Consider the following 140,424-nt stretch of genomic DNA (forward strand, 5'->3'; position numbering starts at 1 on the left):
CATACGTAACATGGCCACAAGGTGGCGCTGCTCTCTGGCTTGTTAGACTTCTTCTTGCGATTGATGTGCTAGCTCAGTTCAGGTTGGCAGGCAGGCTGCATTGAATAACTGGGATTTCCTAGCTGTAAATGTGGAAATAATTAGTTTGTTTTGGCAACATTTGAAACAAACGGACCATTGAGTCTCCATTAGCTACTGAACCTCCCATGTGAAAGAATAAGAACGTAAGAACGGCCTTACTGGGTCAGACCGATGGTCCACCAGGCCCAGTGTCCTGTCTTCCGACAGTGGCCAATGCCAAGTGCCCCAGAGGGGATGAACAGAACAGGGCAACTGATCGAATGATCCATCCCCTGTCGTCCAGTTCCAGCTTCTGGCAGTCAGAAGTTAAGGGACACCCAGAGCACAGGACTGCCTCCTTGCCAAGTAGCTGACTGTTGTGCAGTGCTTAGTGCAATCAGGCACCGATCTTGGTTGGCCTCTTTGCACTCCTATGATATGAATACTGAATAATAAGAGACGAGATAGGTTAGTTCCAATGGCCATGTTTTTCAGGATGTGCTTTTTTCCAGTGACTTTCCACATCTCCTAGCTTGACTCATTGTCACATGCTGGGACATAATCCATAGGGACCTGCACTACGATTCTCAAAGCTGGGGGCCCAAACTGAGACTCTGAAATCTGGATTTAGGCACCTCGGAGAAGTGACCTGATTCTTTTTTTCCAGAGGTGCTCAGCACGCCTCGATCGCATTGCAGCCAAACAGGAGCTGGGGGTGCTCAGCGGCGCTTCTACAACCCAGTCACGTCCGTTGTGTTGCCTAAATACGGGCTCCAGGAGCCACCTCCTAAGCACCCAGTTTTAAAAGCTTTTGCCCTGGTTTCCAAAAGTGCTGAGTATGTCTAGCTTGAATTGATTTCTAGGGGGAGTGGTGGTTGCTAGTCCCCCTGAAAATCAGCCCAGGTAGTTATACACCACATACTGGCTTAGGAGGACTGGTAGATGGCTTCCAGGAGTAGGCTAGGCTGGGAGCAGACCGAACCCACCCCTGGCCAATGATGCAGTGCCATGGAAGCTCTGCACTGATCAGCTGGTGCCGCGGAGGATGGCATGCGATCCCCATCTCTTAGCAGGTCTAACAGCACTGCGCTGCCATCGCTCCTGCCCGTCGCAGTGTGGGTCGCTTGGCACAACTGGATTTTTTCACCATTCTGAGCTAGATCAATGTTTATTTTAAACATTTTTTAATCTGTATCCATTTTAAGTTTTCACAATGGAGCAATGGGTTTTAAGCATTATTTTGATCAATTTAAATGTTCACAGTTGCAGGAATCATGCAAGGGTAAGACAATGGGAGGGGTCAGACCATAATTATTTAATGACAGGAGATGTTGGGAGTCAAAAAGTTAGTTTTATAACTCTTAAAACACAAACTGTCAGCATCACGTGTCAAAATATACAAAGGAAATAGCCTTAAATCAAACTCTAAGAAGTTGTGAAGCAGTATTTTTCTTACTTTGCCTCTACATACATTTCAGTTATTAGGGATTTTTGTTGGATTGTGTGTGGGTATGGTGAAATTGATGTTGTAACACCCTGGCACCCCCATATTCACCACTGTCATACTATTGTGATATGTTTTGTACAAAGTATGCCTTGAGAGGTATCATTCCAAAAGTCTTGATCTGTTGAACATTAATATCCTGTTGGATTGTCTGTGCTATCGTTGTTGGGGAAGTTATGAAGTTTTGCTCTGTGTGTTACTGAAATATGTTGTAAGATTGGAAACACCCACAACCAGCCTTTCAGGTACAACAATGGAGAAACCAGACTGTCCTTGGTAGTGTGGATTCCCCTTAATGGGCCATCAACACTATCACTATTCATTGTATACAATGAAGACTTCTCAGAAGGAGCATGTAGACAATGGACACTGATTGACTCAGGTCATAGCAAAAGATCTTTCCAGCAAGCTGGAAGAACCTATAAAGGAGGGGAAGCGACATCATCCCTGGTCCTCATTCCCCTCGCAACTCAATACCTGGAAGCAGTGGCTGGAGGACAAACATTGGCAACAGGGGAGGTGGTCCCAGGCTGGAAAGAAGAACCCCAGCCTGTATATGAAGGAACAGTACCACCAGGGGGGAGATACTGCTTGATTCAAATCCTGTCTAGTGTATAGAACTCAGATTGTGAGACTACTTTTATTTCTTAGGTGACCAACTTTGATTAATGGGGAGGGATAGCTCAGTGGTTTGAGCATTAGCTTGCTAAATCCAGGGTTATGAGTTCAATCCATGAAGGGGCAATTTGGGGATTTAGTTGGGGATTGTTCCTGCTTTGAGCAGGGGGTTGGACTAGATACCTCCTGAGGTCCCTTCCAACTCTGATATTCTATGATTCTATCATCTGTATGCTTACTACTTAAAATCTATCTTTCTCTAGTTAATAAACCTGGTTTATATTTTACCTAAACCAGTGGGTTTTGCTTGACGTGCTTGGGAAATCTGCTCAGAAACAAGAGCTGTTGTGTGTCCTCTCTACATTGAGGGAGGGGCGGACTGGGTAATAATAAACGTACACTGGTCAGGCTTCTAACCAGGACAAGACAGTACAGCCCCGGGTTCCTAGCCTGGGAGCTGAGGAGAATTGGCTGAAGCCTCTCTCTTGTTGGTTCCTGGGTGGCTGGTGAAAGCATTCATGTAACTCACCTGGATGTGTCCCTGCCTGTGGATGTCTGTGTAAGTGCAGTTCCTGGAGAGGTTTGCAGCTTGCCCCAGCATCCCAGGGTGAGAGGGAGCCCAGGTCAGTAAGACAGAGGGCTCAGCAGTATCCCAGTTCCAGGTTGCATCCTGGGGAACCCCTCACAGACCTTTACTGGCAAAACTCGAATCCTTCCAAGCCTACACGTAAGTAACCGGACAAGCGCATCGTACAAGCCTGAATGAAACTGGGCCCATCCACAGTGAGACACACGATACATGCAATGAGAGGTCCAGGCTGAGCAGCCGTTTTCTGTGATCAGTAAAGCTACAGCAGGCTGGAGTATACATTTATTCTTGTGAAAATATCTGCATGGGAAGCAGCATGGCCTGGTGGACAGAGCACTGGGCTGGGAGATCTGGGTTCCCAAACCAGTGCTATTGTCTATTTGACCCTAGCCCAATGCCTCCCTCTGTGCCTCAGTTTCCCTTTCTCTCCCTTTCCCCTTTTTGTCTATTTAGCCTGTGAGCTCTGTAGGGCAGGGTGTTTGCTCAGTGCCTAGCACAATGGGGCTCTGCTCTTGGTTGAAACTCTACGGGTGCCTGGTTTTGAAAAGGAGCTGGCTGTTTTCAACCACAGTTGTGTTCACACCACTTTTCCCGGGCCAAGTGCTTTACCGATCTCTGGCCTAGATTCTTCCTTGATGCTTCAGTAGAATTACTCCACCAGTGATGAAATAGACATTACGGATCAAGCCGCCCTCCCCTTGCTTCTGCGACGGAGATAAATACCGTCATCCCTGTGTACAGAGGGGCCAGCAGAGCAGGAGAGGCCATGAGCCGGCCAGAGGGAGGCAGCATCAAAGCCAGGAAGTCAGCTGACCTGTGTCTCACCCTCTGGAGGACGGGGATGCTGATGAAACTGACCTCCCAGTCCTGTGTGGCCCTTGGCTGCAGAACATCAAAGGCTGATTAGCCAGCCATCTCCAGGGGCTTTGCAGGTGCTAATTAGTCCAGAACCAGCCCCAAGAACAAGTGCAGGGCTGAAGCAATAACCAGGGCCGGCTCTAGGATTTTTGCTGCCCAAAGCAAAAACAATTTTGGCCATCCCCCCGTTTTTTAATTACCCCACCCCCGGCCCCGCCTCAACTCCGCCCCTTCCCCAAATCCCCAGCCCTGCCTCCTCCCCCCAGGCTCTCAAGCCTGGGAGGGAGGGGGAGAAGTGGTGCCCGCGCCGCAGCCACTCGGAGTCTCCCCCTCCCTCCCAGGTTTGAGAGCCTGGAGGGAGGGTGAGTACCAGCGCGCGAGCGGCAGCAGCAGCGGAGGTGAGCTAGGGCGGCCGGGGGACATTTTTAGGGGCGGCATTCTGGCGCCGGCCATGCCGCCCCTAAAAATGTGCTGCCCCAAGCACCAGCTTGTTTTGGTGGTGCCTAGAGCCGGCCCTGGCAATAACGGCCAAAAATCATGGAAATCTCTGATTGGCCTATTCAGTCACATGAGACCTGGCAACCATCTCCATCCTAGGCTGCAATTCCCACTGTCTCTCGCAGGCTAAAGGATACCAACAAAATGAAAGAGAAGACTGGGGGGGACCTGGAAGCAGAACAAATACCCACGTGCTTGGAGGGGGAGGGGCTGCTCTGCTCCCGGCTCACCTCTGTGGTCAGACCGCAGCAGGGCGGGACCAGCCCGCCTCCAAGGTGCAGGCACCGTGATCTCGGTCTACTGGGCCCAGCTCACTGGTATCGGAGTCGTGCTGCCTGACAAGGGAAATAGAGACCCCCTAAAGAACAGACCGACCCCCTCCTGGTTTCTAGGCCAGTCCTGCAAGGAGAAGTTACCTTGTGAGACCTTGATGGAGGAGTAGGAAAAGCTCAGGAAGCCTATGGGCAAGTGGAGAATTAAGGCCAGGCCCTCCGAGGAGCTGGGCAAGGGAGGGTACGTGGTAGAAGGGGAGGAGTTAGCAGAACGGGGGAGTGAGACTAGGAGGGGAGGGAAGGGAAGGCTGGAGAGGAACATGGGGGTGAGAGGAAGGGGGGAGGGGAAAGAGGAGCCAGACTGAGAGGGAGTCTGGCTCCTCCACACCTCTGAAAATCAGGCCCCTTGTTTAGGTGTCTAAATGTGCAATGAGGAGCCTCAGCGTGAGCGCTGGCGTCTGAAAATCGTAGCCTAAGTGACTTGCCCAAGGTCCCGCAGTGAGTCGGTGGCAGAGCCGGGAGCAAAACCCAGCTCTTCTCAGTCCCCCGCTCTCATAATATAAATGTTAGCGGAGCCTTTTAGCACCTGCTGACTTCCAGCTATTGGGGGCAGGGACAGGTTAGCCAATCGCTGCCTCTACCTGGGGAATTGTCTGGCGCTGGCTGCTGGTGGCGACACCTTATCTGGACTAGATGAACCAGATCCCGCGTGGCCATTCCTCCGGGGCTGCAGAGAGCTCTCTGGCCCGGCTCAGGCAGGAGGCCAGATCCGGTGATCAGAATGGTGCCTTCTGGCCTTGCTATCTATGGAGCGGGCCAGAGCAGGCCCTGTCATGGTATCTGTGGTACTGTGCGCTTGTAGCAGCCTGGCTGGGAATGCTGAGGAGCACAGATTTTCTGACTCTAGTGGAACAGAGACCCATCCCAAACCTCGGCCAAGGGCCGGCGTGAGCTTTACGCGGTGCTGCCGGGCGCTGACTGCAGTGATCAAGCGGTGAGCAGGATTAGCTGGCCTCTCTGTGCATGATGATAAACCCAACAGCTTTTCCAACTCCCTTGCTTCAGTGCCCTCTAGATGCATTGCGCTTGTTCCCATCTGTTTTGTTCGGTTGACTCCCGGACGCACCACTTCAGGTGATGGCTCATTTTATCTGGACTGGGACCAGTTGCCGACCACCCACAGCTCCCATTTCATTCCAGTGCAGTGGTAGTTGCCTGTCACCTCTGCAAAAACAGGCCCACTGAGTCTGGAAAAACGGGCTAGTGAGGTGCTCCCAGCTCCTCTCATCAGCCGGCAGCCAGTACCGCTCACCCTGAGTGATCAATATGCCTGTTGATCCGGCTTGGAGCCCTGTGCTGTGGCATGCCTGACTCCCCCCTGGTAGGAGAGGGCAGCCCAGCTCCAGTGGGGGTTGATAGGCCTTCTGGGGGTGCAAGCAAGGCAGGACGGGGCCCTTAGGAATCTGCTGCCTTACAGCCAGTCTCCTTGCCTAGTCACCAGGTGCTGCTGGGGAACCAGCCTCGTGGCCTGCCTCCCTGCTGCAGGCTCCTTTACCTTCCAGCCGCACAGTCGCAGGTGCTGCAGCGCCGGCCAGAGAAAGGGATCTTGTATCTGGTGCCCCGTGGGAGCTCAACTCTCACACAGGCAGCGTTGAATTCCTCTCCGGGCAGGCTCAGAGCCAAGAGAGAGCCCGCGCCGCTGGAATGCAGGCGGAGCGCGTGCCTGTCTGCTCCATGCAGCGTCTCTCTTTCCTGATCTCTCTCTCTCTCTCACACAGCCAGACTCAGGGCCAGCCTGGCTGCCCAGTGGCCGTGACATTCACTTTCCCCTTATGAGCTGCTTTGTGAGAAGCTATTCTATGCAGGCTGTCTGATAAAGGCTGCTTGTCAGGGCGGGAGTGAGGGGCTAAGCCCCCCCCACCCCCAGAACGAATATACATCTCCTGCTCCAGCACACGGCGCTAGGTTAGAGCCCAGAGCTCTGGTATTCCTGGCTCTGCCACTGCTCTGCTGGGTGACCTTGGGCAAGTCACTTCACCTCTCCAATTGCCTCTGTTTCTTCCCCGGCCCTTTGGCTGTCTTGTCTATTTGGATTGTAAACTCTTTGGCGTGGGAACTGCCTCTTACTATGTGTGTGTACAGCACCCAGCACAGTGGGGCCCCGATCTCCCTTGGGCCCTTTTTCAGACAACGCACTGAAAACTGCCTGTTGCTCAGTGAGGACAAATGACGGGGCTGGCTGGACAGCAGGGCTTGGGCTTGATCCAGCAGGTCCCTTCCAATCTGGTGGGAAATGTCCCGCTCCATTGTCTACTATTAGGAGGTTCTTATGGAGCATTATTATGTATATTACGGTAACACCTGCAGGCCCTGATTAGTATCAAACCCAGGCAAGGGCACCAGTGCTTACTCTGTGACCCTAAAGCACCGGTGCATACTCCATACACAGGTCTGATTGCACAGCCTTGCGCTCCGCCTGGCCTTACAGCCACAGATTGCTGCCCAGGGTGATGCTGCACAGCCAGGCAGTGCGTTGGCACAGAGAGGAGACATTGGGACACAGAGTCCCAGGGAAGAACGCTTGTGATCCAAGGGCCTGAGGCTGAGTTGTAATAAAGTTGCACGTGCTGTACAGGGCATGAGTTCCTACATCAGACAGTCCACTACCAGCGCTGGGGATACGGCAGCCACACACAGTTGTGTCTAGCTGCTTTGATGAAGGGCAGCCCCTGGGCCAATAGTCTGAGCACAGGATTTAGGATTCCCCTGTAAGCTCTTTCTGCTTGAGTGGCCCCGCTGTAAGTTAGAGATGATAATTAACACTCATCTGTCTCTCAGTGGACGCCTGAGGCTATCTGGGCTTCATAAAGCCCTATGTCTCTGGAGCGTATTATGCAGCAGCCCAATTGAGGTAGTTATTTTACAGCTCTGTGTCCCACTCTTTGCCACTAAGGGTAAGTTTTGGCGTAGCCTGTGGCCATATCAGGCCAGCTCCCCAGCACGTCACAGATTGTCCCATCAGCCTCTGCAGATTCATTAGAACGTTCATTAGAAAGGGCTGGTGAGCATCTAGCCCTTCTGACTGTGAAGGAAACCTGAATGCAGGCCAAGGCCATGCTCTCTTGCTGAGTCTGCAAACAGCCTATGCAAACTGCCCCCATTCATCTCAAGGAGATGTTAACCCTGGATCCTACTGGTTGGTATTGAAATGCATCCTTAACTATTTCAGGGCTGATCCGTTTAGCAGACACGCACAGCTATTCTGGGGCTGAGGGGGCAGATTTGGGGATTGTGGGTGGAGCTTGAGTAAAGTATTGCCTGCCTCTTTCTTTTCTTTTCTCTTTCTGAACCCTGACACTGAAAACATTTGATTACTCTCTCATGTACCATGCAGGGCCGGCACTTCCACTAGGCGACCCGAGGCGGTTGCCTAGGGCGGCAGGATTTGGGGGGGCGGCATTTTGCCGCCCTTGGCAGAAATTCGGTGGCAGGGGGTCCTTCCGCTCCGGGTCTTCGGCGGAAATTCGGCGGCGGGGGGTCCTTCACTCGCTCCAGGACCCGCCCCCGAAGTGCCCTGAAGACACAGCGCGGAAGGACCCCCCCCACCGCCGAATGCTTAGAGGAGGAGCGCTGCTGTCTAGGGCGGCAAAAACCCTGGCGCCGTTCCTGGTACCATGTGCTGGGTAATAACAGAATCACAGAAGTAGAGGACTGGAAGGGACTTCTATAGATCATCTAGTCCAGTCCCCTCCACTCAAGACAGGACTAAGTAGTAACTAGTCCATTCCTGTTCTTAAAAACCTCCAATGACAGAGACTCCACAACGTGCGAGGAATCCATGTTTCTAACTGGCTCTTGACTAAGGCCTGGTCCACATTAGAGAGTTAGGTCGACATAAGGCAGCTTATGTCGCCCTATCTCTGTTAGTGTTTAAACTACAATGTTGCTCCCGCCAATGTAAGTCACCCACTACACTGACATAATAACTCCACCTCCGCGAGAGACATAGCGCTTAGGTCAATGTAACTAGGGTGACACAGCATCCACGTAGACATGGGGTTGACAGTTGGAGCCAGAGACAAAATGTGAAATAACAGCAGCTGTGAAACTGACAAGAATGTCAATTTCACTGCTCACATTCCAGCCATGTGCACACAGACTGACTTTCCGGTGCTGTGCTCCTCCCTCCAGGTTCCAGGTTGGTTGTTACAATTACTATGGTGGTGAGGATGCTGCGGAAAGCTAGCTAGAATAGACCCTGAGCTCAATAATGGTAAACGCTGGTGCTGGACTGTCTGGTGTAGTTATTGAAGGTCCTACTTATGCACTGGACAGGACTTGAGGCTCTCCGAAAATCTTTTCGGCTACAGCGCAGAACAATCCCACTGAGCCACTAGTCTACCAGCTCAGCAGCTGCTATGGTGCCAGCTGGTCAGTTCTTTCAAAGGCTACTCACGAAGCAGCTTTTGCAGTGCAGGCTTAGCCATCGGTGCATTCAAGGCTTCCAGAACAACCAACACCCTCTCCTGTGATTGCTGCCAGAAAAAAACCCAGGCGTGTTATTATGCTGGGACAGGGAGCGGAGGAGGGAAATCCATCTCTGCGCTGGTTAACCACAATGGCCATTCCTCAAATATTAACTCAGTTGATTTCACACTACCTGGGAGGTGGGCGGGTGACCCACAGTTCCACGGAAAATGCTCCTTTCTTTTCCTCTTCTGTGTCAGTCTAGCTGCCAGGGCTGAGTGCCAGAAAGATGTCGGACCTGAGAGCTAGGAAGGGCAGCTCTGGAACTGGAGGACCAGGGGTGGCCTATTGTGGCTTTGGAGGGGGCTGATGTTAGCGAGTGTCGGCAGACTGAGCACAGAGAGGAATTATTTAGAGTGGCCAGGGGTGGAGCTAGGAGGAATGGGATGAAGCTGAATGAAGAGACGGATTCTGTTCAGGTTCCTATACTGAGCCCATCCCCGGGGTATCTGAATGCCCGTCCCAGGCTGCAGAGCAGGGGAAGTGAAAAGTGAAAAGTGAAAAGACTGTGCGAGAGCCTCCCAAGGGCAAGGGCCGGGAGCTCCGTCAAACGAGTAATTAATGAGAGCGGGCAGAAGACTGGAGGACATAGGGAACAGACCGCCAGGGTCTTGGGGCATGGACTGACTGAGTGGCCTGATAGGGTGTTGCCCACCCCAGTGGATGGGTCCACCTAGAAGGGCCCCTGATTACTCTAGGGCAGAGAGACAGGGCAGAGGAAAACAGTGGGAGCACAGAAAGTTGCATCACCCCAGCTCTGTTCCCCTCCCTGCAATGTGCTCCCGGGGCTCCAGGATAGCATGAGGGGCTCCTGGAAATCTACCTGCCTGCTGCCTCCCACAGTTCCTAAGAAGGCCACCATAGAAGCAGCTGCAGGCTCGGGTGGAAGCCCCACAATCCCAAGCGTCTCTCTGCTCATACAGCACTGAACTAAATGCCATCAGCCTCATGGAGGCTCCCATAGACACTAACCCCCCCACAGCACACGGCTTTCTGCTGGTGGGGACCAGGGCCGGGGAGCCATGGAACAGCAAAGCAAAACAGACCCGAGAGCAGCAATGAGCAGAGACAGAGGATGAGATGCAGAGAAGCAGAAAAGGACGGACAGGAGAGAGAAAACAGAACAGAAAACCAAGCTTTTCCATAGCACTTTTCATCCCTAGATCTCAAAGCAAGTCAGTGTCATGATCCCCATTTTACAGATGGGGAAACCGAGGCACGGAGCGATGGCGTGACTTGCCCAAGGTCACCCTGCAGAGCCAGGAACAGAATGCAGCCCAACCCAGCGCTCTAGCCCCTCTGCTAATTCTGGGCCAGGGCCTGGTACCGGGAGCCCTTGTGGAGCCTGCACAGGAGACGGGTGGGAGCCGCTGGCCTAGCAGAGCTGTTCCATTGTGGAAGCCTATGATTCTCCAGCCCAAAGCTCACTAGCGACCCGTAATAGTGCATCTGAGTGGAGCAGACTGGGGCTGGGGAAAGGATGGCTGCACAGGACACTCCTTCAGCTAGTGGGTGGTCTGGGAGCCTGTGCATGGGGTGGGGAAGCAGGAACTCCTGAGTCCAAATCCCAGCATTGAGAGCGATTGGCTGGGTGGCCTTGGCTAAGTGATGTCACCTCTAGCTCTAGGCATCAGTGTGGCCAGCTATCCAAGGTTTCAGAGTAGCAGCCGTGTTAGTCTGTATCCGCAAAAAGAAGAACAGGAGGACTTGTGGCACCTTAGAGACTAACAAATTTATTAGAGCATAAGCTTTCGTGGACTACAACCAGACAGGTTAAATACTCAAAAACCAGTGGGAGAACACTTTAACCTGTCTGGTCATTCAGTGACAGACCTGCGGGTGGCTATATTACAACAGAAAAACTTCAAAAACAGACTCCAACGAGAAACTGCTGAGCTAGAATTGATATGCAAACTAGACACAATCAACTCCGGTTTGAATAAGGACTGGGAATGGCTGAGCCATTACAGACATTGAATCTGTCTCCCCTTGTAAGTATTCTCACACTTGTTATCTAACTGTCTGTCTGTACTGGGCTAGCTTGATTATCACTTCAAAAGTTTTTTTTCTCTTAATTAATTGGCCTCTCAGAGGTGGTAAGACAACTCCCACCTGTTTATGCTCTCTGTATATATATCTCCTCAATATTTATTCCACTCTGTATGCATCCTAAGAAGTGGGCTGTAGTCCACGAAAGCTTATGCTCTAATAAATTTGTTAGTCTCTAAGGTGCCACAAGTCCTCCTGTTCTTCTTTTTGCAGCTATCCAAGGGGGCTGTAATCCTTCTCTGTCTCAGAGGGCTGGGGTGAATTGACTATAGAGCATTACACAGTATACTACGCTGATTGGCTAGTCAGTGTGAGTCCGCTGCCCTCTGCTGGATGGAATGTGAACTGCTGTCCTATGTGTCATAGACCCCGCAATGCTAATGGCGATTCTCCTCTAGCTCAGCTCACTAGGGTCTGTGCTTTGGGAGCAGTAGGATGTGAGTTCTAACCCTGCTGCCGCTTCCATCTGGCTGGGGTATGCAGTATAGGAACCGGCTGTGGGGTTTATTATTGTTATACCCATGGCAGTATGTTTAAAGGAAGTCTCTCAGAATCTGTCCATACTGCAGCTGGGAGCTCTGCTAAGCTAGCACATTAAAAATAGCAGTGCGGATGGTGCTGCATGGGGTCCGCCTGGACTCAGGTGGGCTTGGATTTGGGTGGCTAGCCTGAGCCACCGCCTGGGACAAATGTCCCCACGGCTATTTTTCGCAAACTATATCAAGCAGAGCAAGCGTGTGCCTGTCTAACTGTGCTGGGAATCACACCTCCCAGCTGCAGCAGAGACATACCGGATAAAACCAGAAAAACTGGCTAAGAGAGAAAGACATTTATACAGAGCCTTTGAGTACTTGTCCTAGAGAGAGACAGCTAATTACTTCCAACTCCACACTGTTAGCTGGGTAGCTGCTCACTGCCACATATCACACCGCAGCTCTTTGCAGCACAGAATTTAACATGTACTGGGCACCAGCAGGGGGCAGAATTTCACCACCGAGCAAATAACTGCTCAACAGGCAAAAGCCAAAGGGAAAACAGGGGCTCGATATTACAGTCAGTGTCCCACTGGGCATCGGGTTTTAAAGGCTGCTGTGCCAGCTGCCTGTGAAGTTATAGGAGTGGAGACAGCGGATCCTACTCAAAGAAGAGAGGCGGGAATAAAAGGAGACTCATGCGAATGGAAAAGTCATTGGGTGCGTTTTTAAAAAACTATGTCCTAGCTCAACCATAAGATAAGGGCTGGATGCAGGAATTGCTGGGTAAGGTTTTTCTGGCCTGGGCTAGGCAGGAGGTCAGACTAGATGAGCACAATGGTGCTTTCAGGCCTTACAATCAGTGAAGCTATGTCTGACAAGTGAGGAAGAAACACAATTGTGAGGCAAAGGGATGCAATTGTGAAGCTTGTAAGAAAGCAACAGCATAATACAGGAAATAAATTAAAGCTGCACATATCACAAGGGTTTGACATCCCATTTCAAATGCCCCAGGACTTGATGTTTAGACTTTCTTGACTTTTTTACAAATGAAGGGCTGGAGACTTGGCGGGAGGCGGCTTGCAAAAATCGTTCTTTGCGAAAAATGGCCGCCGTGTTTTGGGTTTTGTTAAAATATTTGGGACTTTCGTCATCTTTTAAGTTTTACTGAAAAAAATCAAAATGTTTCACTTCTCAAAACCAGCAATTCTTAAATCAAAAACGTCAGTACTGTTTTCTTTGTAAGCTTTGATTACGAAATGTGTAATAAAAACAAACGACTAATGGATGCTTCGGAGGCTTCCAAACGCAAACAACACCGAGATGTCGAACTTCTGGAGAAAACTAGTTTCCTACAAGCTCTATCGCCGGGAACACTTCCCCTTTAAGGCAGGCGGCTTCCCTGGGACCTGCTGGTTCTGCTGGTGCACTGGAAGCTTTGAATGCTGGAATAGAGCCAACACAGGCGACATTAGCACCTTCCTCTCCTCCTGGGCTGTGCTTCTTGCCAGATTTACATTTCAGACCAATCATTGCAACAAGGGAATGGAGCACAGTCTTGGTTCAGGGAGCCAGCGCAAAGCAGGCTTACAGGCAGCTGTCTGGTTGCTATAAATTGAGGGGCTGCCAGCGGACACAGCAAATCAGCATCATTCAGCTCCCTGCCACAGCAGTGTTATTAGCAATGATTTGCTCTTCTATCCGTTTATACCTACTGCCGAACAGACAGCAGCCTCAGGTGGGCAATTCAGTAAGACACGGACATTCCTCCTTAGCTGGCTATGTTGTCAGAGGATCAGTCTCCTTTAGCGAGGCTGTCTAGGCCAGGGGTCGGCAACCTTTCAGAAGTGGTGTGCCGAATCTTCATTTATTCACTCTGATTTAAGGTTTCCCGTGCCAGTAATACATTTTAACGTTTTTAGAAGGTCTCTTTCTATAAGTCTATAATATATAACTAAAGTACATCTCTACCCCGAAATAACGCTGTCCTCGGGAGCCAAAACATCTTACCACGTTATACGTGAAACCGCGTTATATCGAACTTGCTTTGATCCGCCGGAGTGCGCAGCCCCCCCCCCCCGCGTTCTATCCGAATTCGTGTTATATTGGGTCGCGTTATATCGGGGTAGAGATGTATTGTTGTATTTAAAGTAAATAAGGTTTTTTAAATGTTTAAGAAGCTTCATTTAAAATTAAATTAAAATGCTGAGCCCCCCAGACCGGTGGCCAGGTCCCAGGCAGTGTGAGTGCCACTGAAAATCAGCTCGCGTGCCGCCTTTGGCACACGTGCCATAGGTTGCCTACCCCTGGTCTAGGCAGAGCTACAAACCGGTGCTGAGGCTGTTTAGTTTTTGTTTGGAAATTTTACACCCATGTATTACGGTAAAACCTAGAGGGGATGAAGCCCCCTTTGTATTAGGTGCTCTATATGCACATCTCCACCGTGCTGAGATGGCTTCAGCCGGAGTATCGTGCCCAGTTCTGGGTGCCACATTTGAGGGAAGATGTGGACAAAATGAAGAAAGTCCAGAGAATAGAAACAAAAACGATTAAAGGTCTAGAAAATAAGACACATGAGGGAAGATAGAAAAAATTGGATTTGTTTAGTCTGGAGAAGAGAAGATTGAGGGGGACATGATAACAGTTTTCAAGGACATAAAGATTGTTACAAGGAAGAGGGAGAAAATTGTTCTCCTTAACCTCTGAGGATAGGACAAGAAGCCATGGGCTTAAATTGCAGCAAGGGCGGTTTAGGATGGACATTAGAAAAAGCTTCCTGTCAGGGTGGTTAAGCACTGGAATAAATTGCTGAGGGAGGTTGTGGAATCTCAGCCATTGGAAGTTTTTAAGAACAGGTTAGAGAAACCCCTGCCAGGAATGGTCTAGTTATTATGTAGTCCGGCCTTGAGTGCAGGGGACTGGACTAGATGACCTATTGAGGTCCCTTCCAGTCCTACACAGCTATGACTCTATAGCAAGAGACACTCTGTGTGTTGAAGAGCTAAACCGTTGGTTCCCAAACGGTACGTGTGTCACTGATGGTACATGAGCTTGTTGGAAGTGATACACAGTAACAGAATGGTCTGTCCCCTTTACAGGGTGGGGATCCAGCCAACCCCTTACCCATCACATGGCTCCATAAGTTTTTCGCCTTCCTCTGCAGCATGGGGCACGGGTCACTTGCCGGTTTAAACTAGTGTAAATGGTGGAGTCTCAGTGTCTCTGCCAATGGACCTGGCCCTTCTGAAGCAAAGAACATTCTTGATTCAGTTGATGAAGGTGCCTTTCCATTAGAAATTGTAACGCTCCAGAGCTCAGCTGTCTTGAAGGCAAAATTCAGAAAAGTGGGACTGGGTGATTTCTGGACTCAATAGGCTGCCCAGTTTCAGCATAGCCAGAATCCAGCCATCTAGCTTTTAACGGTGTTCGGATCAATGTACCTCTGCGAAGCTGGGTTTTCTACCATGAACTTCATAAAAAACCAACCCCGCAATTGCCGGACAGATGAGCATCTTCACCAGTGCCTGCGCCTTGCCCTGACCTCCTACAAACCACTCCGCACAAAGCCTGCCAGAGTCAGCGATGCTCCTCTCCCGTTGGAGATTGCCACAGACACAGGGAATAATGTTGAGTTGTAGACTTGGTTAAAAGACAGAAACACGAATACTTGTGTTGCAGTCAAGGTCTTTATTTATTGGCAGCTGAAATGATTATTTGCTTTAAATGTCAGCCTTCTGCGCAAACGGCCCGGCTCGGGTCATAACATTCTCCAGTCAGCCCGCGGGTAGATCTAATCGAGAACCGCTGCCTTACCCTCACCCAATGCAACACTGATTCCTCCAGCATATTGTTCAGGTCAGAGTCACCCCCATTAGGGGATGGCCCCAGCTATTCAGTCTCCCTTTGCTTTATTTTCCCCTGATAGACCAAACTCTGCTCTGAAGGACACTGGTGCCAACCTAGTGTTGAAGTCAGTGAATAACTCCAGACTCAACACGGTCAGTGGAACTGAAATCAGACTTTGGCCCTCAGCCTAGTTCCTCCCCCTTGGCCATGGAAACTTCCTAGGAACGGCATCACGCCCTTTATGCTGTTCTTGTTCCCTAGCGCATCCAGCTGCCTCTTTCTCTCCTTACAATTCCCTGCTCCCCTCCCACAGTGACTTTTGTTCCATTCCCCCCTCCGGGCCCCTCCTAGAGTCTTAGACTCAATATGAAGCAGAGGAAGCCTTGCTGAGACGTGCCTTGGCAGCAGGCCATATTCCCTTGCAGCCAACCAGCTGGCTTTTTGGTGGTCCCTGCTTCCGGCTCTGATGGCGGTGGGTTTCCATCCCCCACCTCCTCCCACGCCTTTGGATCGGGTGGGGTGCTCAGGCTCTGCTCCGGCCCTTAGTCATCCGGGTCGGGGCCGCACCGCCTTCGGAACTCCTGCCCGTGTTCGTGGATCCATTTGTTTGCCACTGTAAGAGACGGGGGCAACACACACTAAGAGGGGGTGGCGCTGGGCATCCGAATGTGTTAAACAGGAGAGAGTCTCAGAGGGTGGAGGTGAAGGAGAAGCTAAGCCGTTCAGCCCACCTGCCTGCTGCTGGGGGATCACGCCCTGTGGCAGACAGGGAGCAGTTAGGATTAAGAGCCAGGGGTTCGTTCTAGTCCCGGCTCAGACACTGACTCAAGTCAAGCATCCCAAATTGCTCAAGGCCAGATATTCAAGAGCTCTGCCCCCTAGCGGGCTGAGCCGTTTTTGAAAATCTGGCCATTTATTTGGGTGACTCCATAAGGGCTGAAAATTCTGGCGTGAAGTGCTCCCTGCCTCAGTTTCCCCAGTTCTAAAATGGCGAGAGTAACAGAGATGCTAGGAAGGGATACGGCCCCTCCTGGGGCAGCCACCCACTGACTGAAGAGGCCAGAGGGAGAACTCCCCGATGAGCTGGTTATTCTGCCGTCACCCACCTCCTAGGCCTTTCTTACCTCTTCTCCTGAAGCAGCTGTCTCTGGCCACTGTCGGAGATGGGACGATTGAGTGCAAAGCCACTAATGCTTGGGAGCCCGTGGAGAGCCTCCAGCGGGAGGCGTTCTCGAAGGGCAAAGGGGGGGGGTGCGTTGCTGGATGAGCACACGTCTGCACTGTGAGCAGCAGCAAGTCCCAGAGTCTGGGGCTCACGGGCTCGGGCTACAAACGGCCACGTAGCCATTGTGGCTCGGGCTCCGAAGCCTGGGGAGGCGGGCGGCCTTTGGAGCCCGAGCTCCAGCCTGAGGGGCTATTCTTAGGGCGGTAGCCCAAGCTGTGCGAGCCCCAGTCTGCCGACCCGGGCCGCTCGTTGCGTAGAGACACCGAGACAGATCGGTCTGGGAGGGAGCTGGCAGCGCAGCGCTCGCTCCCCGGGCAGTGCCAAGCTGCTGCAGCGGCGGGTGCTGGGGAACCCGGCGGGCGACGCGCTCAGTGGCCGTACAAAGCGGAGCTGGAGCTCTGGCTCCCTCCCTGCGACAATGCAGGACGGCGCCCTAACCGGAAAGCAAGGCCCGTGGGATGGGAAGGAACCTGCTGGGTCACCGACGCCCATCCCCTGCTAGCGCAGGCAGCCCCGGCACATCCTCCCTGTCAGAAACTGCTCAAGACGGAGGGACGGTCCAGAGCAGGCCGAACTGAAGCCAGAGCAAGCTCCAGGCTGGGGCGCCGGGGGTGCTGGGAAGATGTGGGCCCCAACCTCTGGGCTGGCCCAGGCCGCCATCTTCACAGGGAGGGAGCTAGTTCGGCTTTTATTTACCCACCCAGACTAGCTTTATTTTAACGCCTCCCTCCCGCTTTGAAGGATACTCATTACGATGGCAACAGGAACTGTCCCAGGGCTGGGCGGAGCCACAGGCTAGCATGATGAGAAGCAGTAACCCCTGATGCTTTCCTAGCACGTGCCATTGGGCCATTGCCAAGCACTGAATGAATCAGGCATGAACCCTCAGCCAGCCCCTCTGTCCCAGGGCAGTATTAGCTCTGCAGCTGGGGAAACTGAGGTACAGTGGGGAGGTGAAGGGACTCGTCCAAGGTCACGGACACAGCGGGGACTAGACCCCCAGGAGTCCTGACTCCCCGGCCCCTCTGTTCTAACCACTAGACATTGCTGCCAACTGGCATATAGGTCATTTCTGGGATTGTTTGCAACTGAAACCATCCCACTTTTGCACGAGATATAAATTTGCATGTTAGACACCACCCATCGGCAGGGCCGATTCCCCACTGGCCTGAGCACCTGGTGATGCTCTGCTTCGGACGGCCTTGGTCCATTCAGAACGAGAGCAAATACTGCCCAGTGGGAGCATCCAATCACAGCTCAACACTGACCGTCAGCTGAGCGCTGGCCGTGACTGACGGACACGGTAAACTCAGCCAGGCAGCATTCTAGACGCACGCCTGCAGCATGGGCCAAAGGCCACACGTGGGAGTCAGAGGAACTGTGTGCTAGTCTTGGCGGTGCATTGATACTACGTGGGTCCCTGTACAATTCATGTCGCTGCTCCGTGCCTCAGTTTCCCCACCAGTAAAATGGGGATGAGGCCCTCCTTTGTAAAGGGCTTTAAAATCCATGAACATTACCTTTGCTGGGTTTATTTTAATGTGAGCTCCGTGTGTTGTGAGCCTCCCACCTCTCAAAAGCTAGGCAGGGTCATGTTGGCTAAATTATGTATGGGGGACCTCCCTAAAGAGCTAGGGCGGAGATGTGGCAATCCAGTAGGTGGTGCTCTGGTGCTAGAGGCACATTGTCTTCCTGGAGGTTTGGTTATTGGAGGAAATGTAAAACTAAGGTCCTGCCCACTTCTGGCTGTTAAAGGTCTGGAATCACTTTTCACAAGCGTCAGGGCGTGCTGGCCAAATTCTACTTCTGGACCTTACACCGTGGTTCCCTAAATTCTCCCCATAGTGTCCGTCAGATACAGTATACTCCGCTTCCTGTCCTAAACTGTCATGCAGCACTGCTGTGAACAGTTAAGCAGCTGCCAGGCTTCACCCCAGAGGTGGCCGCATTTCAGAAGGGGTGAAGTGATGTTTAAGTATCCCGCACCTGGACATCATTTTTTGCAAAGTGCCTGGAACTCCTGTTGCAGAGGATTATTTGTGATTTGAGGTGTCTCTCATCTGCTGCCTGGTCCCTCTGCCTTGTGGCTATTTTGCAATTGCAGCACCATCTCATCCCTACTTCCTGCCCGTACTAGCATGCGCACTCTGGGCAGACAGGGTGACCAGCCTGATGCCCTCTGCCAGGCCATCCTTTGCCAGTGTTTCATTGCACCAGGGTTTCAAATAACAGAACACCTGACCCGGGAGGCTAGCGGGCTGTGCATTGTGATGATCTCTGGCGTCTCTTACCCCACTTGTCTCCCGCAAGGACTGGGCAGCCGGCGTGGAGGGTGTCCCCGTTCCCGGCTCCGTTCCTGTGAAGGTTCCACCAAAACAGAGCTGCATTCTGGAAACGAGACAAGCCGTGCGATGGATGGAGGGGGCTCCCTCAGCAGCGCGCGGCGCCCACTGGGGAGCGCGTGACAGGTTCTGTCGCTGCACATCCACAGTGGATCAGAGTCTATTGCAGTCCCTTCTTGGGAGGTGTAGTGCGAGCTGTAGCAGGTAATGCTTTTAGCTCTGGCGTTCCCCAGTTCCGTCCCCCAGCATGGCAGCTGTCCCACACAACCCTGCACTGAAATGACCTGTTTGTGTCTGTGATGCCCAAGGTACATGCTAGTTTCATTGCTCAGGAAGAAAAGTTGATGGCGGAGCAGTTTATTGTATACACACCCTTGTTATTCAGCCTGCTCCCAGCCTGCCCATGAAACTGGAGGGGACCGAGACAATTGCTTTGCAAAGGCTGCAAACTGCCACGGCTGCTTAGTACTCCCTGGGAAAGGAGACTCCATAGCACAATGGGGCAACAGCTGTCTTGTGGCTAAAGCACGGGAGACCTGGCTTCTGTTCCTGGCTCGGCCACACCCAACAGTGTCAAGGAGCTTTCGGGGCCCATGTGTCAGTGAGCCGCTGGCCCATTGCGAATCTGGACTATATTGTTGGAGCTCATGCTGGAAAAAACTCCCACTCACCTTGACCACAGGCACGCTGAGGTTTGCATAGATAAAGGCAGTGGATCCTCCAGCATCTACCGAGCTCAGCTGGAAAACAAAGGCCGCGCTCACTGTCACACTGTGTGTTTACAAAGCCTCTTTCACAGGGGGCGCTTTACTGAGGAGGCTGCTTTTCACGTGGGGAAACTGAGGCACAGAGCCACACTTCGATTTGCTTGAGCTCACATGGCCTTCAAGGCCCTGCACAATTCTGCCCCTCCCCCTGCTTGTCTGTTCTTGTCTTTTATCACCTTGCTCCCTTGCGCTGCCAATGCTGCCTTTAAGCCAATTTGTTGGCTTCTCTCACAGACTTCTCTGTATTTTTTTAACACCGCCTGGAATGTCCTACCTGAGCTAACTCATACCCTGGTGCACATAATTAACACCCGCAAAGGCAGAGCTAGGCTGGTGTTAGCTACTGACTGGCTCATTGTATCAACCCTGTGCTGAGGTTCTGTAGAATCTGAGCTTTGAAACCATATGTCTATCCCTAGTGATAGGGAAGAAAACCTCCTGCCTGTGACTTGATGGGGGGTTGTAACCCAGAGCTCAGAGAGGTGTGAACTGCCTTAATCCATCTCAATTGGGTTTTAACCCTGAACCCTATTGACATCCTGAAACATTCTTAACTCTTTCACTGCTGATCCTTTTAATCAGAAACATCCAGCTGGTCTGGGATTGCGGACAGAGCTTGTATAGCGCTCGTTCACTCCTAGTCCAACCCCTGCAGCTGGGAATAGAAACCAGGAGGCTCCCTGCTCTAACCACTAGCCCACAACACATCTCATTGCCTGACAGGGTTGCAGCTTAGCGTGATCGAGGCTCCCTGCAAATGGTTTGCCTCGACATCTTTTAACCACCCTTCACACGCACTAAGAAACAAAAGCCTGTCCAGGCCCCCAGCTGGCAAGGAATACTCACATAGATCATGACTGTGGCCAGTCTGTTACCCGACTTCATTCTGTAAAGGGGGCTCTTTCTCGACTGCATCAAAAGAGAACAGTTGTTCATTCACGGGCCCAGCGCTGCTGCGCTATTCATAACAGAGCTAAATGTTACCAGTGCTATGGGACATGGCCTTGCGCTCAAAGGAAGCAGTTCAGGCCAAAAGCACGATCTACCTTAATAAGATCCACAGTGCCCAGTTGCCTGCAATCAGAAATTAGAAATTAACAACGGGAAAGACCAATGGACAAGGTCACCTATGCTGCACATTTGCATCTGCCACCTCAGGGCCGATAAGCAAATAATCTTGTAGCAGATTCCTAAACATGGCTGCTATTCGAAGCATATGCACTGGATTCTGCTATATTTACCATGCCTTACATCAAGGCCTGCAAGTCTTTATTACGATGGAAACAATGAACACAGGGCAGATTCTGATCTAAGTTACACTCATGTTAATCAGGAGTCACTCTACTGAAATCAGCGGTCACCCAGGTGTAAACAGGTGCAAGGGAGAGCAGAACCCAGCTTATTGTATAATACAGTAACTCCTCACTTAAGGTCATCCCGGTTAACGTTGTTTCGTTGCTGATCAATTAGGGAACATGCTCATTTAAAGTTGTGCAAAGCTCCCTCATAATGTTGTTTGGCAGCTACCTGCTTTGTCCACTGCTTGCAGGAAGAGCAGCCCATTGGAGCTAGCTGGTGGGGGCTTGGAACCAGGGTGGACCGGCAGCCCCCCCTATCAGCCCCCTGCTCCCCAAAGTTCGCTGTGCGGCAGCCGCCCAGCAGGCTAGCAATTGCAGGCAGTTCAGCTGCCCCTCCCCCCACTGCCATGTGCTGCTCCTGCCCTCTGCCTTGGAGCTGCTCCCGGGAGCGGCTTGCTGCGCGGGTGGGCGGGGGGGGGAGGGGGGAGAAAGGGGGCTAATGTCAGAGTGTCCCCCTCCCCCCTACTCCTGCCCCCCGCTTACCCCTTCTCCATATAGAGCAGGGTGGGACACGACAGGGCTCAGGACAGAGGGAGCCTGATGGCAGCAGCAGCTGCTGTCTCAACTGCTGGATCTACTTAAAAAGGCAGTGTACTTAGAGTGGGGTCAGCGTACTTAAAGGGACAATGCGCATCTCTCTCTCACACAGGGTGTGTGTGGCTGTCTCTGTCTGCCATGCTGTCTTCCCTCCCTTCATTCCTGCTGCCTTATAGAGTGTGAGGCTACATTAACAACGTGTTAACCCTTGAGGGCTCAGCCAATTGCTACTTCATCACTTAGCAGTAAGGCATTCCCTGGGAAATATCCCACCCTCGTCCACCCTCTGACTTCACCACCTCAACCAAGCTTCACAATCATCATTGCTGTGTACAATATTAAATTGTTTGTTTAAAACTTGTGTGTATATATATATATACATATACATACACACACACACACACACAAAATATAGTTTTTGTCTGGTGAAAAAAAAATTCCCTGGAACCTAACCCCCCCCCCCCTTTACATTAATTCGTATGAGGAAATTGGATTCACTTAACATCTTTTCGCTTAAAGTTGCATTTTTCAGGAACAGAACTACAACGTTAAACGAGGAGTTACTGTATGTGTAGAACTGGCTTTAAAATGCCAATTATTTTTCACTGGAAATGTGAATTTTTTTCATTATTTCACAATGTCCCATGGAAATGTTTTGTGTTTTCATTGAAATATCCCAAACCAAAACTGGGAGATTTTCCAGTAAAATGTTTCCATTTAAAAATGCAGATTTTTTTTTAACCCCAAACCAAAGAATTGTTTTATTGAAAAAAATTTCCATTTCCATTTTTTTCAACAAAAAGCCTGAAAACGTCAACCAAAATATTTGGCAGTGAATTTTTTCATTTTGGTTGAAAAGCCTTTTTTCATCAAACAAGGGTTTCAGTGAAAACATGTCACCCAGCTGTAATTATGTTACAAAATGCCCTTCTGTAGGGTTACCATACGTCCGGATTTTCCCGGACATGTCCGGCTTTTTGGGACTCAAATCCCCGTCCGGGGGGAAATCCCAAAAAGCCGAACATGTCCGGGAAAATCCGGCGCCACTGGGCTGGGGGCTGGCCCGGGGCCTGCGGTGCTGGGCGGCCGGGGGGTGCGCCGGGCCGCCGGGGGCCGGCAGTGCTGGGCGGCCGGGGGGTGCGCCGGGCCGCCGGGGGCCAGCGGTGCCGGGCGGCCGGGGGGTGCGCCGGGCCGGCGGTGCCGGGCGGCCGGGGGGTGCGCCGGGCCGGCGGTGCTGGGCGGCCGGGGGGTGGTCGGCCGGGGCCGGCGGTGCTGGGCGGCCGGGGGCGGTCGGCCGGGGGCCGGGGCCGGCACCCCAGGGCCCGAGCCGACCCAGGCTGGAGCCGCCGGGGGGGCCAGCCTGGGCCGCGCCTCCTCCCCCCACACCCCCCTTTCCTGCTTCAGGTTTCCCGCGAATCAAATGTTCGCGGGAAGCAGGGGAGGGGGCGGAGTTGGGGCGTGGGCGTGGGTGGGGCTGGGGGCGGGGCCGGGGCCCCGTGGAGTGTCCTCCATTTGGAGGCACAAAATATGGTAACCCTACCTTCTGGCCAGCAGTGCTGTGGCTGGCAGATTCATTCACAGGAGCAAGGGCAATTAGAATATGTTACAGGGCCCCATGGACAATTCCAGCCCCAAGGCACCACTGATTACAGATGAGTTGGGCGTTGGTGCCTCTTTGGCCATCTTCTCTGTCATAGAGAGACAACAGCCCTTGGAGTTCCAGAAGGGAAGTATTTTTTAAGTCAGGTGGAAAGGATCGTGCGAAAGAATCCTGTGATAAAAGAAAAGGGGGGGGAGGGGGGGAACTCCCTTTTATGGACCCAGACAGCCAGTTAGCTATAAAATCTCTCTTTGTAGCTGTTCTCTACTTGCTTTACCTGTAAAGGGTTAAAAAGTCCGACTGCAAAAGGAAGTGAGTGGGCACCTGGCCAAAAGAGCCAATGGGAAGGCTAGAACTTTTTAAAATTGAGGAAAAAACTTCCCCTTTGTCTGTCTGTGTTGTTTTCCAGAGAGAGGGAACAGAGCAGCGATGCTGTAAAAAGCTTTGGGCCAGGTATGAAAAATCATCAGATCATATCTAGAAACTACTCATTTAAAACCCCAGATATGTAAGTAGCTTAGAAAATGTGTAGGAAGACGCGATTAGGTTTAGCTCTGTTTATTTCTTTATGTCTTCTGGACTCCTATGTGCTAACCCCAAATGCTTTTGTTTTGCTTGCAACCTTTAAGATGGACCTCAAGAAGGTTATTCCTGATGCTTAATTTTTGTAAGTGGGTTTTTTAAATCTAGCAATAGCCTAAGTTTCCAGATGTATTTTCTTTCTTTTTTTTTGTTCTTAATAAAATTTACCTGTTTTAAGAACAAGATTGAATTTTTGTGTCCTAAGAAGTTTGTGCACATGTTGTTTAATTAGCTGGTGGCAACAACTGATTTCCGTTTTTTTTTTCCTTTCTCACCTTTTCCCCGGGTGTGTGTGTGTGTGAAAGGGCTTGAGGGTACCCCACAGGAAGAAATTCCCAAAGTGCGCCTTCCTGGGCTCTCAAAGGGGTTCTGCACTTGGGTGGTGGCAGCGTTTACCAAGCCAAGGTCAGAGAAAAGCTGTAAGCTTGGGAGTTTAATACAAGCCTGGAGTTCCCAGTATTAATTTTTAGAATCCTTGCGGGCCCCCACCTTCAAAGTGCCAGAGGGGGGAATCAGCCTTGACAAATCCCATGAAATAGACTGATCAGTGCGACAGCCCTGGAGCGGTATTGAAACACAAGAAGCTGCTGCGTGGCACGGTGAGCCCCATCCAGTGCCAACAGATGCCAATGGAAAGCCTCCCGTTGACTTCAATGATCATTGGCTCAGGCCCTATGTAAAAATTACCCCTTGTGAGCCAGTCTCACGGGCTTTGTTACTTACAGTGGCATGGTCAAAATGAGGCTCGTAGTGTCCACCTATCCCATAATTCACCACCTGTAGGTGCTCTGCATACGGTGGCCGAATGTTCAAGCCAGTCAGGGCTGCAATCCTCTGATCTAGCGACACGATCACGGGGTCGACGGTGTCCTTCAGCCAGGCGCTGGAATGCACAGCAGACAAGCTCAGAGGGGTCGCCAAGAACAGCTGGCAGCGGGATCCCCATAGATGGAATCTGTTCTAAATGCCCAACGAGCCAGAGTCAATCAAATTCCACCAGGGAAGAGATCCCCAGCGACGAATTTGGCCCCATGTTTGTAAGGTGCAGTACCGTCGGGGTTATTAGCCTTATTGGATGGAGAGGGAAACTGAGGCACAGAGAGGCAAAGAGCCAGAATTTTTAAAAGGGAAAATCCACTTGTGGCAAACCCCTAATTCGCATGTGCAATACGACCATGATCTACAGCCCAATGGGCGTCTTTTCATTGACTCAAATGGGTTTCAGATCAGGCTCTAAGGGCCAGATTTGGAAAGGTATTTGGGCACCTATCTACATCTTTGGGCACCTAAACCCCTTTAAAAAGCTAGTGAGAGGTGACTTGTCCAAGCTCACAGAGGGAGTCTGTGGCACAGCCAGGAAATCCCCCCCACCCATTCCCAGGTCTCCTGTTCCTGAAACAAAATCAGCTGTTCTCCTGCCTCTAACTTGCTGCCATGGCTGAATGCCTCACTCAGAGCAGAGGCCGCTCCAAACAGAGACGGGTGCATGGCAGGGGGGCAGCTGCTGGCTGAAGGTTAGCAGGTAAAATGTGTCCAGCGAAGGGATCTTTACTTTCCTGGCGCTGGTTTCACTGGGCGCAGCCCTGGAAGCTTCTTGCTGTGCCTGGAGTATTTATGTCGAAGGCCTTTGACTTTGTCATAGTCCTGGAGGCAGTGTGTTTTGGATCAATGCGTGGAAACCGTATTCTTCTACCGGATCTGTTTGCTGACATGGGCGCTGCTGTCGTCCAGCCTTTCAGAGCGTTCCAGCATCTAATCCCCTGCCAGATTCTGTTCTCCACTTTAGCTAGAAACAGACCGGAACCAGCACCCTGGATCCAAACACTAAGGGGTGGGGGTGGGGGGTACGAAATCTAAACCCAATGCTAAATTCCATGAATGGCACCTATTTTCTTATTATTATATGACATTTGTACCTAGAGGCCTCAAGCACAGTCAGTGCCTCATTGCGCTAGGTGCGGTACACGTGCACACAGTCAGTGCCTCATTGCGCTAGGTGCGGTACACGTGCACACAGTCAGTGCCTCATTGCGCTAGGTGCGGTACACGTGCACACAGTCAGTGCCTCATTGCGCTAGGTGCGGTACACGTGCACACAGTCAGTGCCTCATTGCGCTAGGTGCGGTACACGTGCACACAGTCAGACAGATCCAGAGCCTCAAAGCCACTTAGGCACCTAATTCCCTTTGATTTTAATGGGAGTTAGGTGCCCAAATACCTTAGAGGATCTGGGCCATATTCCCTGCCCCAAAGCACTTACAGAAGGTGGGAACAAGGAAGAGGTATTGTAGCCCCATTTTATGGAAGGACAACTGAGGCCCAGAGAGGTTAGGGTAGATCTATACTGTGATAAAGACCCAGGGCACGGCTGCAGCTGGCCCAGGTCAGCTGACTCAAGGGGGGAGAGGCTCAGACACCCGTGAGCTACAGCGACCCTGCCAGGCCAAAGAGGGAATATTGCAAAGGTGCAAAAGCCATCCTGCTCCCCACCCACCCGCCCTGCCGGTCCCAAGGGCTCGGTGCCAACGTGGTCAATGAGAACCCAGAATGGCACCGGCTGGCAGACGAGTGCCCACATTGGGGCTGGCACCCGTTTCGCTAATTCTGTGCGTGGCCCAACCTCGGGCTGAGCTACATAAACCCCGAGGATCCTGCCTTAAGTAGCTGCTGCAGCCACTTTGGGGTTTCAGGGAATGTGCAGAAAGGCAGGGGACTGGCCCAACAATCCTGAGAGGGCCAGAAAGAAAATCATCTTGTTCAACGGCTGCCTCTTGCCAACGGCCATGAACTGCTGTCTGCATGACACAGCGCGGGCGAGTCATCAGGGCAGAATGTAGCCCGCAGAGCCCCCATAAGGAATAAATCATCGGCTGGCTAACAAATAACTGAATCCCGCCCAGACGTACGTCTGAAGTGCCTCATTTGTTCCGTTGTTTTTCAGCCGGAGGGATATTCAGTGTCATTACGAGGTTTGTAGAGAAACCAGGTTCACATCCAAAACGTTAAACCTGGAGACAAATCCGGTCTTGCTTTTTATATTGTACCTCGATTGTGACTAGTGGGGTCTGCTGGTTTGAACAGGGGCTTAGGCATCAGTATGACTGGATTCAGTCTTCCCTCTGCCACTGACTTACTGCGTCGCCTTGTCCAAGTCTCTGTGCCTCAGTTTACCCCATCTGTACGACAGCAGTAATTATACTAACAGGTACCTCGTTGCAGAGGCGGTGGCTAGAATTAATGGCTGAAAACGAAGGGCTTTCAGATGCTTGGTGGGGAAGTGCAGTGTGTAATCTGGGTTTCTCTATCAGACGCTGTGTGCATTGGAGGCGAGTTCATCTGGTTACAAGTATCAGAGGGGTAGCCGTGTTAGTCTGAATCTGTAAAAAAGCAACAGAGGGTCCTGTGGCACCTTTAAGACTAACCGAAGTATTGGAGCATAAGCTTTCGTGGGTGAATGCCCACCTCATCAGACGCAACTGATGAAGTGGGCATTCACCCACGAAAGCTTATGCTCCAATATTTCTGTTAGTCTTAAAGGTGCCACAGGACCCTCTGTTGCTTTCATCTGGTTAGGGGATCTAGGTCATTGTCTTTTAAATTAATGTAGCTAGTTACCATTTCCTTCTCCCCATGGTTTAATCCCCCCTCCCTTTTCTGGGTCCTGTCATGACAAACACCTTCTCACTGGCAATGGGGTGACCTCTGCCAATGCCCCTTCTGCCTCCGTTAGCAGCCCCCTGGAGCTGCGGGGGTTAAACATTCACTCTCTCCTGCTGGCTCTGGGCCTGGGAATGGAATTCCATTAAACGGGGCGTCTGGGGATGACGCTGGGAGGCTGAGCCCGGAAATATTTACTGGGATCACTGCAAAGCCACACTACTCCGGGCCTGGATTCTGGATTTAACTCTTTCCTCCTCTGCAGGGAGTCAGGAGAACTGTCCTTTCTGTCTCAGCGAAGCTTCCCCAGCAAGGGATCGTCTGAGTTCCAGCCATACATTCTCTTCCCGCCTGTCACTGCAGGGGAGCTCAGAGACCAGGGATGGGATCTGAGGCCCCGCACTCCGAGGATACTAGTTTAAACCCAGCCTAAGGTGAGAATGGTCTAATGTCCCTCCCATCGGAAATTAGTCAATATCACTCCCATCTCACAGCTGTTTGATCACCTCGCGTTGTGTCGTCGCGGGACCGTCGACATTGGAACTGGAGGTGCAGTTTCCAGCCGGAGTGAATATACCTGCGCTAGCTCTGATTGAGCTGGTGTGCTAAAAATAGAAGCGGCGCTGCCGCAGTGGGGTGGCCTAGAGCCGCCCGGAATATGGACCCAGGGTCTCAGACAGGCTCCTACTCTATTTTTAGCGCGCTAGCTCGATCGGCACTAGCCAGGGCCGTCTCCTCCAGCTGGGAATTGCCCCTCCAGCTCCGGTGTGGACGCACCCTGGGACACAGAAGTTCCCAGCTCCTAGTGAGAGGTGACTGCAGAGGCCTCAGTCCCTTTCATTGTTACACAAGGAAGAAAGGAGAGCTGCAGAATACGGACCCTGGACTTCAGAAAAGCAGACTTTGACTCCCTCAGGGAACTGATGGGCAGGATCCCCTGGGAGAATAACATGAAGGGCAAAGGGGTCCAGGAGAGCTGGCTGTATTTTAAAGAATCCTTATTGCGGTTGCAGGAACAAACCATCCCAACGTGTAGAAAGAATAGTAAATATGGCAGGCAACCAGCTTGGCTTAACAGTGAAATCCTTGCTGATCTTAAACACAAAAAAGAAGCTTACAAGAAGTGGAAGATTGGACAAATGACCAGGGAGGAGTATAAAAATATCGCTCAGGCGTGCAGGAGTGAAATCAGGAAGGCCAAATCACACTTGGAGTTGCAGCTAGCAAGAGATGTTAAGAGTAACAAGAAGGGTTTCTTCAGGTATGTTAGCAACAAGAAAAAAGTCAAGGAAAGTGTGGGCCCCTTACTGAATGAGGGAGGCAACCTGGTGACAGAGGATGTGGAAAAAGCTAATGCACTCAATGCTTTTTTTGCCTCCGTCTTCACAAACAAGGTCAGCTCCCAGACTGCTGCACTGGGCAGCACAGTATGGGGAGAAGGTGACCAGCCCTCTGTGGAGAAAGAAGTGGTTCGGGACTATATAGAAAAACTGGATGAGCACAAATCCATGGGGCCGGATGCGCTGCATCCGAGGGTGCTAAAGGAGTTGGCGGATGTGATTGCGGAGCCATTGGCCATCATCATTGAAAACTCATGGCGATCGGGGGAGGTCCCAGATGACTGGAAAAAGGCTAATGTAGTGCCCATCTTTAAAAAAAGGGAAGGAGGAGGATCTGGGGAACTACAGGCCAGTCAGCCTCACGTCAGTCCCTGGAAAAATCATGGAGCAGGTCCTCAAGGAATCAATTATGAAACACTTAGAGGAGAGGAAAGTGATCAGGAACAGTCAGCATGGATTCACCAAGGGGAAGTTGTGCCTGACTAACCTAATTGCCTTCTATGAGGAGATAACTGGCTCTGTGAATGAGGGGAAAGCAGTGGATGTGTTATTCCTTGGCTTTAGCAAAGCTTTTGATACGGTCTCCCACAGTATTCTTGCCGCCAAGTTAAAGAAGTATGGGCTGGATGAATGGACTGTAAAGTGGATAGAAAGCTGGCTAGATTGTCGGGCTCAATGGGTAGTGATCAATGGCTCCATGTCTAGTTGGCAGCCGGTTTCAAGCGGAGTGCCCCAAGGGTTGGTCCTGGGGCCGGTTTTGTTTAATATCTTTATTAATGATCTGGAGGATGGTGTGGACTGCACTCTTAGCAAGTTTGCAGATGACACTAAACTGGGAGGCGTGGTAGATACGCTGGAGGGTAGGGATCAGATACAGAGGGACCTAGACAAATTAGAGGATTGGGCCAAAAGAAACCCGATGAGGTTCAACAAGGACAAGTGCAGAGTCCTGCACTTAGGACGGAAGAATCCTATGCACTGCTACAGACTAGGGACCGAATAGCTAGGTAGCAGTTCTGCAGAAAAGGACCTAGGGGTCACAGTGGACGAGAAGCTGGATATGAGTCAACAGTGTGCTCTTGTTGCCAAGAAGGCTAATGGCATTTTGGGCTGTATAAGTAGGGGCATTGCCAGCAGATCGAGGGACGTGATCGTTCCCCTTTATGCGACATTGGTGAGGCCTCATCTGGCGTACTGTGTCCAGTTTTGGGCCCCACACTACAAGAAGGATGTGGAAATATTGGAAAGAGTCCAGCGGAGGGCAACAAAAATGATTAGGGGTCTGGAGCACATGACTTACGAGGAGAGGCTGAGGGAATTGGGATTGTTTAGTCTCCAGAAGAGAAGAATGAGGGGGGATTTGATAGCTGCTTTCAACTACCTGAAGGGGGGTTCCAAAGAGGATGGAGCTCGGCTGTTCTCAGGGGTGGCAGATGACAGAACAAGGAGCAATGGTCTCAAGTTGCAGTGGGGGAGGTCTAGGTTGGATATTAGGAAACACAATTTCACTAGGAGGGTGGTGAAGCACTGGAATGCGTTACCTAGGGAGGTGGTGGAATCTCCTTCCTTGGAGGTTTTTAAGGCCCGGCTTGACAAAGCCCTGGCTGGGATGATTTAGTTGGGGATTGGTCCTGCTTTGAGCAGGGGGTTGGACTAGATGACCTCCTGAGGTCCCTTCCAACCCTGAGATTCTATGATTCTATGATTCTACCCCAGCACATTTCCTGGCAGGGAGTCCTTGAACATCCAGAACTCTGCCCCAGACGGTCTAAGTCTGATTCCCCCCTTACACCCAGGTCAATCCGGCGTGACTCCTGGACTGAGTTACACCAGGCAAGTGAGGTATAAAGCGGGTGTCTTGTGTGCATTTGGGCATAAAAATTCCTCACCCCTCCTGTACAATGGGGGGTGGGGGATAATCTTTCCCCTGTCTGCTGTGTCTATCTGTCAGCTCTTCAAGGCAGGGGTGCTGTCTCCCTGGGTGTGTCTACGCTGCAATCTGTGGCTGCAGCACGTGGAGCCGTAGCCTGGGTACCAATAGCAGTGAAGCCGCGGCAGCATGGACTAGCCACCCAAGTACAAGCTCACCAGGGAGCCTGGGTACGTAATCGGGCAGCTAGCTCGTGCTGCTGCAGCTTCATTGCTATTGGTACGGGAGCTAGCTAGGCCAAAGCTTTAGCTCGTGTAGGTCCACACATGCTGCAATCCCCCCATTGCAGTTTGTACAGCACCTAGCACAATGGGACTCCGCTGTAGTTGGGGGCCTCTAGGTACTGCTGTAATATGATTAACAATAAGACGGGTCAGACGCCGTGGCAGTGAAACCATTTCGCTTAGGCAGCCCCGCAGGGTCGTTCGACCAGGCATGGAATTGCAGCTGTGAGAACCCTGGCGCCCGAACGTCCCGGGGGGTTAATTACCTCTTACTTATCCGGTACTCGGCTTTCTGCTGCTTCTCTTCCGAGGCAACCACTGATCTCTGCAGCTGAGCAACAGGGAGACGAGAGCACAAGAGATAGTCAGAGGACGTAACAAATATGGGAGCTGCAGCCACACACACTCCCGGGTGGATTAAGGCAGGAGCTATGGATCTGTGCATTCAGGCTTTGCGCCGGGATGGGGCCCACAAAGTTGGGACGCTATTACCCAGCCAGCAAGAGCAGGGCACTGAGCCACCCGCTGCTTCAGTGCTGTGCCGCTGGCTGGCCTTGCCGGCCCGGCAAGTTCCCTCCCCGCTGACGCTCAGGTGTAGCCATGGGGAATATCAGGGTTGGAAGGGACCCTAGGAGGTCATCTAATCCAACCCCCTGCTCACAGCAGGACCAATCCCCAGACAGATTTTTGCCCCAAATCCCTAAATGGCCCCCTCAAGGATTGAACTCACAACCCTGGGTTTAGCAGGACAATGCTCAAACCATTGAGCTATCCCTCCCCCCAGAGCACACAGTCCTCCCTGTAACGGGGCAGGCCCCACGACCACCTCAATGAGACACTCAGCACAGGCCAGACAGCGGGAGGGAGAGGAGAGCTGGGCCCAGACGACTTGTCGGCCCTGGATTCAGTCACTAATCTCCATGGGGGCTGGTTTTACTACTCTCCATGGGGGCTGGTTTGCTCCAGTACCGTGGCAGCAGGTCTTCCTCCGGGAGCTCAGAGAGGCAGCTAGAGGCATGTGGTTTACTTCAGAACAAAGCGTTTAAACTCAGGGCTGATGAGCAGACAGTTCCGTCCCTCTCTTTTTGTTACCCCTAGCTAGCAGCTTCTCGCTCGCGTTCCTCTGGCTGGGAGACCATCCGCCACTAGCCCCCTGCCCTCCTAAAGAACCAGCCGCCCGACAATCTCACGCCACCGCTGTATGATCGCTAGCGATTTTCATCCCTGTTCCAAGGGGTGAGCTGGCAACCGGCGCAGGCAGCCAGGCCGTGAACGTGCCACCAGCGTGTTAGGCCAGACAGTCGTTCGTGTTTCTAAGACGGCTTCTGTGTTGAGGAACTTAGCTGGATTCGTAGATTTTAAGGCCACACTGAACTCTAGGTAGCTCGAAAGCTTGTCTCTTCCACCCACAGAACTCGAGCCAATAAAAGATCTGACCCGAGCCCCAGTGTCCCTCTCATATCCTGGGGCCAACACGGCTACAACTCTTGCACAGCACAGGCCAGAGAACGTCCCTGCCACAATACCTGGCTAAACTAAAGCAGATCTTCTAGAAATCACCCAGTCCTGAAAAACACTTCACCCCGTTCTCGGCTGCAATGCGGCTCGGACCCACGTCCTTCGGCACGGAAGGAACAAGCCCCTACCACTTAAGGCTAAAATCCCATCACAGGGTGCAGGTGTAGGTGGAGCTGGAGTCATGAAGGCCTGACCAAGTGCCGAACTATCTCGTGGGTTTCTTTGGATGTGTGGATGGGGTTCAGACCCACCTCTAGCTGTCCAGACGCTCGCATTTGTCTGCATTCAGATCACATCCCCTCCCCCCTTGCCCTGGAAAGACAGCTCTTGCGGCTGCTAGGTGATTGACGGGTGGTTCTCTGCCCCATAGAGCTGTATGAGGACAGGTGTGTGCATTAGGTCTGCAAGGAGCCTTGTCTGATGAACTCACCCAGGGAGCTGCAAGCCCCTTGATCTTCTCCGCCTCCAGGTCGCTGACGAAGTCGTGGTACAGGGCTACGTACGGCTGCAGCCGGATCAGCTCTCTTTTCACCGGCTGGAGGATCAAGTAGGGGCTGTCGTTCGTCTCGTACGAGCAATGGAGGGCTGGGATCTGATACTGGGTTGGCTGAAAGGAAAGCCGTCCAAGGAATGTGTGAGGAGGCGGCTGGAGACTCCAGTTTACAGGGGACTGAACCTCATCTAGTGCTGGGGAAAGGGGCAGCATCAGGTGCCCTGAGCCGCATGCTTCCTCTTTCCCAGCGGGATCGTGCTTAGAATTTACACAGGGCTGCAAAGGCTTCTCCTGCAGCGCTGACGAGGCAGGAGCTGGGATCCCGGGGGCTGGCAATGGGTCACAGAGCCAGTCAGCTCAGGGATATCGGCTCAACTCTGGCCTAGGCTGACAGTGACCCAAAGCTGCTATTATGTGATGGCTACTGGGGGCCTGCTGGGCCTCCCTCCAGTTCTCGCCGGACAACCACCAGCCGCAGCAGGGCTAACTACAGAGACGGAGCAGGGGACCTGCAGCACTCAAAGGCCTGAGTCTAGAGCCAGGCTCCAGCGCTGGGGGCTGGACCAGCCCCAAACCCTCCGGAGAGGGGGCTCAGAGGCGGGCACACAACAAACACCGACCAGCGGGTTACACTAGCAGATGTGCGTCTGTGTCACAACAGGACTGTCTGGGCAGTGGGAGCTACCTCACCTGGGGGTGGAGCTGAGGCACACACCGGGGCTGTCCTGGGCAAGAGGACATGAGTGGGTCTCGTTCACCGTCACCCCCTAGCCCTGCATGAAGGCTCAAGGCTCCATACCTGTGACCCCAGAGTCTGGCACAGCTCTTCATAGAGGTCCCTAGTCTGCAGGTGAGTCACATTCGGCCTCTGCAGGCCCACCTCAGCCTTGGCGCGCTCTGGACTTTCCACCAAGAGCCTTTCATACTTCAGGACGTTCCTAGCGATTCTTTTGTTGCTGGGATCTGTTGGGAACAACACAGTCACATTACCCCAGCCCTTGGCAGGTGGCTTTGGCCGTGCTTCGATACTCCCCGGACACAGGCACCACTGACTGAGTTCATCTGTCAGCTTTCATAGCGTTTTAACAGCCATTTCTTCGTCAGCTCTGGCCTTCTTTGCCGACTACAAGTAAAATCAGCAGCAGGCAGCATTGTTGTAGCTGTGTCGGTCCCAGGATATTAGAGAGAAAAGGCGGGTGAGGTCGTATCTTTTAATGGGCCGGCTTCTGTTGATGAGAGAGACAAGCTTGAAAGTTTGTCTCTCTCACCAAATAACATCAGAGGAGATAAGAACATAAGAACGGCCGTACTGGGTCAGACCAAAGGTCCATCCAGCCCAGTATCCTGTCAACCGACAGTGGCCAATGCCAGGTGCCCCAGAGGGAGTGAACCTAACAGGTAATGATCAAGTGATCTCTCTCCTGCCATCCATCTCCATCCTCTGACAAACAGAGGCTAGGGACACCATTGCTTACCCATCCTGGCTAATAGCCATTAATGGACTTAACCTCCATGAATTTATCCAGTTCTCTTTTAAAAGCTGTTATAGTCCTAGCCTTCACAACCTCCTCAGGCAAGGAGTTCCACAAGTTGTAACTCATTCCACTGGAACAATTTACCAAGGACCGTGATGGATTCTCCATCACTTGCGGCCTTCAAGTCATGACTGGCTGTCTTTCTTAAAGGCACATGCTAGCTCAGACATAAGTTATGGGCTTGATCCAGGAATGACTGGGCGATGTCCTCTGGCCTGTGCTCTGCAGGAGATCAGATTAGATAAGCGTTCTCAAACGTTTTGTGTTGGTGACCCTTTCACACAGCAAGCCTCCGAGTGCGATTTTACTTATCCATTCAAAACACATTTTTTGATATTGAACACTATTTTCAATGCTGGAGGTGGAGCGGGGCTGGAGGTGGAGCTGGGTGGGAGGAGCTCAGGCTCTCCGCCATGAACGGGGCTGACAGCCGGATCCCCACCATGTGTGGGGCTGACAGCTCACGACCCCCCACATAATAACCTTGCGACCCGCAGTTTGAGACCCCCTGGATTCTATGATCACAACAGTCCCTTCTGTCCTTAATTAAAATCTATAATCCACAGTCACTAAGGGATTTCCCGGTTGTCATCAATCCCATGCTGTGTCCCATGGCCAAACTGAATTTCATGGGGAGCGTGAGGACAGAACTCAGATCCTTCTGCTCTCAAAGCCCTACCCTGGGCCACTTGAGCTAAAGTGGGGGTCTCTATCACCGGACTCTATATGATACCATTGAGCAGTGCTAATTCTAGCCAGTAGAGGTCAGTGGTGCACATACACACTGGCCGGTTAGTTATGACGTTTACCAACTCAGGTAACAATTTTCAGGCACTTAGAAAAGCGTGTAACAACTAGATACGCATGAGAGTCAGAGCAATAAAAGCTTGGGCTTGATCTGCAGCCGGAGTTAAAGTCCCTTTGTGCCACTCCAGTGGTGGAAAGAGAATGAATGGATGCTGCCTTCATCAGGCAGCGGAGGATTGCCTGGGGACTGGGCCAGAACCTGGACCATACACTGCAGCCAGGCTGGTGTGACAGAACGGTGCAGCCAGCCTACGTTAAAGCAACCCTGGGGCTGCTCTAACTTGCACCTGGAGCCAGTTTGGCCCTGGCTACCCCGGAATTGGGGGAGGGGTGAACTGCCTCCCCCCCACCTTAGCTGTGGTGAGCATGAGCTCAGCACCGCTGGTCTATAAACCTGGCGCTCATTTAGGTCAGCAATTTAGGAGTTTTACAGCCTGCCGTGTAGGAAAGACCCGCCCTTTCCAGCCCTCCCCCCCTGTGCTTCCTTGCCAGCCCGTTATATCCTGCACAGCATGGGTAGAGGCTCCATGGGCCACCGCTGGAGAACCCCTGGTTTCAATGAAAAGCAGCTTTTCACCCAGAGCGGAGGGAAAAGTCACTGATTTCCCACTGACAATCACATACCGTAGTGAAGAAACTCTCTGGAGAGGCTTAAGGCATGAGACACATTTCCTGCCTAGGAGAGAGAGAAAGGAAACATGGGTGTCCCTGGTACGATGGGTGTCCGGTATGCATTTGCTCAAGCCAGGACCCCCTGCCCCCTGCTCCCACCATGAGCCAGAGAAATGGGCCCAAACAAAGCCCGATCAGCTGCAGGAATCACTGGCGTCGTCAGTCCCTGACCCACACACACCAGGGGCTGCGGACAAGCGTGCTCCGAGTTCGGATTCCGAGCCGAGCATCACGGCTCAGGCTGATTCAGAGTCTTAACGGCGACGAGTCTGAACCAAAGCACCACTGAAATCAATGGGGGCCTGGTGGCTTCATCGGGCTTTGAATCGGGTCCCGGTGCCCTGGGCAGAGTGGGGAAGACACTTCCCCTAAGGATCCCACTAGCGATTGGGCACCATTAGAAGCTGCCCAGTGGAGGCTGGCACAGGGGTATTCTGGCCACACCCCCTCTCCAGCCAGCAACACCCACTTCTGGAGCAGTGCGGCTTGGCTGTGGGTCCATCCAGAGAGCAGGTCATGCTGGCACCTTGCATCATCATCACAGTGTGCCATCACTGGGGGCCGAAGCCCTGCATCACACCAGCTTATCCGGGCCTTAGACAGCCCAGCGGCTGCTAGCGGTACCTGGAGGTGGGGTGAGGGAAGGAGGCTGCCCCTGGACAGAAGATTTGAGGCTGAGTCATTCTGGCCGGCCAGGATGAGATTCCCCCAGTGCCAGCACCTTGCCGCTGGACATTCAGTCAGTTGCAGTCACTGGAGCAGGGCCGGGGAGGGATCTGGGGAGTTAGTGGCTTAGAGGCTCAAAGACAGCATCCAGGCTGGCTGCAGGGGCAGGTAGGACACCAGCAGAAGGGGCTTCCTTCCACGCACGGTAACATGCCGCTCAGTCAGCAGGAGGCGCCTGAGCAAAACAACCGCAGGCCCGGAGCAGGCAGGGAAATGAATGAGATGAAACAAGAGTTTTGTTATTTGAGGAAATGGAGGGAGGGGAGTTGGCCGGCAGACAAAGGGCACAAGCTCTGGCTGGCTGGAGGGTAGCTTGTTACTGAGTGGGACGAGTGGCTCCTGGCCTGGGGGCCAGTGCGGGTGGTGAGATGAACTTGTGACTGATGCACAAATAAGCAAAGCCACCGGAGATGGGCCTGTGCTGCAGCGTCCAGCTCTGCTGTGACCCACAAACCCCGGGCAGTCCGGGGAGAGCAGATCCGACTTTCACGTCACCCCGCTACAAAGATAGGAGCCAGCTGCAATCTGGGTTTGGAAACCCACCCAAATCCCCGAGGGCTGGGCTGCGGCTGCTGTATGCCAGGCTGCTGGTGCAAAATGGCCTGATACTGGGGTAGGCAGCCCTAGGGGGTAGGGTGGGGTCAGCCCAGCATAGGGGGAATCTCCTGGGCATACAGCCAGCGTAGTGGTTCCTACAGGACCTCCCATGTGCTGGAATAGAGGGTGTGGCCAGGAAAAAGGAGGCATGGCCAGCATGTCCTGGTGATCACTGACTTGTGCCCAGGTGGCCCGGGATTAGGAAACCACAGAGGTGGTTTAAAGACATGACTGAAACCCCCCCTCCCTCCCCAGTCTGTGCGCTCCCTAGTCACAGCCCAGGAGCTGGGCCCAGGTGTTTGCATCTGGGGAGTTGGTTCAGGTCTCGTTTCCATACGCACCCAATGGAGAGCCCCTCATGCAGGGGCGGCTCTATGTTTTTTCCAAAAAGAACAGGAGTACTAGTGGCACCTTAGAGACTAACAAATTTATTAGAGCATAAGCTTTCGTGGACTACAGCCCACTTCTTCAGATGCATATAGAATGGAACATCTATTGAGGAGATATATATACACACATACAGAGAGCATAAACAGGTGGGAGTTGTCTTACCAACTCTGAGAGGCACCTGTTCATGCTCTCTGTATGTGTATATATATCTCCTCAATAGATGTTCCATTCTATATGCATCCGAAGAAGTGGGCTGTAGTCCACGAAAGCTTATGCTCTAATAAATTTGTTAGTCTCTAAGGTGCCACTAGTACTCCTGTTCTTTTTGCGGATACAGACTAACACGGCTGCTACTCTGAAATCTATGTTTTTTGCCGCCCCAAGCATGGCAGTCAGGCGGTTTTCGGCAGCGCGCCTGTGGGCAGTCCACTGGTCACGCCGATTTGGCGGCATGCCTGCAGGAGGTCAGCCGGTGCCGCGCCTTCGGCATCCCCGCCGCTGAATTGCCGCCAAAGCCGCGGGACCGGCGGTCCTCCCGCAGGCGTGCCGCTGAAGGCAGCCTGACTGCCGCCCTCACAGCGACCGGCAGGCCGCCCCCCGCAGCTTGCCGTCCCAGGCACGTGCTTGCTGTGCTGGTGCCTGGAGCCGCCCCTGCCCTCACGTTACCCAACAGAAACAGCACGACCGGCTTTTGCTGCCAACGGCCCGTGTTCCTAGCTCCGTGCGATCTGGAACGCAGCCCTACCAGGCAGGTGAAGGTTGGCCCCATGGACTCACCTTGAAATAGGAAAAAGCCAGATGGTCCAGCGCGTCCTCTAGGCTGCCCTCGTCCTCCGTGTTCCACTCCCCGTAGGAGACGCGGAAGAGGCCGACGGCTTCCTCCAGCCAGGCAATGGAGTGGTAGTAATCCGCCATGTCGTACGCCACCTGCAGGGTATCAGACGAGATGCCACATCCACCCGGAGGGCTGGAGCGGGGCATGGAGGGTGGGGCGGGCAGGAGGGGAAGGAAACGCGTCCATGGGCCGTATTATAACACAGCTTGGCCTCAGTGCCGCAGCTCAGCAAAGGTCAAACAGAAATCAGTGGGCCAAATGCGTCCCTGGTCTGACTCCCTGCTAGCTATCTTATTGTTATTTGTTCTCCCTTTGCGATCTGGGCCCCATTGTGCAAGGTGCTGTACAGACCCAGAGTAAGAGGCAGCCTGTAGAGTTTGCAATCGACATAGACAAGACAGACAAAGGACGTATTGTTACTTCCTGAGAGGCAGCGTGGCCTAGTGAATAGACCACTGGGCTGGGACTCAGGAGAGCTGACTTTTCTTTGGTGCTGTGCCACTGGCCTGTTGTGCAAGTCACTTCACTGCTCTGTGCCTCAGTTTCTCCAGGTATAAAATGGGGTTGATGCTGCTGCTCTCCTTTGCAAAGCACTTTGAGATCTACTGAGGAAGAGTGCTGGATAAGAATTAGGATTTTTCCATAATTTTACATTTCTTTTATACATAGGGGAACCGGGAGGTTAAGTGACTTGTTCAGTATCACACAGGAAACCTGTAGCCCAGGTGAGACCTGAACCCACATATCCTGAGTACCTGTTTAGTGCCTTAGCCACATGACCAGCCTTCTCTCCCTGGTGATGGTTTTGCCTGTCCCTAAGTATCTTAGCACCACTGCTTGCAAGCGGGCTAGTGGCTGAGTCAGACATGCTGTGTGGGACCCCAAGTAATGTCCTTGCCTGGGAGTGTGGGCGCCCCTTTCCCATTAGGGCATAGCTCATGTTCCATTGCTGCTGGGGCTAATCCAGTCAGCGATAATTGCATGCAGTGACCTTTCCATCCAGGTTAAGGACTAGCAGAGGCTAAGCATGGATTGCTGTAAATTCAGCTACTTAAAACACTACAGTGGAACAGCTGTAGTGCTTCAGAGTAGACACTACCTATGCCAACAGGAGGGGTTCTCTGGCTGGCGTAGGTAATCCGTCTCCCTGAGAGGCAGAAGCCGGGCTGACGGAAGAATGTCTGTCTACACTGGGGGTTAGGTGGCATTGCTTCATCTCCAGGGGTGTGGATTTTTCACACCCCTGAGGGGAGATAGCTATGTCAACATAAGTTATCAGTGTAGACCAGCCCTTAGTCTTCCTCCTGTTATTTCCCCCCTGCTCCTTTGCTGTCTCGCTGACTGCATTTTTAAAAGTATTTGGGGGGGGGGGGCAGGAGTTGAGATTTGAACTATTTGCCGTGTTCAAAACAACACGGAACATTTTAAAAAGTGGTGGTCGGGGGATTTACACAGTATCTGGTCTGGCCAGCCCCCCCCCCCCCCCCCCCAGAATCATGAGTCCGGCTGCAAAAAAATCATGAGATAATCTTCAAAGTAATGAGATTTGAACCGTAATACACTTGGGATCCTTTTTTATTGGCCTTCTGGGTTTTGACCTATTAGGGGGTCTCGTTTCCAACCTCTCCTTGCAAACATGAGGGCTAGAAACTTGCTTTGTTAAATGAAAGCTGAGATTTTTCACTTGACATGACACGACTGCTGGAGCCGGGGCTGATAAATATGCAAGAATTGGCAACAGGGTTTGAGGTTTTTTATCCAAACAAGTGACGGTTTTGCAGTGACATTCCAATGATTGTTATTCACCAGCGTAAATGTATTGGTCCAGTACTTTATTTGTGTTTTCTATGCTGATAGTTCAGGTCTAGTCTAGTGGTTAGAGCAGGGGACTGGGCTCAGGTCCTCAAGGTTCTATTAGCTCTGCCAATGACTTGCTATGTGTCCTTGGGCTGGTCGCTTAATTTCTCTATGATTCAGTTGCATCCTTTGTAAATGGGGACCAGTGATACTTAACCTAATTCCCAAGGGTGTTATTATTATGTTGTATTTTCATAGCGTGTAGGAGCCCCAGTCATGGCCCAAGACCCCATTGTTCCAGATACTGTACAAACAGAGGCCAAAAAGTCAATCACTGCTCCAAAGAGCTCACAACTTAAGTATAAGTCAAGAAGAGACAACAGGTAAATACAGACAGCCGGGGGAATACACAGAAACAATGAGACAGGCAGTGGTCTCAGCACATCCACAGTCTATCTGTTTTCAGGTTGTGGGGCTTAATTAAATTGATCATAAAGCACTTTGTAATAGCTGAACGATCCGCTGTGTGCCTTAGATCTACTGAAGGGAACGTGGAGTTCTCCTAAATGATGAGGGAAAAAGAAATCAGGAAATCTGAGTTACGTCTCTGCTGCCCCAGCCCTTCCCTTCCTATAGCCACAGGCAGTGAGAAAACCTGTTCTCCGGGCTATAACTGAACTCCCAGACTGTTGTAATTAATCACAGTCAGAGATTGGGACCAGACGTCTCCTTGCCTGGTGTGATTGCATGAAACAGGATCGCAGCGCTTGCTGTCACTGTCTGCCAGGAATGTCTAAGAGATGAGTCAGAAAGGGTCTCGCAATATTTGAGGAAAGAAATATTCAGTGTAATTTCTTATCACTGTAACTTCATAATTTCCCCCAAATGATCAAGGTCACGTGCATCTGAAGAAGTGGGTTTTTTTACCCATGAAAGTTTATGCCCAAATAAATCTGTTAGTCTTTAAAGTGCCACCGGACTCCTCGTTGTTTTTGTGGATACGGACTAACACGGCTACCCCTCTGATACTTGTGCACTTTACAACATCCAGGAACTGTCACCCTTGCAAGGCAAGTCTGATTGTCCCCATTTCACAGCTGGACAGACGGAGGCACAGTGGGGCGAAGTGCCTCACCCAAGTTCACATGGCAGGGCTGGGAATAGAACCCAGATCTCCTGATGCTGCGGCTGGTGCTTCCTCAGGATAAAGAAATTCTGGGCTAGAATGGAGAGAGTCCCAGCTGTTTCTGTCAGCGGCATTCAGAACTCGCTTCCCGCTTGTGCGCCTGAGTTCAGGGCCCCCAGCTCCATCTGGGGGAGCTCAGATGGGAACCTAGCTTCGCCATCACAGCTGGGACTGGGGCTCCCTGGGATGCCTATGCTGCTCTATTTGGTTCAAAGGGTGATACTTGCTCCGGGTGAACGGGCCCCATGAAGGCGGCGTGCGCTGGGTACGGCAGGCCCTTTATTTAAATCGCATGTGGAGCCTTTCGTAGCAAAGTGAGCTTTGAATTTGTGACAGCGTGACATGAACACGGTGGCGGCAGAGCATCGTATCCGGCCTGGCACACTGACGAGGGACGTAGCCCCCTTATAGATCTGCTATTGCTGCATCTCCTGGTAGCAGCCCCTGCTCCTCGGTGGGGTGTGCTCCAGGGGGACTTCCGCCATTTGTCCTGGATTCCCGACCGGGCTGCTGTGTGCCTGCCAGAGGCTCAGGGGCGGCGTCAGGCTTTTCCCAGTGGGGGTGGGGGGGCTGAGGTGGGCCTTAGGCCCCCTCACCACGAGGCCCCATCCCCTGCTGCTCCTCTTCCCCTTGAGGTCCCTCCCCTGGCCAGACCAAAAGCCAGAGCCAGGCAGTAGCAAGAACCACCCAGGGAGCCTGGGCTCCTATGGGGAGCCCCGGACTCTCCACCTGCTCTGGGTGACTTGCCCCAGAGGGTGGGGACATGGGCCAGGGGCTGCTCTTGGGCACCCCAGCTCCCAGCCCAGGGCAGGTGGAGGGTCTGGGGCTCTCCACAATGGTCCAGGCTCCCTGGGCAGCTCTTACCAGTGCCCGGCTCCAGCTTTCGGCCTAGCCAAGGGCCGGAGCCCCTGCACCTGACCCATTTTCGCACCCTAACTGCCCACCTTGCAGTCCAGTCCCTGCGGAGTGAGCTGGGAAGACAATTGTGCGGGGAGATGGGTTTAGCACAGACTGGATTAGAACTAGTCGATCAAGGGGCACTGAGTGGATGCTGTGGACTTGCTACCAGTCATTTCACTGGTGTCTTCTGTGCCTGAAGAGACTAGGGGCCTACACATAACACGTACTCATGGTATCCTAGGCTGGCTTCGTGCATGTGACCATGTCTCCCCCTAGTGGCTGGCCCCAGTGGTGACAAACCCTGCTACTTACAGTGGAAGGGAGCTCTTTAGGGCTTGTGCTGAGGGTCCTGAGTTCAATCCCCCCAGTTGCCAGCAGAGCTAATGCTCCAGTTTCTTACACACACAATTAAACTGACCACTGAATTTGTGGCCAGGAAGCAAATTTCCTCCAGGGCCTATTGGCAATGAGCCTGATGGGAGGGAATTTCATCCCACATTGGCTGCCCTGAGTAGAAATCAGGTGGGCAGATCCTGTCCCATCAGCTAAGGAGGGGCAGGGCATTGATGGATCTGGGTGCTCTTACTAACCCACAGGGTCTTCAAGCCACTGCAGTCAGCAGCCCCGCCAGCCTTCATGAGATACGTGCAACCCACGTTAACGCAGCCTGGCTCTTTGTCCCCCTCTAGTGGCTGGAGTTCGTCCCCGCAGACGGCTCCATAGGAGATGCTTTTACGTACAGGTCGAGGGACCGCCTGGTAACCCCCTTGCCCGTGCCCCTGCAGTGCTGACCCTATGGCTCCCCCTCACCTTGCCGACGAGGAAGCAGTCATCAGCGGAGAGTGGGAAGAGCTGCCCGGGGCTGTAGAGGTCGGGGAGGTGGGTGCCGCTGGCTCTCTGGAACACGCCTTTCGCCAGCCCCTTCACGCTCAGAGCGTAGACGTCCTGCAGCCTCATCAGCGCCCGTGCTGCTCCCTCCAAGTCCTCGAACTCAGGCAGGTCCTTCTCCACCTGCGTGTAGCCGTACTTGAGCGCTGTAATGTCAGTGATTGGGGGGAGAGGAGGGGTGTCAGCTGGGCTGCAGAGAATGGAACACCAGTGCCCAGCTAAGCGCTTATATGGGCTGGAGCTAAGGAGGGATTCATGAAGAAGGGCTTCCCCTGAAAAGCCATCCGAAAGCTTTTCAGTGCCGAACAAATGGGACCTTCCCCTTGTTTGCCCACCCATGGCTACCCAGCCTGCCTGGACTTGTGCCCCTTGCTCTCACTCCTCTCCGTCCCCCATACCTGACTCTTCCCTATTGTCTCCTGTTATTCCCTTCCCATTTCCTCTCCTCACCTTCCTGGCCATCACCTTCCTCCCCCTTCCCCCTCATTCCCCACCACCCCTCTTCTACTTCCTTCCCCTCCCTCTTTCAATCCCACCCTTGAGCATCCCCCTCATTATGTTTACATGGAGGTGATAGATCCAGGCCAGGTGACACCAGCTGAGCCTCTAGCCCCAACCCCAACCCCCAGCTCCTCTAGACACACGGTGGGAGATTCACAAAGGCATGGAGGTGCCTAACTCCCATGGGGATCAATGGGAATTAGGCGCTTGAATACCTCTGTGAATCCCACCCACTGCACTCATCTGCTGACTCAAAACAGGTCAAGCGCTGTGGGTACGCGGCAGCTGTGGGTTCGGGACTGCCCCCTCTCCAGTACCTTGGGTGTTCTCACTGGCCTCCAGGCTGTGCACCACATTCAGCCAATCGGACTGCAGCCTCTTGATCAGCGTGTAGGCGAGTAACGGGTTCGCTGCAGAGCCCCCGGTTCCTTGGTGCAAATCCTGCACCTTGTTGTAAAACCTGGAAGGCATGAGCAGGATAATCCCTCACAGACACTGGAACCAGCCAGCGCGGCCCATTGCAGCAGGTTGGGCGGCGGAGCACGGAGCTGGGGAAACTCCTCGGCAGTGAGAGCTGGAAAGACTGGGGGATGGTGGCTCGGGGGAAGTGCCATCAGTTGAAACTGGACAGGACAAAGCAGGGGTCAGGTGAGCAGCTCCTGCCCCCTCAGCTGCAGGAAGGGTGGGGCTCTGATGGATCTGGGTCTCTCTCCTATGCTAACAAGACCAGGGCTGTTCTCTTACTAAGCCCTGGAGAACATGCATGTGACGGGAATGAGCAGGACAGGGCTAAGCTAACATCTCTGACGACTTTCATTCCCCCGGGTCCCCTCCGCTTGAGCTCAGATCAAACCCACTCAGAAATGCAAGGGGTAGAAGGGGTCACTTTCTGCTGCTCACGTGAGCTTGTGGTGCCTGGTACTTTGGCTTTTCCATGGGCATATCAGCAGTTGCAATGGTCAGCTCCATTGTCTGGCTCAGAGATACCCTAGCCCCAGATCCCTGCTTCGACTTCAGCTTGGATCTAACTTTTGATTTTCTGTTGTGCTCAGCTGAGCAGGGGGGAAAGCCATAATATGGTGCCTAGAGCTTGACTCATTCCAGATGTTAGTCATGTGACCAGTCCTCATAAAAAGTTATTTTCCACTGACCTCATTATTAGACTCCTGAGCTCAAATCCAGACCCTGAGATTGTCTCCCTGCAGTAAATGCCTCTGTGTCAGGAGTCACATGTTGAACCTGCAGCCTGACTGCTCCATAAACAATGATGACTGGAGAGTGTCAACTGGCCAGTCAGAGGGGCCAGAAGGAACCCCCCAGGTCTGCACACCATTCAGCTTTGAGCTGGTACAAAATCTGAACCTGAAACTAGGTATATTACAAATGCCCCCTGTCATTATAATGGGATGAACCAAAGCCAGCCAAACTCCCTTTGTGGTTGAAATTTAGATCCATAGCTTGCACCCATCTCCAGTCAAATGCAAAGGACACTCCTGAGGGAATTCTGCGCCAAAAAATTAAAAATCCTGTGCACAATATTTTAAAATTCTGCGAAGTTCTGCAAATTGTATTTGTCAGATAAATGTGGAGGCTCCAGCATGGCATTGGGTAGCACAGGCCACTGGCTGCACAGAGGTGGGAAATCACTGTGCAGCTCCCCACCCCGGAACACGGACTCAGCGGTGAGGCTGCGCCCAACTCTGACACAGCACAAGGACCAGGTGCACCAGGTGTGGGCAGGCAGGCTCAGCAAGGCAGGATCCAGGTGTGGAGGGGCTTAGTGTGGGGGCATCTAGGTGTGAGTTGAGAGGGTTCTGTGTGGGTCAATCTGGGATCTGGGTGTGGCGGGAATCTGGATGCACAGCGGCTTGTTGGAGGGTTCTGGTGCAACGGTAGGGGAGGTCCAGGTGAAGGTGGTTGGGGCTCAGCGGGGGGAGTCTGGGTATGGGGGGGATAGAGCTTAGAAGGGGAGTCTGGGTGTGGGGGGCTCAGTGGGGGAGTCCAGATGCTGGGGGAGTGGGGCTCAGTGGGGTGGGGATCCAGGTTCAGCTGGTTGGGGCTCGGTAGAGTAGGGATCCGGGTGCAGGTGGCTCATTGGGGTGGTCCGGGTGCAGGAGGAGTGGGGCTCATCAGATTCATAGATTCTAGGACTGGAAGGGACCTCGAGAGGTCATCGAGTCCAGTCCCCTGCCCTCATGGCAGGACCAAATACTGTCTAGACCATCCCTGACAGACATTTATCTAACCTACTCTTAAATATCTCCAGATAGGGGGAGTTCTGGGTGTGGGGGCAGTGAGGCTTGGTGGGAGGGTCTGGGTATGAGGACGTCTGGATGCACGGGGGTTGGGCAGATGGGGGAGCAGCTCCCTGTACAGGGATCCCTCCCCCTGCAGCTGAGGAGCAATGGGTGCAGGAAGCACGGGCGGGGGAGGGGAAGTTTGCAGAGCTTCCTACAGATGGGGGAGAAATCTGAGGGTGGGTCTGGCATGGCCCCAGATGCCGTGCAGGGGAAGAGGAAGTCCCATCCTCCCCAACCCAGCTGGTACTAGCAGCTGAGCCTGGCGCAGGGAGGAGCCATGAGCCAGGTCTTCCCCAGTCCCACCTCCTGCCCCAGAGTGATTTACCTCTCTGCTGGCTGATCTAGGCACCCAAAACATACTGCTGGGGAGGGTGGCATAACTGCTCTTGTGGCTTCCCTTTGCTTCCCCATCAGAAAGTCATTTTTCTGCGGGGAAGCAAAGAAATCTGCAGGGGACATACATTCTGCATGCGCACAGTGGCATAGAATTCACCTAGGAGTAAAATGAGCAACAGATATTTCACCTACCCAGATCTCTCTCATTATTTTTATTGCAGTAGTTCTTTGCAGCCCCAGTGAAGATCAGCACTTCATTAGCTTGGCCAGTGATTCCCAAACTTTTCACATTGCGCCCTCTTACCTCTGTCCATGCCCTGCCCCCATGAGTCGCCGTCAGGAGCCAAGGCTGGGAGTGGACCCGTGGCCGGAGGCCAAGGCTGGGGGCAGGGCTGGGGCTGAGACCGGAGTGCTGGGCCACAGTCAGGGCTGGCAGCTGGAGCTGGGGCCGGGAGTGGAGCCTCAGCTGGGCTGTGGTTGTGGCTGGCAGCTGGGGCCGGGAGTGGAGCCTCAGCTGGGCTGTGGTTGTGGCTGGCAGCTGGGGCCGCAGCTGGGAATCAGGGGCCGAGACTGGGGCTGCAGATGGGGACAAGGCCAAGGCTGGGAGCAGAGCCGTGGTCGTGGTGGAGCAGAGCTGGGGGCAGAGCGGGGCTGGATGGCGCTTCCTCCCCACCCTCTTTGGGGGCTGGCCCATGCCCCACACTTTAGGGACCACTGAGCTATACATTAGACATACACAAAGTACGACAGTCCACAGAATGAGCGGGGTTTGTGTGACCGAAGAATAAATGCGAAACTTTCAAGATCTATTCATGGACAATTTACAATGAGAAGAAAAACTTGTAGAAACATATTCATTATACATGGATATAAACTGGCAGTGGGGAAGTTTAGGCTTGAAATTAGACGAAGGTTTCTGACCGTCAGAGGGGTGAAATATTGGAACGGCCTTCCGAGGGAAACGGTGGGGGCGACGGACTTGTCTGGTTTTAAGATTAAATTAGATAAGTTTATGGAGGGAATGGTTTAACGGTAAAACATATTAGCTGAGGAATACCGAGCAATAGCAGGTAAATAGTATAATGGCTAACAAGGGTTAGGCTGGAGACTCTTGCCTACATGCTCGGGGTCTTACTGATCGCCATATTTGGGGTCGGGAAGGAATTTTCCTCCGGGGTAGATTGGCTGAGGCCCTGGAGGTTTTTCGTCTTCCTCCGCAGCATGGGGCAGGGATCGCTAGCAGGAGGGTTCTCTGCCAATTGAAGTCAACAAGACACAGGATTTGGGGACTTCATCAGCAGAGTCAAGGGAAGGGTAGGGACGGTTTTGTGGCCTGCAGCATGCAGGGGGTCAGACCAGATGATCATAATGGTCCCTTCTGACCTTAAAGTCTATGAGTCTATGAGTGAACAGCTGATCTAATCGCTACACTACACTGCTTACACACTGCAGTGGTAGGTGCTTTAGAAGTCAGACAGGGAAGATCCATGAAAGACCTGGGCTCTAAAGACAACAGGAATGTATTTAAAATGACGCAAGCACGTGGCTGATCAAACACTTCCTAGGCAGATACCTCTGGCAATGTCTAGAAGACTCATCTTGTATGGAAGCCAACTGGTTAGAGTATCTTTTATTGCATCTATGTTTTCCCTGTGTGGAAGGTAGCCACAGATGTAACACAAGGAAGCAACAGTCCAAAGAAATAACAGAGGAAGGGCATATTCCCTGGTCCTTCATTGAGCAAACCTAACACTGATGTCCATGTAAGTTTAGCCTTGTAGAGGGTCCAGACTCACCCCTGCGGCGCCTCCTGCTGGTCATCCAGGGAATTAGCTCACCAGCCTCTGGAGCGCCCTCTGCAGGCCAGTGATCCGCCTTGTCCTCTGCACTGGCCCCAGTGTCCCTCCCAGGACCCCAGTGCCCCTTTGCTCTGGGTGCTGCCCCCTGGCAGTACCCACACACTAGGTCTCCCCTCCCAGGGGAACCCCCACCCACTAACCCCACCTCACCTCACCTCATGATAAGGCCACTGCCAGTCACCAACTAGCCCCCACTCTCTGGGGCAGACTGCAGTATAGGCCACTCATCATCGGCAAGGTTGGGTTTGGACCTGCTGCCTTGGCCTAGCCCTGGGCTGCCCTCTGCAACCCCCAGTACCCCTTGGCCTATCACCAGGCCGCAGCCTGGGGCTATCCAGCCTGGGGCTATCCAGCCCTGCTCCACCACAGGTACCCTGTCTAGCTCCCTACAGCCAGGCCCTTCTCTCTCTGAAGGCAGAGAGAGACTCTACTGAGCTCCTGGCTCCCAGCCTCTTACATAGGCCTGCTGAGTCTAGCTGGGCCATGGCCCCAGCTGCAGCCACTTCCCCCAATCAGCTTAGCCTTCACACTACCTGCTCCCTGGGCTCTCTCAGGCCCTTCCAGGCAGGAGCAGGTGTCCAGCCTGCTACAAGCCCCAATAAGGACTGTGTTGAAATTAAGTACAGACCACAAGATCTGGCCCATATTCCTAACTTATGTTCCAGAGCCTGGCTCTCCTCTCACACTAATTCGGTGCAACTCCACTGATGTCCATGGAGTCACTCCTGATTTCGGCCAATGCAATTCAGCAAGGTACCTACACACACACCCAACTTAAGCCAGTGAGTAGTTAGTGCTCTTGGAGTCGGTGGGAATGTTCTTGTGGTTAAAGGTACCTTGCTGAATCAGGCTCTGAGGGCTTGTCTACACGGAGCAGCAATGCGGACTGTGGGGGTCTGAGTTCTAAAGCACATTCACACCCCTGTAGCTCACACTGCTGCTCCGTGTACACTGGCCTTAGTGTTTTTCAATCCAATGGGAATTATAACCCATCAGACGGTAATAATTACCCTGGAATCAGTTCTCTGTCTGGAGATGAACCAGTTCTGCTCTGTCCCCCGGGCTCTGAGCTGCCTGTTTCCAGCTACTTGCAATCCTGAGGCCAAGCGTCTGTCGGCCTCCCAGTGAAGCACCACAATCTGCACGTCATTAGTCATTTGTATTTAAGGCAGGGGTTTTCCCAAGAGCATAACGACACAGGTGTCCAACTCCCACTGAGTTCCAGTGGGACCGGCCACCTCCGCGCAGAGCCGCCAAGGTATTTTGGTGCCTAACTCTCCTAGCCTCCCTGGAGAATCCCAGCCTAAGTCCTTCCGTGGGCAAAACTCCCTTTGATACCAATGAGCCAGATTTTGACTCCCTAACTCCCGCTGGTGGGAAGTTACTCGGCTGAAGTCAATGGGAGTTTGTAGTCTCCACTCTGGTCCAAGGAGAGTAGCGTCTAGGGCTGAGGCTACCACCCTCACCCATGCCGAGAAGCACTGGCAGCTCCCAGGAGTAAGTGCTACTCAGTGTGAGCGAGTGCTGCAGGATCGGGCCCGGAGGACGGCCTGGGGGATGACCTCAGACAGCAGCCCTTCAATGGCAACTCCGCCCGAGGAAGGGCTGAGTTAAGACCTTGGGATTTGGCCCAATAGTTGGATCTAGTCTGCTTACGGGCCTACCTAGATCCGAGGTGGAAAGGACAGCCTGGGTCGTCAGCTTCAGCCCACTGGAGCAGAGGTGGGCAAAGTATGGCCCGCGGGCCACATCCGGCCCGCGGGACCATCCTGCCCAGCCCCCGAGCTCCCGGCCAGGGAGGTTCACCCCCGGCCCCTCCCCTGCTGTTCCCCCTCCCCCGCAGCCTCAGCTCACTGTGCCGCTCAGCACCAGCGCACCCCCCGCGGGGGGGGGGGGAGGGCAGGGGAGAACAGGGAGGGAGGCTCACCCGCAGCCTCAGGGGAGCAGGCAGGCGGTGCAGGTGGCGGGAGCGCGGAGAATGCGGCCGGAGAACTCAGGAGGGGTATCGGGCAGCCATGCAGCCAGCCGGAGAGAAGCGGCGCTTTGAAGGAGAAACGGCTTCTCTCCGGCTGTGCGGCTGCCCCACTCCTCCTGAGTCCTCCGCCCATGTTCGCAGGGCCGCATTCCGAAAGGGGCTGGGGTGGGTTGGGGTCCCAGGGGGAGGTTAAGGGCAGGAGGTCCTGGGAGGGGGCAGTCAGGAGATGGGGGGGGGGGGTTGGATGGGGGTGGGATCCCAGGGGGTGATTAGGGGTGGAGGGTCCCAGGAAGGGGCAGTCAGGGGACAGGGAGCAGGGGGGGTTGGATAGGGGCTGGGGTTCCAGGGGGGCAGTTAGGGGCAGGGGATCCTGGGAGGGGTTGGTTAGGGGAGAAGGAGCAGGGGGTGTTGGATGGGTGGAAGGTTCTGAGGGGGGCAGGGGCCAGGCTGTTTGGGGTGGCGCAACCTTCCCTACCCGGCCCTCCATACCATTTCGTAACCCCGATGTGGCCCTCAGGCCAAAAAGTTTGCCCACCCCGGCACTGGAGCCAGGTGACAGATGCGAACTCCCATCGAAATACCTTGAGGAACTGGCCCTTGGATACTGCCGTGATGAGCGCGTGACAAGAAGCTGCACAGACCTGAACAGAGCTTCATTTCGATCCATTGTTTAGCGCAGTTTACTCCAGGTGGCCTTAGGGTGGCCAGACAGCAAGTGTGAAAAATTGGGACAGGGAGTGGGGGGTAATAGGAGCCAATATAAGAAAAAGACCCAAAAATCAGGACTGTCCCTATAAAATCGGGACATCTGGTCACCCTAGGTGGCCTTGAGGTTTAATTTGGTCCCAACAGTCCCCTTTCCCCCACCCCCGCTAGCTCTAACAGCTGAGAACCAGCCCTTCCTGCCCTCCCATTTTTAACACCAGCCCTTCCCCGGGCACCCTGAGCTTTCACAGACAAGCTGCAATTTCCCGAGCTTCAGGAAGAACCCCTGCCCTGACTCACAGCGGAGCATGGCCCACTGGACGCCAGGCTCAGGGGTGACCGCCGTGACCTCCCCACAGCAGGAGCATGCTACTCACGTGGAAGCCAGTTTCACTCTGACATTGGCAAATGGCACTGATTTAAGCAGTGGGGCCCTACCAAATTCATGGTCCATTTTGGTCAATTTCATGGCCACGGGATTTTAAAAATTGTAAATTTTGTGATTTCAGCTATTTAAATCTAAAATGTCGTGGTGTTGTAATTGTAGGGTCTTGACCCAAAAAGGAGTTGTGTGTGTGCGGGGGTGTTGCAAGGTTATTGTAGGGGGGGGGTTGCGGTACTGCTACCCTTACTTCTGCGCTGCTGCTGGCAGGGCGCTGCCTTCAGAGCTGAGCACCCCGCCACCAGCCGCCACTCTCTGGCTGCCCAGCTCTGAAGGCAGCACAGAAATAAGGTTGGCAATACTGTTACCCACCTAAAATAACCTTGTGATCTCCCTGCAACTCCCTTTTGGGTCAGGACCCCCAATTTGGGAATCACTGGTCTCCCCCGTGAAATCTGTATAGTATAGGATAAAAGCACACAAAAGACCAGATTTCATGGTCCGTGATGCATTTTTCATGGCCGTGAATTTAGTAGGGCCCTACTTATTTGCATGTGTAATGCACTGTGGCCCATACATTGTGACAATTAGTCAGAGAGCCCCCAGAGGCCCCATTGTGCTGTGTAGCCCTAGAAGCAGACATGGCCCTTGCCCCAGAGAGCTTCCAGACTAAGCAGAGAGACCTCAGCAGGCCTCAAATCCAGACACCAAATGTGCAACCCCTCACCTCGTTTTACTCACCCTCACTGTTAACAGCACAGACCAGCCCTTCAACCAGAGCGAGCCGTGACGCCAAGCACCTCCAGCTCTTCTGAGGTCATCGAAGGCCTTGCTAGGCTGGAGATTTGCCCCAGTGCCAGCCACCGTTGCAGTCCCAGCGTAGACAGGCAAAGCTGCTATGAACTGTCATTTGCACTGACGCGACGGAGTCCAGGGGCTCAGAGTGGTGCAAATCAGTCTACCCTTGGGGTTTGTCCTAGTGCAGTTACACCAGTGGCTGGCTCTCAATGACTGAAAGCCCCAGTGTAGACAAGGCCTAAGCGTTACTTATAGTCAATCAATCTATGCTGATTCACACCAGCTGAGGAGCTGAACACGAGCTCCCCGGGTGGCGCTGTGGTCCAAAGGGCTAATGCGATCCTCAGGATTTGGCAGTGGCCCAGTCCTGGGGGCCTCACTTCAAGAAGGATTTTGCTAAATTAGAAGGGTTTAGAGAAGAGCCGTGAGAAGGATTCAAAGATTGGAAAGCAAACACCTAAGGAGCTCAGTGGTGATACATCCAGGGAGCTCAATCCAGTTAGTTTATCAAAGAGAAGGTTACGGGTTGACCGTGATCACCGTCTAGAAGTAGCTACACGGGGAATAGACATTTGATAATAGAAGGCCCTTCTTCGATCTAGCAGACAAAGGCATGACAAAATCCAAAGGCTGGAAGTTGAAGCGAGACAAATTTCATCTAGAAAGAAGGCCCAAAAGAAATTAACATTGAGGGTAATTAACCATTGTCCCAACTTCCCAAGGGTGGTGGTGGAGTCTTCATCACTGGCCATTTGCAAATGAAGATTGGATGACTCTGCTCTAGGAATTATTTTGGGGACGTTCCATGGCTTGTATTATGCAGGAGGTCAGACTAGATGATCACAATGGTCTGTTCCGGCTTTGGAATTTATGACTTGCAGAACCCATTCAACTTGTCAACTAGGGTGACCAGATGTCCCGATTTTATAGGGACAGTCCCGATTTTGGGGTCTTTTTCTTATATAGGCTCCTATTACCCCCCCACACCCCGTCCCGATTTAAAAAAAAATAAAAAATTAATGGAGATATCCTATCTCTTAGAACGGACCTTGAAAGGTCATTGAGTCCAGCCCCCTACCTTCACTAGCAGGACCAAGCACTGATTTTGCCCCAGATCCCTAAGTGGCCCCCTCAAGGATTGAACACACAACCCTGGGTTTAGCAGGCCACTGAGCTATCCCTTCCCCCTTGCTGTCTGGTTACCCTATTGCCAACTCTCATGATTTGATCACCTGTCTCACACTATGTGGGGTCTGTCTCAAAGCCCCAGCTCCCAGTGTAATGGGATCACGAGAGATGCTTTTTATCTGAATGTAACTTTCTAGCTCTCATGACATCAGAGCAAAGCTTGAAAACATGTCCACTAAAGGCTCAAATGAAATGACCCAAAATGTGTTGTTTTGAGTCTCATGATTATTTTGGGGGGGAGGAGGAGAGTCTGGTTCATGAGTTTTGAATGATGGGGGTTGGCAATAATGGAGCTGGGAAAATCTCCAGGAGCACAGGAATGTTCTGTCTCTGACAGTGGCCAACATCAGATTCTCAAGGAAGGGGTAAAAACCCCACAGCAGCAGCAGCTGTGGGACGATTTGCCTCATGTCTCATTGGCTTATGCGCAGAAGCATGAGGTTTAATATCCCTCCCAGCACATTTTTGTAAGCATGAATTAGGATTACACTAGATATCCATGTTATCTCCCTGCCTGGGGCTGCAGATCTGACCCTGCTGCCAATCTGACTGCATCCCACTTTGTTATTTCACATGTCAGAGCAATAATTCTGAGGGATTGAGTCATGTTTGTTATTGGTGGAAAAGCTGTTGCATTTGGGGGCCAGGTCCCGCAGCCATGCATATGACCCGTTCCGTGTCTGTAACAAATAATGCCACAAGGTTCATCGCTAATGAAATACATCATTCCTGAAATGAGCTTTTGTTTCCAGACATTTCACTGCTCCGTGCAGGAAACCGCAGAACGGCTGAATGCTGCATTGTTGGGATCGAGGCTTTCCACCACGAAGCCTCAGGCTGAGTTAGCAAAGAACGGAAAGGATTATTGCACAATGCTCAGACTCTGGGTTTCCTGGGCAAAGATTTCTTCTGCACTACGGATGACTTGGGAAGTTTCTAGGCCTGATTCTCCTCTCACTTACACCAGTTTTACATCAGTGTAACTCCAGTGACTTCATTGGGGTCATTCTGCATTTACACCAGAGTAAACGAGACCGGGGCCACAAGTAGATCCTTTGGCACAGCTTCACCCCTGACTGCAATGGCACGGCCCTGCTTGCACCAGGAATAGGCTTGGACCTTTGCATGTTACACACAGTAGCAATGAGCAATGCAAGTGCCCTGCTGCTGACTCCTGTCCTGCCCAGCTGGGTCTGTGCAGATGCATGGTAAGACTGAGCAACAAACACCGCAGCTGTGACATCTAGTTTATCCAGTTAGCCTGGTAGTCCACGTACACACACACAATTCCTGATGTGCACGCGCACACACACACACTTCCTGGTGCACGTGCACACACATGCACACAATCCCTGATGCACTTGTCACACACACACACACACACACACAGTCAGTCAGTCATATGCACACCCCTACATATGCATGCTGTGCACACACTGATACCAGTGCATATACATCCGCATTCACTTGCACAAACACAAAAGCAGCTACACATTCACCCACATACTCACTGGCACACTTACATGGGACACTCATATGCGTGCATTTTCCTTACATACAGACATGGACAAACATACTTAAGCCCTGTCAGCCCGGAGATCATGAGTCTCAAACCCTGTGTAAGGTGAAACAAGGGCTACCCCCCTTTAGTCCAGTTAACAGCTGACACAAAGGAAAATTCCAGCACTGGGCTGGGTGAGGCATCTCACAGGACCCCAATGCACAAGGTATGTCTCCACGGCAGCCGGGGGAGCCTGGGTAGACGCTGACAGACACGTGCTAGCTGGATTAGAGCGACACGCTGAAATAGTGTGGCTGTTCCAGCACAGTGGCCCGGGCTTGCCGCCCGAGCACAAGCCCACGTGACCCCCTGGGTCTGTATTCTGGTGCTGTCCGCACTGCTATTTTCACTTACTGCTGGGGGGATTCTGCGGGACTGCGCACCTGCAGAAAATGCCCCCCGCAGAATTTCTGTGTTTCCCTGCAGAAAATGGCAGGGAAGCCGCGTGGGGGGGAGGACCATGTGCACGGGTTTTTTGAGTGGACTGTCCCCCAAACAGAGGTGAGGCATGGGGCGGCACACGGGGTTATGTGCCACTGCCTCCCCAGCTCCCCTTCCTCATTTCTGCAAGCGCAGAGCTGCCCAGCTGAAGGAGGCTGCCTCTCCGCTCCACTGACTCTGCAGCTGGACGCTGCCTCCTGGCTCTCAGTGCCAGTTATGCTCCCCTTCTGTGTGCTGGGAACCTTCCTGTTTTCTGTGCAACAGTGAGTGCCCATGGTGGGGCTGGGTAAGGGGTGTGGGGGAAATGAGGGAAGGGGGTGGGGGAAGAGGCATTGGGGAAGGAAGGGGGGTGGAACAGGGCAGGGGGAGGGCAATGTGGGAGTGAGGGGAGAGGGATGGAGAAGAAAAGGGGATGGGGAATCATGGGGGAAAGCGGGAGCCCGGCATGTGGTGTCCCCTCAGCAGCAGCTGGGGCGCCCCCGTTAAGCAGGCCCATTGACCCCTCACCCTGACAAGCCCTACCCCCCTACCCCTGGACCCCTCTGACAAGTCCCTCTCACCCAGACCCCCACCCCACTCAGCCCCAACAAACTGCACCTGGACCCCCACCCCCATCAAGCCCCATCTCCCCACACTCAGACCCCCCTGCCAAGCCCCATCTCCCCACACTCAGACCCCCCTGCCAAGCCCCATCTCCCCATACTCAGACCCCTCCTCTGAGCCCAATCACCATCACTTGGATCCCCTGCAGAGTCCCATTGCCCCTGCACCTGGAACCTCCCAATGAGCCCCTGTGTATCCAGATCTCCCATTGAGCCGCCCGCACACAGGTGGCCCCACACAGAAACCTCTCACCCCACACCTGGATCCTGCTGGGCTGAGCCTGCCCAGCCACACCTGGTGCGCAGGGCCCTGGGGTGTTTCTGGGGCAGGCCCGGCCCTTGCACTGTGTCAGGGGCAGGTGCAGCCTCACTGCCGAGTCCCTGTACTGGGGGCTGAAATGCTTTAGTCTGATTACAGTCCTGGGCTTAACACCAGGTTATTTGTGTCAAATTCAACAGCCTGTGACAGACAGGAGGTCAGAGGATCTAATGGTCCCTTCCGGGCTTCAACTCTATGAAAATACACTCACTCGCACACATGTATTATACACACATGGTCCTGGGCTCACACACTCACTTACTCCCACACATGTATTGTTACACACACACGGTCCTGGGCATGTGTAGAACTGATGAATGAAATTGTTTTTAATTGTTCTCTTTATTAATATAACTTCATAAGTAAAGTTTTATGAATGAAACAACATTCATTCATAAAACCAGTTACCCCAATAACTGGCTAATTGACCATTAAGATACTTGTTAAGAGCCACAGTTGTTCAGTCAGCTGCCTTTGTAAATTTCACTATCAATCCAATTCCTGCTTAAATCACTGATATTTGCACTGTTTCAGTATTGTGACTTCTGTTCACCATTCATTACACTTGCCTACATTGTAACTTCTGTTCATTATGTCATCCACTACACTTGTCTACATTGTAACTTCTGTTCATTATGTCATCCACTACACTTGTCTATATTGTAACTTCTGTTCACTGTTTGCCATATTGTAATTCAAACCCCATTTTAAAACGCTTACTCCATTTTGTAAAAACTGGCTCCAACCTTCATTTTTGCAAACCCTGCTGTAATCTCATTAGTTTAGGTTAAATGTGTGAATGAGGTATGTATGGATGATGGAATCAACCTCCAGCCCCAGCCTGTCCTGGTGAAATAGAGTTCAAACACCAAGGGCTGAAGATGCAGACAAGAGCCCTAACAAAGTAAGAAGAGTCCACCCTAAAAAGAAAAGAACAAAGATACAATAGAAGGAAGATCAAAGCCAAGTCCGAGGCTGAAAATCACCTCTGCAATTGACTGGTGATCAGTCACCAAACCCAGAGGCAGCGTGACACAGCAAGACCTATAGACTCTGGATTCAAACTAAAGCCTACAAAAAGGATGGGTGAGATGGAAGACTTTGGAGGGTAACATTCTGCTGCCAACATGGAAGGGCATCGGTGCATGCCCAACAGAGACCCAACCCTTCCTTGTGCTCGGCTGTCCTGGCCAGTTAGCCGCCACAAGCTACGAACCCAAGCTGCAAACTCAAGCCACAGACTCAAGCTATGTTCAGGACTGGTAACTATACAGCAGCTGCAGAACATCTGATGGATATGTGTGTGTGTGTGTGTGTGTGTGTGTGTGTGTGTGTGTGTATATAAGTATTAGGTATTAGTTATTGATCATAAATCAAATTGTGTTATCATAATAAATGTGGCATCTTTATCTTGCCCCCTAAAACAATCCTGTGTAGTTTTGTCTGCATAACACACACACACTCCCTCACTCACACACATGTATTGACATTCACACGGTCCTGGGCGCACACACTCCCTCACTCACACATGTATTGTTACACACACACGGTCCTGGGCACACACACTCGCTCACTCACTCGCACACATGTATTGTTACACACACACGGTCCTGGGCACACACGCTCACTCACTCACTCGCACACATGTATTATTATATGCACATGGCCCTGGACGCACACACTCACTCACATGTATTGTTACACACACACGGTCCTGAGTGCGCATACATATATGTTACACACACACACAGTCCTGGGCGCACACACTCACACACGTGTTGCTACACACACACGGTCCTGGGCGCACACACTCACTCAGTCACACACATGTATTGTTACACACACGCACACAGTCCTGGGCATGCACACTTCATTCACACACCCTCCCTGCATGGGAACCCTCAGACTGTGAGCAGGGACCATCCTTCTCAAGTGTCTGGAGAGGACCTGGCACATAGCGGCTGCTACTGCAAACTAGCATTAATAATAATAACAAGCACAGCTGCATCCATCCCCTCACTCCCCCACATGCCCTTTGCTAGCACATCCCTGGCTGGGTCCTCCTGTGTTTGGTTTGCGAACTGACCAGCCCTGGGTGAGACAGAGCCATGATTCTACAAAGCCCATCTCCCGTGGCACCTGGTACTCTCTCTTCTGTCTGTTATCGGTTTGTTCAAACTTGCCTCTCCCGACGCTCTAGGCGCTTGCACACCGACGAACAGAGACGCAAACCAAATGCAAAATGCTCTCGGGTTCCTTGCTAATCAGGATCACCAAAAAGCCCAAGGGAGTTAGGTGCCTGCATTCGGTGGGAGTTGGGCTTTGGAAAATCCCAGCCCCATTGCTCTTTGGGGCAGGCACCGTCTTTCATTCTGTTTGTACAGCCCCTAGCACCATGGGGTCCCGCTCCAGGCTCTGAGGCGCCTCTGGATCAGCTGTCCCGCCACTGAAGCTAATGGAGCTGCACTGGAGCGTTAGGGATGGGAGGGTCCCTTCTGCCCAGCCAAATGCTTTAACCAGGGGCCAGTGGGGACCCCACCGGGGGCAGCTGAGCACTGGGAAAGTTCATCGCTCCGTCTCCTGGCTGCAGCCCGTGGGGGTCTCTGACCAGTTGCCTGCCTCCCCGAGCCGAATGGCCAGGCTGATCTAGACTTTGCTGGGAGCCGGGTCCCGCCGCAGAGCCAGGCTGCGGGGTGCAGACTCCGGGGCTGCATCAGGCTGCGGACCCCGCAGGATGTGGGGGTGTCTGGATCGGGGGTCAGCCGGGGGGGGGGCGCTGGGAAAGCCAAAGGGGCCCCGTTACCTCCGCAGGTCCTTCAGCCGGTGGGTCTCCGCCTCCAGGTAGGCTCCGAGGTGCCGCAGCAGCCGCCGCTCGGTGGCCAGCGCCTGCCGGACGGTGAGCATGGAGGTGAAGGTCTCGCCCTGCGCCCGGCGCAGGCAACCCAGCCACAGCCCCAACGCAGCCACCTCCGCCAGGCGCATCGCTGCTGGGGGCGCGCCGGGGACAGCTCCGCTCCGACTGACCCCCCAGCTCCCCCGCGCGGGGCCCCGGCTCCGGGATCTTCCCCTTCCAGCGCCCGGCCAGCGGCGCGTTCGCCCCCCGGCCCCAGCCCGACGCCGGGCGCTCCGCCTTGGCCAATGGCAGGGAAAGGCACCGCGGGAGGAGAAGAGCCAGATGCGAAGCGGAGAGGAAACTTCCCGCGGGCTCCGGGGCGGCTCTGGGCCAGCAGCTGGCAGCTGTAACTGACAAAGGGGGAGCTTAGGCGGGATCAAATCACTGGCGCTTTTCAGGAGTTACTTTGGCCCCATGACTCGAGCCAACTTCTAGCTAATGGGGCAGGAGGCAACTTTCCCGGGGGAGGGATTTATCCTCCCACCCCCTGGGGGCTTCATGCAGCTTCCCCCGAAGCAGCGTGTTAGAGACACGGGCGGGGTCACAATTCCCCGGAGAGAGCAATGAACATACAAGTAGCGAGTGATGGGCGGCTCCGGGCAAGGAGCTCACCTGATCCCTGCTCGCTTCTGCCTGGCAGCACAGACCAGGCCTGGTCTACACTTCCTCCTTAGATGCATTAGGTCGAATTTATAATGTGTGTGTCTACACTACCGAGCCCTTTCCGCCGACCTAAAGGGCTCTTAAAATCGACGCCTGTACTCCACCTGGAGGGGAGGAGTAGTGCTAGAGTCGACTTCCTCGGTCGAATTATGGGTAGTGTAGACACAGCACAGTGTAATTGGACGTTTTGGCCTCCGGGAGGTGTCCCAGAATTCTCCAATGTGACCGCTCTGGACAGCACTTTCAACTCCACTGCACTTCAGCCAGGTACACAGGAAAAGCCCCGGGGAACTTTTGAATTTCATTTCCTGTTTGATCAGCGTGGAGAGCTCACCACCACAGCTGACCATGCCTGCTCAGGTACGCAAACGTGCTCCAGCCTTTAGCCTACAGGAGACACTGGATCTGATTGCCATGTGGGGAGAAGAGCCTGCCCAGGCAGATGTCTTTGCCAAAATCGCACAGCGCATGGGGGAAAAAGGCTACACCAGGGACGCACAGCAGTGCCGGGTGAAAATAAGGGCGCTCATGCAAGCGTACCAGAAGACAAGGATGGCGAATAGTCGCTCTGGTGCTGAGCCACAGATATGCCGCTTCTATGAGCAGCTGCATGCGATTCTAAGCAGGGAATCCCTCAGTTTCCCAATATTCGTCGTGGATAGCATCTCGGGCAGCAATTCTTATATTGTGGACATTGTTGATGAGGAGGACTTTGTTGATGAGGAAGAGGAGGAGAATGCACAGCAGTCAAGTGGACGATCCATTCTCCCTGAAAACCAGGACCTTTCCCTAACTCTGGAGCCAATCGCCTCCCAGGACCCACTGGTGCGGGACTGTGATAGTGGGGAAGGCACCTCTGGTGAGTACACACTTGTAATAACTCTACAGGGGTTAAATGCAATTGTGGTTAATGTTTAATTGGTGGGATAGAGTGGTGGCCAGTCCAGCCATGCAAAGGGTGCTCCCCGGAAAAGCCTGTTTATGTGCCAGGAGTTTCCACACCAAAAAATGTCCCCGGGCATGCCCTCACACCGCCTACCCTTTCTTGTGTGCTAACCCGGCCTGCCTGCAAACCGAAATCTGCTGCCCAGCGCTCGGCCGTGTGTTGTACCTTACTGGCAGGCACTTCTTTTAGACCAGGCCTGCACAACTCATAAAGCGGTGAGGGCCGTATTACTCCAAAGAAAACAGCTGAGGGCCGAAACCCCTGGACCCGCTGACCCTCCCCCGTGCCACCGAAACACCCCCCCCCAGTGCCGCCCAGTCCCCCGAAACACAACCCCCCAGCACCGCCCAGTCCCCCGAAACACCCCCCCCAGCGCCGCCCAGTCCCCCGAAACACAACCCCCCAGCACCGCCTGCCCTGCAAAAACCACCCCCCTCAGCACCGCTCAGCCCCCCCCCCGAAACAACCCTCTCCATGAAGCGCTGCCCGCCCCACGGAAACAGTGGTATTGAACCTTGGTAATGTGTTGTAGTCAGTAGCGTAGCTAGCGGGGTGCAGGGGAAGCAGCCGCTTCCCCCGCCTTTCCAAAAGCGGCCGGAGGAGCAGGGGGGCACGGCATGCGGCCTGCAGCATGGCTGCCAGCCATGGGGGGGGGGAGTGGGCACGGCTGGAGGAGCAGGGGGGGTGCAGCCGGAGGAGCGAGGGGGGGGCGCAGGCTGATGGCCCGCAGCGCGGCCGGCAGCCGTGAGGGGGGGGGGCGGCGGGCACGGCTGGAGGAGCAGGGGGGCGCAGTCGGAGGAGCGGGGGGGCGCAGCATGGTGTCCAGCAGCCGCGGCTGGAGGAGCGAGGGGGGGCCATGGGCGGGAGGGGCGGTGCTGCCGGAGGAGGAACCGGGGGGGGGGGGGGGCGTGGAGTGGCAGGAGGAGGAGCCAAGGGGGGTTGCCTCTTTTATGTTTGCTCCCACTCCTCTTAGAAGCTGGCTACACCACTGGTTATAGTGAGCCCCTAAGGTAGTATAATTAAGGTAAAAGAAAAATGTCTTTTTGCTAGAAGTAGAATAAGATTCCCCCCCCCCCCCCCAATTTGTAATCAATTGCCCTGTTGAATGAATGAGGTGTGAATGAGGAAGGCGTGGAAGGCAGCACCTCCAGACAGCTGCAACCCTTGGAGAGGGGATGGGAGCCAGACCAGATCAGTAGAACAGTTCAGCCACCGACTTGTAGCTTGTCTCTTCAGCCCCCCTCCCATCTCCTCAGCTCCCCTCCCCTGGCTCGCCTACTCACCCCCTGCCACTGCCCGCTCGCTCGCCTCCTCAGCCTCCCACCCCGCCCGCCTCCCCCAGTCCCCCACCCCCCGTGGCTCACCTGCCCCCCCCACTGCCTGCCTGCTTGTCTCCTCAGCCCCCCGCCACCAGCTCACCTGCCCCTCCACCCGCTCGCCTCCTCAGACCCCAACTCCGCCGGCTCACCTGTCCCCCAGCTCGCCTTCTCAGCTCCCCCACCCCCCCGGCTTGCATACTCACCCCTCACCACTGCCCACCTACTCGCTTCCTCAGTTCCCCACCCCCCCGGCCAGTGATGAGCTGCCAAAATCTTAACAACCCGTTCCCTCCTCACCCCACAAGGGGGTTGTGGTCCGCCCCCACCCCCTGGGACTTCTGCCCCATCCAACCTCCTGAGTTCCTTGATGCCACTCCAGGACCCCTGCCCCATCCACCCCCCTTCCCTGTCCCCTGACTGCCCCCTGCCACCCCATCCAACCACCCCTTCTCCCTGTCCCCTGATTGCCCCTGGAACCTCTGCCCCTGACTGCTCCCCTGCCACCCCATCCAAACCCTCCCTTCTTCCTGACGCCCCCCCCCCCGGAACCCTTGCTCCCATTCAACCCCCCCCCCGCTCCCTGCCCCCTTACCGCTGTGCCTGGAGGTGGCTGGCGGCGCTACAGCCGTGCCGCTCAGCTGGAGCCAGGCCACACCGCCACCGTGCAGCACCTGGAACACCGGGTCAGGCCGAGCTCGCAGCCCCCCTGCTTCCCGCAAATCAGCTGTTCGCCTGGGAGGGCAGAGAAGCGGTGCGGCAGCTTTGCGCTCAGGCCCGCAGAAGCAGAGCGGAGTGAGCTGGAGCGGGAAGTGGTTCCCCTGTGCGCCCCACCCCCACCCCCACCCCCCCAGGTTACCTGCTGCGGAGCAGGCGGCCCTCCTCGCGCACCCCTGCCCCAGCTCACCTCCGCTCCGCCTCTGCCTCCTCCTCCCTGGGCCTGAGCGCGAAGCCGCCGCACCGCTTCTCTGCCCTCCCAGGCTTCCCACGTGAACAGCTGATTCACGGGAAGCCAGGGGGAGGGGGAGAACCGGGGCGGAGCATTCAGGGGAGGAGGCGGAGCGGAGGTGTGCTGGGGCCAGCTGCTGGCTTACCTGCCCCCCCGCCACTGCCTGCCCGCTTGCTTCCTCAGCCCCCCTCCCCTGCTGCCGGCTCACTTGCCCTCCTGCCACTGCCCCCCCCTCACCCGCCGCTTGCCTAGTCTCTCCTCCTCCCCCCCCCCCCCCCCAGCGCGGGCCGCACAGTGAGCCCACGTGGGCCGCATGTTGTGCAGGCCTGTTTTAGAAGACAAAATTTGGCCAGGTACCTGGGGGAATGTATTTCCTGCTGTGAATTGTTTCATTCATTGCAACAGTTAATCTTTTGTTTTCAACCATGTATGTTTTTCCTTGCAGCTACAACCTTGTCTCTGGTGGGTGCTTCCTCCACTCCAGCACAAAGGCGGTCCCAGATTAGAAGGCGAAAAAAGCGGACAAGGGAAGCAGGGCCGGCTCAAGGTTTTTTGCCGCCCCAAGCGAAAAAACTTTTGGCCGCCGCCCCCACCCCACCCCTGGGCTCTCCCCCCCACCCCACCCGCACCCCCTGCTGCCCGAGTGCTGGGCTCCCCCCACCAGTGCTGACTCCACCCACTCCCCCCTCGCCTCCAGCCGGTCCGGCGGTGGCAGGGTCGGGGTAAGCAGTGGGGCTCCTGGGCCGCGCCTCAGCCCAGGGTCCCTCCAGCCAGGGCTCACGCCTCCAGGACCGGCTGGGGGTGCAAGCTCCGTTATCCCTTGATCTCAACTCCAGGGGATGGTTCATGGAGCAGAAAGCTCATTCCCACAGTTTTGATTGCTAGATAGTACAATTGTAATAAGTGATGTGTCCTGGCCCCTCCCTCGCTGTGTTATCAGGCCCTTAGACCCTGGTTATCATTACTCTTCATTGCTGTCTCTGGTCAGTGTTTGTTAGCAAAATAAAAATGCATGAATTGAGGACAAGAGGCTCTTTATTCACTGTGCACACTGTGATTGGTGGGGGTTTAGTTTACAGGGCGGTACATGCGAAGAAGGGGGCAGGCTGGTAAGGAACAACACACAGAACTGTCACATCACTGTTGGGTCATTCATGAAACGGGTTTTCAAAGCCTCTCGGAGACGCAGTGCGCCTCAATGTGCTCTTCTTATTGCCCTGGTGTCTGGCTGCTCATAATTGGCAGCCAGGCGATCTGCCTCAACCTCCCACCCCACCGAAAACTTTCCCCCCTTACTTTCACAGATATTATGTAGAACACAGCAAGCAGCAACAACAATGGGGATATTGCTTTCACTGAGGTCTAACCTAGTGAGTAAACTGCACCAGCGCCCCTTTAGACGTCCAGAGGCACATTCTACCACCATTCTGCACTTGCTCAGCCTATGGTTGAACTGCTCCTTACTGCTGTCCACGCTGCCAGTGTACGGCTTCATGAGCTACGGGAGCAAGGGGTAGGCTGGGTCTCCAAGGATAACTACCGGCATTTCAACATCACCAACGGTCATTTTCCAGTCTGGGAAGAAAGTTCCTTCTTGCAGCTTTCTGAAGAGACCGGAGTTCCTAAAGATACGCGTGTCACGTACCTTTCCCGACCATCCCACGTTGATGTCGGTGAAACGGCCCCCGTGATCCACTACCATTTGCAACACCATTGAGAAGTAGCGCTTCCGGTTTCTGGCTGCTTAGTCCCACTCTGGCGAGATGCCTCATTTCTCTTTCCCTTTGTGGCTGCTTCACCTGCTTCTCCCCTCCTCCCTCTTCCCTGCTGCACACTTTCCCCCTTCCCAGGTGGCTCAGTTCATGCCCAGGCTTGAAATTAAGGAATTAAAGCCATAGGCTGGAAAAATCAGTTAAAACATCTGGACAGTGAGCTCTCTCAGGCTGCAGAATAGCCTCCCTAAGGAAGTGGTACGATCACCATTGCTTGGGACATTTCAAACAGGACAAAGCAAATCAGTGGAGTATTAACTACACGCAGCATTTCTAAAACTGGGGCTCCTGACCCAAAAGGGGCTCACAAGGGGGGGCGCGAGAGCAGCAGCTTCTGGCCAGGCACCCAGCTCTGAAGGCAGTGCTGCCACCAGCAGCAGCGCAGAAGTAAGGATGGCAATACCATAGGTCCAGACCAGGCCACCCTTACTTCTGTGCTGCTGCTGACAGCAGCGCTGCCTTCAGAGCTGGGCAGCCGGAAAGCGAACGTGGGGGATGATTTAAGGGTCTGTTTCAGTTCCCTGGAGCCACGATTGAAAAAATGGTGTGCTTCAAAACAGCAGCACCCCTCGCATTAAGTGTCCAGATCCTGGTTTGTATATAGTTGTGTATAAAGCCACAATCCGTGGACAATGTTATGATTATTACCACCCATTGGACGATGTCATGATTATTGCCACAATCACTGGAAAAGGCTACCAGCTCCTCAAACTGTATCCTGTTGTCTTTTTTTCCCAGAAAATGTATTTCTTAAATGGCCACGTTTTTATTCCTGAAAGCTGTTGCTTTACACTTTTAGAAAGGCTTCAGCGCCTTCGCAGGGATAATGATTACCTGCTTCTTTTAATTATCCTATGAGTAGGTACAGTCATTTGCTACCACTTTTGGGGGGGTTGTCACAGCCTGAAATATTTTCAAAGGGGGACCCAGCAAGAAAAGTTTGAGAACCCCTGAATTACAGGGAACAATCCTGCACTAGCAGAGGGATGGACTTGCTGATCTAGCTGGTCTTTTCCAGCTCTGCCTTCTGTCATTTCTGACTGCACAGGATAAGTGCATTCGCTGGATGTTTCTGTCAGAACAACCAGCTGTGAAATAGTATGTGTAATTGTCATCATTAGGTTCCAGAGTGAATAACCTAGTGAGATGAATGGGCGTAGATCACACCTCTTTGAGTGAGTTTCAGGCTGCATGCAGACTCCAGCAAACCACAGTGAACCAATCTACACTCAGTTCCCATTTATGTGGTTATCTTAAGGCTAGAATGGTGATTTTATTTTTAAATGGAAGTTTTGATTACAGAATCCAATTCTGTGGAAAGGGCTGGATTCCACTGCCATGGAACTACAAAATCCATGGGGCTTTGCTGCTGTTCTGCTCCTGGAGTTCTACGTGTTTTATTAATGTCTTCCCGGTGGCTGGACTGGACATATACTGTCTTTTTGGTGTGTTTTTGTACAGCACTTAGCACAAAGCAGTCCTGGTCCATTCCTGGAGCTCCTAAGCTAATAATAATAATACATTATAATAATTCATTAATAATAAAGAGGAATCGCATTAATAACCTTGTAATAAGCAGTTTGTCTTAGCCCATCTAAGACTATTTTCAATTTTTGGTTTAGGCACCACATACATTTTATTCCCTCCAGTGATTCATTTTAATTGTGCACCATGGATGAAAAGTTACAGTTTGTGGTTGACAGTAGATCTATTAATTCAATCCCAATGATTGCTCTCTGAGTGCTCTAGTTGCCACCTGGATAAGCTAGTGAACTGAAGGCAGGAGATGGGAAGAACTGGTTATTTCTCTGTCCATAATTTATCACTGAATATTTTTCCTATTGGGTATGTAGGATGCTGCCACTGTAACTGCCAAGATATAGAGAGTCACTGGTCTTAAACAGCAGGTGTTTATTAAGGGAAACAACACAAATTACAGACATGAATAAATAGGCTTCCACACAGCTTGAGTTCTAGCTTTGTCTGCTTTGTTTACCATGGCCATGCTCAGGGCTGGCTCCAGGCACCAGCAAACGAAGCAGGTGCTTGGGGTGGTGAATGGGAAGGGGGGGCACGTTTGGGTCTTCAGCGGCACTTCGGCAGCAGGGCCCTCAGTCCCTCTCAGAGGGAAGGACCTGCCGCTGAATTGCCGCCGAGGAATGAAGCGGCGCGGTTGAGCTGCCACTGCCATGCCACCAATCACAGCTCCCCCCCCCCCCTTTGCTGCTTGGGGCAGCAAAAAAAGCCTGAGCCGGCCCTGGCCATACTCAGGGCCAGCTCTTTTGCGTCTCGTTGGAGCTATGTTGATTTCAGCTGAGGGACAAATCTCCTATCTGGAACTCTGTATACAGCCTGCAGAGACATTTAGTGGCTGAATAAGATGTTGCAAGTAGACATACCATAGCAGCAAGATAAAGCATTCTGGATGACATCATGCTTTTCCCATTGGAGCATTTTCTCCATGTCCTTTATGGAGCTGTGAGGATCCTCCCCCATCTCCTCCTTCCTCCATCTAGTTTAACACCTTCAAGGTCCTCATTATGGCCACAAACCATCCGACAGAGACAGCCTAGCCAGAGCTCCTCCAGACCACTCTTTAATAGGCTGATGCTGAAGGGTGACCAGGGAAGCAGTATGGCCTAGTGGACAGAGCACTGGACTGGAACTCTGGAGCCCTAGGTTCCATTCCCAGTTCTGCTGCTGGGTGACCTTAGGCAAGCCATTTCGCCTCTCTGTGCCTCAGTTTCCCCAGCTGTAAAATAGGAATAAAGTGCTAGCCGATCTGCTGATGAAAAGTGCTGTATAAAAGCTATAGGTTATTATGACTCCAGTCCTCTTGCTTCCCTGCCAGGGGCTGAGCGAATGCCAGCTGACTGAGTAGATCCACACCCAGGGGAGGAGGGGCCAGATCTGCAGCTCCAAGCACAGAGCCTTCCCTTCCCCGTGACCGGTGCCCGTGGAATGATCTCTGCAGCAGTCTGCTTGCTCTGGCCCAGCTGCAGGGCTTAAATTTTCACAGAGTATTTCCTGGATCCTCCTAGCCCCCCCCAGCCAATATGCTATCAAATCTCCAGGGCGGGTTGAAAATATTTACCAGAGCTCTGCTCTGGGCAGCTCTGACTGAATTTAAGCTCTGATCATACATGAAGCGGGCTATGGGGCCAAATCTCCTGCAAAGTGCAGAGCACCCCTATTGCAGTGGGAGCTGGGCGGGCGCTCCGCACATGTCAGGATCCGGCCCATCACTTAGCGTGGAAGTTGCAGGTGCAACACATTCCTCAGGGTTTGGCCCTAGAGAGGCCGTGCTCTATGCTTCACTGGGTTTCAGTGCACCCGGGGCTCTGCGTTAACTCACAAGAAGACCAATGCGCCCATCTAGTGGACAATGAGCAAACCACCACCACAGCTGCAAGGGGAATTGCACTGTTTGGTAACATTGATAGTGGGGCAGGATGCAGGTGTGGGGATCGCCACATAGCTCTAGACTCTAGTGACCTGGCTCCTCAAAGGTATTTAGGCACCTCACTACTGCCATTGATTTTAATGGGAATTAGGCACCTAAATACGTTTGAGGATCTAGCCATGTTGTGATAAGTGGGCCGACAAATTGACACTGGTTGTGAGCTCAACCATAAAACGTACGGGAAAGTTCACAAGTTGTCACATTAACCTACACTAACAAATGTTGATGGGAACAGATACAAAAATGAGACCAATAAACGGAATTAGTCCAAACGAAAAGGCCCCTGATATAACTCAAGGCCTGTGTTCAACTCCTGCTTGGAAAAAAAAGATGGAGATATCCTATCTCCTAGAACTGGAAGGGACCTTGAAAGGTCATCGAGTCCAGCCCCCTCCCTTCACTAGCACGACCAAGTACTGATTTTGCCCCAGATCCCTAAGTGGCCCCCTCAAGGATCGAACTCACAACCCGGGATTTAGCAGGCTAGTGCTCAAACCACTGAGATGACGTAGAACCAGAAATGAAAGAATGAAAATTGGTGTGTCACATAGTAGGTATAATTGATGGATAAAATAATGAGAAGCTGGGCTGTTCCACCCATCCCATCCTTTTGGGGTCCTTAAAGGAAGACTTTGGGGAAAAGAGGGAAGAACAGATGGAGGCTACTGGAACGAGCTTCACCATGATAGCCCCCATCCCGCCCTCTCCTGGGACCCCGGACCTTCTTTGTCCTAATCCCAAGAGATGTCCTGACCAGACTGGGCCAGAGAGGGAGATCCAGATGACATCACCACCCCGACAAGCTGCAGTTTAGCTGAATCCCAAACACCACCTGAGATGAAACAGGATCCAACTTTAACAGCAACACCAAGAACAGCTCCAGCTCATTGCCACTAACTTCTCTTTTCACCAAGTATCAGAAGGGTAGCCGTGTTAGTCTGAATCTGTAAAAAGCAACAGAGGGTCCTGTGGCACCTTTGAGACGCATCTGAAGAAGTGAGGTTCTTACCCACGAAAGCTTATGCTCCCAGTACTTCTGTTAGTCTCAAAGGTGCCACAGGACCCTCTGTTTCTTTTCACCAAAAGTATCAGCTTTGGTACCATCTAAGAGACAGTCAAACAAGGGGGGTTGTCTTCTAAAAACTCTCCAGCTAAAGGGAAAGGGGACTGTTTGTCCTTTCTGCTGTATCATTAATATCAGATTAAAAGGATGTTTAATGGTGTGTTTGCCATGGCTGAGATCTCTGTATACCCAATCCTGAACCTTATTTAACACTGTTTAATGTTGGACAGTGCCCAGGTTACATTGACACCTTTGGCCCATATATTCCATCTAAATGAATACAACTGTTCATTCCCTCTGAAGCATCTGACCACAGTCGGAAGACAGGATACTGGGCTAGACAGACCATTGGTCTGACCCAGCATGGCCATTCTAACAGACTTTGGGAGCTTTGGGAGCCATCGCCATGAACTGTAGAAACTTGTCAATTCCCTTTAATAGGAAAGTTTGCATACATTTGGTCCATCTATTAAAATTCAGTATTAGCAATGCCTTTACAGATTCCTACTGGCTATGTTACATAACACACAGAAAGGAGTGAAGATTTCCCAATACAGCCCCCTGGCCGGTTGGGCCTCATTTCACAGTTAAAGGTAACCTGCAAAGGAATATGTAATGGCGGGCTTGTGCCTCCTTTATTTTTGGGCTTTTTTATGATTCACAGAAAAGGCCTAATTTTTCCCTGTTCATTGGTTCTGTTACTTCAAAAATATAAAGACTATCAAACTGGTTTTCCAGGAGATCTCACCCACTGTTACCAGCTCTAGGGATATTTGGTGTTTTTCCTAAAATCACAACTCCTGGAGTCAGATTTTTAGGTGAAAATATCTTTCATTAAAAAAGGTAATTTTCTAGCCCATGTGGCTGCAGGGGAAAAGCTTGAAAAATGTGACCCCCCCCCCCCCCCCGAAAGGCTCCAAATCCAGAGGCAAATAAAAAGATCTTCTATTATTTTTAAGATCTTGTGATTATGATGTTGATCTTGGAATTTTTGAATACATGGGGTTAGTAATATTGCTGATGTGGTTTATGAGCTTTCTTGGCCCCTAACTGGAAAGATAGGGTATAGAATCTTTAACAGTGACATCTCTTCTCCCACATGTTTCTCAAGCATTTGAGTTAAATAGATAAAAAACTGGAAGTGTTTCTTAAGTCCTGCATTTGAAAAAAATGCAGAGATGTCATTAGTTCAAAGGCTCGATAAAAAGAAATTAACAGCGTTTAAATCAGTCTGAACAAAACTTCACTTCCCGTCTCACTAATCAGCTTTCACTTGCTGGATGTCTCTGAGGTCATAATACTATCGGAGTGAGTTCTCCAGTCATCCAGAAAGTCTTCCAGGGAAAACAGGGTAAACAATTTTTAATGTGAAAAAACAAGCAGAAAGAAAACTTTATAAAGAAAATAGACTCCTCCCAGGCTCTCTTTATCCATCATAAAGAAGGGCCCAGACCCATTTTCTCCCCTGCTTAAGAGGTCACATTTAAAGCCAAGATTGTCTTTGGCCCTTCTGCATTCATAGACATTGTACAGCAGTGTTCACTTGTCCAGGGCAGCAGCTGAAGGGTTAAATACACAACAGATGCTCTCATGACTGGGCACGGTGGCAGTCACAAGACTGGAGGGGTGCTGATGTTCTCACCATTTCCATATCTGGCTGGACAAACTCTAGGCGCACAGTGACAAAGAGCTCTGCCTAATGCCCTGGGCTGGGCTGCATTCAAACAGAACAAACTAGCGCACCATGGGGATTTGCAGGAAGGACTGACACCATATGCCGTGGGCTAGATTCTCCTTTCCAGCTGATCTCAGGGACAGGGGGGTGAGGCCAAGGTGGCTCAAAGTCCCCTTTTGCTTCTCCCTGCATTCGAGATCCAGCCCCTGGCGTAACTTACAGCAGCCTCGGGGCTGATCTAATTTATGTTCGGCTTCAACAGCCTGCAAGAATAGCCAGAGCACAATGGCACCCCAGGAACACACCGTCCCCTGGCCCTGACGTACCCCTCTGCTGGGGGCAGCGAGTGGGCAGCGAGCATAGAGCTGGTTCAGCGGTGCTACACCATCTAGGGCACTTCTTACACCAGGGATATGCCCCGGTGGTCTCTTTCACCGGCTCTATGGCCTCTTCGTGCCAGCAGGTAACTAAATAAAAGGAAATACAGGTCTGCCGCATCTTAGGCGCATTTAACATGCGCGATTTCAGCTTTACGCGGTTGGCAAAAACAAAAACAAAAAAAAAACAAGAAAAAAAGAGAAAAATAACAATTTAAATACTGTTTCTGTAGTGCGGGCGATTCCGCCCGCCATTACACTCAATGTAATTTTGACTATACGCGATTTTTGCTTTAGGCGCTGACTGCGGAACGTAACCCCGGCGTAAGATGAGACAGACCTGTACCAAACCACACAGTGTGAGTTGTTGCCATTGTACTGAGATCCAGGAGCAGGGAGCAGCAGCCACGTCAGTACCACATGGGCACGTGCTTGAACAACCAGCACATTTAGCAATCTGCTGTAATAAAACAGACTTGCTGGCCACAGAGTGGCACAGCCCTAGGTGGTTAATAGCATCTAAAATTAAGATTGCTGAGTTGGGAGGTGAGCCTGAGAGTCGAGGGGGCGGGTCTCTTCATAGGGGAGATAATGACTGTTTACTGTGCCATAGGAGCCATCCTAAACCACACAGCATATGACAGCACCTTCCCCCGAGCATCACAAAGCACTTCACAAGCATGAACAGATGATGCCCCCTCCCAGCAGCCCTGTGACGTACTAGATGAATGGAGGAAACAGACACGGACAATTTGCGTGACTTGCCCGAGGCCACGCATGGAGATTGTGGCAGAGTCAGGAGTAGAACATAATCCTCCTGACCGTCCCATGCCTTCACCACAAGCCCATCTCGCCTCTGCCAGCAACACAGCCTGCACCCTGTGCTATGCCTTGTCCAGGGAATGACACACTCCTCTGGCATGTGGCGCCAACCCCATCACTGTAAATGGCTGGTTGCAGTGAGTGAACGACTTCAAGGTATAGAATCTGGATTAATGGGATACTCTGGTGGAGAGAGAAATACTCTGATTTTCCAGGCTTCCATAGCCAGGGATAAATTGAGTTTTCATGATTTACCCCTTTAGACATGACTGATACACCTGCGGTAGGCACGGCCTTGGTACTCACGGTTCATAGACAGGGATCGCCACTATACTCTTTACAAGTGTCTTTGCAAGTAACCAATGTTATCACACTGCTTCCTATCATCTCACACTATTTCACTGACAAAGGCAAAATGGCAAGGGCTTAATGGCTTGCTCGGTTCTTCATTGCTGCTAGATCTTTCTAGGCACCCGCTGTGGGAGTAGCCCAGGGTATTATGTTCACAGCATACATACTGAGATGTTAGGAGTATAACACTACTTAGAATCCAGAACCCTAGCACACAAGAACCAAAACCAGAGAGAGACAAAGCAGGCTGCTCCCCAAACAATGGAGAGACACCGCTCACCTAAGTTCCCTGTAAGATGCATAGCCATGCAACAGCCTATTTAGTGCCACGCAGGCACTCAGGGAACCTGCCTGGGGACCTGCTGCGGCCAGGTACCGGCTGGGGGAGGGGTGCCCCTTCCCCCTCCCCAGCCTAGCCCAGCCCCCAACCTGCTGCGGCCGGGGCGCCCCTCCACCAGCCCCAACTCTGCTGCAGCCTGGCCCTGCCGCGGCCGGGGCAACGCATATCCAGGTGCGGCTGGAATGGCCCAGCCCGAACCCAGCCGCGGGAGAGCGGCCCGGACCCAAGTGTGGCTGGAACGGCCCAGCCCAGCCCAGTGATGTCACATATCACCATTAATTCTGCACATGGGTGGGAAAAATTAGAGGGAACACTGGGCACTCACCCTATCTTGCTCCAGGCTGGCTAGCTTGCAGACAGACTGCTGAAGACCCCAGATCGCACATTTCCCTACGGAGCCCTCTAGCCTGGAAGCAGGACCAGGAAACTCCTTAAAACATTTAGTGATAGGTTGTGATTTCAGCTGAAGTAGAGTGGCCCAGCAGGGCAGGAGAGTAGAGGGTTGCATTGTGTCTATTAGTGAGATAACTGCCCCCTGCCCCTCCTGGTCTGTTTGAATGCACCCCCTGGGGTCTCAAGCCATCACCTCTCTTGCAGTTCTCCAATCTTAGACCAGGTCCTTGGCTGCAGTCCCCTGGGCAGGGCTGGATTTAAGGGCAGATGACCCAGGTGACTGTCTGAGGTGCCAGACTCGAGGTGCTGTTTTTGTTGTCAGAGACAAAAGGGAAAAGAGAATGTTTGAAATAACCTGTTTCAGGTATTCCGCACGTGGATTCATTTTTCAATAACCTCCTAGAATGTTCTGGACCTTTGTAGAAACTCATGGAACCTTCCAGACTTTCTGAGAACTACATTTTCCTCGAAGCTCCTAGAATGTCGTCAGCCATGTGCGGATAGCTTGGAAGATTCTGCTCACGCTGCTGGTAACAGTCGCGAGTGGGGAGTGCAGCTTTTCGCAGCTCAGGCTCATTAAAACATATCTTCGATCGACAATGGCCAACGAGAGACTACCATCGCTGGCTATTTTATCGCTTGGAAATGCCATTGGCCAGTCTTTGGATCTCGCTGACGCTGTGCTTCAGTTCGCGAGGGCAAAAAGGCGAGAAAAGGGACCTCTTGAACTAAAGGTCTGGGGTTAACATTCTAAGGTTGTCACCTACTGTAACACTAATACTGGCCCACCCAATGTTGGTGCACAGTTCAATTGCTTGATGTTAGTACATTTCAGTTATTCTTCAAATTTAAAAGTTTCTATAAGCTTAGAGGAAATTATTTTATTTGATTTGCTTATATATGGCATGAATAAATGCAGATTTACAGATCCTAGCATGCAAATGTATATGATAGGGATAAATCATGCATGCAAATCATGCATCAAAGTCATGAAATAGGCTGCAAATGCAATAAAAAAATAAGGTATCCACAAGTTTAAGAAATGGAGGGGGCACCGAAGGCACTCATCGCCTGGGGCACCATTTGGTCTAGAGCCGACACTGCCCCTGGGATCCACCGGGATGACCTCAGCAGCCCTGAATTAGCTTCAGTGCCTACAGTTCTGCCCCCTCTAGGAGCAATGACAGAGCAAAAATCAGTAGCCAAACAGCCGAGTCCATAATGCAAAGTATTTCGAACCAAAGCACTTAAGAGAAAATAGATCTTAAACCAATAAACCAGTCTATATGCCTGCCTGCCTCTCCCTATGGCTTGCCATTCTCTGGACCAGGAAAGGGACAACTCCTTCAGACTCCTTCTGCAGAGCTAGGGGGACAAGCTCCTGGCAAATCACCCTTTCCTCTCCTGAGTGGAGCTTTGTAGCTGTTTAGAGCCCTTTGATCTTAGTTCCCAGCATTAGCAGGACAGCAGAGTCATATTAGCCTGGAAGTAGACCATTGTCCCGTAATTGCCCCCCGATGTTTGCGGGGTGGTTGCTTATCTACAACTATTGTGTGGTTTTCCTGTTTGCTCTCCCCACAGCCCCCGCTCAAGCTAGGGCAATGCATTCATACAGGAAAGACTTATAACCCAATGTGCAATAACTTCCCCTCACTGCCCAGTCCCATACAGTGTTCAGAACACTATTACATCAGGTTTCAGAGTAGCAGCCGTGTTAGTCTGTATCCACAAAAAGAAGAACAGGAGTACTTGTGGCACCTTAGAGACTAACAAATTTATTAGAGCATAAGCTTTCGTGGACTACAGCCCACTTCTTCGGATGCATATAGAATGGAACATATATTGAGGAGATATATATACACGCATACAGAGAGCTCTCTGTATGTGTGTATATATATCTCCTCAATATATGTTCCATTCTATATGCATCCGAAGAAGTGGGCTGTAGTCCACGAAAGCTTATGCTCTAATAAATTTGTTAGTCTCTAAGGTGCCACAAGTACTCCTGTTCTACTATTACATCAGTGTTCTTGGATTATTACGCAGTACCTCCACACCCATCACACCGTGTCATTGAGATCATATGCTGGCCCCACCGGCCCGGTCGAATGCTGACAAATCGGAGGGAGTTTAGTGAACAGCACTGAAAATGGGGAGGAGACTGGCGGGATTGGGTTCTGAGGACAGACTGAAGGCGTCATATACATATGTGTATGTCACCCATGGGTGTGCAATAGGGTTACCATACGTCCGGATTTTCCCAGACATGTCCGGCTTTTTGGTCCTCAAATCCCCATCCGGGAGGAAATTCCAAAAAGCCGGGCATGTCTGGGAAAATAGGGAGGAGTCGTGGGGCTTGGATCCAGGCTGGAGCCACTGTGGCCAGAGCCGGAGCAACTGGGACTGGCGCCGCTCGGCCAGGGCCGGGCTGCAGCCGCTCGGCCGGAACCAGGGCCCGAGCTGGGCCGTAGCTGCTGGGACCGGGGTTGGGGGTGCTCGGCCGCCGGCCGGTGCCGCTTGGCTGGGGCTGGTGCCCCGGGGCCCGAGCTGAGCTGGAGTCGCCGGGGCTGGTGCCGGGGTGGGCCGGAGCTGCTCGGCCGGAACCGGGGCCAGCGCCCCAGGGGAGGGGGCGGAGTTGGGGCGGGGACTTTGGGGAAGGGGCGGAGTTGGGTGGGGGCGGGGTGGGGAAGGGGCAGAGATGGGGCGGGGCTGGGGGCGGAGTTGGGGCAGGGCCGGGGCCCCGTGGAGTGTCCTTTTTTTGTTTTTTTAAAATATGGTAACCCTATGTGCAGTGCCCTTGACAGACGTAATGAGTCAAACAAGCCTGCAGTCTAACACGGGTTGATCTAATATAGCAGGGGCTCGATTCTCCCTGTGCTTACCCCAGGGTCAAGCAGGAGTAATTCCGCTGAAGCCACGGCTGTAAAACTGGTGCAAATGAACGGCGGCTCAAGGTCTCTCCCTTCTCTTGCTGATTTCCCTCCTAGCAGAGTAGGTCTCATAGCTTTGGATTTCCAAAGGATTTCCAGCCAATATTTAAACCGAAGGAGCTTAGCAAATGTTAAGTGTGATGTCTAACCTACCTCCCAAATCAAGGCCCGGATCATGACATAGCTGCTCTTAGCCCTTTGCTAGTGCTCCCATGCCAAACTCCACCCCTCTGCTGCCAGGCACTGAACCGATAAATACAGGCTAGCTGATTAGAATCAACAGAAAATCAACATCCTGAAAAAGCTCCATCATAAATGCCCTGGGCCTAGGGTTTCTCCTTCTTCTGGCACTGACAGGAACCATCAGTAAGTACCCCTTCAAAAGAGATGGGTCCCCCATCACTTTAACCTACTCAAACTGCTACAGTCTCTAAAGTTCCTGGGTTGTTAAGGGCACGAGCTAAGTGTGTGTGCATAGAAGGACCCAAAAAGCTAAAGGACTGCTCAGAGTTGTAACGCTATTACAGCCTCTGGGTCTTTGGCTAGCATTGTCCAGGGGAGGATGCCTGCCTTTGTGAAAGCAGCTCGGGTGATCAGACTCAAAAATCTGGAGGACGACCAGTAGGATTGGTTTGTTTTGCATGCTGCAGGAAAATTGCTCAAGACTTTTGAGGCAGGGAGATCGTTCCACTGGGTCCAATTCTGCCCCTATGCAAATCCACTGAAGTTCAGGGGAGTTACTCGGAACTTACGCCAGTACAACGGAGAGCAGAATATGGCCCATTTATGACCAGCATCTCCTGGGAGCACCAGCAATCCCAGACCAGAGTGTCTGAACTAAATTGGGATCACACAGAGACACACTCCACGTGGTCCAGCGCTAGAAACAAATGGGCCCAAATTCATCCCTGGGGTCACCCCATTGACTAGTGAAGTCGGGGGGCGGGGGGGGGGACACACCACCGCTGAAGTTGTCCCTGGTGCTCTCCTCTCTCTTGGCCTAAACAGTGCTTATAAATGCCTAGGGGAGGGCGTCCAAGTGCTCTGATTATAGCAGCACCCTGGGGCTGGGAAAAAATGACAAGTCACCATCCAGCCCCTGGCAAACAGCAGCAGAGAAGGCCATGGGCATTGTGTGCTAATCACTGGGCTTGTACTGGGGTGACCCAGAGTCAGCTGAGGCAGAGAGACACTGATCTAGCCCACCCCCCCTTCCATCCTGCACCTCCTGATGCTCACGTTTGCAACAGCAGCTTGTGGAGGAGGGGAAGGCACCAGAGATGCTGTTCCCAGGGAGTTCACGGCATCTCCCTGGGATTTGAGTCTGTCTGTCTATCCCGTCTATTTATGAACCCAAAAGAGTCAGGAAACTCTCCAGCTTGTTTCAGGGTAGCAGCCGTGTTAGTCTGTATCCTCAAAAAGAACAGGAGTACTTGTGGCACCTTACAGACTAACAAATTTATTAGAGCATAAGCTTGTGAGATCACACCCTTGGTTTTGGAACATTCCAGGCTCGGAAATAGCTTGTCCTGCTCGCCTCAGACTGTCCAGAAAACCCTGGTGTAAGATCAACCTGTTCAATGTCAGACAGACTGCTCTAGTTTTGGTGACATCGTGTGCATGTCAAAATCAGGTTTGTAATCTGAGCCAGAGGCTACAGGCCCAAGCCAGGGCCCCAGCTCCTGGAGTCAGAATCTCTGCCTTTTAAAATGTCCTTGCGGATGCAGAGAAAAGGTTGAAACTGTGAGCCCAGTGTAACTGGCCCCTGCCTGAGTATGCAGGTAGCCTGAAACAGTAGCTCCAGGAGGTGTGACCTGCCCCATTCGTCTTATTCCTGAAGTCTTCTGCCACCGTCTCAAGAAGGGGTGAGGCCATGGCTTGGGGTGGGGGCCATGGTGGAGGGGCAGGCACGGGGCCATGGCAGACCCACGTGGATTGCTTTAATTCAGGCCTGTTTATAATGGAAGGGTAGATTCAACCTCTTTTGCTGAAAATTGCCCTGTTCTATTCATTCCCTCTAATGCATCTGGCACTGGCCACTGTCAGAGACGGGATACTGAGCTAGATGGACCATTGGTATGACCCAGCATGGGCATTCTTATGCTCTTATGTGGAGTCATGTTACTCCAGTTTAACAGTGTAGACAGGATCTCTTGCCACCATTTAGCTCCTGAAGGAGAAGAGTGCGGATGAAGCTGTGAGTGTAAGTGACGGGAAGGCAATGAGCCTTTGGTTACAGGACTGACAATTGAGAGGGTTTATAGTGCATTTTGTCAGTAGATCTCAAAGCACTTTACAAAGGAGGTCAGGCTCATTAGTTCCAGTGTGCAGCTGGGGAAACTGAGGCACAGAGCACTGACATGACTTGCTCAAGGGTACCCAGCAAGTGAGCATGAGCTGGAATGACAAACAGAGGCCAGGCCTAGGAAAGGTAGGATGATTTGGTGGTTACAGCACTGGACTGGGATTTAGGTGACCCGGGTTTAGTTCCTAGCTCTGCCACAGATCCTCTGTGTGACCTTGGGCAAATCACTTAAGCTCTCAGATCCTCTGTGCCCCAGCTGTAAAATAAGAATAATAAAACTTCCTTCCTTCCACCCTCTGTCTGCCTTGGCTATCTAGACAGGGACTCTTACTGTGTGTCTACTCTGTACAGGCTTGGTACATGGGGCCCTGAACGTGGTTGGACCTGCTAGGTTTTACTATAACACAAATAATGGGAACTGATTGGGAATTTTGCAATGTAATGGGTATTCATCAGAAAATGCTGATTAGCTGAAATGGAAATGCTTTGCAGAAAAGGGTCTGTTCCGAACAATTTTTTGACTTGAAAAAAATTTGGAAGAACGTTTGGAAATTGTCGGAGACTTTTGTTCTGACCTCTTCAAAACAACAAGTTCTGGTTTTCCGCTGCAGAGTGACTTTTCCTTTTGAAATGTGAGCTATAGTAAAAAAAAAAAAAAATTAAAATGGCCAAACCAAACTGTTTAATCTTTTTCAGATCACAACATTTTTCGCAATTTCAACTTTTTGCCCTGATTCAGGCCGAGAATTTTTTTTCAGTTGTCATGGGACAAGAAACCCATTTCTCATCCAGCTCTACACATTACAGCCCAGTTCTCTAGCCACTGCACCCCTCTGCCTTAAAACTTGAGGTTAAATCTGTTCAATAAGCCAGCTGTCCCCAGTAAGGGGCTGATCCAAAACCCCCTGCAGTCAATGGGTGACTTTCCACTGAGCAGACCCTAAGTGCATCCCAATCACTGGACTTTAAGAGTCCTGTAATATGGCAGGTGCCACCTGAGTGCCTCCTTGTGGCCAATGGTCGCTCTGTGGCACCCTGCCTCTATTTCCCCCCTTCTTCACTGGGAACCAAAGACCTACGTCACTCCCTTGTTCCAGGGACCCACCACCAGACTTAGCTCCACTCATCTGTGGTCCCTCTCCACAGGCACAGCCTGCCCCGATCCCTCCTCTCCTATCCTCTCACAGACCTATATAGCCTCGGGTGTAGCCCTGCCCCCTTTAACTAGCTCACATGGGCCCACCTGTTCTGAGGCAGGGGCGCTGGCCCTGGCCCTGGTCTACTCAAAGGGACAGGCCCCCATTGGCGTGCATGCCGAGCAGCAGGACAGAAGGGCAGCGCGTTGTCTTATGAATTCACCCCCATCCCGTGGGGTTCCCAGGCAGCGCAGCATGGACACAGGCTTTGGGCAACTCCCGCGTGTTCTTTTCAGCTGCTGCTTTCTCCCTGCCCAGGTGCCCAGGAGGTCGCTCCCATGACCACCTTGACCTGCGCGAACCGGAGAGGGTACTGCCGCCGCTTCTGCCTTGCCCACGAGATACACGTAGGCCACTATGGTTGCCCGCGGCGATACAGGTAAGAAGGGGCTGCGTGGCCCAGCCTCTCCTGGTGTGGGAGCGGCCCCCTGCTGTGTGAGGAGGAGGAAACACACCGGTCGGAGACTGGAGGGAAGGGATGAATGGTGTTTCACTGCCTGTGCCCGGGGGCACTATTGGCCCAATGGCCTCGGAGCGCACATGTTATAGCCACCATCTTGGCTGGCACACCGGCGATTGAACCAGATACCTCCACAAGAAAAAAGCATGAAGTGCGCCTGTTTGAGCTAGAGAGCCAGCCTCCCATAGCTGCTGGCTGTAAGCGGTTCATACCCTCTGCAGACCAACAGCCAGCAAGTGTCACAGTTTCAGGGTAACTACACAATTACAAGGTATTCTCCCCCACCCCCACCCCGCTCCGTGATCCACTCCAGGAGGGCCCAGTGAGGTCTCAGGCCTCCAGCCATCACCTGTCTCTGGGCAGGGCCCCTCCTGACTGTGGGGTTTAAGGCTGCACAGCCCCCTGCCCTACTCTGTGATACTCCCAGCAAACCAATCTGCCTAAAGGCCAACATCTGGGCTGTACTGTCTCTCCAAGCTATGACCCATATATGCCAGCAGTTACAAGTTACCAGCCCGCTCTTTCTCAGCAGAGTACATTTATTCTTCAGATAAAAGCATCCCAGAGAAAACAGAAAAAACAATCAGTTCCTACATGCTTACTGAACATGCCAGAAGTCACTCAGCAATCTTATGGGGCCCTATAGACCAGTGGTTCCCCAACTTTTCCTGTCGTCCCCCGCACACCAGTAATGGAATCTGTCTGTGCCCTCTTCCCCCCATTACTGCTCAGCATGGGAGCTTGAGCTGAAGGCAGAGCTTGGGGCAGAACTGGGGATGGGGAAGGACCTGGGGCAAGAGGCAGAGCTGACGTGGGGCAAGAAGCAGAGAAGCAGAGCTGACCTGGGGGTGGAGAGGAAATGGGGGCAGAGCTGGACTGGGAGCAGAGCGGGGGCTGGAGCGAGACTGGGTGGTGCTCCCTCTCTGCCCCCATAGGGGCTGGCTCAGGGCCCACTACACCCCCCCCCCCAAATGTTCCTCCATGCTCCCCTATGGGGCATGCCCCACCGTTTGGGGACTACAGTCTTTCCAACCCTTCAGCAAGGGTTGGGAGTCCCCAGAGGCCCAGAGACCCTGTCCATTTGCTAAATCCAAAGGAAGGCCCCTGAGTCTGTTTAAACCCACCCCTTAATACCCAAAGATTTTCTTTGTCTCCCAGCCTCCTTCAAATAGGTAAAACCAGGCCCTCTCTTTGTCCCCAGGCGATCACACTTCAAAGCCAGCATGGGGATTTGCATTACTTGCCCCAGACTGATTCCAGGAACACACAATGCACATCACCTGTACTGGCACAAAGGGCCATGGATAGTCGACAGCTGACCCAGCTCAATCTAATGGCTTTTTGAGGTTTTCCTGCTCTCAGTGTTAAATACATAATGGTCCCCAAAGCTACTGCAGGGGGTTGCCATATCCGTCACCGGGGGGGCCTCAGAAAACACAATCACCAGTGGGCTACATAGGCAAGGCCTGTTCTTTTATTTCCAGGTGCTGTGTGCCAAAGATCTACCTTGTGGAATGGACCAAGCCCAGAAGTGCCAGATCCATATCAACTCCCCCCTAGGTGTGTGTCATGTTTTCCCCCATTCTCTGGTTTGGCTTGTGCCTCAGCCTTCTAGCAAGTGACATCTGATGCTGTAGCTGGGCTATTTTGCCATTCTCAATCAGTCGATTCAGGCCTGATCCAACTCCCATTCAACCTAAGTCTTTCCATTGACTTGAATGGGAGCCGGATCATGCCCGAAAGTTTGATTCTGCCACCCTTACTCCCCAGGGGCAGCCTCATTCACTGCTAAGTACGGGAGTACAGCTGGGCCATACGGGGACTTCAATTTTTAGTCGACTCCTCACTGATTTCAACGAGGACTCAGATCAAGGCCAGATTGTGCTAGGCACTGTACAAACAAACAGTGAAAGACAGTCCCTGCCCCAAAGATCTTATAGTCTTTTGCTTCAAGATCGATGGTACCACAAGGGCCTGTTTTATTAGCACTAGGTTAACAATCGGTTTAGTCAGAGATGGCTCACTGTATATTTTCCACTTTCCTTGCAGAGGTTAAGAGACATGAGACAGAAGAGTCACACTTTGTCCTGATCATTGATCACTCACACAACTTTTAGGAAAAAGATTCATGATGTAGCTTTGGGCTCAGATTCGGATTTGGTATAAATCTGGAGTAACTCCACTGAAGACTTCAGAGGTATTACTCTGCATTTACACAGGGGTGGATGAGATCAGATGCTGCTGGCCCTTTAGACATACACAGAAAACAAATCAGAAAGATGTAGATGTGGCAGAGTGGAAAATACTGTAAAAAACCAAACCAAAACATGGCCGGTAGGAAACCAGTTAGTATCGGGTGAGAAGGGAACCAGGAAGAAGTCTGGGGCCATCATCCATCAACGCAGATGGAAAGAGGAGAAGAGTCTGGGTAATGGGTAGATCTGAGTTATCAAAGGACTGGAAAATACTCCCCACAGGAGAATTCTGATTAAATTTGGGGATTTTCCCATTGATTTGAAACACACATTTTACATCTTGCGGTGGCATGTCAAAACATTTCATTTCAATCAAAAATCCCCACGTTTTTCATTTCGATTTTTCGAAATCAATTTTCACTTTTCATTCCACAACACTTTCAAGAGTTCAACTTTTTGTCCCAAAATCGGGACAAGCACAAACGGCAAATTCCCCATGGCAGGAGATTCTGTTTTCCAAACAGCTTTTGCCACAACATGGGCTCCGTTCACACAACTAGAACTGAGCCATCAAAAGGCTGAAGGTTGTAGCATCACCAGAACACATCCCCCGCTTCTGATTCATCGCCATGGACAGTCCAGGATTGTAATCCATTTTGTGTCATTTCATGGGCCTGGGGCATTGATGTATCTCAGTCCCTCTTGTTCTCTGCCTGTGGCGCACCATAGGCTCCTGACGGCTCTAATGCTTTGGTCTAATTCTGGCTGTTGGGTTTGGGCTTGGGGTGTTTAATAGCCTGTGATAGACAGGAGGTCAGACAGATGATCTGGTGATCCCCTCTGGCCTTAAGCTCTATGATAGTTATGGGGCATGGTTAGGTTCTGTCTCCACTAACACCTCTTAAATGGTCTGTAGCAGTTATGGTTAGCTGAAGTGTTGATCCTGATCTTATCTGTCCCCTAGCACAATGCCCATCAAAGTCAATAGGGGTTGTGAAGGCTTGAGACACAGACTGGGCCAACACATACGTATGGTTTGTTTTGTGTCGGATCCTGGTCTCACATACACTGGTGTATATCGGGGTAACATCACTGACATCCATAGAGCGACCGCAGAGTAAATCCAGAGTCTGGGCGCACAGAAGCTAGCCCTGCTTGGCTTGTAAAACTGCTTCAGATTGGCACACTGGGGCTTGCTGCCGCGGGTTCCCATAGCAGCAGACTCGTTCCCACTGACTCCCGGTGTATTTTGCCTCCCACGCATGCACACTCACAGCACCCTTCTTTTGTCTGTTTGCTTGGTTTGCAGCCGGAGTGCTGAAGCGGCACTGAAGCCATCCTCAGCGGAAAGCACGTCTGACCTGGCTTAATGGGGTGGGGCGAGGGGCCGTGCAGAGGGGGGCCGCCGTCTATTCTGCTGAGCTCGGATGATCAGCTATAAACAATATACACCAGCAGCACAGCCAAACTGGGATCGAATTAGCACAGATCTCAAAATAAACAATCAAGCTAAGGGAGGGTGTGTTTGTTTTATTGCTCTCCCAGGAGCATAAGTATGTGGCATGATTTCCAGTTCAGAGGGAAATTAAGCCTGGAAATGAGCTTTCAAAAATCAGCACTGTTGGGTTTTTTTTGTTTTTGTAGCAACAGAGTTAAAGACGTGGGAACAAACAGTTAGAACATTAAAGGGAGTTAAGTGGGGACTAGAACTCACAGCCTCCTGCTCCGAAAGCTCAACACCCAACCAATCAAGCTAAAGAAGAACCTGTTAACAACACCGACTGACAGCTGAGCAATTCCGATTCCATGCAGTAGAGGGCAATAGTGATATACACACACACTACCCAGCTCACTACACTCCTAATACCCTGCACTTAACACCTCCCATCTGAGGAGCTCATGGCAATTTACAAGCTTGAATGAATTCAGTCTCACATCTACCACCCCCAGAGCGCAGCAGGTAAGTAGTAGTAGACTTATTTTACAGATAAAGCAGAGAGGATTAGAAATATCAGGATGCTGGTTTTGCTGGAGAACTCTTTGGAGGTCTGGGATGTGGACTGAGATCTTTCCGAGTCCTTAACTGAAAGGGCAGGGTGCTGAATCTTTAACAAAGAGAACTTTTCTCCTCCATGGATCTCGGGCATTTGAGTTACCTGGTTATTAACAAAACCAAACAGGCTGAATAAAAATCACTGCCCCTCTCACTCTCTTTTATGCCACTAGGTTCTCCAGTTGTCCACAGCAGTTTACCCCACCACAGCTAGGATGGTATGGGGAGTTTGGGGTGGATGGAAACAGAGAAGGCCCAAATGTCTAACGCAGTGTGGGGAGGCAACAGAGGGTCCTGTGGCACCTTTAAGGCTAACAGAAGTATTGGGAGCATAAGCTTTTGTGGCTAAGAACCTCACTTCTTCAGATATCGTACAGTGTGGGGAGGGGGGTCACCAAATTTGTTTGACCCACCTTGATGTACGTACTTAATCAATCATCTACTGCTGGGTTAGAAGTTGTAAGTTTCAGCCCTTAAATACAGACCTGGGAAGGTCCCGTTTCTGGTAGGCGACATCGGATTTTGTCCCCCGGGGTGGCCTGGCTGCACTCCCTGTTCCTCTGCTCTGCCATGTTGGGAACAGGAGACGAGCAGAAGGACTGAGAAACCAGCACGACTGGGGAGAGTTGGTTCGCCCGCCCGGCAGAGTTAGCTTGAGACATCTTGCTCCAGCGGCAATCAGCCCAGCCCGTTCTCATTCCAGGCAGCCCAGCCCCCCCAGCGAGTCAGCTGAAGAGCCAGAATTAGAGCCCAGGCCTCCTGCCTCCCCATCCCACGCTCTGACCCCAGAACAACTCTGCCTCCGAACGTAGCAGCAGTTAACCAGGACCACCACGGGAGGGAGGCAGGCATCAGCGGAGAGCTTTATTAATACCACTCTTTCGGAGATCAGTGGTGTAACCGCATCGTACATAAGGCCTTTTGTTTTAGACAGTTACAGTCTCAAGCAGTATCTTTGCATGATGCAGAAAAGCATTCAGACAGACCCGGGGCCATCCTTTGAGAGAGTCCAGTTTTTGGCACAAATCAAGGGCGAGCTTTAATAGAACATCTATTAATAGTGCTGCACAGACTGCCCCAGCCTGCAGCTGCTGTGTTCAGTGGGGTTGGGAATGATGGGTTGGTTTCATCTGCTAAGATCCAGCTCAGACTACACCACCCCTCCTCCTCTTTTGCAAGGGAGGGCTGGACCCTGCATTCGCTCGAGCAGGCAGGCAAAGCACCAGGGGCCTGACGCCACCGGGGTGTGGGTCAGGCCCTCTTTGTGGAGAAGAATTTAAAATACGGGCTGTGTTCTCACTTTAGGTGCAAAGAGGCTGTGCATTTTATTTGTTAAAGGCGACGAGGAATAAATAAAACCAGCCCAGAGGACACAGACCCACGTAGAGAAAGTTCCTTACTAACGAACCGCGACCACGTACACATACAGGCGCCAGGCGCTGCCCATGTGCATCAGGACTGGACGCACCAGCACCAACCATGCGCCCCGGCCACGTCAGCAGAGAGGATTTAACGCCTTGTGACTAGGTAAATAGCTGTGATAGTTGCTGGGCCCAACCACTGGAGGGAGACATGCTTACATCCTCTCAGGCAGTGAATGGACAGTCAGCGGTTCGAGTTTCTAAAATGAAAGCACAGTTCAAGGTATACAAATAGCTTTTGTGTGCTGCTTCCCAGCACAGGGACAGACAGTGGCGCTGGGACACTTTTTATAGTGAGGGCGCTGACCCCCCCTTACCCGTGGCTCTGGGAGGGGGGACATGGACAGGAGTAAGGGGGTTGAGGCTGGGCCACAGCTGGGGGTGGGGGCGGAGCCACAGGCTCAGGGCCAGGAGAGGACCCCGCATGTGGGGCCGGGAGCAGAGCCACGAGGCACAGGGCTGGCAGCCGGGACCCTGGGCGCAGGGCCGGAAGCAGAGCCCGCGTAAAACCTGGAAGTGCTGCCGCACCCCCCAGACCCCTAGCTCCTGTGCCTATGAGTTGATGTGATTCTAACCAGCTGGGGGCAGTGCTGGACATTAAGCATTTCCATTGGAAGGCCACCCTGACCAAACAGTTGTCCTGACTCCACAGAAATAAAAATTTTATTAAGATGACGTTGAAAAAAAAATAGTAAACAGAGTTTGAGCATAAAAGTTTCTGGTTATCAGGGAATAACATACAGATTATCGAGGGTGCAAAATTTGGTTTAAGATCAGGTGGCATGATATCCCCGATTGGGGGTAAAAGGTTGATGGGTCAAAGTACAGACATTGAGATATGAGGGTATGAAGTTCATAGAGTAGCTATGTTCGGGTGTGGATTATAATGAGTGGATATGATGATGAGGATGGATTGACCCTCATTTGGTGAGAGCTAATGTTTAGGGAGTTTATGGTTCCAGTTCATATGATCCAGGGGAGAAGGTCACTTGGTCCCTGTCTCGTAGCGGGAGAACGACGTCTCTCTGGCTCATATTACACTCAGCCATTGAGCCAGCACCTGCCCATTACTGATTTAACCAGGCATCTGGGTCAAGCAGACTCTGGGGCCAGATTCAGTGACATTCTCCAGCTGTTTTGGGCTGCCGGAGACATGCAAATTGGCCAGTGGGGAATGAGTGAATCTAGCCCTTTAAATTCTGTAGCCACTCTCTTGTTGAAGCTGTTTCATGGCAAGTGAGCGATCGGTGCCATTACAGGACTGGTGTCAGTTGCTACAACCAGGGAACCGATATAAAAGTAAGAAACAAAAGTCAATTCATCCTCAAGTGGATCTAAAGCGATTTTCGCAGGGCAGCAAAGATCCTGGAGGGACTGATTTCAAAAGAATTGGCCTGGGTTTCATCTCACTTACACCTGGAATTTCCATCAACTTCTAAGAAACTCTGTCATTTACACCAGAGCAACTGAGATCAGAATCAGGCCTGCTAGCTCGCCAAGAAAGAGTTGGGGCTAGAGCCTAGAAATGCAGGTAGCTTTACTTGTGTGAGGAGCCCCATTGAAGTCAATGGCACTTACTCATGCGAGTAGAGTTAAGCAGGTGGATAAGTGTTTGCAGGTTCTGCCTCTGTAAGGGCTAGAGATGTACTGCTTGGCTAAGTGCCGACTAAGGGGGGCCGGGGGAAGGAGAAATAAGGTAACTGCTTATAAATATATTACTTTTATAATACTATATATATTGTATAATACTGTTACTTACTGATTTTCCAGTAGCACCAAGAGGCCCTAACTGAGATCAGACCCCATTTGTTGTACAGACACATGGTAAGAGACAGGCTGTGCTCCAAGGAGCTGACAGTTTAAACAGACATGACAAAGGGTGGAAGGGGAAACTGAGGCACAAAGAAGCAAAGTGATTTGCCCAAGGTCACCCAGGAGTTCAGCAGCAGAGCCGGGAGCAGAACCCAGGTCCCCCAAGTCTCAAACCAGCACCACAGACACTACACCACAGGGCTTTCTAGAACTATTTTCAGGAGGGAGAGCCAGAGGTTAACCTGGGGTCTCTAGCACATCAGTAACACAGCAGAGATGCTGCACGGCTTGGGGGTGACATGCACAGACATGATGTAGAGTAGCGTCGGCGTCTGCCTCCAAGCTGGTGCCTGCTTGCTCCCCAGGGCAGAAGCGACGCTGTGGTGCTGATTTATGAAGGGAGGGATGTGTATGCTCCTGGAGCGGTTTACAGAGCGAATGAAGAGACAGCTCACTCACCCACACACCATGTACACCGGGACGTGCCCAAGGAGAGGAAATACTTGAACAACTTCTCCAGCTGACACTGCAAAGAACGCTTTAAGGAAGCTGCTCGGATGGTTCCCTGAACTGAGAAATGGCCAAGATGCTAAGCTACAACTCCTACAAACATGGGATCTTCAGTGATCATATCCTTAGTATCACCTTTAATAAGACTGCACCGGTGTTCCCGCTAACTTTTCCCACCCGTGTGCGGAATGAATTTTATTATGTGCACCAATATGGAGGCACAGCACCTCCATATTGGTGCACATAACAAAATTCATTTGGTGGGGGTGGGGCTGAGGGGTTCAGAGTGTAGAAGGGGGCTCAGGGCTGGGTCAGAGGGTCAGGGTGCAGGGGAGGGAGGGTGAAGGCTCCAGCTAGGGGTGCGGCTTCGGGGGTGGGGCCAGGGATGAGGGGTTTGGGGTGCAGGCTGCCCCAGGGCTATGGCGGGGAGAGAGGATTCCCTCCAGCTCTCTCTCCTCACAGCAGCACCTGGGCTGGGGGTGGGAGAGGCGCCTCTCCCCGCTGAGGCAAGTCCGGGCTGAGTTCGGGCCGGGGGAGCGGCGCCCCTCCTTCGGCTGCGGCAGGGCTGGGGCTGAGTCAGGGCTGGGGGAGGGGCGGCCCTTCCCCAGCCGTGGCAGGTCCCTGCCAGGCGGGTTCTCCGAGTGCCTGTGTGGCGCTCAATAGGCTGCAGCGCAGCTACGCAGCTTACAGGGACCTTAGGACAGCACCCCCAGCAGCACAGCGGATTCCCCTCCCCCGCCCCCAGAGTAAGTTCTCTTTTGTTTCAGTGCAATTCTTGATGAACGGGCCTGTAGGAGAGAGACAAGGTGGGTGAGGGCACAGCTTTTACCGGACCAGCTTCTGTTGGTGAAAGCAACAAGCTTTTGAGCTCCACAGAGCTCTTCTTCCCCAAAGGAGAGTTAGTGGGTTACAGGAGACATAAAACCAGCGGCCCTTAGAGTCTGTGATTTTGGGGGTCTAGCTTAAGTCAATAGAGACCCCGGTTTTGTGTCTCATGACAACGATCTGTAACCCACTAACTCTCCTCAGTCCTATGGCTGCAAAGGTGTCAGCTGCCCACTTCGTTTGGAACGGCTTCTTGCAACATGTGTTAACCCCTTATACTTCACAATCTGTCCACCTTGCACTGAGCTGTGACGCTGGGAAGAGCCTGCCCGGACCTGGCGAAGAGCTCGGTGTGTCTCTCTCTCCCCCACCTTGTCTCTCTCCTATCCCGGGACCAACACGGCTACAACAACAGCACTGGAAAAAATGGAGCTCTATATCACAGGGTAAATGCCCACATTAGCACCAGCTGAATGTGCCACCTCCCCTGGCAGTCTCAGCAGAGGGACCAAGGAGTGACAGGTCTGTGGAGTATGGACTGAGCAGTCCTCACTCTGGGCCAGATCCTCAGTTGGTGTAACCTGTGGAGCTGATTTACCCCAGCAGGCGTTTTGGCCCCTGGCGGTGGTGCATCTGGCTCTGGGTGGTGGTACAGCAGTAGGATGGCAATGGAGAGGCTGGCACGGCTGCCTGGGCTGTGGCCAAGTTCTCAATCTCAGATGGAGTGACGGATGCTTCGCTCCTCTGCAAACCAGGCCCTAGGACAGGGGTGGCAAACTTTTTGGCCTGAGGGCCACATCAGGCAATAGAAATTGTATGGCAGGCCATGAACGCTCACAAAATTGGGGTTGGAGTGTGGGAAGGGGTGCAGGGTCTGGCTGGGGGTGCAGGCTCTGGGGTGGGGCTGAGAGGTTTGGGGTGCAGGCTCTGTGTGGGATTGAGGGGTTTGGAGAGCGGGAGGGGGATCAGGGCTGGGGCAGGGGGTTGGGCATGGGGAGGGGTTCAGGGGTGCAGGCTCCGAGTGGCGCTTACCTCAAGCAGCTCCCGGAAGCAGTGGCATGTCCCTTCTCCAGCTTCTACGCGTGGAGGGACCCCCGACCCTCGGAGCGGGACGATGCGGCTGCTTCTGGGAGCCACGTGGTGCGGTCCCCGATCATGTACCCCGGAGCGGGGCCATGCTACGGCTCCCGCATGGTGCGGCCCCCGACCTGGCACCCCGACTGGACCACCAGACTGGGGCAATCCCTGGACCCCGCTCCCCAGTGGGAGTTTGTGGCCTGTCTTAAACGGCTTGTGGGCCGAACCCAGCCCACGGGCCGTAGTTTGCCTACCCCTGCCCTAGGAAGTCTTCTGCAAACCAGGCTGTAGGAAGTCCCGGACCCCAAAGAAGAGACACCCAAAAGAAGAGGCTGCTTTCGGAAGCCCAGGCCTCATGGGCGGGAGAATCTCCAGGGGAGGGGGTGCTTACTCCCCCGGAGGACACTGCTAGTCGGATTTTAGCTCTGAGGATCCTCAAAGCAGAAGAGCTGGAAGGCGATCTCCTCACACGCATGATTCACCCCGCACTCAAACAGGCAGCCAAACAAGAGCGGCGCTGACGCCTCCTGGCACACTGCCAGGTCTGAGTAACCGCACGGCCCTTTGTACAGGAGCCAGGGGTGTCCCCACTTGGCCTCGTTCAATGGGGACCGGTTGAGGTAGATGCCCAGATTGACCCGCTTGTGTTTACTCATTGGGTGGGAATAAAGCAGCCACGACACGGTGTTTCTGCAGATGGCGGAGGGGGCGTTCCCACCGTTCAATGGGCAGGTCGTCTTGGAGGCTGGGGCATCTGGCCCTTCCACGCCATCGGCCTCTAGAAGCCCTGCTGTCGGCGTGAAGCTCACCACGCTGCCCTGGCAGCCGTGTGGCGGCTCGCACAGCTTCTTGCATGAGGAGGGGCTCTCGAATGTCAGCCCCTGGTCTGTGCTGAGCGCCGCTGCCCGGCACCGGCAGGGGGTGCGGGCATTGCAGTACAACACGGGGTCACAGGCCTGGCACACCACCTCGGCCACCTGGCACTCCCCCGTCTTCATGCCTTTAATCAGCTCACCCTTGTGCCAGCGCTGCCCGCCGTCGTCACTATAAAAGACCAAGGCCCGGGGCAGGGTCCAGCAGGGCAGTGGCAGGCGGCAGCAGCGAGCGGTAATGTGGAAGGTGTAAGCTGGAATCACCAGCCGCCCGGAGCTGAGCTGCACCCCGTGCCCCGGCCCCACCGCAAACGTGGCCCAGTCCTTCAAGTCTTCCCCAATCACCTGCTCCGTCAAGTCTGTCAACGAGCTCCAGGTCTGGCCGGCATCTCCGCTGCAGACATAGCACAGCCGGGCGGCGTTCTTCCCGGAGTGGATCTGCCATTGCTCTGTGACGTGCTTCCTCACGCAGATGAAGAACAGGAAAACAGTTTGACTCTTCCGCTCGTACACCGGGCAGGGGTTCATCGTGCGGTGACCCGGTAACTCTGCGCTCCTCAAGGGCTCACTGGGCCCCCACTGCAGCAGGAGAGAGGGGACGAGAACAGGTAGGTTAGAAGGGTAAGCGAGCGGGGCCCACTCCTCAGTACATCACGATGACCATCCTGTACGGCTGCCTCAGAACTGGATGGGCCTTGGAGCTCACACTTCACCCCACCACCAGGGGGAGCTGTTGGGCCCTCAGCACTTCTGAAAACCAAGCAGGTGCCAAAACAGGGATCGAAGAGCCTCATTTTAGGCTCTTGGTTCTGCCTTCCCCTAAGGGAGCACGGGCGGGGATGCAGCAGCTCCCCTCACGGCTGCGCTGGCTTCTGCTTTAGTTGCTTGGCTCTGCTTTTCCTCCCTACGTGGATCCAGCCGGACACAAGTTGGCTGCACTTAGAGACAAGACACATGCCAATCACGCAGTCGCTCTCTCCATGTCGCAATCCCAGCTAGGGTGACCAGATGTCCTGATTTTATAGGACAGTCCCGATTTTTGGGTCTTTTTCTTATATAGGTTCCTATTACCACCCACCCCCGTCCCGATTTTTCACATTTGCTGTCTGGTCACCCTAATCCCAGCCAGATCCCCGGCCCGGCCTCCCTCTCCTGAGCTGCTCTCTCGGACGTCTACACTGCATTTGGAGTGAGCCTCCCAGCCCAGGGCGGCAGTAGGGTTGCCAGGCGTCCTGTTTTCGAGTGGAACGCTTGGTCGAAAAGGGACCCTAGCGGCTCTGGTCGGCAGTGCCAACTGGGCCATTAAAAGTCCAGTTGGCGGCGCAGCAGGGGCCCGGGACTAAGGCAGGCTCCCTGTCTGCCCTAGCTCTGTGTGGCTCCTGGAAGTGCCACTGGCACCCGGCATCCCAACCCCCTGCCCCAGCCCGGAGTCCCCTTCCACACCCAAACTCTCTCCTGGAGCCTGCACCCCCTAAGCACCCTGCCCGAGCCCCCTCCTCCACCCCAAACCCCTCATCCCCGTCCCTACCTCAGAGTCTGCACCCCCCCGCTGGAGTCCTCACCCCTCCTCCAAACCCCAAACAACTGCCCCAGCCCAGAACCCTCTCCAGCACCCCAAACCCCTCATTCCCGGCCCCACCCCAGAGCCTGCACCCCCCTGCCTGAGTCCTCACCAAACCCCAAACCCCTGCCCTCTTCCACACCCTGAACCCCTCATTTCTGGCCCCACCCAGAGCCCACACCCCCCAGCCCATACCCCACCCTGCACCCCAACCTCCTGCACCAGCCCAGAACCCTCTCCCGCACCCCAAACTCCTCATCCCCGGCCCCACCCCAGAGCCAGCACCCCCCTGCCTGAGTCCTCACCAAACCCCAAACCCCTGCCCCAGCCCGGAGCCCTCTTCCACACCCTGAACCCCTCATTTCTGGCCCCACCCAGAGCCCACACCCCCAGCCCATACCCCACCCTGCACCCCAACCTCCTGCACCAGCTCAGAACCCTCTCCCGCACCCCAAACTCCTCATCCCCGGCCCCACCCCAGAGCCAGCACCCCCCTGCCTGAGTCCTCACCAAACCCCAAACCCCTGCCCCAGCCCGGAGCCCTCTTCCACACCCTGAACCCCTCATTTCTGGCCCCACCCAGAGCCCACACCCCCCAGCCCATACCCCCTCCCGTACCCCAACCCCCTGCCCCATCCTGAGGGTCAGGGAGAGCGAGCGACGGAATGAGCGGGGATGGAGCGAGTGGGGGCGGGGCCTTGGCGAAGCGATGTTTGGTTTTGTGCAGTTAGAACAGGGGTTCTCACAACAAATTTTTTGGTGGCCTCAGCCACCAACTCTCACTGGTGGCTGCACTGACACTTTTTCCTAAAATACTTAATTAACGTTAGGAAAAACAATTAAAAACACACCAAGTCATTGTAATTTATATTTGTAGGGATTTTTGACAGACTCAAATAAAAAATAAGGCTGCCTCCCCCTTTGCCCCCCCCATCCAGGGCTTAGTGAGTCATGGGGCTTGCTGTGAAAAGTGATATTTGTATATTTGTTAATATCACAGCACACTTTAGCTGCCTGGGAGACTGTGAAAAGTGATGAGTGATATTAACAAACATTCAAGTATCACTTTTCACCAATAGCTAGTAAGTCTGCTGTTGAAAGTGATACTTGCGTGTTTGTTAATATCACTTTTCTCAGCAAGCCCCAGGACCCATTAAGCCCTGGATGGGGGGGGCAAAGGGGAGGCAGCAGGGCCAAAGGTGATGGTGGGATGGATGGGGGAGGCTAGGAAGGCAGTGGGGTCTGAGGTGATTAGGTGGATACAGGCCATAGGAGGCAGTAGGGGTCATGGGCAATGGGGGTGAGTGATGATCCCCACTGTCACGTGGCCCGAGCCAGGGGCTGGTGCCTGCTGCTATGCGGCCAGGACTGGGGCTCAGTGCCCGCAGCCAGAACCCGGAACAGAACAGGAACTGTGTGGCTGGAGCCAGGGATCGGAGCCCGCTGCCGTGCAGCCAGAGCTGTGGGTCAGCGCCCAGGGCCAGTGCCTGCCGCCGCACAGCCAGAGCCCGGAGCTGGGTGCCAGAGCCCATGGGTGCGTGGCTGGAGCCAGAAGTCAGTGCCCGCCGTGGCGTGGCTAGAGCCAGCACTTGCTGTTGCGCGGCCAGGGGTCAGCATCTGGGGCCAGCTCTTGCCACCGTGTGGCCGGAGCCCGGGAACAGGGCTGTGGGTTGGTGCCTGCTGCCATGCAGCTGTGGCAGGGGGTCTGCACCAGGGGCTGGGGCCGCGTGGCTGGAGCCCAGGGCCAACGCCCAACATCGCACGGCGGACCTGGGGGCCAGAGGCCGACTGAAGCCCCATGGCCGGAGAAGGGGGTCAGCATCTGCTGCCGAGCAGCTAGAGCCAGGGGTTGGCGCCCAAAGCCCCGCAGTTGGAGCCGTCTGCTGTGTGGCTGAGGGTCAGTGCCTGTGGCCACTGCATGGCCGGAGCCCGGGACTGGAGCTGGGGGCCAGCGCCTGCTGCCACGCAGCTGGAACCAGGGGCCGGAGGCTGAAGCCCTGCAGCTGGGGGCCAGGGCCGCGTGGCCAGAGCCAGGGGGGTCAGTACCCACTGCACCATGGTTGGAGCCAGGTTCCTGAAGTCCCGCCCCTGGTGCCTGCTGCCCAAATCCCCTCCCCACAATGTGGGACAAGAACTCACCTTGCTCCTGCAGTGTTGTGCCCCACCTCTCTCCAGAGGTGCATCCAGAAGCAACAAGGAGGGAGTGGGAGGGGCCGATGCTTTGCCGTCCTTCCCCCACTCCCCCATAGCCACCCAGGAGGCTGTCGTGGCTGCATGAAAAGCCCCTGGTGGCCGCATTAGAGAAACGCTGGATTAGAAAGTTGGCAACCCTAGTGGGGTAGCCGGGCTCACGCGAGCGGTGTAGATAGCGCTCTGAAGTTGTGGCCGGGGCTGGAGCTCGGGCTCTGAAGTCGGAGGGGGGTGGGGGGGTTGGGGTTGGCTTCAGTCTGAGCCGTAACTTCCAAGTGCTGTCTACACAGCTATCTTCAGAGCAGCAACATTTCTCACTCAGGAGAAGCGTCTCAGCAATGAGATCAGGGCTTGTTTTCATGGAAGTTTGACTCGGACTCTGAATTCCCCGCTCTGCTCAGGCAAAAGCCGGTGTGAATAAAGAAGGCTCGCACCCTGCCCTGGGAGGGAACAGCTTTCAGCATTTGAGAGATCAGCTGGGAGGGGAACAAAGCGCCCAGCGGAGGATCCTCCACCTAGAACGCCGTGCCCCAGCCCAAGACATGGTGGGGTCCTTAGCAGAGACAAACCGATTGTTGGTGTGGGGGTGGTGGTCCAGCACCAATGGGTGGGCACATGCGGTTGGTGCTTAATAAATCATTCATAATCATCTAGCCAGATGGAGAGGGAGAGAAAAAAGGCTCTTCTAGCCACTGGGGCTTCCAGGAATAAAATGGATCCAGGAGCCCCCCGGCGTATCATTAAGAACTGACGATGCACTGGGCCCCATGCAAGACATATCCAGCTGTGAAAAGTCTCTACCCCAGAAAGCTTGTAAGCTAGGCGCAGGGGCAAAGATGCAGCAGGGGATTCTGAGAAGGGAATTAACAGATGGCTGTGGGCAGGGGAGGAGCGTTGATGGGGGTTTGTGGACGTACCCATCCCCCATCATAGTCCTTAGGGGTGCGATCCTGCAAGGTGCTGAGCAGTCTCAACTCCCTCTGGACTTCAAAAGGCAGGTAAAGGCCCCCGGCACCTCATCGGAGCGCCCTGCCCCTCACAGGAGCTAGCCCTGTGCCAGTATCATTAGCTACTGGGGGGTGAATAGCCTGGAGTGCAGGTATCCAGGGAGAGGCAGAACCCCGGGAAGCGCTAATGCTGAGACACTCGGGCAGAGAGCGGGCACTAAGCGAGGGGGGTCTGCAGGGAAACAATGCACAAGAAATTACCTCGACCGAAGTCCCTGTCTTCCGACCTCGTCTCAGCACCAGGTACTCAGCGTCCTCGTCCCTGGCAGAGGAGCGCTTCTCTGCGAACGCCAGGAGCGTGTCTGTGGGGATATACAGCAGCGCGGGGATCCGATAGGTGACCCCACTCCGTGGATCCTGGTGGAAGAGAGTCACCTTCCCAGAGCTCATCGAAGCCTTGATCATGATGTCTCGACGTACCAGAGACCTCAGCTGAGAGAGAAAAGGGATCAAGGGGGTTAAAACAATACTAGTTACGGAGCTTCTCTCAGCCACAGAGCTGCACCCACCTGCTCAGACAGGAAACGTACTGGGCTCCTTCTTCCTCATCTCTGCCATAGACTCACTGCACCAGGCAACCAGGTCAGGGACCAATGCTGCAAGGGGCTCAGCACAGACTTAGCTCCTACTGATTTCAATGAGAGCAGGATCCAGCCCTGATCAGCAGGGGGTGGGAGCCAGGACACTGAGTTAGGGCCAAATTCTGCTCAGTTACGCCAGAGGAATTTCTGGCTCTGGGTTTACACCAGCGTCACAGCGATCAGAACCCGGCCCCCACTGTCTCCAAGTGACAAACAGGGGCCTCCCTCCAAGCCCAGACCTTCCCAGCACCAGCCCAGGGCAGCAATTTACCACCAGCCGGTGCCTGTCCTGCTGGAGGAGATCCCCGCAGCGCTGTCTCCAATGCAGACTGGCTCTGGCCTCTCCCTCCTGGCCCGGCTTTCTGCTCTTTCCAGCGGGGAACGGGACAAACTAGACCAGGGAGCCTAGAAACAGCAAGAGAAGTGAAAGGAGAAGCTCTAACACTGGCAGGATTCAAGCCCTACTGAGGTGAGCCGAGCCGAGCCGAGCAGAGCCCAGCCCACTGGTCCGCCCCTCCCCACCCCTGCAGACACAGCTTCGCCCAGGATTCCTGCTAAAGAGTCGCGCTACAGCGCCCCACCCCCAAAGCGTTCTCTGCACCACCCCCAGTCATGGCGAGTCTCCCCAACAGACCTGCCCCCCCACCTCCCATTGCACCGAATCCCCCCCCGCCCCCATCAGACCTGCCCCCCACCTCCCATTGCACCGAGTCCCCCCGCCCCCATCAGACCTGCCCCCCACCTCCCATTGCACCGAGTCCCCCCCCGCCCCCATCAGACCTGCCCCCCACCTCCCATTGCACCGAGTCCCCCCGCCCCCAACAGACCTGCCCCCGACTCCCCATTGCACCGAGTCCCCCCTCCCCCATCTGACCTGCCCCCCACCTCCCATTGCACCGAGTCCCCCCGCCCCAACAGACCTGCCCCCCACCTCCCATTGCACCGAGTCCCCCCCGCCCCCATCAGACCTGCCCCCCACCTCCCATTGCACCGAGTCCCCCCGCCCCCAACAGACCTGCCCCCGACTCCCCATTGCACCGAGTCCCCCCGCCCCCATCAGACCTGCCCCCCACCTCCCATTGCACCGAGTCCCCCCCTCCCCCATCTGACCTGCCCCCCACCTCCCATTGCACCGAGTCCCCCCCTCCCCCATCTGACCTGCCCCCCACCTCCCATTGCACCGAGTCCCCCCGCCCCAACAGACCTGCCCCCCACCTCCCATTGCACCGAGTCCCCCCCGCCCCCATCAGACCTGCCCCCCACCTCCCATTGCACCGAGTCCCCCCGCCCCCAACAGACCTGCCCCCGACTCCCCATTGCACCGAGTCCCCCCCGCCCCCATCAGACCCCCCCCACCTCCCATTGCACCGAGTCCCCCCGCCCCCATCAGACCTGCCCCCCACCTCCCATTGCACCGAGTCCCCCCGCCCCCATCAGACCTGCCCCCACCTCCCATTGCACCGAGTCCCCCCGCCCCCATCAGACCTGCCCCCACCTCCCATTGCACCGAGTCCCTCCTGTCCCCAACAGACCTGCCCCCGACCTCCCGGCACCGCAGACTCGGCACCGCAGGGCGCTGGGAGCATCATGACCCGCTCCCTGCCTGTCCCCGGCTCCCCCCTCCCGCGGCCGGTGTGCAGCTGAATCGCTTCCCCCGGCACCGGAGGTAAATCCTAAGCTGCCGGGGGAACCGGGCTGCTCTCGCGAACTGCCCAGATCCTGGCTGGTGTAAAGCCCCGTGAACCCCGCAGTCCCTGGGGTGACCCCGGGGGGCCGCCTGAGCCAGTCCCTGGGCTCAGCCCTTCTCACCCAGCGAGCCCCAGCCAGGGTCCCAGCCCAGCAGGGACCATTGTGATCATGGAGTGTGGCCTCCTGCATCGGCCGCTTGCCCTCCCTGTTCGATATTTCCAGCTCTCCCAGTGCTTCACAGCAGGGGGGGGATCTCCTGGCCCTTCCCCGGGAGATCGATGGGGAAACTGAAGCACGGAGCAGGGCGGTGACCTGGCCCAGGTCTGGCAGTGAGTCAGGGGCAGAGCCCGGGCTAGAACTCAGTCCTGGGGCTTGTGCTCTAACCATTAGGCCGGGCTGTTTCCAATACCACGTGCTGAATTTTCGCTGCAGGCGCTTGGTCTCTCAGCTGCACAGAGAAAGCCCCAGCGCTGCTCATCCCAGACAGGCAGGCTCCCAGCGTGGGAACCTGCCTATCTGGGGCCACCGCTTCTGCGCCCCGCGTTATCCTGTAGCCTCTCATTTCCACCCCTCAGTCAGTCCCTCCCTGATTTCCCGCATCTGGCAGTCTTGCTTCGCCACCTAGTGGCGCTTCTCCATTTTGAAGTACGTGAAGGAGAGGAAGGTGATCAGAAACAGCCAGCGTGGATTCATTTCACCAAGGGCCACTCATGCCTGACCAACCTGATTGCCTTCTATGATGAGATAACTGGCTCTGTGGATATGGGGAAAGTGGAGGACGTGATATATCTCGACTTGAGCAAAGCTTTTGATACGATCTCCCACAGTATTCTTGCCAGCAAGTTAAAGAAGCATGGATTGGATGAATGGACCATAAGGTGGATTGAAAGCTGGTTGGATCATTGGACTCAACGAGTAGTGATCACCAGCTCGATGTCTAGTTGGCAGCTGGCATCAAGTGGAGTGCCCCAGGGTCAGTTTTCTTCAACATCTTCATTAATGATCTGGATGATGGGATGGATTGCACCCTCAGCAAGTTCGTGGATGACATTAAGCTGGGGGGAGACGTAGATACACCGGAGGGTAGGGATAGGATCCAGAGGGACCTAGACAAATTGGAGGATTGGGCCAAAATAAATTGGATGAGGTTCAACAAGGACAAGTGCAGAGTCTTGCTGTGATGGGTTCAGTCACAGAGACCCCCTTGGGAATGTCACCTGATGTACTGGAATTACCTTTGAGCCCATTTTGCCTGCCAGCTTGGGACTCCAGAACCCTGCCTTGTTGAGCCAGATACGCTAGCCTGCTGCAACGCAGACCCAGGTCTGGTCCACGTCGCCAAAGCCAGGATTTAACCAAAAACTGCTCAGCAGGTCACCTATCTCCAGCACCCAGACACCCAGTTCCCAATGGGATCCAAACCACAAATAAATCCGTTTTACTACCTACAAAGCTTATACACGGTAAACTCATAAATTGTCCGCCCTCACTGATAGAGAGATATGCACAGCTGTTTGCTCCCCCAAGTATTAATCACTTACTCTGGGTTTACTAACAAAAGTGATTTTATTAAGTATAAAAAGTAGGATTTAAGTGGTTCCAAGTAATAACAGACAGAACAAAGTAAGTTACCAAGCAAAATAAAACAAAACATGCAAGTCTAAGCCTAATACATAAAGAAACTGATTACAAGTAAATCTCTCCCTCAGAGATGTTCCAATAAGCTTCTTTCACAGACTAGACTCCTTCCTAGTCTGGACCCAATCCTTTCCCCTGGTACAGTCCTTGTCAGTTCCAACAGACATTTTAAATGGAAAGCCGGGGTGTTCTCATGACTGGAAGCTCCCTTTGTTCTGTTCTACCCCCTTTTATATCTTTGGCACAAGGCAGGAATCCTTTGTCTTTCTCTGGGTTCCCATCCCTTCTTCTAAATGAAAAAGCACTAGGTTTAAGATGGATTCCAGTATCATTTTTATAGGGGGGGTGCTGCACCCCCCCTTACCCATATCCGCTTCCCCCGCCACCACCTAGAGCTGAGGCTGGGAGCAGGGCCGTGGCTCTGGGAGGGGGGACATGGACAGGGTAAGGGGGCTGAGACTGGGGCCACAGCTGGGGGCGGAATCCCAGGCTCAGCGCCAGGAGAGGACCACACATGTTGGGCCAGGAACAGAGCCCCGAGGCACAGGACCGGCAGCCAGGACTCTGGGCGCGGGGCCAGCAGCCGGAATCCCAGGTGTGGGGCCAGAAGTGGAGCCCCGCGTAAAACCTGGGGGTTCTGCAGCACCCCCCAGACCCCTAGTTCCTGCACCTATGAGTTGATGTGATTCTAACCAGCTGGGGGCAGTGGTGGACATTAAGCATTTCCATTGGAAGAGCATAAGAATTTTGGCACAAGGCCATGGTGCATCCACCCTGACAAAACAGTTGTCGCAACTCCACAGAAATTATTACACACATTCCGCGGGCTGTAGTTTGCTCCTCCTTGCCCTAGGAAGTCCTAGACCCCAAACCAGAGACACCCGAAAGAGGCTGCTTTCAGAAGCCCAGGCCTCATGGGGGTGAGGATCTTGGGGGGTGATGTTGCCTCACTTACCCCCCCGGAGGAGATTGCTAGTTGCATTTTAGCTTTGTTTTGGGCTGATTCTCCAAGGAGCGGTGGGAGACTCTGTCCTTCTGGAGATCCTCAAAGCAGAAGAGCTGGAAGGCGATCTCCTCACACGCATAATTCACCCCGCACTCAAACAGGCAGCCAAACAGGAGCGGCGCTGGCGCTTCCTGTAACACGGCCAGGTCCGAGTAACTACACGGCCCTTTGTACAGGAGCCAGGGGTGTTCCCACTTGGCCTCATTCAGTGGGGACCGGTTGAGGTAGATGCCCAGGTCGACCCGCTTGCATTTATCCATTGGGTGGGAGTAAAGCAGCCATGACATGGTGCTTCTGCGGATGGTGGAGGGGGCGTTTTCATCGTTCAACAGGCAGGTCATCTCGTAGGCTGGGGCGTCTGGCTCTTCCACGCCATCGGCCTCTAGAAGCCCTGCTGTCGGCGTGAAGCTCACCACGCTGCCCTGGCAGCCGTCAGGCGGCTCGCACAGCTGTTCACACGAGGAGGGGCTCTCGAATGTCAGCCCCTGGTCTGTGCTGAGCGCCGCTGCCCGGCACTGGCGGGGGGTGCGGGCATTGCAGTACAACACGGGGTCACAGGCCTGGCACGCCACCTCGGCCACCTGGCACTCCCCTGTCTTCATGCCTTTAATCAGCTCACCCTTGTGCCAGCGCTGCCCGCCGTCGTCACTATAAAAGACCAAGGCCCGGGGCAGGGTCCAGCAGGGCAGTGGCAGGCGGCAGCAGCGAGCGGTAATGTGGTAGGTATAAGCCGGGATCACCAGCCGCCCGGAGCTGAGCTGCACCCCGTGCCCTGGCCCCACTGCAAACGTGGCCCAGTCCTTCAAGTCTTCCCCAATCACCTGCTCCGTCAAGTCCGTTAAGGAGCTCCAGGTCTGGCCGGCGTCTCCGCTCCAGACGTAGCACAGCCGGGCGGCGTTCTGCCCGGTCCAGATCTGCCATTGCTCTGTGACGTGCTTCCTCACGCAGATGAAGAACAGGAAAACAGTCTGACTCTTCCGCTCGTACACCGGGCAGGGGCTCATCGTGCGGTGACCCGGTAACTCTGCGCTCGTCAAGTACTCACTGGGCCCCCACTGCAGCAGGAGAGAGGGGGCAAGAACAGGTAGGTCAGAGGGGTAAGCCAGCGGGGCCCACTCCTCATTACGATGACCATCCCGTACGGCCGCCTCAGAACCGGATGGGCCTTGGAGCTCACACTTCACCCCACCACCAGGGGGAGCTGTTGGGCCCTCAGCACTTCTGAAAACCAAGCAGGTGCCAAAACAGGGATCGAAGAGCCTCATTTTAGGCTCTTGGTTCTGCCTTCCCCTACGGGAGCATGGGCGGGGCTGCAGCAGCTCCCCTCACGGCTGCGCTGGCTTCTGCTTTAGTTGCTTGGCTCTGCTTTTCCTCCCTACGTGGATCCAGCCAGACACAAGCTGGCTGCAATTAGAGACAAGACACATGCCAATCACGCAGTCACTAGCTCTGTGGGAAAGGGACTGTCGCAATCCCAGCCAGATCCCCGGCCCGGCCTCCCTCTCCTGAGCTGCTCTCTCGGACGTCTACACTGCATTTGGAGTGAGCCTCCCAGCCCAGGGCGGCAGTACGGTTGCCAGGTTTCCTCCCCCATCATAGTCCTTAGGGGTGCGATCCTGCAAGGTGCTGAGCAGTCTCAACTCCCTCTGGACTTCAAAAGGCAGGTAAAGGCCCCCGGCACCTCATGGGAGCGCCCTGCCCCTCACAGGAGCTAGCCCTGTGCCAGTATCATTAGCTACTGGGGGGTGCATAGCCTGGAGTGCAGGTATCCAGGGAGAGGCAGAACCCCGGGAAGCGCTAATGCTGAGACACTCGGGCAGAGAGCGGGCACTAAGCGAGGGGGGTCTGCAGGGAAACAATGCGCAAGGAATTACCTCGACCGAAGTCCCTGTCTTCCGACCTCGTCTCAGCACCAGGTACTCAGCGTCCTCGTCCCTGGCAGAGGAGCGCTTCTCTGCGAACGCCAGGAGCGTGTCTGTGGGGATATACAGCAGTGCAGGGACCCGATAGGTGACCCCACTCCGTGGATCCTGGTGGAAGAGAGTCACCTTCCCAGAGCTCATCGAAGCCTTGATCATGATGTCTCGACGTACCAGAGACCTCAGCTGGGAGAGAAAAGGGATCAAGGGGGTTAAAACAATACTAGTTACGGAGCTTCTCTCAGCCACAGAGCTGCACCCACCTGCTCAGACAGGAAACGTACTGGGCTCCTCAGACAGAACAAGTAATAACCCTGAGCCGTAAAGGTCGGAGTGCATTAGCTGCGTGCTGCAGAGCTCAGCCATACGTGGTTACAGCCCACCTCCAGCTATGCACATCCTTATTTCAGTTTCCTTTTGCTGCTATTTCTTTCGCTCCCAACTCCCCAAAATGGACTTTGTTTCCTCCATGCTCTGCTGCTGCCGCCCAGAGTTTCCCCGCACACTTCAAAGGGAGATGGGGCAGTTTAAGCCCCACATTGAGGTTTTGTAGATAACGACGGGAGAAATGCGATCACGACATTTTTAATTAAAGTGTCAGTGAAAAACTTTGGCCTCTCTTTCAAACACCTCCACGAACAACAGCTCGGAGGGAGGGAGTGCAGAGCCAGGAAGGGAAAGAAACAGAAAGAGAAGCCCCCAGGGATCAACCTAGATTAGAGGAGGGACATTTTACCTTTGTTAAAAAAAGAACAAATGCTGGCCACAGCGAAACATGGATGAAGGCAGGATGGCCCCGTGGTTAAGCCACAAGTCAGGTGATCTGGCTTCTCTCCCCATCTCTGCCATAGACTCACTGCACCAGGCAACCAGGTCAGGGACCAATGCTGCAAGGGGCTCAGCACAGACTTAGCTCCTACTGATTTCAATGAGAGCAGGATCCAGCCCTGATCAGCAGGGGGTGGGGCCAGGACACTGAGTTAGGGCCAAATTCTGCTCAGTTACGCCAGAGGAATTTCTGGCTCTGGGTTTACACCAGCGTCACAGCGATCAGAACCCGTTCCCCACTGTCTCCAAGTGACAAACAGGGGCCTCCCTCCAAGCCCAGACCTTCCCAGCACCAGCCCAGGGCAGCAATTTACCGTCAGCCGGTGCCTGCCCTGCTGGAGGGGATCCCCGCAGCGCTGTCTCCAATGCAGACCGGCTCTGGCCTCTCCCTCCTGGCCCGGCTTTCTGCTCTTTCCAGCGGGGAACGGGACAAACTAGACCAGGGAGCCTAGAAACAGCAAGAGAAGTGAGAGGAGAAGCTCTAACCCTGGCAGGGATTCAAGCCCTACTGAGCCAAGTCCAAGCCCCTCCCCATGCCACTGCTCCGTCCAGGATTCCTGCTAAAGAGACGTGCTACAGCGCCCCACCCCCAAAGCAGCCTCCGCACCGCCTCCAGTCATGGCGAGTCCCCCCCAACAGACCTGCCCCCCACCTCCCATTGCACCGAGCCCCCCAACCCCCATCAGACCTGCCCCCCACCTCCCGTTGCACCGAGCCCCCCCACCCCCATCAGACCTGCCCCCCCCACCTCCCGTTGCACCGAGTTCCTCCCTGCCCCATGTGACCTGCCCCCCCCCCGCTGCTCACCGCACACTCTGCTCCGCACTCATGGCTCTGCGGGGCTCGGGCACTGCAGGGCACTGCAGGGCACTGGGAGCAGCAGGACCCGCACACCCCCTAATTGGAATCGATATGAGCAATCTCTCTCTCGAAGAAGAATCGCTTCCCTCGATCTGCTGGCAATGCGCCTGCTAATACAGCCCAATATGCAATGGGGAGTGGCGGGGGCAGGTCTGATGCGGGGGACTCAACGCAATGGGGGGCAGGTCTGATGGGGGCTGAGGGGAACTTGGCTCATTGGGGGGGAGGGGCCAGGAGTCCCCCAACACCCCCATATTGTACCGAGTCCCTCCCGCCCCCATCAGACCTGCCCCAGCCGCCCCTCAGCACAGACTCTGCTCCTCACTCACGGCTCCACGGAGCTCGGGCACCGCAGGGCGCTGGGAACAGCAGGACCCGCTCCCTGCCTGTCCCCGGCTCCCTCCTCCCGCGGCCGGCGTGCAGCTGAATCGCTTCCCCCGGCACCGGAGGTAAATCCTAAGCTGCCGGGGGAACGGGGCTGCTCTCGCGAACTGCCCAGATCCTGGCTGGTGTAAAGCCCCGTGAACCCCGCAGTCCCAGGGGTGACCCCGGGGGGCTGAGCCAGTCCCTGGGCTCAGCCCTTCTCACCCAGCGAGCCCCAGCCAGGGTCCCAGGCCAGCAGAGACCATTGTGATCATGGAGTGGGGCCTCCTGCATCGGCCGCTTACCCTCCCTGTTCGATATTTCCAGCTCTCCCAGTGCTTCACAGCAGGGGGGGGGGATCTCCTGGTCCTTCCCCGGGAGATCGATGGGGAAACTGAAGCACGAAGCAGGGCGGTGACCTGCCCCAGGTCTGGCAGTGAGTCAGGGGCAGAGCCCGGGCTAGAACTCAGTGCTGGGGCTTGTGCTCTAACCATTAGGCCAGGCTGTTTCCAATACCACGTGATGAATTTTCGCTGCATGCCTTGGCCTCTCAGCTGCACAGAGAAAGCCCCAGCGTCGCTCTCCCCAGAAAGGTAGGCTCCCAGCATGGGAACCTGCCTATCTGGGGCCACCGCTTCTGCCTCCGCCCCCCCCCCCCCCCCCGTTATCCTGTAGCGCCTCTCATTTCCACCCCTCAGTCAGTCCCTCCCTGATTTCCCGCATCTGGCAGTCTTGCTTCGCCACCTAGTGGCACTTCTCCATTTTGAAGTACGTGAAGGAGAGGAAGGTGATCAGAAACAGCCAACGTGGATTCATTCACCAAGGGTCAGTCATGCCTGACCAACCTGATTGCCTTCTAAGATGAGATAACTGGCTTTGTGGATATGGGGAAAGTGGAGGACGTGATATATCTCCACTTGAGCAAAGCTTTTGATACGGTCTCCCATAGTATTCTTGCCAGCAAGTTAAAGAAATAAAAATCTGGCTAGATTGTTGGGCTCAATGGGTAGTGATCAATGGCTTGATGTCTAGTAGGCAGCCGGTATCAAGCGGAGTGCCCCAGCAGGGGTCGGACCTGGGGCCGGTTTTGTTCAACATCTTCATTAATGATCTGGATGATGGGATGGATTTCACCCTCAGGAAGTTTGTAGATGACACTAAGCTGCGGGGAGAGATAGAGATGCTGGAGGGTAGGGATAGGGTCCAGAGTGACCTAGACAAATTGTAGGATTGGGCCAAGAGAAATTGGATGAGATCCAACAAGGAAAAGTGCAGAGTCCTGCACTTAGGATGGAAGAATCCCATGCACTGCTTCAGGCTGGCGACCGACTGGCTAAGCAGCAGTTCAGCAGAAGAGGACCTGGGGATTACAGTGAATGAGAAGCTGGATATGAGTCAGCAGTGTGCCCTTGTTGCCCAGAAGGCTAACGGCATATTGAACTGCATTAGTAGGAACATTGCCAGCAGATCGAGGGAAGTGATTATTCTTCGAGTGATTGATTGCTCATATCTATTCCAATTAGGTGTGCGCACGCCACGTGCACAGCCGTCGGAAAGCTTTTCCCCTAGCAGCACCCGTCAGGTCAGCTGTGGAGCCCCCTGGAGTGGTGCCTCCATGGCGCTTAATATAATGACCCTGCCAACCCGGTGCCTCTCCAGTTCCTTCTTATCGCCAGTGACGGTCGTTGGAACTGTGGCGTCTTGCTTTGAAAGTGCTCCACATTTCCCTTGCTTCTGATTCGGACTGTTTGATTTTACAGTTGTTTAGTTAAAAAGAGAACTAGATAAATTCATTAATGGCTATTAGCCAGGATGGGTAAGGAATGGTGTCCCTAGACTCTGTTTGTCGAAGGGTGGAGATGGATGGAAGGAGAGAGATCACTTGATCATTACCTGTTAAGTTCACTCCCTTTGGGACACCTGGCATTGGCCACTATCGGTAGACAGGATACTGGGCTGGATGGACCTTTGGTCTGACCACCAGGCCGAGGGTGCCCAGTCCAAGGCCTCATGCTCAGTGGCATCTGAGCCTAAGGTGCCGGAGGCAGGAGCCAGTCCAAGGCCTCACGCTCAGTGGTGTCCGAGCCTAGGGTGCCGGAGATAGGAGCTAGTCGCCCCACCCCTAGGGGTGCAGAGGAGTCGGCAGTCGCACCATCTCCTCCAGAACACACCACAGTTCCTGAGCCAGACCCTGGAGTGGCTGGCACGGTGCTAGAGGTGGGGCAGGAGGTCCCCGAAGACCAAGAAGGTGTGGCAGACCCAGTTCCTCCACTAGCGTCCTCGTCATCCTCCCCGGACGAGGCGATGGCAGGTACCTCTGTCTCGGGACCACCCCCTATAGATAGCCGTGCCCACCAGGAACTCCTGTGCAGGGTGGCACCGAATATGAACCTGCAGGCTGAGGAGGTGATAGAGCCGAAGGACCCTATGGTGGACATCCTAGCACCAGAAGGACCATCCAGGGTCACTCTACCCCGCATCAAAACTATACAAGCCAATGCAAAGACCATTTGGCAGACCCCAGCCTCCATCCCTCCCACCACTAAGGGTGCGGAGAGGAAGTACTTTTTGCCCTCCAAGGGGTTTGACTACCTGTTCACACACCCACAGCCTTGCTCATTGGTAGTCTCGGCAGTAAAGGAGAGGGAGAGGAGAGGCAGGGTCAGCAAGCCCCAGTGCCTAAATCTAAGGACGGCAAGCACCTGAATTTATTCAAACACAAAATTTACTCCATGGGGGGCTTGCAAGTCAGGATTGCCAAGCAACAGGCAATCCTGAGCAGGTACCTTTAACTCCTGGAACTCAATGCTGAAGTTTAGGGAGCGGGAGAAGTTTGGGGCAGTTGTTGAGGAGGGCAATGTTAGGTCAAGGAATAAAATATGGAAAGGCTGCAGGGAACCCCCCCAACAAAAATATAGTCCTTTACTGCAAGCTCCAGTATCTATCACCTGGTTGGTAGCCAAGCTAGCCCTCCTTATGTAACCTCCCTTCCTCTCCCTCTGCTGGAATGAGGCAAGTGGAATCAGGTGTATATAAACCAAACACATTGTGTTTATTTTGGGGAAACTGAGGTACATAAATGGGAACAGGAAAAATGCATAAAACAATAACAGAAATTTATTCTCTCTATCGGTACAGTAACTCAGAACATCTGTGGCCTGAAGCCAAGACCCAAACTAGACCCCCGTGGAGTACAAACGGTAAGTAAACATACAATGTCACCCTTCTGATGGTCGCTCAGGACCTCGATCCTTTGGCTCGTACAGAGCCTCTGGAGAGGAACTCTGAGGAGATCCCTCGATGACTCGTCCTTCTCACTGGCTCCAGATGACACGGCAGCAGGCTCACGAGATGACAGCGGGTGTTCACAGGCGAATGACAATGGTGGAAGTTAACTGCTGCAGATGGTAAGTAATAGCTGGAGATGGCACTTGTCTGGAGTTTCAATCACCTGTGGAAGCAAAACCCGCGCGCACCTGCCACTCGGATGGGCAGCCCCGAACTGAGGTCACTGCCGCTCTTCTATAGACTCTATAGAGCGAAACCCCTCAGGGAAACCCCATAGAATCCCTGGGAAAATCCAGTTAATACTGGAACTTGTTTACTACTTGAGCCACTGCTGACTGTTGGAAAGGGCGGGAAAACACTCCAACTGCCCTCCTGATCACATGACCAAGTCCTCCATTTTAGATAACAAAATGGGTTCCTGTGACAGGTTCTCTGCCCCGCCCCTCTTCCTGGGCCCACTGGCTGTCCCAATAAAGTGCAGAGAGGCTTCCAGTTATGCAGCATCCGTGGCTTTACTTACACACACACACAGTTCTCCCACCACCAGTGTTGAGCTATATACAAGGCTTGCAGGGTTAGTTCCCTCTTTTCCTGCAGTCAGCCCACAGCTAGGAGCCTGCCTGACCTTTCCCTGGCTGCTTTTCTTCTGGCTCCCAGCCCTTATCACTGCTGGCTTGTCAGGCCCGCAGGTGGAGCCAGTCCCCAGGCCAGGCATCAGGTCTGTTTCACCAGCCCCGATCTATTTCTCTTGATTGGAGCTGGCTGTGCAGTGGTAATTAGGTGCTTTTGCACCAGCATCCTGCTACAGTTCCATACAAACATAATAAATCAGAATACTAATAACCTTACAAACACAGGTTTTAGGGTTACCATATGTCCGGATTTCCCCGGACATGTCCGGCTTTTTGGTGCTCAAATCCCCATCCGGGGGGAATTTCCAAAGAGCCGGACATGTCCGGGGAAATAGGGAGGCATAAGCCAGTGTCTGCCCAGCACGACCCGCTGGGTCCGCAGCGCAGCCCAGCTACAATGCTCAGGTGGGGAACGGGGGGGGGGGCTCGGGCTTTCCTCGTGGGCAGGGACCCCACCGACCACTGGGGGACCCTTCCTGTGGCCCCGTTGCCCCGCGCAGCTTGGAACCCGGCGTCGCGGGAGCTGTTTCCCATGGGGACAGACAGGCCGGGGAATGAGCTCGGCGGCAGGAAGGAAGCTGCGGCCGGGGCTGCAGGGACCCGCGCTGCCCAGCGTCTGAAGCCTCCAGCAGGCAGAGGCTGCCAGGGGAGCAGGACAGGCGGGGGGTGCAGAGGCTCCAGGGGCAGGGGGGTGCAGGGGCTGCAGGGCGAGTGGGGAGCAGGGGGCGCAGAGGCTGCAGGGGCGGGGGGTACCGGGGCTGCAGGGTGAGTGGGGAGCAGGGAAGCACTTAGCAACCCCCAACCAAGATCAGAGCAGGAAGGAGGAGGGGGAATGCAGGGTGCTCAGAGGAGGTGGCAGAGGGGCTTTGGGGAAGGGGCAGGGCTGAGGTGGGGCCGGGGGTGGGGAAGGGGTGGAGTTGGGGCAGGGCCAGGCCCCCGTGGAGTGTCCTCTTTTTTCAGTGTTGAAATATGGTAACCCTACGGGTGTGTAAAGCAGCATCCTCCTCTTTGTACTAATGTGGTTTAGGGAAAAATACTGGGGGATGGATAACTTGGTTGATATGAAACTCAGACGAAACCTTGAGTAAAAATTGAGGATGTGGACACAAGAAACTTTATCCTTGAAGAGCACTGTAAATGGAGTGTCTCCATTAGAGCCCCTGTTTCCCATGCCCTTTACCCAGGCGTGCGAGCCACCAGGACGGCCAGAGCCTCCAGCACACGTCCTTCCTCCTCCTCAGTCAGCCCCGACTGAGCTGAGCTGAGCTGCCTCCTTCTATCTGCCCCCTCCAGCTGGAGCATGCACAGCCGTGGGGCAGGGGGCGTGGGGGTCTTTTGGGCCCACAGTGATTGGTCGGTCGCTGCTTGCCCAGTGCGGGGTTGATTCTTTCTTTCTGTGACAGGGTGTAAGACAGAAGAAAGACAGATCAGACTAGGTACGAGCTCTGACTCCTAAGTGGGCACACGAATATTCCGTCCCAGGCCCAGGAGGCGAAGAAGGAACTGAGGGTGGGTGGCCCATGCAGACCTGTATAGCCTTGGAGCGGGGCACCGGGAGACGTAGGGCATATGCATGGGTCGAACGGGCACTACTCTGAAAAGTCTCCAACCAAAGCTTCATGAGGTGTACGCACACCTGAAGTGGGCACCCATAGGGACACTACTGGAAGAAGAACGCTATCATTTTATGGTCACTTTCAACCAAGTTGCCTTCCACCTTCAGATTCTCAACCAGTTCCTCCCTGTTCGTCCGAATCAAATAAAAAAACAGAGGCCCTCAGTTACATCCTGCACCTTCTGAAACAAAAGAAAGTGTGTATTTACAAAGAAAAACATATCAAAACGAGGCGCTTCTCCCCCTAGGGAGTGGAGAAACCAAACCCGTGGCAGGTGATAGTCATGGTGGTTAATGCACAGCCGGACAGGGCCCAGACACTGCAGAGAGGAGCAGAGGGTAAGAACCTATGTAGGACAGAACAGAAGAGGCCCCACAGTGTCCCCACAGCGCAGTGAACCAGGCAGGGCCCCAAGGAGATAGAACGCGATCATGTAATTCAAGAGTGCACCAGCCTGCGGCGGTGCAAAGGGCAGAGACGAGGCTGCACAGGGAACCCGACTATTATTTCCTCACCTCAGAGGGTTTCATTTTTATGTGGGGGAGGCATTTTGAAAAGCACCGAAGTGATTGAGGAGTATGGATTACTCTGGCAGCCAATGGGGCCTGGGCATCTAAATCAGGGGGTCCCCTTTGAAAATCGCCCCCTGCACTGATAAAGCTGGGGAGGGTTCGGGGAGGAGGAGGAGACCTGGGGGAGCAGGTACAAAGTGCTCACATTTTGCTAATCGCCCTGCCACAGTCATTTCCCTCTGCTCCTCACTGCTAAGTGCCCCGTGCAGGGGGCGGGGGCGGGGACAGGCTGTCAACTGTGGCACACTGTCCCTGTGTGTAGCACGAGCCGGGCTGCCCACTGCCCTGTGCAGGTACCTTGAAGTGAATGAGGGAGAGCTCCTCTGTGCTATGGGCCCCATCCTCTGCACACAACCGCAGCCCCTGTGCTCAGGGCAGCGCAGGCTGTTCCCACCCGGGTGACACGGACATCCCAAGGTGGCGGGGAAGGGCTGGCCGGAGGCTGGGACACGGCCAACCTGGTCACTGCACTGGGCTGTGGAGCTGGTTGGGTGCGTAACAGGGAGCGCACTGCGGGGTGGTAACGGTGAGTGACCCGTCTGTGTGCGGGGAAACCCAGGGCAGGATTGTACGAGTGCAAACGTGTGTGCGTAGAGACACACGCACACACACACCCTGTAACTAATCCCATGTCACCCATGGAGCTGCAGATGGCAAGTCAGGCAGAGTGGAAACTAAAGATGACAAGTGGAGCTGAAAGTTAAGTTTCAGTTTCCTTTTCCCCAGCTCAGTCTCCCTTTCAGTTCCCCAGCAGCCCACTGCTTCTTATAATTATTATTAGCTACCTGTGTTGTGATAGCGCCTAGAAGACCAGGACCCCATTGCATCTGGCCCCAAAGAGTCTTCAGTCTGCGACCAGAGACAACAGGAGGGAACCAGCAGACAGACGGGGGAGCACAGGCAGACGGTACTGGTCAGCAAAATGGACAGTGGTCTCAGCCCACCAGCTACCCAGCCACTGTCAAGTGTTTTGTAAGCATCACCGCAGAGGAGAGTTTAGCTTCTGATACTGAGCAGCTGTTTCTACCCGGAGGGGACGGTGCGACCATCCTTGTCTCTAAGCAAACCTACCTTCCAGATCTGCTGCCTTCTAACATCCACACAGCAAATAGGTGTGGAGTTTCTTCTAACAGCGTTGAGTTCTTGTATCTGCATAGCTGAGGGCCTGTAGTGTGTCTATATCATGATTCCCATCTTTGCTTTCTGCACCTCTCACTGACAATGACTCACATTTACATGGCACCTTCATCCCCAGCTTGTCAGGGATCTGCTATGTTTTTATTTCATTTACAATAAAAGTAACGGAGAAAACAGAAATAAATCAATTCCACCATCTTGGAACATTCCTTTCCCTGCCCTTCGATTGCATTGGGGTGAGCAGCACACGGGCACGTCAAGCTCACAGTAAAGCACCGTGACAGTCACTAATAGAGCAGGAGCCAAGACTGGAGTTTCGGAATGAGTGTCCAGATTTACCAAATAGCTCAGCACCCAGCAGCTCCCATCGTTCTCAGCTGGGGTCCAAGCCCCCTGCACTATTCTCAGGGGATGGGGTGCGGTGGAACGCTCTATTGTTCTCGGGGCGGGTGCAAGGATGTTTCGCGCCCTAGGCAGAACTTCCACCTTGCACTCCCCACCCCCGCCAAACTCCGTGGCAGCTCTCCACTCCGCCCTAAGGCGCCCACCCCTGCAGCAGCTCCCCACCCCCCCTCCGCCCTGAGGTGCCCCCCCACCCCGGCAGCTCCCCCCGTCCCGGGGAGCCGTGTGGCAGCTCCCCCCGGCTCGGGGAGCCGTGTGGCAGCTCCCCGCCCCAGCTCACCTCTGCTCCGCCTCCTCCCTGAGCACGCTGTCGCCACTCCACTTCTCCCGCCTCCCTGGCGCCGCAAGCCTGGGAGGGAGAGAAGCAGAGCAGGGCGGCGTGCTCAGGGGAGGAGGCAGAGCAGAGGTGAGCCGGGGCGGGGAGTTCCCCTGCGTGCTGCCCCCCATTACTTGCTGCAGGCGGCCCTCCCCACGCCCCCCTGCCCCAGCTCCCTCCGCCTAAATGCCAACGATGACCGGGGCGGCAGAAGATCCGGCCTCCGTGGTCACCGCCGAAGGACCCGAAATGCTGCCCCCCAAATGCTAGTGCCCTAGGCGACCTAATGGGTTGCACCGGCCCTGATTGTTCCCAATGGGGGTGGGGTGAGGAAGATTCTCCATTGTTCTCAGTGGACACTGCTAGCACTATTGAAAAGCGGCCATAGAAGCTTAGGTAGCTAACGGGGTATCTTTGAGGTCTGCTGGGCACTCAAAGAATTATCATAAAGGACCCTAAGCTCCCAGGTGGATGAGGTGGACAAAGGGATGGGGCAGAGGCGTGGGTAAAGGCTCCTTACCTGGCATGTTCAAAAGCCCTCCCGGGGTCCTGTGTGCTTCAACCCCTCAGGGACAGGGACCCCATCAGGTGCAGGGGAACACGCTCGCCCCAGCGCTGCCGACTGGCCAGGCGCATCCAAACACCACGGGCCCCTTCGCGCTGCGATGAAGGGATCAGCAGACAGCCAGGGCAGGCTGGGTGCGAGTGAGGGGGGGTGGGAACTGTCAAGTTTCCCCTGTTGGGGGGTGCTGGAGGGGACGGGGCGTAGATCCACAGGGAGCTTGGGGAAGGGGCAAAACACAGGAAGGTTCTTATCTGGTTGGGGGCTGCTTCAAACGCAGAGCACATGCCCTGCTTCCAGCCCTGATCCTTTTCCACAGCAAACCTGGGCAGTCAACAGGTACCTGCCCTGGGGCTGTCCAGGGTTGGGGGCCCCTCCCAGCAGCTGTTTGTGGCTGGATGTATCACCACTGGGAGCCGGGTAGAGACCCACCCCCCGGCTGCTCCGGCTCCAGCGCCGCCCCCACCCCCACCCCGGGGCTGCTGCGGCTCCAGCCCCGCCCTCCCCTTAGCTCAGTCCTGCCCTGGGTCAGGCAACTCCAGCTCACACAGGATGGGACCCCGGGCTTCTGACTCCCTCATTGGCCTGCCCGCCCTGTCAATCAGCCTGTCCTGGAGCATTGGCCCCAGGAACTCAGTCTCTGGATGCTGATTTCTCCATGGTCCTTTCCCAGTAATGGGGCAGGGGCAGGGGCAGGGGGGCGCAGAGGCAGCAGGGCAAGTAGGGAGCAGGGGTCTAAGAGGTGCAGGGGCTGCAGGGCCAGTGGGGAGCAGGGGTGTAAGAGGCTGCAGGGCGAGTGGGGAGCAGGGTCACAGAGGCTGCAGGGGTGGGGGGGCAGGGGCAGGGCAGGCGGGGGGCACAGAGGCTGCAGGGGCAGCGGGGTGCAGGGGCTGCAGGGCGAGTGGGGAGCAGGGGTGTAAGAGGCTGCAGGGCGAGTGGGGAGCAGGGGTCACAGAGGCTGCAGGGGTGGGGGGGGGCAGGGGCAGGGCAGGCGGGGGGCACAGAGGCTGCAGGGGCAGCGGGGTGCAGGGGCTGCAGGGCGAGTGGGGAGCAGGGGTCTCAGAGGCTGCAGGGGCGGGGGGTGCAGGGGCAGTGCAGGCGGGGGGCGCAGAGTCTGCAGGGGTAGGGGGGTGCCGGGGCTGCAGGGAGAGTGGGGAGCAGGGGTCCCATTTCCCAGTAATGGGACAGGGCAGCCAAACAACCCCACTCAGTTTCCGTGGGGGGCCAGCAGCCCCCTTACACCGAGACGGCTTCTGGCTGACTTCAGCCCCACTGAGAGTAATGGGAGATAGCAGCCAAAATGGCTGCGGAAAACGTCACTCATTGGCAGTGTGGCTGGTGAGGGCAGGGCCTAGAGGGCAATGCAGGCCTGAGCTAGGGTTACCATACGTCCGGATTTCCCCGGACATGTCCGGCTTTTTGGTTCTCAAATCCACGTCCGGGGGGAATTTCCAAAGAGCCGGACATGTCCGGGGAAATAGGGAGGCATAAACCAGGGTCTGCCCAGCACGATCCGCCTGGTCCACAGCGCAGCCCAGCTGCCCCAGCTACAATGCTCAGGTGGGGAACGGGGGGGGGGAGCTCGGGCTTCCCTCGTGGGCGGGGACCCCCCCGGCCACTGGGGGACCCTTCCTGTGGCCCCGTTGCCCCGTGCAGCTTGGAACCCGGCGTCGCGGGAGCTGTTTCCCATGGGGACAGACAGGCCAGGGAACGAGCTCGGCAGCAGGAAGGAAGCTGCGGCCGGGGCTGCAGGGACCCGCGCTGCCAAGCGTCTGAAGCCTCCAGCAGGCAGAGGCTGCCGGGGAAGCAGGACAGGCGGGGGGTGCAGAGGCTACAGGGGCAGGGGGGTGCAGAGGCAGCAGGGGGGTGCAGGGGCTGCAGGGCGAGTGGGGAGCAGGGATCTAAGAGGCTGCAGGGGCGGGGGGGGTGCAGGGGCTGCAGGGCGAGTGGGGAGCAGGGGTCTAAGAGACTGCAGGGGCGGGGGGTGCAGGGGCAGGGCAGGCGGGGGGCGCAGAGGCTGCAGGGGCAGGGGGGCGCAGAGGCAGCAGGGCAAGTAGGGAGCAGGGGTCTAAGAGGTGCGGGGGGGGTGCAGGGGCTGCAGGGCCAGTGGGGAGCAGGGGTGTAAGAGGCTGCAGGGCGAGTGGGGAGCAGGGTCACAGAGGCTGCAGGGGTGGGGGGGCAGGGGCAGGGCAGGCGGGGGGCACAGAGGCTGCAGGGGCAGCGGGGTGCAGGGGCTGCAGGGCGAGTGGGGAGCAGGGGTCTCAGAGGCTGCAGGGGCGGGGGGTGCAGGGGCAGTGCAGGCGGGGGGCGCAGAGTCTGCAGGGGTAGGGGGGTGCCGGGGCTGCAGGGAGAGTGGGGAGCAGGGGTCACAGAGGCTGCTGGGCGAGTGGGGAGCAGTGTCACAGAGGCTGCAGGGGTGGGGGGGTGCAGGGGCAGGGCAGGCGGGGGGCACAGAGGCTGCAGGGGTAGGGGGGTGCCGGGGCTGCAGGGAGAGTGGGGAGCAGGGGTCACAGAGGCTGCAGGGTGAGTTTGGAGCAGGGGTCACAGAGGCTGCAGGGGCGGGGGGGGGTGCAGGGGCAGGGCAGGGGCACAGAGGCTGCAGGGGTAGGGGGGTGCTGGGGCTGCAGGGCGAGTGGGGAGCAGGGGTCACAGAGGCTGCAGGGGCAGGGGGGTCCAGGGGCAGGGTAGGCGGGGGGCGCAGAGGCTGCAGGGTGAGTGGGGAGCAGGAAAGCACTTAGCAACCCCCAACCAAGATCAGAGCGGGAAGGAGGAGGGGAATGCAGGGTGCTCAGAGGAGGGGGCAGAGGGGCTTTGGGGAAGGGGCGGGGCTGAGGTGGGGCCGGGGGTGGGGAAGGGGTGGAGTTGGGGCAGGGCCAGGCCCCCGTGGAGTGAGCATTTGCTGGTCTTGGTTGGAACCAGTGTCCAACTTCAGGGTTAACAAGTAACAATGCACTTAACATTGGCCTCCAGTTTGTAGGATGTGGTATCTTTTGCTTAAAAAGAAAGTATGATACGACAGCCATGTTTGTTTGCATAAACTGTGTTGTGTCTCCAGCATTCTTAACAGCCTCATTAAGTACTTCTGGCAGTGACTGGCTTAGAAGGCTTTCAGCAGGCTTGGTGTTTTGCAGCCTTTTCATGTAGTTTGTCAGCTCTGGGTTTGCTGATCAGTCCAGCAAACCAAGCTCCTCCAGTTTTACCAATTGTAACAGTGGGAAGCTTTCCTTCTTCGTAAGCTTATTTGCAAGAGGTGCACCAGCAGCCATGTTTTGTAACTTCAATAAATGGGACAAGTTTGACCGACAAACATCGGGAATTGCCTTTAGATTGTGGAGATTTTCTTCAAGCTGTATTTGTGCTTCAGGCTGTTTGGATGTTTTGAACCTGCAGAGGACAGGTTGGTATATTCCTGGTTCTTGGTATGTTCTTCAGCTTGGTTGGGTTGACCCCTGGGAGGGTGATGGGGGAGTTTTTTTGGGGGGTGGGGTGTAGGGAAATTCCTGGTGTGGCTGGAGAGGATGTGGAAACCGCAGGAGGGCATTGATATTTATGCTTCCTAGTGAGAGCAGCTACAGAACTGTGCCGTTTCGACACTGACGGAGTAATGCTGGATTCTACGAGGAAAAGGCATTATCGGTGATGTGACTCCAGGGGACCCAGATTCTCTGAGTTTGGTGCATCCAGCTATCATAGAATCGTAGAAGATCAGGGATGGAAGAGACCTCAGGAGGTCATCTAGTCCATGAAGCTAAGAAGCTATCTGTTACCATGCCGGGAGTCTGGGTAGCTGAGGTACAACCTATCCTGCCTGGCGAAGGCGGAAGATTAACTCAGCACTTACAACAACTAGTAGAGTGTGTGGGTCAACTAGCTACACCAGCAGATGCTGCTTCAATTCCCCAGCAACCACAAAGAGGGTGGGGGCTAAGAATAATGCCTGGAAGCCATCAGGAAATTAGGGGTGAGGGCTGGGCTTATTGGCCAGACCCTCTGTTATCATGGTGATGTATACGGTGATGAATACGGTGAATCAGAATAGAATAGGGACTAACTGAAGCAGAGCAAAGGCCATTTACTGAAGTGGCATTACCTCCGTTGCTGGTGTTGTATGGGTCACTGTGAATCAGACAGCTGCTGCCTGGTTTAGTGGCTATGGGAGCTGCTGTTTCTCTAGTGACTTGAGAACTTTGAGCAAATATCCCCCTGACCTATCCTCATCAGCTTCCTGTCCATGGAACTGAGGGCCAAGAATTGTCAGTTAAAGGCAAGGCAGATCTCACTGTACATATTGGTGCCTCAGCAGGGGACACCCCTTTGTGGTCACTGATATGGTCCAGTTTGGGAGTAGATTTTTGTAGACTGGAATCCGATGGCGATTCCATGTGCGTAATCAAACATCAGGGTGAGATGAAGATCGTGCTGAATTACACACTAACACCAATGTATCAATTTCATCTTCTGTGACTGATACAACAGTGCCCTTGGAGGATGTGAATATCCTTTTCTCCAGTTACAAAGGCATCTTAATTATAGGACTTAGCACCAAGCTGGGATGGGCTCATTTGACAGCACTATATCGATACATCGAGATGTACACCCCATAAACAGAGACCCTCTTGCACAGCTGTGCCAAGACAGTAGAAAACCTGTTACAGGTCAAAAAGAGAGTGATTTGGCCATCTCATGGACATCACCAGTTTTTCTAGTCACAAGGGAAAATAAAGTACACTGCTTTTGTGGGGTTGTTAGACAGCTAAATACTGTTACAAAAAACATACACCGCCAATCCTACAGATTGATGATGTTCTGGACCAATTTGGGGGTGCTCAGGAATCCATTACTCTGGATTTGCCCAGTGGATATTGCCAGGTTCTCTTACTGAAGTTCTGCATAAAGATAACCTTCACTATTGGGCTGCATCATTATAGTTCAGTTCAGCTTTTTGGGATGACCCAGGGGCCTGCTGCCTCTCAGAGATTAATGACTTAAGCAGATGTTTCTTCTACTTGGATGGTATCATTGTGTACACCATCCAGCTGGATGGAGCATCCGCAATGTCTATGAGCAGCATAGGAATGTCGACAGTTAGAACCAATGAGGCCACCATCTTCAGGGGAAGTTCTGAGTGGCAGTTGGGCCCAGAGTTTTGCAGGTATTTATGTGCCTAACCCCCTGACTGAGTAAAGGTCAGAGTAAAGGTTAATCCATACTGGTTAACCACCTGCTCATAGGGAAAAGCAGGAATTTATGCCCCATTTTAGACAAAACCTTAACCTTAACTGGAGTCGCCACCAGGCACCTCCATAATACTTTATGTCGCTTATATTCATAGATTCATAGATTCTAGGACTGGAAGGGACCTCGAGAGGTCATCAAGTCCAGTCCCCTGCCCGCATGGCAGGACAAATACTGTCTAGACCATCCCTGATAGACATTTATCTAACCTACTCTTAAATATCTCCAGAGATGGATATTCCACAACCTCCCTAGGCAATTTAGTCCAGTGTTTAACCACCCTGACAGTTAGGAACTTTTTCCTAATGTCCAACCTAGCCCTCCCTTGCTGCAGTTTAAACCCATTGCTTCTGGTTCTATCCTTAGAGGCTAAGGTGAACAAGTTTTCTCCCTCCTCCTTATGACACCCTTTTAAATACCTGAAAACTGCTATCATGTCCCCTCTCAGTCTTCTCTTTTCCAAACTAAACAAACCCAATTCTTTCAGCCTTCCTTCATAGGTCATGTTCTCAAGACCTTTAATCATTCTTGTTGCTCTTCTCTGGACCCTTTCCAATTTCTCCACATCTTTTTTAAAATGTGGTGCCCAGAACTGGACACAATACTCCAGCTGAGGCCTAACCAGAGCAGAGTAGAGCGGAAGAATAACTTCTCGTGTTTTGCTCATAACACACCTGTTAATACATCCCAGAATCATGTTTGCTTTTTTTGCAACAGCATCACACTGTTGACTCATATTTAGCTTGTGGTCCACTATAACCCCTAGATCCCTTTCTGCTGTACTCCTTCCTAGACAGTCTCTTCCCATTCTGTATGTGTGAAACTGATTTTTTCTTCCTAAGTGGAGCACTTTGCATTTGTCTTTGTTAAACTTCATCCTGTTTAACTCAGACCATTTCTCCAATTTGTCCAGATCATTTTGAATTATGACCCTGTCCTCCAAAGCAGTTGCAATCCCTCCCAGTTTGGTATCATCCGCAAACTTAATAAGCGTACTTTCTATGCCAATATCTAAGTCGTTGATGAAGATATTGAACAGAGCCGGTCCCAAAACAGACCCCTGCGGTACCCCACTCGTTCTGCCTTTCCAGCAGGATTGGGAACCATTAATAACAACTCTCTGAGTACGGTTATCCAGCCAGTTATGCACCCACCTTATAGTAGCCCCATCTAAATTGTATTTGCCTAGTTTATCAATAAGAATATCATGCGAGACCGTATATGGTTAACAACCCTTGGTCCTTCCTTTATTACCCACCCGTGTTCATGGCAACAATGACATAAGTGCTGCAGTGTGACCTCACAGTTGGCCCTCAGTGTCAGTTGCTTTTACTTGGACAGAAGGAGAGGCTGGGTATTGTGCTGGCTAAAGTCGATTTCAGATCCAAGATCTAATCTATTACCCCGGGGAAAAAAAGTAAGTGGGCTTTCTTACTCCCCATGGCTGTCCTACCTCTGACTAACATAGACGCAATTTGCTTAACTTCTGTTTGAAAAGGGTCACCAAATTAAATTCGGTTTTTTGGCCCAGAACCTCAAAGGTATTTAGGCACTTAACTCCCACTGAAATCCATGGGAGTTAGGAGCCTAACTCCCTGACTGAGTAAAGGTCAGAGTAAAGGTTAATCCATACTGGTTAACCACCTGCTCATAGGGAAAAGCAGGAATTTATGCCCCATTTTAGACAAAACCTTAACCTTAACCTTAACTGGAGTCACCACCAGGCACCTCCATAATACTTTATGTCGCTTATATGGTTAACAACCCTTGGTCCTTCCTTTATTACCCACCCGTGGTCATGGCAACAATGACATACGTGCTGCAGTGTGACCTCACAATGCTGTGATTTGAACACTGGCAGTTGGCCCTCAGTGTCAGTTGCTTTTACTTGGACAGAAGGAGAGGCTGGGTATTGTGCTGGCTAAAGTCGATTTCAGATCCAAGATCTAATCTATTACTGAGGGGGAAAAAGTAAGTGGGCTTTCTTACTCCCCATGGCTGTCCTACCTCTGACCAACAGAGACGCACTTTGCTTAACTTCTGTTTGAAAAGGGTCGCCAAATTAAATTCGGTTTTTTGGCCCAGAACCTCAAAGGTATTTAGGCACTTAACTCCCACTGAAATCCATGGGAGTTAGGAGTCTAAATACCTTTGAGAGTCTGGGCCTTTGTTCCATTTGATGTCTCTCTCGCTCTGGCATGAAAAGTGCCATCCTAACAGAATCCAGGAGGGAATCCAGCTGTCTGATCAGGGGCTACTTGTGCCCTACCTCTCTCTTACACTCAAGTCTTTAGTTCAGCTGTAAAAATTGTGGCAGATAGGGAATAACTCCAGAGTTGATAAGGCTGCCTGGTAAGGTTATATTTCATTAACCCAGCAAGGACTTCCGGAGATCACTGAGATGCCTAGAAAGACTTGCCCCCTCTGGGAGTCTCTTCCGCTGATCCCTGTCTGGGACCCTGTTCTAGGATCTCACACAGGGCCCTTGTCCCTGAAGTGGGGAATGAAAGGAAGTGGGTTCTGTTCCAGGCCTCCATTCATCTGTAGACGAGCTCCATACGCACAGACCCCAGAGGACACAATCAGGGGAGTCGCCCACTAACTTCAATGGGCTTGGATCAGGCCCAGATATAGGCCCAATAAAAAGATGGCTCCTGCTGTCCCTGCAGCAGAGTGTGGAAAGGAGAGGCTCTTTGCTGTGGCATTATTTCCTCCAGGTGCAGAATGGACAGTAGGGGATTTCCACTTCAGTTCCTGGAGATTTAGGGAAGCTGATCCCCATTCTGTGGCCTCACCCTCACAGCTGGCATGAGAGGCAGCAATTGGGCTCCAGACATGGCCCTTAAAATCTGCCTTCAAGTTGATTCTCCATAATTCTCCATCTTGGATGAAGAATAACATTTCCTTTCCCCACTGTGGCAGATCATTTTGGTTTTGCGCTGCCCATTTCAATGTTTAAAATTTTCCAGGATTAGGAAGGAATGAGGAGATACAGATACATGCTCTTTAATGCTTTTGGGGGTGCAATTCTCCCCCTGGGCTGAGGGTCAGCAAAAAGTCATGTACCTCTTACATCCCACTAAAATCCAGAGCCTTGGAGAGTGCAATGAAATTTTGCAATGAATGTGAAGAGCTGTAATTTTTCCTTCTGTCTCCAGTGGAGCAGAAGCAGCGGCGGCTCCAGGCACCAGCGCTCCAAGCGCGTACCTGGGGCGGCAAAGCGCGGGGGGTGCCCTGCCGGTCGCTGCGAGGGCGGCAGTCAGGCTGCCTTCGGCGGCGCACCTGTGGGAGGTCCGACGGTCCCGTGGATTCGGTGGTAATTCGGCGGCGGGTACGCCGAATCTGCAGGACCGGTGGACCTCCCGCAGGCGCACCGCCGAAGGCAGCCTGCCTACCGTGCTTGGGGCGGCAAAAAAGCCAGAGCCTCCCCTGAGCGCAAGCATGTAGATTAAAATTTAAATCTTTGACAGAGGATTTAAGTAATATTGGAGCACAATGTGATATTTTGAATACAGCTAAACTTCATGTTGCCCACTAGACTAAGAAGTATATTGTGATATTGATTGATGACCATCAAGCCTGTAATCTTAGCTTTGTGAACTTCTTTCTCCATCTTTGTTCATAGCTCAAGTATTGGAGGAAACCAATGATTGTGAAATTAGTTAAGAGTCCCAACTTCTAAAGCAAGTAAACTTTGGGCTTAAAATGTTTTGGGTTTTATGGGCCAGATCTTCAGCTGCTATAAATCGACAGCTCCATTGACTTGAATGAAGTATTCTGATTTCCAGCAGCTGCGGATCTGACTCAACAAATGTATTATTCAAATGAAACGTGTATGCGATGGACAGTGTTCAATGTGGGTTTTTTTAGAAGCACCATAACTGAATTTTGGGTTGGCAAATATTGTCATACATGTATAGTTGTTTGGATTTTTAGGTGCTTTATAATTCCACTCTTGGTGCCGTCATTGTGTCAGATTAGTTTTGTCGCCTCTTTTCTCTTTACAAACATTAACTAAGTAACCTTCCTCATCCCTGGGAGGTACAGAAGGGTCAGTATCATCCCTTTTTGGTACATGGGGAAACTGAGGCACGGGGCGGGGACGTGAGTTGCCCAGCATCACACAGTGAGTGAGTGGCAAAGCCAGGATGAGAAATCTATTTCTGGTTTCCAGTCCCATACTCAAACCATTAGACCACACTGCTTATCCTTTGCATAATTTTGAGTATATTTATTGACTTTATTAAAATAACAAAGTTCCAAAAGGAACCCCCAAACCTTTGCTAATATAGAATTTGAGTCGAGGATTTATTTCTGTATTTAAAAGAACTAGATTCATTACAGCTGAGCATTTACATGTTAAAAAGGAAGGCAATTCTCAACTGAGGTTCTGGCACCAACCTTTAATCTGGCCCCAGCACTTCTCATTTTGTAGAATCACAGAACTGTGGGGCTGGACGGCTCCTCAAGAAATCATCAAGTCCAGCCCCCTATGCTGAGGCAGGACCAAGCAGGGTGCGATTCCCTGCTTGAGGAGACATCCCTGCGCTAGCTGTCGTCAAGCTAGCGTGTTAAATAGCAGCATGGCTGCGACAGTTCAGGCAGTGGCTTGGGCTAGCCGCCGGAGTACGTACTCATAGGGTCCGGGTGGGGTTGTACTCGGGGTGGCTAGCCCCTCTCACCGCTGTCCATGCTATCCTTGCTACAGTGCTATTTTAGCAAGCCAGTGCGAATATGTGTATGCGAGCTGGGTATCACACCCCCAGCTGCAAGTGTAGAGATACACTTGGTGGGGGGATTGGCAGGGGGTGCAGGGTCCCAGGCCCAGATTCTCAGAGGTATTTAAGCTCCTAACTGCCATTGATTTCCATGGAAGTTGGGAAACTCCATACCTTTGAGGATCTGGGCCCCAGTTCTCGGGCTCTGCTGTCTGTGGCTCACATTTTTAGCCGGAGGACGACGCACACATTCTCACTAGCTTCAGGCTGGAAATTGTCCCGCAGACAATAAGATCGACTGAAACAAAACTGGCCCCCCTTCCTGACTTGTTGCAGAATGGACGTGCACAGCTTGCCAAGGGAGGAGAAGGAGGAGGACGCGGCTGCTGAGGGCATGTCCACCTTGGGAAGAGAGGAACATTCCAGTGGGAGTCAGCGTGAGCCGGAGCTGGCTCGAGAAGATACTCAAGATGGCCCAGCCAAGGTCGTTCCTAAGCAAAGTGGGCCCATCCTAAGGTGTCTAAAGCGAATCTGCCAAAAAGCGAAGAGAGGCCAGACGCGATATCCCCGAACTGTCACTACAGGTAAAAGGAAAGGCTAAGGATGCGCTAAGGGGTGGGAATGAAGGGAGGCAAACTCAGTCTCAACCCCCATGTGTTCAAAGATTTGCAGTGATCCCAAAGGCTCTTGGGTTTGTGTTCCACTAAGGGGAAACTGAAGACAAGGCACAGAGAGTGGGGGGGAAAAACATGGAAAAAGTGGAGGAGGGGAGAACAAATAGATGTGGCCGCATGGCTTTGCTAGTGGGTGGACGGCGCTCTTCCATGGCTGAGTCTGCATGCAGCTCGAGGGCAGCCCTCTGTTCTGCACGGGGGGCAGAGATCACTGCTGGAGCTTGGCAAATAAATAATGAGCTAGCAGTAATCAGTCCCAGGACTAATCATCCCGGAATCTCCCAGAGACTGGAACGACAGGAGACAGTGTTCCTGAATCAGGACCAGTTTGGTAAATGCTGGATCTCCATGAGGTCCTTCCATCCCCAGTGTGAACACAATACTTACAAGCCCTGATACAAACACTAGACCCGGGTGACGGTCAGACCCCTGTATTTCTAAGGCTCTCCAGCACTGGTGGAGGTGATGATGCCCCCAGAGCCTGTATTTCTCTGGGAATCTCTGGCTGCTGGAAGAGGAAGGGCAGTTTCTATTTCTCTCCACCACACACTGCTCTCCCTTCTCTTTCTTACCCTTGTAGTGAAGTCATTGCTTGGAGCAGGCAGAACAATACAACACTAGGGATGACTGACTAGCCCAATACCTGGGTTGGAATGGGAGTCCTATTTCTGGATCCTAGAGCCTGGTTCTCATTACACTAAGGCCTCTTTCCACTGCTCTGGCAGGTACATCTCTCTCAGGAACCATAAGGAGGAATGGGGAGGGAGTAAAATGGGGCCTAGGTGTGGCCACGCCTCTGCACCCAGAAGTGTGCAAAGGAGACACCCCCACACACACTCTGGGCCCAGCTGGTGCCTCTCCACAATAGGGTCCTGCTCTTGGAGAGCCCGTAGGCATTACTGTAATCAAAATCTTAAATAACAGCTAGAGACTTACATTGTTTCTAAATGAAAGCTTAGATGCTGCAGAACAAAAAGGCATTAGAAAAAAGAAGCCAATATGCCAGGCCACCGCGGCCCATCCCACGCTGAGCCCTGGTTTAGTCCAGTCTAGTTTTAAATGTCTTTAGCCAACGTTTCTCAAACAGTGGGTCTTGACCCCAGATGATTACACAGAGCAATCAAGGGAGTCAGGAGGCATTGAAAATTGTATTATAACCTAAAGCAAAAATAATCTTGCTCCCCCACTCCCTGTACATCTTTACCCTTCAAAGTCAAATATTCTTGGCCAACCTCTCACAACACACGTGCAGGTGAATTTTGTAGGGCTAACGTTGTTAGCAATGACACATTTCTAACTCTTGTAGTGAGTGTAAAGGCGAAATTCTTTGACTTTGAATAAGTGGCCAACCCGAAAACCACAGACTTAAGCAATGGGGCTTCCACCACTTCCCTTGGGAGGATGTTATCCTGGCTGTTCCACCCATCACGAGCTCCTAGCTGCTTTCCCATGCTGCTGACGGGGGCAAAGCAGGATATGTGAACTGAATCCTAATTGCAAGAGCATCAGCCAGTCCTATTCAGCAATATTTGGCTGGCTAATGTTCATGCTATCGGACAAATCTATTGTTTGGTTGGCCCTATACAGTACAGCGAGTCCTGGTATTTCTTTGGGTCTGTGCTCATTCATGTCCAATCGGAGAGCACAAGATATTTATTGTGTAATGAATCAATGACATTTATCCAAGAAATAAAGGGGGTAGAGGATGTGACTGGAGTCAGGAGACCTATCTTCTATTCCCAGCATTGCCAGTGACCTGCTGTTTGACTGAGCCAGTCACTTCACCTCCCTGTGCCATGGTTTCTCCAGCCATAAAAATGGTGGTAATAATACCGGCCCACCTTTAAAAGCCATTTGGAGATTTTCCACTGAAAAACTCCATAGAAGTGCAAAGGAGTCTCATTCTGGGTCTCTCTTATTTTGTTTTTGTTTTTTAAGGAATCCCCAATTTGATTCTGATTTTGATCACACCAATCTCTCTTGCTTTGAGAGTCAGTGACTTATTTCACCAGCATCACAGTTTCCTTCACTTCTCCTCTGCTCAAGCAGGATATAGATGTCTAGCCCTATTCAAAACAAGCGGTGAGAATCAAACCAATCAAGCCAACAAACAAAAGATAACCCTACCCAGAGCAGAGATATCTTACCCCAAAAAGGGAGATGTGCCAGTGACGCCAAGCTTTCCATAGGAACTTCGCTATTGCTCATTGATTTTAGCTGGAAGGAGCCCAGATACCACGGTGATGGGCAGCAGTATACAACCCCAAGACAGACAGACCGTGTCCTTTCTTTGGTTTAAATGAACTGTCTTTTGGGCACCAATCAGTCCATGAATGACACCTCAGGGCGCGTTCGTTCCCCTTTAACCAGCAATGGCAGTAATTTCTGTCTTTCTGTCATTCTTTCTTTTTTATTAGTCCCAGATATCTCGTGCATGGAGACTATTTGGGAGGCGGATGAAAGTGGACGTGAGCAGCATGGCTGTGCTATGGAGGGAGCCATGCTCTTGCTGGAATCATGGAGAAATACTGTTGACTACTTCAATAGTAACAAAGAGGTATAAACCTTCTCCATCTAATCTGTAAACTAGTGTCCCCTCACGCTGTCCATCCCACCTGACCCAGCCTGGGACATCCCAGAAGGTTTATCACATAGGGTCTGACTTCTCTTCAAACCCTTTGCCTACAGCACTCAACCTTTCTTCTTTCACTTACTCCAGACAATCCAGCCTCTGGATGCTTTTCTCCTATTATACATATTAGGTGCCTTCTCCAGATACATCCCACAAACTCTTTGGTGATCTCATGCCCCGTTTGTCAGTGGTATCCTTGATTTGCAGGGATTTCCCACCACTCTGTGCTAGTTTCAGTAGATTCTTGCCCGGCTACTCCCCTGCCTCACACTATCTGTTGGACTCAAGGACGAGACATTTCCACCCAAGGTCTCCCCTGGCGACTGCTACTCTCTCAGGGCTGGTCTACACTGGGGGGGGATCGATCTAAGACACGCAACTTCAGCTACAAGAATAGCTACGAGAATAGCGTAGCTGAAGTCGACATATCTTAGATCGATTTACCTCGGGTCCTCACAGCACGGGATCGACGGTCATCGACTCCGCTTCCGCCTCTCGCTCTGGTGGAGTTCCGGAGTCGACAGGGAGCGCGTTCGAGGATCGATTTATCGCGTCTAGACGAGACACGATAAATCGATCCTCGATAGATCGATTACTACCCGCCGATCCGGCAGGTAGTGAAGACGTACCCTTAGATCTTCACTGACAAAACAAATGGGTCCAGCTTTGTCGCTTATACACATGGTGTCAAGGCTGAATCCCTACTCTGGCACTTCGAGTGCAGAAGGTGGAGGCTGGCAAGGATTTAAAAAAGCAATACCTGCCACTCCAGGCTTGTATTACACTCCCAAGGTTACAGCTTTTCTCTGACCTTGTCTTGGTAAACGCTGCCACCACCCAAATGCAAAAAAACCCCTTGGACCCAGGAAGGAGCACTTGGGAATTCTTCCTTGTGCGGTATCCTCAAGCCCTTTCAAATCCCGCCCCCTCCCCGCCCCCGGGGAAGAGGTGAGAAAGAAAACAAAGGAAATCTGCTGTTGCCACCAGCTAATTAAACAACATGCGCACAAACCTCTTAGGACACCAAAAATCCAATTCTGTTCTTAAAGGTAAATGTTGTTAAAAACAAAAAGGAAGAAAGTACATCTGGAACTTAGGCTTTTTGCTAGATCTTAAAAGAAAACAATTACAAAAATTAAGCATCAAGATAGCTCTGTTGAGGTTCAGCTTCAAGGTTACAAGCAAAACAAAAGTATCTGGGGTTAGCACAGAGGAGATCCACAAGCCAAAATAAAGAAATAAACCTGATCGCGTCTAGTTAAACATTCCCTGCCCAATGATTTTTCTCGGTATGGAAGATGAATTTTCATACCTGGTTGCAGCCTTACACAGAATTGCTGCTCCGTGTCCTGTCTCCAGAGAACAGACACAGACAAAGAGAAGTTTTTTCCCCATTTTAAAAAGTTTTAGCCCTCCATTGGATCTTTTGGTCAGGTGCCCACTCCTTTTCCTTTAGCTGGGGAACTTTGTTAACCCTTTACAGGTAAAGCAGCAGAGAACAGCCACCAAGAGGGACTTTATAGCTAACTGGCTGTCTGGGTGTTCATAAAAGGGAGCCCCCCCCTTCATTTATTACACATGGTCACGCTACATCTGGCTACTTGTCCTACAGAAAACAGGCCCTGTGTGGAGTCCTCCACATGGAGTCCCATTGCTGTTCTGCTTGTTCTGCTTGATCCAACCCTTCTCTGAACAAGTAGCTCACACAGTCAGGTCCTACACAAGCCAACATTCTGCTGGAAGCCATCAGAACCCTTCTTAGAACCCTTCTGTCAATTCTTGGGAGCTGGGCCTGTGTCTTCCTTTGTTTGCAGACAGAGCCCAGTATATTGTAGGTGCTGCCCGGATACATCATCATCCTCAACTCACCACGATTTCTGCTCCTGACTATTCATTGCTCTGCAACATTGTTAATTTATCTACCAGGTGTTCCATGTGGAGGGGTTTTGAATGAAGGTAGAATATTCTACCCGATGATGTTCTCTATCTAAATCCCTTTCACCCTGATATATATTTTTTCTCATTTTGGTTTAGGATTTCATTGTGAAAAAAAGTCTCCTAAGACTCTTGTTTGTTCTCAGCAAGAGCATCGACTGGCATAACATGCCTGACTTTTTTATTTACAACTTTGCATCAGACACTGCAGGAGCCATAGTGGTGAGTAAATAATATACACAGGATCCGTGTTGTTGGCTGGAAAAGATTGATGAACTGTGGAGAATACATAGCTGCTAAACCCACGCTAGGGTCCATGGAATCTGGAGAGTTGTAAAGAACTTTGTTGTATACACTGAAGCAATTATTTCAGTGTGTAAAATTGAGGTCAGTGCTGATTGACTGGAAATATTAGTGTGAATGGACAGAGAGAGGATGCTAGTTGGTGGGAAGTAGGAGATGAGTGGACAGAGATGGATGAGGAAATGAGTGAGTGAATTTGTGGCTGGGTAGAAATGGATGAGATCCCTTTGGACAACACCACTGGCTGAGTAGCTTCATGATCTGGGAGCTCTTCCATCAGAAAGGAAGATCCTGGGTTTTGGCTGGGCTCCTTGTTACTTTTGGAATATCTGATGTTCTTTTAGCTGGGGATTTATTGGAGACTCCGGAGAAGCCTGTGGCTAATTTAGCCTTTTTTTAGGCCTCCAGAGTTAGCTGTGATGCCAGGGCTTTGTATAACCTCCTCAATGAATGTGTGAGGGAGTAGGACTGATGCTGGGAGCACTTGTGTCTCATTTACTATGTTTGCCCCTTTGTGACTTACAGGAGATGATTAAGAAAGAACCCTGGGACTCTCTCTCCAGCACCATACGGCTCCAGGCCATGGCCATCATTATCGAACTGAGGTAACGTGACTTCTCATTTAACTGCCCAGCCTTCACACCTGGCTTCTCACTCCATGCTCGGTGGGACCAGAGTTGCCAATAGCAGTCCCTCACTTCGTGCCTTTTTCTCTTTAGATGCTGAGGACTCTTTGGGGAGGAGCTAGGGGACTATTGCATGTCTGACTGATGATTTTCTACCCAGTAACATTGTAATCCTCTTTACTCCACATGTGATTCAAAGCCAAGAGTCTCTGCAGACATTTTGAGATGATTTTCTTTCTGGAGGTGTCAGCTGAGTCATTTCCTTCACTCTCTTCTGTAGCGTTTCTGAGCCGGATTTACTATTCGGGTCACCAGTCCCTGCCTTCCTGTGCTTTTCCTGTATTCTGTTAATCTTTGCCAGTGTCTTACTCTTCTACATTGTTACTGTTCACATGATCTTGTTCTCTTGTATAGTCCAGATGTCTCTTAGTCTCACGCTCCTTCAGCATAACCCTCAGTTCATGTCCTCACCATCTGATGCCTCCGTTACGCTTCAGCACCTCAAAGTCCAATCCAGGCTTCTTCCTTTTACCAGCAAAAAGCATGTGGTGAAGGCCATGGGCTCCCACCAGAGAAGGATCTTGCTGAGAACATTCCTCAAGAGCGTGTTTTCCCTGCCACTTCTAACGACATTGCAGGCGCAAGGAGTAATCAGGGGTACAAGCGCCCAGGACACAAAGGTAACTCAAGAATGGCTTCCTGTTACTTACTTTGGGCCCATATTGGTGATATGTGACTACACTGTCAGCGAAATTTCTCATGGAACGCCATTGTGGAGTTTCAGTTGGGGACTTTAGCCCCGGTGACGTGGCCCTGATCATTCGTCCCATGCATACAGCAAGTAGCTGCCACATTCCCAATTATGAAAATGATCCATCCGTTTTCAATTTACTAGGGAACTACTGGGGATCCCAATCTGGGTGGTGAAGCTAAAATGAGGCATGTGGAATGAGGAAAACGTACTTAGTGCTTGCCCCAGAAATGGGGCTGGCTATTGTTTGATCACTGACCAGGTATTTCTGGTGTGTGGCACCTCCCACAGCTAGGTCCTCTTGCATGAAGGGGCTGAATAAAGTTGGGGTCCTGCGGCACTCGATACAGCCACATTTTCAGCCTGAACTTAACTTTAGTCCCTACTTTTGACCTGCAATTATTTGCAGTTACACCTTAGCACACGTGGGCACCTGAAATACCTGATTTCACACCTAAATCCAGTACTTTGGCATCCAAGTGATCAACTTGACGGGTGAAAAGACCAGTAGGAGCAAAGCTGCGCCTGCAAATTGTGGGTGTAAATATGGTGGCAAATCTTTAAACATCTGACCCGTACTGTGAGAGTTGCTAAAGCTTTCAGTGCCTGCGCTTTTTTAATTCTGAAAAGCCATTTATGGCCCTAAAGTTGAGGGGAGAGAAATTACAGACACTGGACCAAATTCACTACCAAAGTCAATAGAATTTAGAACACTTAATTTGCCTCACATCCCGCATGCTCACATATGGTCTCTCTAACCAAATCATTGGAGTGAATAGTATCTAAGACCCAGAGGAGTAAAGGGCACAGACACAGGGCCGGCGTAACCCATTAGGCGGTCGCCTAGGGCGCTACAATTTGAGGGGTGGCGACCACAGTGGTATTTCGGCGGCGGGACCTTCCGCCGCCTCTGTGGGGGGTGGCATTTCGGGGCGGGACCTTCCGCCGCCTTGGGCAGCAGAAAATCTGGTGGCGCTCCTGCAAAGACAAGGTGATATATTTATTAAAGTGATATTTATTTCTAATGTTAAAAAATCTCATTTCAATGTAGGACTTTCTTTGCTATAACATTTTCCTTACTCTGATAAGGGCTTTGCTGCATGTTATCTTCCCAAGGGAGGCATTGATGAATTCATTACATCAGGTTTGGGGGATGATTTGGAAGATCAATTATAAGAAAAGGGTCATTTATACTGCAGATGTCTTTCTGTTATCAGTTTCCTTTGGTTTATAATGGAAATGAGGCAGGGATATAACGATGCATCTGGCTTTCTGGGTGATTGTCAAGAGCACAGCTTTGAATCACGGCAGGCCAATATCAGTTGAAACATGAGGCTAGTTTTCTCGAGATTCCTGAAGGATTCACTGCCCAGAACAAATCTAAATACGGTTTCTCTTGCGCTCAGGGCACCCACATTATTGAATAAGTGAAGTAGCTAATTATTTAGCAACTATTGTGCACAAGAAGTATGGGCCAGACCCTTCGCTGGTATGAATCCGTGTAGCTTCACGCCTGCTGATGGAGCTATGTCAATATGCACTCATTGAGGATCTGGCCTTATTTTTATAGACCTTGTCTTAGGAGAAGGAGCCAGAATTTACCAACGTATATTGCTGAAGATCCACAGTAATATGTCAGCAGCCCCCGCATCAGCTCCCCCACCCCACTCCCAGTGCCTCCCGCCCTCTGGCAGCCCCGCTGATCAGCGCCCCCCCCCCGCACGTCCCGATCAGCTGTTTGGTGGCATGCAGGAGGCTCTGGAGGGGAGGAGCGATGGCACGGCAGGCTCAGGGGATGAGGCGGGAAGGGGTGGAGTGGGGGCAGAGCCCGTGGCAGAGCCAGGGGTTGAGCAGTAGCACCAGTAGCGTAGCTAGGGTGGAAGTGGAGCAGCGGCCGCTCCCCCACCGAGCACAAGTGGCGCCTTTTTCATTTTACTCACCCGGGATCAGAAAAAAAAAAGGCACCACCTGCTGTGGCGCTTTTACTGACGGGGCAGCGCTCCGGGTCTTGGCGGTACTTCGGCGGCGGGACCTTCACTAGCTCCGGGTGTCTTCGGCGGCACTGAAGCTTCATCGCCGAAATGACGCCGAAGACCCGCAGAGCGAGTGAAGGTCCCGCCGCCGAGGTTCCGCCGAAGACCCGGAGCGCCGCCCTGTCAGTAAAAGCACCGCAGCGGGTGGCGCTTTTTTTTTTTCCACTGCCCCTGTTCCCTCCACCTGGCTACGCCCCTGATGAGCACCCCCGGGCACATTGTAACGTCGGCGCCTGTAGCTCCAGTCCCGGAGTCGGTGCCTATACAAGGAGCCGCATATTAACTTCTGAAGAGCCGCATATGGCTCCGGAGCCACAGGTTGGCCACCCCTGATCTAGCCTGATTTCTTGTATAATACAGGCCAAAGAATTTCACCCTGTGATTCTTGCCTCAAGCCCATAAGATAAATTATTTGTATAATCCACAGCTCTGTGGCGCTAAGCATAACGGTTTCCCCTCCTTTCAGGATCTCTTCTTTGGAACATTGCAGACCCTCAACGAGATGCTCCAGAGTCTGATTTTAGAAAATCCAGTTCCGGCCGAGCTAGAGAGCATCTTGCAGGTAAACAGGATCTGGAGATGCCGGTTGGAGGATGGTAAGGTAGGGAAGAGGAACAGGAAAATCTTGTTAAGAGTTTGTGAGGGAAAGGAGAGTTAAGGAAAGAACGGAGTGCCCCATCTCCACAGGGTTCTCCTATTAGGGCATATGTGACAAGGTTCATGTAGCACGGGTGAGTCTTCTATTTCCATCTGTGAGGTCTGACAATCTCCTCCATTGTTACCCTCAGTTTCTTTCCTGTCTCCTGGTGGCCCTTACATCACAGTGTCCTTTCCAAATGAGGACGTTATTCCCTTTACTGCCCATCATTGCCACTCCTGATGCAATTGGAGGGGTCGCTGCCAGGACTCTAGTCCCCCGTGAGGGCTGGCACCTGGCCTCCACAGAACTCCCAGCTCCAGCTGTCCCACAATGAGAACCAATGGGTGCAATGGGAACCAAGACTGCCGCTAACTACAGAGCATGAGGGCTGGCCCAAAGTCTGCAATCATGAAAGAATAGAAGTTTTCCTCCAGCTGCTCTTATTTTGCTGAATGAAATGCTGGATTGTGTGGCTTGTCCAGAGAAGACTTGGCCCTTCCCTTCCTTACATAGGACCCAATCCTGCATCCATTAAAGGCTCGATCCAATGCTCATTGAAATCAAATGGGGACCTTTCCGTTGACTTCAATGGGCATTGGATCGGTCCTTAGATCAATGTCAAAACTTTCATTGACTTCAGCGGGTGTGTGACTGGGCCCTCAGAGAGAAATGCACTTTGCTTTCGTTCGAAGAGAAGAATTCCATGTGTATTTTGAGTCTGCACAAAGCAGACGCAGCCTGTATCTGTAAGAGTGAGATGATTCAGCCAGAATAAAGATTATCCTTTGGGGATCACTTGTATACACCCTTTCCCCCTGTTATTTTTAACCTCTCTTGTTTTTCCTGCAGCTCATGGACTCCTGGATGCAGTCCAGGAAAGATTGCTTGCGGGAGAGGGCTGTATGGAGCAGCATACTGCTCCTAAACTTCGTGGCCACAGAAGTCAAACTGGATGTGAGTAACTCTTGACTTCTAGTGATCTGATTGCAAACTAGACCTACAGGGCACTCTTCCACACCAGAGAAACTTCCTGCTTAGAAGTATGTTGATGGGCCCCACAATGCAATGCTCCCTAATAGGCGGAGGAAAAACCGATCTCGTTGCTCGTCCATCATCCTGACTGAGATGGGTTGGCGTCTGATACACTTGGAAAATAAATCCAGTGCCCTGGAGGAATAGGCCACCTCTTTCCAATGCAGGAAAGACAGCTAACAAGGGGCACAGGAAGAACGGGTTTTTCTATGGTTGGATCTAATGAATTTCAGAGAAAAGAGATTTCAAAATCCTAGAGACTGAAGACATTTCATCCCCAGCTGGTTCCCTGTTTGCCTCCATTCCTCATCCTAGTACCATGGGATACTTTCCTCTTGTGGAGCTGCAGGAAGAGGCCTCTCCATTCCAGCCCACCTCAGCCGTTACAGATCATTATGATCCTGATCTTGGTCCCACTGACGTCTGTGGCAAAACTCCAGTGGACGTGTGTGGTGCGGGATCGAGCCCTATATTCTTCTTCTGGCTCCCAAGCCTCTTCTGAAGAGGGAGAGCTGAGGATCACGCCCCATTATAGAAAGGGACTGTGTGGATATAGACTCCTTGCCTAGGAGACACAGCCCGCTTTACCTGCAGTGGTAATGGATTCCTCCTCTCCTCTTTTGTACCATTAGGAAGCGTCTCCATTCACCAGGCTCGGACACCTGGTTGCAGTGCTGGGGATCCGCTGTGGGGATCCCGTCAAGGAGATCGGCTCAAAGGCAGCAGAGGCTGTTCATTACCTCATCTCTATTGCGTGGCGCCAAAAGAGTAAGAGAAGCACTGATGAGCATCTGAATCCCCCTCCTGGGAGCTAAATGCTAGAGACTTTCCTCAGGCAAAGCTCCCGTTCAGGATAGTGCCTGAGGAAGAAGTAGAGCATCTGGCTCGGTATTGGTTCCTTTGAACAGAGTGCTGGTTTTTTTGTGGCTCTAGAAACAAGCATCTGATAGTCATCCCGTAATTCTAGCCCTGACTTTCAAAGAAAGGAAAGGGGAGGGGGGGAATACAGAGAAAGGCAACACACCTTTTGTGTGTTGCCTTTCTCTGTATTCCCCTCCTCCCCTTTCCTGAGACTGGTAGAGCTCATTCCATCAGTGGGAATGGGAAGGGTCAGTGGGACACGATGATAGGGGATTAAACGCCATCAGACCAATGAGATCAGTTCGAGATGCCTGTACCCCGAACGCCCCAGAACTTTGATGGCTGTTGGAAATCTGGATCCAAATCTGGGGCTCAATTCATGACTGTGTTCATCCACTTCTATGCCACTGAAGTGTTTTGGCTAGATTCCAGTCACCACTTGATAGAGCCACTTTACTCTGGGGGTCAAGGCCCTGATCCAGCACAACATTTACGCACATCTGTAACTTTCATCAGGCGAGTAGTCCCACGGAATCCCTGGGATTATTCATCTGCTTCGAATAATGTACGTGCTTAAATGCTTTCCTGGATCAGGGCCAAACAAAGGGCTTTGTCCAGTAAAGAGGGATGAGAGCAGAAGCCAGGAAGCAGAATGGAAAGTTAAGAGTGTTATTAACATGTATTTCAGTTGCACAGTTGGACAGAAACAATGTGGAATGGACTGAACAGAGGAACAAGGAATTTCTGGCTGCTTGGAGCCCCACTGTGGTTTGCAACAGCCCCTCCAAGGTCGCAGAGGTAATCACGTCCTGGCACTAATGACCATTCTACATTGGTGTCAGTACAATACGGTATCGCACAGCTCCAAACTACTTCCTGTCCCTGGATCGCCCATCTCTATTGTGTATGGCTTACCCAAGAATTACAGCTCCTGCCCTTACTCATGGCTAGAAATGACATGCTCAGAAAGAAACAAGATGGGTGAGGTCCAATTTTTTTATTGGATCAACTTCTGTGGGTGAAAGAGACAAACTTTGGAGCCATACAGAGCTCTTCTTCAGACAGAGACAGAAGAGCTCTGTGTAGCTCAAAAGCTGGTCTCTCTCACTACCAGAAGTTGGTTCAATAAAAGATAGAACCTCACCCACCTTGTGTCTCTAATATCCTGGGACCGACACGGCTACAACAGTGAAGACAACAAATGCTCATAAAGAGTGATCTACTCTCTAGCAAGTGGTTCTCAACCTTTCCAGACTATTGTACCTCTTTCAGGAGACACTGATTTCAGTCCCAGGTGGTGGGGTTCGGGCTTCAGCTTGAGCCCCGGGGTGGTAAGGTGGCCGGGTGCCCGGTTTTTGACCAGAAAATCTGGTTGAAAAGGGGATCTGATAGTGTCCGGTCAGATCTACTGACGGACACCCAAAGTCCAGTTACTGCGGGTGAGGGAGGTGGGGAGGTGCCAGGTCATCACCGCACCAGCCCCTACTCAACCGGGGCTGCCACCTACCCACATCATGCGGCTGCAGCTCCCAGCAGGCAAATTGCTCCTGACCTGGGCGGGGAAGAGGGGAAGAGCAGTGAGCAACAGTGGAAGGGGAGAAGAGGACCAAATGGGGGGCAGGGCCTCGGGGGGAAGAGGCAGGGCAGAAGCGGTCCAGCACTCCTGCATGAGCGTCCGGTTTTTAAATATTACAAAGTTGGCAAACCTAGGCATTGGGCTTGGCTTGGGCTTCAGCTTCTGCATGTATCTTAGATTTGCGGGGGCCCTGCTTGCCACCCCCAATGGCGACCCTAAACTTGTGACCCTCCTAAACCCATCCCATGACCCCCCTGGGGGTTGCCACCCCCAGATTGAGAAACACTGATATAGTAGATAGAGCAGTATAAACAAGTCATTGTCTGTATGAAATGTTAGTTTGGACTAACTTTGCTAGTGCTTTTTATGGAGCCTGTTGTAAAACTAAGCAAATATCTAGGTGAGTTGATGTACCCCCTGTACCCCCAGGGATGGCAAGTTATATGGGCCCATGGTTCCCGGGCTTGAGAAAATTCAGGGCCCAGGCGACCTGGCGCCACCAATGTTCGGGGCCGGGTCTCTCTCCCAGCCCCGCCTGCCGCCCCCACGCACCTCCCCCGGCCCCGGCTGCCACCCCCGCGCGCCTCCCCCAAAAGCCCCCTGCAGCTGCGCACTGTGCTCCCTCGCCTGCCGCCCCCACGCACCTCCCCCGGCCCCGGCTGCCACCCCCGCGCGCCTCCCCCAAGCGCCCCCTGCAGCTCCGCACTGTGCTCCCTCGCCTGCCGCCCCCACGCACCTCCCCCGGCCCCGGCTGCCACCCCCGCGCGCCTCCCCCAAGCGCCCCCTGCAGCTCCGCACTGTGCTCCCTCGCCTGCCGCCCCCACGCACCTCCCCCGGCCCCGGCTGCCACCCCCGCGCGCCTCCCCCAAGAGCCCCCTGCAGCTCCGCACTGTGCTCCCTCGCCTGCCGCCCCCACGCTCCTCCCCCGGCCCCGGCTGCCACCCCCGCGCGCCTCCCCCAAGAGCCCCCTGCAGCTCCGCACTGTGCTCCCTCGCCTGCCGCCCCCACGCACCTCCCCCGGCCCCGGCTGCCACCCCCGCGCGCCTCCCCCAAGAGCCCCCTGCAGCTGCGCACTGTGCTCCCTCGCCTGCCGCCCCCACGCACCTCCCCCGGCCCCGGCTGCCACCCCCGCGCGCCTCCCCCAAGCGCCCCCTGCAGCTCCGCACTGTGCTCCCTCGCCTGCCGCCCCCACGCACCTCCCCCGGCCCCGGCTGCCACCCCCGCGCGCCTCCCCCAAGCGCCCCCTGCAGCTCCGCACTGTGCTCCCTCGCCTGCCGCCCCCACGCACCTCCCCCGGCCCCGGCTGCCACCCCCGCGCGCCTCCCCCAAGAGCCCCCTGCAGCTCCGCACTGTGCTCCCTCGCCTGCCGCCCCCACGCTCCTCCCCCGGCCCCGGCTGCCACCCCCGCGCGCCTCCCCCAAGCGCCCCCTGCAGCTCCGCACTGTGCTCCCTCGCCTGCCGCCCCCACGCACCTCCCCCGGCCCCGGCTGCCACCCCCGCGCGCCTCCCCCAAGAGCCCCCTGCAGCTCCGCACTGTGCTCCCTCGCCTGCCGCCCCCACGCACCTCCCCCGGCCCCGGCTGCCACCCCCGCGCGCCTCCCCCAAGCGCCCCCTGCAGCTCCGCACTGTGCTCCCTCGCCTGCCGCCCCCACGCACCTCCCCCGGCCCCGGCTGCCACCCCCGCGCGCCTCCCCCAAGCGCCCCCTGCAGCTCCGCACTGTGCTCCCTCGCCTGCCGCCCCCACGCACCTCCCCCGGCCCCGGCTTCCACCCCCGCGCGCCTCCCCCAAGAGCTCCCTGCAGCTCCGCACTGTGCTCCCTCGCCTGCCGCCCCCACGCACCTCCCCCGGCCCCGGCTTCCACCCCCGCGCGCCTCCCCCAAGCGCCCCCTGCAGCTCCGCACTGTGCTCCCTCGCCTGCCGCCCCCACGCACCTCCCCCGGCCCCGGCTGCCACCCCCGCGCGCCTCCCCCAAGCGCCCCCTGCAGCTCCGCACTGTGCTCCCTCGCCTGCCACCCCCACGCACCTCCCCCGGCCCCAGCTGCCACCCCCGCGCGCCTCCCCCAAGCGCCCCCTGCAGCTCCGCACTGTGCTCCCTCGCCTGCCGCCCCCCACGCACCTCCCCCGGCCCCGGCTGCCACCCCCGCGCGCCTCCCCCAAGCGCCCCCTGCAGCTCCGCACTGTGCTCCCTCGCCTGCCGCCCCCACGCACCTCCCCCAGCCCCGGCTGCCACCCCCGCGCGCCTCCCCCAAGCGCCCCCTGCAGCTCCGCACTGTGCTCCCTCGCCAGCCGCTGCCGCAGCCGGCTACAAGGAAGCGGCGCCGGGGGCAGGCTGAGGCGGCTGCTGCGCCTGCGGAGGGCGGAGGGGAGGAGCGTATGGCAGCCCCCCCCCCCGCCCCCCGGCAGGAGACTCCGAGTCGACTCGGGGGAGGGGGGAGGCTTATCCTGGCTGGACCTCCTGAGCAGCAGCCTGGGGGGGCTTGGATGAGTGTCGTGTTGGGGGTCGGAGAGGAGGCCCCCCCCTTCCTCTCCCCCAGAGCTCGCTGCGGCCAGCAGGGAGAGGGCTGGGGGGAGTCCTCCTCTCTGGCCCCCTGCCCCAGCCCAGGGTCAGCCTGCCTGCTGCACCCCAAACTCCTCATCCTTGGACCAGCTGCACGCCCCCTCCCACACCCAAACCCTCTATCCCAGCCCAGAGCCTGCACCCAGCACCCAAACTCCATCTCAGAGCCTGCACCCCTCCTGCACCCAAACTTCCTCCCAGAACCTGCACCCCAAACCCCCTCCCGCACCCAGACTCCCTCCCAGAGCCTTAGGGAGGTGTAGGGGGAGGTGGGACTTGGACCCATTCTGGGCAATGCCAAAAATTATACAAACCTGCCACCCCTGTGTGTACCCCCAGGGGTATGTGTATCCCTGATTGAGAACCACTGCTCTAGCAGATGGGTTCCCAACCTGGGGGGCACAGGCACCCTGCCCTTTCCTTATTGCCAAATGGGACAGGGTCTTGGCTAGTTTGGAAGGGGATTCTGGGAGGGTCCTAGTATAGGAAAGGGAGTGTCCATATGGGGAAGGTTGAACGCCTACTGCTCTCGTACTTTGGGTTGTTAGAAGCTGTCACAACGAGGTCTATACTATATAGGCTTGATCCAAAACCTATTGAAGCCAATGGAAGTCTTTCCATTGATTTCAATGGTCTTTGGGTCAGGCTGCAAGCCAGGAAGTATGGTGATGGTGTCGTAATCAGGACTTGGGTGCTGTATTTATGCTGGGATGTGTTGTAGGAGGGTATCACATACAGTCACAGTCAAAGACCGAGTACTGTAACAGTCATTACTAATATTACTACATGGATCCCACAACTGCTGATCTTTTAATGGTGACCCTTGCACCTCGGATGCCTGAGAAGTAGGTGTCTGACACCACTAAATGCACATCCTGACGTGCACGGCAGCACTCCTAGGTTGGCCACTGTAATGGTTTAACTAGTCCTCTTGCCTCACTGTGAGTGATATGGTTTCGCAGCAGAAGCCTCATCAGCCACTGGGGCCCTGTAATAGAAAGGAGTAAAACAGAGCCCCTGAGAAGCTGGAGAGGACCTGCAACCCCCAGACAGGGCTTTCTCTGGGCTCCAGTAGTTATCAGCCCCCCGTGGAATCAGGACGAGGCCTTTTGTAAATTACACTTTTCCCTGTATGCTTCAGCTCTTTGGAGTCTATTTCAACCCAAGAGAGAGGACAGATTTCATTCTGACTGTTATGGATGGCCTGACGAATCACTGCAACAATAACTGCCAGCCAACTGCAGAGGGATTGCTGTCTGCCATGGTGAACAGCGGTGGGACTAAGGTGGAGAAGGTATGGGGCGCTGCTGCTGAGATGGACGGAAACTAGAATTCCCAGTGCTGGGAACAGTCATACGTTCAGAGAGTTTAAGGCCAGAAGGAACCATCAGATCTTCTAGTCTGATTCCTGTATATTGGAAAACATAATCCCAACTATACATACAAACGGAGGGGGTCTAAATCAGCTGTTACCACTCAAGGGTGGAATCATCATGGACAATTCTCTGAAAACATCCACTCAGTGTGCAATGGCAGTCAAAAAGGCTACCAGAATGTTAGGAAGCATTAGGAAAGGGATAGATAATAAGACAGAAAATATCATATTGCTTTTGTATAAATCCATGGGATGCCCACACCTATAAATTCATGAATGGTGTGGAGAAAGTAAATAGGGAAGTTTTATTTATCCTTTCACAGACACAGACACAGACACAGACACACACACACACACACAAACCTGGGTTAATACAAACCTAAGGAAATATTTCTTCACACAACACAACTCGTAACTCATTGCCAGGGGATGTCGTGAAGGCCAAAAGTATAACCAGGTTC

At 53.5% G+C, this 140,424-nt stretch overlaps 3 protein-coding genes and 2 long non-coding RNA genes across 13 annotated transcripts; 2 read left to right on the forward strand and 3 right to left on the reverse strand.

Annotated features, from left to right (window-relative positions):
* Window positions 1-15,120: 15,120 nt before the first annotated feature.
* Window positions 15,121-59,149, reverse strand: P4HA3 (prolyl 4-hydroxylase subunit alpha 3). Of its 3 annotated transcripts, XM_042850699.2 has the most exons (14): window positions 58,971-59,105; window positions 46,642-46,913; window positions 44,019-44,161; window positions 43,123-43,346; window positions 38,372-38,521; window positions 35,834-35,885; window positions 33,667-33,830; window positions 32,805-32,981; window positions 31,123-31,187; window positions 24,429-24,588; window positions 20,475-20,537; window positions 19,533-19,601; window positions 18,811-18,907; window positions 15,121-15,907 (listed from the first exon to the last, which is right to left on the reverse strand). In XM_042850699.2, exons 2-14 carry the CDS (start codon window positions 46,662-46,664, stop codon window positions 15,837-15,839), a joined length of 1,458 nt encoding a protein of 485 aa, XP_042706633.2. In that variant the 5' UTR covers window positions 46,665-46,913; window positions 58,971-59,105; the 3' UTR covers window positions 15,121-15,836. The 3 variants fall into 3 exon arrangements, with proteins under 3 accessions (XP_042706633.2, XP_005308582.2, XP_042706637.2); XM_005308525.4 differs by lacking the exon at window positions 46,642-46,913 and having other exon boundaries at window positions 58,971-59,149; XM_042850703.2 differs by lacking the exons at window positions 15,121-15,907; window positions 18,811-18,907; window positions 19,533-19,601; window positions 20,475-20,537; window positions 46,642-46,913 and adding an exon at window positions 20,544-20,702 and having other exon boundaries at window positions 58,971-59,149.
* Window positions 59,150-59,831: 682 nt separating this feature from the next.
* LOC135980958 (uncharacterized) lies at window positions 59,832-63,956 on the forward strand. The gene is made up of 2 exons (XR_010597919.1): window positions 59,832-60,582; window positions 63,380-63,956. It is a non-coding gene; the product is annotated as an uncharacterized LOC135980958 (long non-coding RNA).
* Window positions 63,957-75,989: 12,033 nt separating this feature from the next.
* LOC135983590 (uncharacterized) lies at window positions 75,990-83,911 on the forward strand. The gene is made up of 4 exons (XR_010601292.1): window positions 75,990-76,486; window positions 79,880-80,000; window positions 81,566-81,641; window positions 83,586-83,911. It is a non-coding gene; the product is annotated as an uncharacterized LOC135983590 (long non-coding RNA).
* Window positions 83,912-86,396: 2,485 nt separating this feature from the next.
* On the reverse strand, window positions 86,397-102,530 carry LOC101952719 (sialidase-3-like). 4 transcript variants are annotated; one of them, XM_065596223.1, is made up of 4 exons: window positions 102,393-102,530; window positions 96,457-96,590; window positions 95,806-96,036; window positions 86,397-91,425 (listed from the first exon to the last, which is right to left on the reverse strand). In XM_065596223.1, exons 3-4 carry the CDS (start codon window positions 96,007-96,009, stop codon window positions 90,394-90,396), a joined length of 1,236 nt encoding a protein of 411 aa, XP_065452295.1. In that variant the 5' UTR covers window positions 96,010-96,036; window positions 96,457-96,590; window positions 102,393-102,530; the 3' UTR covers window positions 86,397-90,393. The 4 variants fall into 4 exon arrangements, with proteins under 4 accessions (XP_065452295.1, XP_008172426.1, XP_065452291.1 ...); XM_008174204.4 differs by lacking the exon at window positions 102,393-102,530 and adding an exon at window positions 97,718-97,949; XM_065596219.1 differs by lacking the exon at window positions 102,393-102,530 and having other exon boundaries at window positions 96,457-96,801.
* LOC135983584 (sialidase-3-like) lies at window positions 99,422-108,693 on the reverse strand. Of its 4 annotated transcripts, none has more exons than XM_065596199.1 (4): window positions 107,704-108,693; window positions 103,580-103,713; window positions 102,393-102,623; window positions 99,422-101,573 (listed from the first exon to the last, which is right to left on the reverse strand). In XM_065596199.1, exons 3-4 carry the CDS (start codon window positions 102,594-102,596, stop codon window positions 100,485-100,487), a joined length of 1,293 nt encoding a protein of 430 aa, XP_065452271.1. In that variant the 5' UTR covers window positions 102,597-102,623; window positions 103,580-103,713; window positions 107,704-108,693; the 3' UTR covers window positions 99,422-100,484. The 4 variants fall into 4 exon arrangements, with proteins under 4 accessions (XP_065452271.1, XP_065452279.1, XP_065452276.1 ...); XM_065596207.1 differs by lacking the exon at window positions 107,704-108,693 and adding an exon at window positions 104,073-105,023; XM_065596204.1 differs by lacking the exon at window positions 107,704-108,693 and having other exon boundaries at window positions 103,580-103,783.
* Window positions 108,694-140,424: the final 31,731 nt, after the last annotated feature.

The sequence above is a fragment of the Chrysemys picta genome, chromosome 1 (genome assembly GCF_011386835.1).
Source record: "Chrysemys picta bellii isolate R12L10 chromosome 1, ASM1138683v2, whole genome shotgun sequence".
Classification (NCBI taxonomy): Eukaryota; Metazoa; Chordata; order Testudines; family Emydidae; genus Chrysemys; species Chrysemys picta.

What these genes read in the sequence shown, in the direction of transcription:
- LOC135983584 (XM_065596199.1), bottom strand. Translation starts at nt 102,596, where the DNA reads ATGATCAAGGCTTCGATGAGCTCTGGGAAGGTGACTCTCTTCCACCAG. An exon ending in AGACAGGGACTTCGGTCGAG is followed by an intron (nt 101,574 to 102,392) that starts GTAATTCCTTGC and finishes CTCCTGCTGCAG; the next exon opens with TGGGGGCCCAGTGAGTACTT.
- P4HA3 (XM_005308525.4), bottom strand. Translation starts at nt 59,149, where the DNA reads ATGCGCCTGGCGGAGGTGGCTGCGTTGGGGCTGTGGCTGGGTTGCCTG. An exon ending in ACTGCTTCCTCGTCGGCAAG is followed by an intron (nt 38,522 to 43,122) that starts GTGAGGGGGAGC and finishes GATACCCTGCAG; the next exon opens with GTGGCGTACGACATGGCGGA. An exon ending in CAGAGAGTTTCTTCACTACG is followed by an intron (nt 33,831 to 35,833) that starts GTATGTGATTGT and finishes TGTTCCCAACAG; the next exon opens with ATCCCAGCAACAAAAGAATC.
- LOC101952719 (XM_065596223.1), bottom strand. Translation starts at nt 96,009, where the DNA reads ATGATCAAGGCTTCGATGAGCTCTGGGAAGGTGACTCTCTTCCACCAG. An exon ending in AGACAGGGACTTCGGTCGAG is followed by an intron (nt 91,426 to 95,805) that starts GTAATTTCTTGT and finishes CTCCTGCTGCAG; the next exon opens with TGGGGGCCCAGTGAGCCCTT.